Source organism: Nesoenas mayeri, assembly GCF_963082525.1.
Source record: "Nesoenas mayeri genome assembly, chromosome: 1".
NCBI classification, from domain to species: domain Eukaryota; kingdom Metazoa; phylum Chordata; class Aves; order Columbiformes; family Columbidae; genus Nesoenas; species Nesoenas mayeri.
The window spans coordinates 123,730,059-123,874,237 of NC_137541.1; the positions used below are offsets into that span (position 1 = coordinate 123,730,059).

Sequence of the window (144,179 nt, forward strand, 5' to 3'; positions counted from 1 at the left end):
CAATCCTCCATCGCTCAGCCACACATCTTACAAAAAAAGCTGTTAGTGGTCATTTAACCCTCAGGCTTCCCAGCGTGCAGATGAAGCCAACTGGATGCTTTCCACACCTGGTTTCGCTCCTTGCTCACGTACAGTTTTGCTTTCCCAGGCTTTGCCCTCACCCCCACTTGCCCCCAGCCCTGCCCGCACCTTCTATCGCTTCTCTCTGGCCCCCTGGGCACCAGCGCGCTGGCCTGATGATCACAGGTACCTCCTGCGAAATCGCTGAGGTGACACTGGGGATTTTTGGCCACAGCATCACACCGGCATTAGATGCCACACCTCAGTGGCTGCTGATAAAAGGTGCTAGTTGCGGAAGGATTTATTATATTTACTGCTTCCTGCAGCCTCAGCCGGGGATTCCCAGTGGTGAACTCTGGGTCATTTTAAAGGCAGGACCAGGGAGCTAGAACAGCCGCACCAGCAGTGCACGTTGCCCTCCAAGGAGTTTAGGTGTTAATGCTGGGTTATGTCATTTTCAAAAACATGTCATTGCCCAGCCATGCATGTAGCATGAACCTAATAGTTATGGCCAAACAACTTGCAAGCTCTCCTTTGTGATGTTTTTCCTCTTAGGCTGCTCTTCTGGGCAGTTGCACAGATTTTATGGCTGAAACTTCATCCTGCTGCCAGCCCTGAACACCCCCAACCCCTCATAGTGCCGTAGTGCTGCTGCCCTATGGCACCCTCCTCAATAATATTTCTGTCCTTAGCCTCAAAATGAAGTAGATATCAGCTGCAGCATTTCTGCTTCTTTTTTTTAATTATTATTTTTCGGTTTACACATCCACTAATAACCAGGCAAATCTAATTTCTTCTTACCATTGCTCCTGTTCCAGTAAAGCAGACCTGCCACTGAAATGAGCCTGACTCAATGTGAATGCTGTTTAATGGGCATATGCTGTGTTTTTCCATAAAAATGTGATTTGCATGGGCTTGGGTCAGGTAAATAAGCTCCCCATTAATTTTCTGGCTTCTGTGCTGGATCCTTTCTCCGCAGAGGGTGCCACTGCACAAAGATCGAAATAATTCAGTGCCTATTTCTTAGGTTTTTCGTTGTTTTCATTCTAATTTTCAGGCTGCTGGGAACAGTGAACATTTGAGAATGAAGTGAACCACTAATTGGTAGCTTTCCCCAGTTAGACTTGGAAAGTTTATGCAAAAAGAATAAAATAGCAACCCAAAGTCAGACTATAAACAATTCAGTGAAAGGAACAGCTCCTGAGTGAAACCTGACCTCCCAGTTTGGAGCAAAAGCTGCTTTCCCTGCCCTGCTGAGTTACTCCTGGTATTGGGGCTCATGATATGGCTTTGCCACCATGTTTGAGGATACATTAAATTGGCATGCATTATTAAGCACTTTTGTTTTTCTCAAAACACATTCCCTGAGGCTGTGAAATGCTCCAGACTGGGAATCAGGCTCTTCTCTGTCACCCATGGAAATCTTCCACTGCCCGCCTGCAGCCTGTGGCAGCAGGTAGGGAGGGAATTCAGGAGAGAATCTGGTCTGTTAAGTCATTTACAGGCAAATAGGCAAAGGTAACAGAAAAATAAATTGCTTATTTTCACTTTAATACAGAGGATTTTTTTTCCTTCAGGGTTGTAAAAGTAGTTGAGAAAACTGGGAGTTGGGAAAAGTGAAGTATTTTGCAGTTTTTCTCCAAAGAAGGGACCAACCTCTAAGTTAGACTGGTTTCTGCTGATCCGCTGCCACTTTGGTTGCTTCATCACCAGGAATAAGCACCCCTGCTTTCAGCTGGGAACCACAAAGCAGGACAATCAAATGGAAAATGCACATGGATGAAGTGAGCAAAACAACAGGGAAAGGACCTGTGGTGCCCCGTGACAGGGCCAGAGGCAATGGGCACCAAATGGAACACAGGAGATTCCCTCTGAACATCAGGAAACACCTTTTCACCACGAGGATGACCAAGCGTTGGCACAGGTTGCCCAGGGAGGTTGTGGAGTATCTATCCCGGGAGGTTGTGGAGTCTCCATCCCTAGAGATACTCAAAAGCTGTCTGGACATGGTCCTGGACAACTGGCTGCAGGTGGCCCTGCTTGACCAGGGGGGTGGGCCAGATGCCCTCCGTAGGTGCCTTCCAACCTCAACCACACTTCCACTTCTCTCCTCAACCACCCTAGGATGTGCTAATTTTACCTAGGCTTGAGCAAAGTCAAAGTCTGGTTGGAAGACTAACTGCTGTGTTTTGTTCTGATGCCAGACTCATAACTAAAACCTCACAGGAGCTTACAGATAAAGAATGAAGAAAGAAAATACACAGATTTTAGTGAGTATTAACATTAACTGCCAGACAGATAACTTACAAAAATAGGTCTGCTGGAGATCAGCTGGCTTGTGTGCCCCAGGCTCTTCAGGAGGGAGTTTGACTGGGGCTCAGCATTTTGGAGACAGCCAGAACAGGGCACCGTGCTGGGGAAGGGGCAGCCCCTGGGAGCCCCTGCCCTCGGCCCTGCGCACCCTGTGGTGGAGCCCAGCTCACCCTCTGCAATCAAATGGTGGCCTCTGCTTTACTAGGATGGCTTGTCAGCAGGAGGAATTGTTTGGAGGTAGGTCAGTTCCCCTTTCTTTCTGACCTTATTAACAGGGACATAAACAAAGTTGAGATGTTTGATGCTTTCTTCGCCTCAGTGTTCAACGCTGATGATGGACTTGAGGGCCCCCATAACCCTGAGCTGGAAAACCGTGGCTGCGAGAACAATAAACTCCCAATCAATCCTGAACTTGTACGGATCTGCTACTCCAGCTAGATTGCTACAAGTCGATGTGGCCTGATGGGATCCGTCCAAGGGTGTTTAAAGAGCTGGCTAACATCGTAGCGAGATGCCTCCCTGTGATTTTTCAATGGTCTTGGGAATCTGGAGAGGTCCCAGAAGACTGGAACCTGGCACATGTTGTCCCAATCTACAAGAAGGGCAACAGGGATGACCTTGGCAGCTACAGGCCTGTCAGCCTCACTTCTATGCCTGGCAAAGTCATGGAGAAGAGTGTTCTGGGAGTTATTGAAAAACATCTGAACAACAACGCAGTCACTGGTCCCAGCCAGCATGGGTTTGCGAGGGGAAAGTCTTGCCTGACCAACTTAATTTCATTCTACAACAAGGTTACCCACCTAGTTGACCAAGGGAAGCCTGCTGATCTGATCTTTTTGGATTTCAGTAAAGCCTTTGATACTGTCTCTCACAGTATCCTCCTGGACAAGATGTCCGGCATACAGCTGAATGAACACACAATGCAGTGGGGGAGCAATTGGTTGATGGGCTGGGCTCAAAGGGTTCTAGTAAATGGGGTTATGTCAGGCTGGTCACCAGTCACTAGTGGGGTTCCACAGGGATCCATATGAGGGCCAGCACTCTTCAATGTCTTTGTAAGTGACTTAGACTCAGGACTTGAGGGATTGTTTTGTAAGTTTGCTGATGACACAAAACTCGGAGGAGCTTTTGACACTCTCAAGGGCAGAGGGGCCCTGCAAAGTGATCTGGACAAACTGGAGAACTGAGCAATCACCAACCACATGAAGTTCAACAAGGGCAAGTGCTGGATTTTGCACCTGAGACACGGCAACCCTGGCTGTACATACAGACTGAGGGACGAGATGCTGGAGAGCAGCTCTGTGGAGAGGGATCTGGGGCTTCTGTTTGACAGCAAGTTGAACATGAGCCAACAGTGTCCCTGGCAGCCAAGAGGGCCACCCGTGTCCTGGGTGCATCCAGCACAGCATTGCCAGCCGGGCCAGGGAGGTGACTGTCCCGCTCTGCTCTGCACTGATGCGGCCTCACCTGGAGCTCTGTGTGCAGTGCTGGGCAACACAGGGTAAAAAGGATATAAAGCTACTGCAGAGTGTCCAGGAGAGGGCTACAAAGTTGGTGAAGGGTTTGGAAAAGAAGTCATATGAGGAGCAGCTGAAGTCACTTGGTTTGTTCGGCCTGGAGAAGAGGAGACTGAGGGGAGACCTCATGGTGGCTACAGCTTCCTCACAAGGGGAGGAGGAGGGGCAGGTGCTGAGCTCTTCTCTCTGGTGACCAATGACAGAACTGAGGCAATGTCAGGAAGATGTGCCAGGGGAGGTTCAGGTTGGACATGAGGAAAAGGTTCTTCCCCAAGAGGGTGGTGGAGCACTGGAACAGGCTCCCCAGGGAGGTGTCACGGCCACAAGCCTGACAGTGTTCAAGAAGAGACTGGACAATGCCCTCAGACACATGGTGTGAACTGTGGGGTTGTCATATGCAGGGACAGGAGTTGGACTCGATGATCCTTGTGGGTCCCTTCCAACTTAGGACATTCTTTGATTCTGTGATTCCCTGACCAGGAAATGGGTGGCACCTGCCCCTATGAGCCAGGAAGAAGGAGCCGGCTCCTGCCCAGAGCTGTCCCACACAGCGCTGGTGAAAGGAAAACCTGCATTCCACCACCCTCAGGACAAAGGCATGAGGTTTCCTATTCATCAATATTGGGCAGTGGCACAGGCTATGATGACTTTCTACTGGAAGGGTTGGAGAGCTGAGTCCCAGTGGGCACACAGCCCGGCTCCTGGGCTGCACCGTGGGTTTCATGTGGTTTCCCAGCACCACGACGACCTCAGCTTTCCGTCCGTCTCTTAAGCCCCTCTTCCTTCCGCTAATAGGATGCTAATCACTGCTAAGATTTTTCCAGTTGAGCACAGGATTGTGCCTTAGTCATCCGAGCAAGCCCCCTTCCTCCCATTAAAGTTTTCCCATGCTTAATTTGACTTTGTATCAGTAGGAAATGACAAGTCATGTCACTTTATTTCCAAGCGTTTCATACTACTGCACTGTACCTAGACGCAGAGCATCTGAGCGGGAAAGCACAATGAACCCATGAAGTATTACCAATAGGAAGTGACGCTTTTCCTCCTTTTGTTCAGTAAATTCCCTGTGGACTGCAGTTAAAATGTCGGAGACATTTTATTTAAAGACAGGAAGGTTGTGTTTTCAACTTAGATCCATTTCTGATTTAATTTTCTGTCCGACTGAAACCAAATCTGACTAGTCTGAACAATTTCCAAGTGAAGATTCTGAACTTAAAAAAAAAAACTTGAGAATTTAACCTTCAATTAAATGCTGGCTCTAAACCATCCTTTAATATCGGAAAAACTGACACAGCGTTTAACTTGGGATGTAAGGAAGACTTCTTAGTACATATCAACTTACAGGGCCTTTTATGAGATCATTTTCAAGCATTTTCAAGCATTTTCAAGCTTATGCTTCACACATGTGCCAGCATGGATAGCAGCAGGATTACATCTCAGGCAGGTATCCTCTGATGCTTGAATGGTGATCTTTTCCTTAACAAGAAGGCCTTTATGTCCATGCTTCAGCAACGCATTTCTGCCTGGGGCTGGTCAACTCTGTTGGTTGTGCGCTTTAAAACAGCAGCTGTAGACACCGAGAGGTATTGTGAAATCTCTGCATGCTGAAGTGTGCCTGACTTCAGGTGCAGTTAACCTCCAGGGGACTGCTACTAAGGAAACTAATTCTCAAACCCTGAAAATTGTCACTGAAATACTAGGCACTTCTTTGCAGTTCAGTTTCCGGACCTCACAGCCCAGAGGGACCCTTCTTTCATGTCCGTCTTCTAAGTAATTGCATCAGCTGGACTCAAGGAAGCAGAGTTTAACCCCCTTGGAATCAAGATCACTGTTACCAGAGGAAGGGGATCTATTGGGGAACAGTTTGGTTAATAAAACACCAGAAAAATCTTAAAGAACGTTTTTTTAACTTCACTTTGTCCTGCTCACTCTATTAATAATATTCATATTTCTCATCAACAGAGCATATTCGCATATAATTTATGAGCTGCAACACACTAACTGGTGACAAGTGCCATGTCCTAATACAGATGTTTCTCCATGTTATGCTGCTTAAATATTTTTGTCCTGTTTTAATATTCCTTAACCTGCATATGGCAATTGGTCCCAAATTACAATGAAAAGTAATCCATAACATAGCTTTAAACTACGAAAGCTTGTAAACCTGTTTTTCAAAAAATTATTTATAGACAGTCAAGGGTTTGAAACTCTCCTTTTATTGCATATATTTCTTCTTACTTTACAAATAATTATATGCACTCATATAAACGCTCCTTCACAGAAGGTACATTTCTTTTTTTTTAAAAAAGAGCTAAGGCATCATCCAAAATAAGCCATTTATTGTTCATTAATATAAAATGTATTCATATTTCTAGGAGGTGTCATATCCAAACCACTGTTCATCCAAATTTCTTGCATTATTTGCTCCCTGCGCTCTATCCTTTCAGCCAGTTCTGCTGCCGCTGCTGAATTATAACCTGAGTAAGACAGTCTGTAAAGTCCCGCTATCTCATCCTGGGCATCCGAATCAGAGGAATCTTCCTCCTCCTCCTCATTTTCACTGTTCTCGTACACTCTGTCACTTTCTGGCACTAACTGATCCTTCTTCCTGTGCAATTTCTGGAAGTCCCTCGAGCACGGCACGCGGATCACCAAAGCACACAGCGTGAACATTAATCCCACACAAACGCTGGACACAAAGAGGAGAGCGGCTCTTTCAAGGTGATCTGAAATCAGAAAGCCAGTGCTTAAACACTTTACAAACTCTGCCAAAGCCCAGCTACACTGAGAGTCAGCTCCCATTTCCAAAGCACCCCGCGTTATGCAGCCATAACAATGTGAGGGTGCTTGAGGGAGTCAGGGGAGGAGGCTTTTTCTGTCATGCACTGAAACCACCCTGCACTTGCAGTTTGAACACTGCCATCCCTGCCTCTTCCAATTACTGTGCAAAAATCCCAGCCTCTTAATAACATTATAAAATAACAACATTGTCCTGTCTTTTTATTAGCAGCTTCCTAGCATTCTCAACCAGCTACCAGAAGCATATCCTTTTTTTTTTTTTCCAGCCATCCTGCCAAAATGGGCCTTACCCTTGCTAAGAGGGGGCATGGGAAATGCAACTCTGGGCTCTGCAAAGCTACGGCAGCATCTCTAGGCCCGGGCTGGGTAGGCAGTGTTTTAACTCCTTGAGACAGTCAGAGATCACTTCTCATAGCAACAAGTAAGACAGATGTGGAAATGGCCTTTCTGGATGGGTTGTGAAATCTGGCCTTGGCTACTGGGGGTGTTGCTGGGAGGTCTCAAGGGTGGTGGGGTCTGTGGGTTTGAGGACAGCCTGTCTCGCTGTGCTGCCAGGTTGCGGCCGCCTGTTGTTGCTGGTGTGGGAAGCCCTGGCAAAGGCTGTGGGATGATGCTCAACAGCTGCGTGGTTCTTGCCATTTTCTAGAAAAGCAGCAGTCTTCACTCCCGAATCACAGGATGTTTGGGGTTGGAAGGGACCTCTGGAGATCATCTAGCCCAACCCACCTGCTAAAGCAGGTTCACCCAGAGCAGATCGCATAGGAATGTGTCCAGCTGGGTCTTGAATGTCTCCAGAGAAGGAGACTCTGTAACCTCTATGGGCAGCCCGTTCATTTCTCAACATCAGCCTTTGCTCACTTCTAAAATTTGTGACTTCTCCTATGGTGTTAGAGATCTGCGGATCACAAATTTATCTGCCTGAACAAAATCTGCCTTAGTGTTGCTTAGTCACAAAACCTGCCACGTCCCATACCAGAGATGGCTGGGTTTGGTGGTTTTTGTTGTCGTCGTTGTTTGGTTGTGGGTTTTTTTTGTTTGTTTGTTGTTGTTGTTGTTGTTGTGCATGTGTGTGGTTTGTTTTTTGTTTTTGGTTTTTTTTTAAATGCCCCTCAATGATCCTCACATGCATGCAAACCAACATTTCCTAAAATGGATGTCTCCAGCACTGCTCCCAGATCAGGACCAGGTTTCCAAAAAAACTGAGCAACCGACAGTCCCCATTAAAAATATTCATTAAAAAGAACTCTTGGCTGCAGTGTCTAAAAGAGTTTGGATCCTTCAAGATGGAAAATATTCTATAAATATCAATTATGCTGTGATTGTCCCATCTGCAAGACCATGATTATATTGTAATAATACCATTACTATAAACATGGGATTACCAGTCATGACCTTCTGAAGTGATCCTCCCTTTTCCCCAAATGCCACCATCTAATGAACCAAACAATCTCAGCCTCATTTTCCTACCTCTAATGTATGCAAACGTAGCCAAGGAGCTGCTAACAAAAATTCCATCTTTCTTTGGAAGTCTTGATTCCTTTGGATCAAGGTCGACACCTGTGACACAAGGTGGTAAAGCACATTAAATCACATCACAGATGACAAAGCTACTGAACTGATATTCTCCTAATAACTTTTAAAACTAGCAAGCACACCTAAAACACAGGCAGGGTAGTGCTGTGCAGTAGGAACCTTGCGGAACATTAGACTGAACAATGGTTGATAAATAAAATAAATATTGAAATATATCGAAAATATTGAATATCTAGAAAATGGTAAATTTATTTTAAATAATCTATTAACAAATGAAAGCCCTTGCCTATTCCCATTAAGATTTCTGAAATAATTTTACTTCATTGAGCTTCACAGCTCTCAAATGGACTTCCCAGCAGGACACTCCTGTTATTGATGACAGCAAATATGCAGCAGGCACATCATTAATTTTGTTTGTCTTTAGAAGAGTAGGTGTTGGCATAACTCTTAATAGAGTCCTAACCCTGAAACAATTGTAGTTTCATTGTTACTCTTCCCATGGTTCAATCAAAGTTAGCAGACAGCATGCTGGTTATGGGTAGGTCTGGAGGGGTCACTTGTTTTGAAGTGGTGCTGTGACAGCAGCTGTTTCATTAGGGTTTCCATTACCTTGCCCCATGTCCCTCAGACCAAGCTCTGCAGTGGGAACAAGTCCTATTCCAATCAAAGACAAAGGAAAGCAGCAAACCATGTTTTTTTGATAGTACGTACCATCATTCTGTTTGACAGAAGACTTACTATCAGTGACCAGGGGGTTGACAGCTGTGAGGATAAATTTAGGAACTGAAAAGATGAAAGACAAATTGTTTACTGTCAGTTTTAGGAACCAGATTCCCAGTTAATTACCAACCCCACTGTCAACCCTGGGTTTATTAACTGCATTTCTGATGGTGGTACTGAGGGGATTGGAGCAGGTGGCTCCACTGCTCAGAAATCAGAGTGGGCAGCTGTGCCTGGAGCCAGCGAGGGCAAACACCAGCCCTGCCGGTGTGCGAGCCTGGCCCGGTGCTGCAGCCAGCCTGAGCTTCCTCGGTGGCCGAGAGATGCTGCCTTGTGCCCGAAATCTAGGAGTGTTTGCAGAGGTGGTGCGTGGTGCAGCCCCAGGCAGCACGGTGCTGCTTATCCCACCCTACCAGCCCTGGCTGGGGCTGCTGCTGGCTCACCTTGACTTTTACTAACCCAGTTGTCCTCTAACCCTGATGGCTGGCAAATGCCCCAGAAGAGGGGCTGTGCTAAGTGACATGTCCTCCTCCCTCCACCACCCCGTACAGATCTGGAGCACCAGGAGGCACAGCACTAGGATGCTGCGACACAGGATCACAGAGTCACAGAATGGTTGGGGTTGGAAGGGACCTCTGGAGATCATCTAGTGCAACCCACCTGCTAAAGCAGGTTCACCCAGAGCAGATTGCACAGGATGGTGGCAAAGAGCACGGTGCTCGCAGGGTTAGCGCTGGTGGGAAGGGAAAGGAGGTGGAAAAGGGAATGAAGTAACTGGGAAGAAGACTGGAAGGAAGGTGAGGTGAGCAGGGAAGGGAGAAAAGGGCAAGTGTGGCTGGCAAGAGTGAGCGTGAGGGATGGGATGCACGGGGAGACGGCTAGTAATATTCACCTAAAGATCAGCAAAACACCAAAGGAACAGACACTGAATGCTGTCATCTCTTGCCAGAGGCCAGTAAGGGCAGCTCTGGATTCACACACCAGGCCCTGGGCCACCTGGAGCTCCAGAACATCAGTGCAGCTGCACACAATGCAGGGATCTGCCCCTTGGTTTTGGCCCCCCCCTTTTTTTTTTTATCCCATGAGGGATGTGCCAACCGGTGCATAGGAGACAATATTGGCCAACAACTGGGCTGAACTGTGTCTAGAGACTGTTTTTCAATGAAGATAGTTCACTGGAATTCTCAGAGAAATGTTTATTCTTAGAGAAATGTCTGCACGTCCTCTGAGACAAATGGTCACTGGGGGGCAAGGTGCTCAGGACGGGATGAGATGCACTGCGTGGGAGTGGGTTGTGTTCTTCTCACTGCATTAATTTTTTTTTCCTGATAAGTTTTCACACTCTTCTTCAAATAATTAAAAGAGCTAAAAGCAGGTGCATCATGCAAACATCGAGAGTTCACATATTCTGTGTTAGATGAATGGGCCTTTCAGATACCCAGATCTTGGCACCTGTTCCCTGTACTACGTGAAGGCAGACTGATTGATTTTCAGACTGATGTGAAGGGGGAGGAAAAGGAAGAAATGTCAAGTATGAAGCTCACCTCTATCCCACATAGAAACTTTTACCAAGAAGTAGCATTAGGGAAAGTTAAATGGAACAGAGGAGACTGAGGTTTGGGGCTTAGCATGGTTTGCCTTTGAAAAACAACTAAAAATAGCACTCTTTCTGAACAGAACTTTTCTTTGTGTGTGGGCTCAAAGTCCTTTCCCGATGAAGGAATTTTTCTAGGACTCTTAGCTCCTGTTTGCAAAAGAAGGCCAACAGAGATAGGGGAGAATAAGCTCATTTTTATTTTGGCTTGTACCTCATCGGAATTCTGAACCGTTTTCCAGCAGCAGAGCGCTTTTGTTGGTGCATGAGGCAGACAGTGAGCAGGTTGGTTTGTGTTCAGACTGCAATTTGAATTTGCAGGCCTGGTTGTTATGATAATGTGCATGTGTTATGAACAACATCCTGGGAGGACACACCAGACCCAGAGCCTTTGTGTGACCTGAAGCTCCTGTCGCATGGCCTGGTGCCCACCAGGGGCTCCTTCACTGCGCTGATGCTCTTCCTGCTCCCCTCCCAGGGCTTTGCTTGCTACGGGACTGAATCCTTTCCCCATGTCTTCCCATAACGTTTGAACAGCTATTTAATACACCATTCAAATACTTGCTGTAGGGGGATGCTCAGTTCAAAACAGCATGGACAAAAAAGGGCCTTGACTGCACGTATTTGTTATGGCTTTGTTTCAGACACAAGGACTTTAACTAGGACTGGCTGCATCATGTCGCTGAACAGAGTAACTGCTGCTAGCATGAGGAATTTTTATCAAGATAATCACATCTGTGCTACAACTTGTGCCAGCTCTACTTTGTCAAGTAGGGTTGGAGGCAGTCACCTATGGAGAGCTGCCAAAGGCACCCACAGACAGATTTTGAGTGGCATCCAAGGAGTGCAGATACAGGCTCCTGATGTCCAGCCTCAGCAAGAGCCAGGAAGATGTCACCTCATGCAAACATGAGATGATGCTGAGCAGGTCATCAGGAGCACTGAGCCTGCAAGAAACCAGCACCTCCTGGCTCCTGTGAAGTTTCTTCTAGCAGGAATTAACTGCAAAAATAAAAATGCAGCAAGGCAAACCAGCCCTAAACAGTTGCTGACCACTGAGGTGGGGAGTATGATTTTTTTTGACATTCCTGACCAAGATGGAAATACTTTCAAATGTGGCACAGACCTCAGAGAATGTGGTCTGCTCTGTTGTGCTCCTGTCACTTCAGGGGGAGGCCTATTTACCTTATCTTGGGAAGCATCAGGTTGGTTAGCAGGGATGTTCTAGTGAGGGAAAAGAATGTAAAATGTTATTCTGGAATGTGACCAAACTTTTCCCATGTTCACTAGATAATCTGTGAAATAATTAGACCTGCAAATAATTGGCTAGTACTTCAGATTGCACAGCTCAGTAGGATCTGGCAAAAGAAGACGACTTCAAAATGTGCCAGTAACACACAAGAACACTATTTATTACCCATGTGTTTTTGCAAAACCACTTCACTAAATAACAGAATGCATAACCTCACTGCAAACAAACATACACTGGTTTTCTAGTAAACAGATGTGCAAGAAAGAATGATCTGTTATAATTATCCTTACTCTAATTAAAGAAAATTCCATTAACTCATTCATAAAGTTACTACAGCATGAAGGTAACTGTGCAGTATCATAACATATCAGTGCAAAGACAGATCTCCAGGTCTCTTCAACAACATAAAGCTGAATTACTGCAGTGCCTCTCACCTGACAACTAACTCATGGGGAGGCTGAAAATCTCTCATGCCAGCAAGGAAGCAGCCAGGGCTCATTTTCCTCTGATCTTCAGGTACACGGTGATCTGGTAATCAATCCTACACTGCTGTTCCCAAAAGCACGTCTCAGATAACCTGTGCCCTTTGACCACTATTCGCTAGAGATGCAGCGAAAGGTCTCTCTCATCTGTCCCCACGGACCTACTGCTGTGACTCCCTGCGGACCAGAAAAAGAGCCAGGAAGGAGCAGGGCAGGCAGCTTTCCAAACAGCGCATGGTAAGCAGAGTGGTAACTGCGTGAAAAAGCTTTCACCGCATCGTCTGGCTGAAGCAGAGTTGTGAGAGAGACAATCACCCCCAACCCTCACGCTTCTACCCCACAGCCAGCAGCAGAAAGCAGAACCTGAGGAAACGCGCAGCCATTCCTAAAAATATGCAATGCCAAAATAAGGCACCGCATTGATGTTCTGCAACCTCTTTTCTCTCACCTTTATTGAGATTACACTTTGCTGTCCCATGGCCCTGACTTTTGAGAAAAAGCACTTTAGGGAATTCTGCTTTGTCCTGATGTAAATATATTAGTCTATGGTAAAGAATACAGAAAACTGTTCCCACTTGTCTGAAGAATGAGCTGACACAGGCTTCAGTCCTGCAGGGCATGTATAACCTCAGGCCTTTACTTTTCATGGGACTCTGCCCATGAGAAAGGAAATCCCTCTGCAAGGCTGAAGGCTGTAGGTGTGCTCAGGTGAATCAAATTTCAGGACTGGGCTTGCACACAGTACTTCAATTATGTTGGGCTGCTTTACCTGCACTGGTGGCAGTCAACACCAGGTTATTCTTCCTAGTTCTGCTGCAGATGAATTCTGTAGAACAGACTCTTATTTTGATAGCATTTCTCAAAATATTAAAACACATACTTTATATTTTATTGTCAGCTGCATTTTTATGGGAAAAAATTCCCCTTACTGCCCAAGTTTACATTAGGTGTGGATTGTTTGCATATTTGGTTGTTCTTGTATGGCTATGTCACAAACTTCCTAGGCTAAAAGGAAAGGGAGATTCAGGAAGCCTTTGTTTGTGTGTGTGTGTCTGTCCCCATATGTGTGCACCATTTGGCATTGGTTTGCTTTGCAAGCAGAAAGACAGCTTTAAAACGACTGTGCATTTGCTCTTACCACATGCATAGCTGACGTTGAGGTATTTTGTCACTCCAGGTAGGCATGGACTTCCAAAATCCCGGCTAATGACAAGGATTTTGCATCTCTGTTTCCCGTAACACCTTTTTGATAAAACTTCTAGTGCTGTGTAAGACAAACAGTCTGAAAGAAAAATACATAGCATAAACATACAACACTGATGTTATTAGAAATGATAGCTGCTACATGCACAACTAGAGATACAAATCTGCTACTGACTTCAGGCATATGTTTGCCTAAACAGGATTTCAGAATTAAATATTGAGATTTGTCAATGCAAGGAAGCTCTCCATCTATTCCATCTCAAGATGAGTGTGCAAATAAAGGGAGATGCAATCCTGTTTGCAGATCTTTCTCTTAGTCCCTGGGTTATTGAGATGATTTGACAGAATGATTAAATTCGGTTCAAGTCAGGTGAGATCAATTTTTGTGTCTCACAACAGCTGGGGCTACAGTGAAGTTCCGTGTATTAAATGTAGCTTTTGTTTTTCTATGCCTCTTGCTGGTAGGAGCCATTCTGTACTGGTGAAAAGGTCAAAATGGGCTCAATATTTAACCAGGGAAGCATTTGGCTGCTTCCTCCCGTACCAAATTCCAGGCTGTTCTGGTAAGGCCACCACCACAAGCCAAGTTTGCCTGCCTGAAGCAATCTCAATGGCATCTACACTGCACTGCCTTCATGCCCTCATTACATGAGGTAACCCACAACATTTTCAAAGCAGCCTAAACTACCCCAATTTCGTGCAGATGAAGAGACTCCAGACTGCTGAACCTCTCCCTGTGGACTGAGCAAGAAGCATGTGCTGTGTGTGAAAACCTGCCTCGCTAACGCCTACACTTGGAGCTGGGATTTTCTTATTCAAGATTTACGCCTTTGACCACAATTTATAAAATAATAAAACTTGATTGCCAGGATTTTACAGTGACGCTAAAATTATTTGAGTGGGAGAGTGTGTGCATCAGACAAACTTTAAAAATCTGCTTAAAAAAAGAAATAATATCTATAGATGTGATTGAATTCCTATTATTCAGATGTGCTAAACTCCAAGCCTCAAGGGAAAAACAAGCCATGCTTTTGGTTTCTAAACAGTCTGGAGTAATTAATGCTTTTCTGAAGCTGTCTGCTTCCAGTCAGCGATATCTCGTGCATTTTGTGACTTTCTGTGGATGACAGATATTTCTTCTGAGGGAGGGACAATAGAGAGGTCTGACAACATACTGCATTAATCCAGTCCTTCTTCCTATAACAAAATCCAGATTAGCATGGCACCTTGTCACCCTCCAACTGCTGAAGCTTATTTGTGCCTCTTCAGAGGAAGGAGAAATAGGGCTCACAAAGACACTCCAAATGTTCCTCAAATCAGTCTTGTTTGGAAAGAAGGGGAAGTCTGAGACTGGAGTTCCTCACAAAGAATATTCACCTTTAGGATGTGAAAACTGGGCACATTTATGTTTTTAGAGTTAATCCCCTGACACCAGCCCTAAATAAATAATACACTTGAGCACAGCCATTGGGAGATACTGGGCTGATCTATTTGCTTGTCAAAGGACTTGCAGGTTACCTTTGGACACGGACTTTTTGGAGAACAACTCTCTGTCTTTTCAGAGACCTAAAATCCTAATGCCCCTGTGTCCTGGGAGGCTGCTGGGCAGGCGGGGAAGGCTGATCCAAACCATTGGGTAGTTCTAAGCAACTCAGCTGTTTCCCTCCCTGGCCATTTCAGATGAGTAAGGATCTATTTGGGTGGACATTTGAGGCAGCCAAGTAGCTTATTTTGGCAAGTATGAAAACAGCTAAAGAATATCAGGAGGAAATATCAGATGATTCATAAATGAATGGATTGGGAGCACAAGAGCAATCTGGCAAACTGAATTATGTTTTCTACAAAATTTCCTGCCCTTTGAGCTACTCACAGTGTCTTAAGACACAGGCGGCTGTTCTGCTAATGGTTTTCTATAAATTCAGTGGTACAGTGAATACGTTTCGCTTTGCCTTTGGTAGATGTTTGCTCATGTTTCTGTGGGCGTTAATATCTCCTTATCATCTATATTCATGTTGGATTTGGCTCCTCTGCCTGAGGAGCCAGTCGTCATACGCCTGCAGGCTCTTGGCCAGTTTTTGGAGAACTTCCCAAGGTTTGCCTGGTGTCACAGGTGAGCAAATGCAAGGCTGGCTTGCTTTTGCAGGACAGCAAGAAACGAACTGGAAAGATTTGTAACAACAACAAAAATATATTTAACAGCTTCCTGTCATCTAACAAGATTTTGGCTTTTAGTGATTCAGTCAAAAAGTGTTCAATTTTTTTCTCTCAGGTTTATGTGCATCCTTGTTATCTCCCCGCTAGCTTTCCTGGCAGCTACGATGCCAGCTGAACAATGAGTTCAGCTCAGAGGAATTCTGTGTATATGGTACCAAAGGCTACTTTTCCAATATCTGCAGCTTCATCTGTACAATCTCCCAGAAGCAGACATTACAGAAGTGTCTCTGCACCAAAGTCAGAGGCATCAGTGTGTGCCAAAGGGATGGTCAAGGCAGTTTCAGCCAAACTTGCTTGAGGTCTAATAGCAATCCAGCTGCAGCAACACAGAGCTTGCACTAGGAATAACTTGTCCTCCTTCTGGTCAGGCACTTTATTGCAGGGTCTGAATGAAGAGGGGATTCAGTCAGTGCTGCATTTTGAGTAAATGAATGAATGGTCCTACTGAATGGTCCCAAAGAAACCATGAATCAGGAGATGAACATAAATATGCCATGTGTCTTCTTTCTGAATATCTAAGTGAGCCATGGGGCTTGCTAAATTGGTACCATGTGTTTAAAATAAACTGCCTCTTGAAAGGCACTTTCCTGGCATGCTAGGAGGCTGGGGGCGCCCACCAGCAGTGATAGAAAAAGCAGCAATGTGTGGCTGGGAAAACACTCTGTTTTTCACGCCTTCCTCCCAAAGTTGCCTGCTACACATCAAGACTGTTGGTGGGTCTTTTGAAACAGACACTTATATGGATGGCCCAGAAATACGGGTGTCAAGAAGAGCTTCTTAATGCAGTAATAAACTATCAATCTGACTGCAGTTATTTAACAGTTAGTGCAGAAAGCCTTGTTTCTGGAGGAAAGGCTCTTTCAGCTCCCTAATTAGCTTTGTTTAGGCAAGTTTTGGCATGCAAATGACATGCCATAAATTAGGCAGGCTTTAATGAGAAGCAATTTGTCTTTGGTTTCTTAAAGCTGCTCTCAATGCAGACAGCAGGAGCTTTCCCTCCTTGTCTTTCCACTCTGCCATACAAGACCCTGCAGGTGATGGAGCTGCCAGAGCTGGTCTGAGCATCTCATGCCAAGCTCTGCCAACAGCATCCTGTCATACCCTGTCCAGACAGCACTGATTGCCACCTTCTCCCATATCACTATTCACAGGCCAAGACTCAAGACGTGGTGGGTAGGGGACGTGTCTCAAATGTAGATCTGCATGACATAAAAAGTGAAGGACCAGGCCACCCAAAACAGGAGCCCCTCCACAAATTTGTCACTGGAGCCCAGCCGCCCCTTGCTTTCATCCCAACTTATGGTGCTTTATGCTTTTCGGGCTGTGCCTACACGCAAAAGAATAAGGAGCTTGCTTTTAATATCAATTGAAAGCAGAGATTTCACACTACCAAATTGGGATGGCTTGTGCTTTGTGGAGCCCAAATATCAGCTCTGGCGGTAAGAACTGTCAAGGGGCAACTATGAAGTTCAGAGCAAATTAAGGCTGCAGACTCCTAAAGAAAGTTACCATAATAATATGGTAATTTATGCAAGAGCATGGCACACAGGGTCCTGCCTATGCATCAGAAAAGGGCCATTTGAGCTGTGGATTCTAGCAAAAACACATAATATGATCAGCAGCACTTATGAAGTGTTTCAGCGCTTCCAAATAGTGTGCTGATACCTTTATATTCCAGGTCCAAGTACTGTCAGTAAACAAGGCAGTATAATATGCTAAAAATACTACTTACTGCCAGCAGAGGCCATTCCTTGGAAGTGAATACAGCACCAAGGCTCTCTGAAAAGCTGCACCCTCCCTCTGGCCCTCTCTGTAGTGCCTGTTGTGAGGCCCTTGTAAGCCTGCATGAGATTAGCCCATTGCTTGGTTTTATTTACAAGTGGCTCTGAGTTCAGAATTCAGTCTGTAAGAATTTTGCACAAAAAAAAAATCCAAAACAAAACAACCCTTGGTCTTTCTCTCCCTCTTGCACATGCATATGCGCAGAGTGGGAGATCCATCTGCCAGCACAGACACCAAGGGCAAGAGACAAGTGGAGCTCCACACTCGCTGGTGACAGCAGGAACCAGATTCCCTCTGTTCAAATGCTCATTGCTTTGTTTTCCACCATTTAGGTCTGCTTATACCCAGGCAGAAGTTCCTTGGCTTATTTTAGACTCAAGTGCCAAGTGTACTTTGACTAAGTGCTCCATGAAGTGTCTGTACTTCAATATCCAGCACGTCCTAAGTTTGGGCCAGCTTACACAGTTTGTATTTTATGGCACCTAGAAGTCTATAGCTAGCATGAACCTAGTAACTGCTGTGTGTAAGCATTTCCAGACTGGCCTATAGCTGTTTGTACCTTTACTTCATTTATATTTGCTCTTGAGAGATGTATACAAGGGACTGGCTCACACTAGGAGGAGTATCCATCTCTTAGGAATTGAAGCTTTTCAATCACTGTTAGGGAATAAGAGATGTAGGTCTTTTGAATTGTCCACAATACTGATAAAAAAAAAAAAAAGGAATCGCAGTATCACAAAAATACTGTTATATAACAAAACCATGACGCCTTGTTGGGCTGGAAGGAACCTGCAGGATTTTGGAAATCTCTCTTGCCTTGCCAACATCCTTTCTTCTTAGCTGAATGCCATTTCACCGGAAAGAGGGGATTAGGACAAAACTCAGCCCCAGGTTATGTCGTACCTGGTGCAAACTGTGATGAGTGTCTGAATTCTCCACCTCCCCTCTCAAGCTCGCAAAAGAGGGGACAGGCAAAAGAGAGGGCTGTGCTGAAAAGGACCCAACCTCCCAGCACAGAAGAGACGCAATTCAGGGGTCTGCTGGTCATTAGTGCTGGAAGAAGGGCACATCCGACCAGCCAGTGCACAACCTGGTGATATTTCTGGGAAGGACATTTTAGCATTCTAGCTTGCAAGTTGCAGCTAGAGGTGACCCACTACCGAGCCTTCTGTCGAGTACTTTCATGTATTAACAGGAGTAATTTCTGATTTGAGTAGTGTTTGTTGACCTGAATCGTCCTTGTACTCTCTGCAGTAACCTGTTCTGGCACAACTCTCTAACGTCTTTTGGCCAATAAATTTTCTCTTTCCTTGTGTACATGTTAGTACAAATAGAAAAGAGATAATATGCCAGAAAAAGGCAACAACTCACACAAGAACAGCTAGGGTTTCCTGCTTTGGCACTGGGCACAATAGATTCGTCTAAGCAGAACTGTCTGCTACCAAACCGCACCCAAAAAAGTTTTCGTTTTCTTGTGACGTTTTTGATAATCTTAGTAAAACAGAGAAGCTACTTTCTGTAAATTCTGTACAGTATTACCAGTGCCAGTCATTCGAACAGCTGCAGAAGCAGGAGTTTTTTATTCTCCTGTGAAGATACAGTGATCTTATAATGGAAATAATTCCCTGTGCTTCAGTGAACTCTGCTACTTACAGTAGGAGCTTAATCTGCAGAATAAACTTCTCCCGAAGGCAAAATGTCCTAAAATGCCTGGAGACAAGTGTTCTGCACTGTCCTTTAAAGTGGGCACTGGTGACTACTCATTGTAATCAATGGCTGTGATGACAAGTCAGAGAGCAAGATCAGAGACATGTAAAAACACCGTATTTCAGTTTGATGGTGAAAGTGTTAGAAATGGGAAAAATGTTTCGTGGTGATCTTACATGGAAATTTCACATTCTTTGACAAATCCTCCCCCTTCCCCAAACTGCATTGAACAAGATAAGTTGTTCTAAGTGCAGCTTTTTGTTTCTGGTCATTTTTAACCAAAGCAAGAGACACTGGAAACAAAGGGTGCAAGTTACATGCATAATTACATATCAGTCTTGGGACTGAAGTAGTGCTGTCTTTGTGATACATGGTATAGAGTCTCTTGTGCCCAGTAGTTCAATCCCTTACCCAGATTCAAATCTTACCTTTATCCAAATCAGAATAGGGATCTGAATGTGTGTTTCCATAGCCCATCCTGCATGGGCTGTTTGGTTGGCATTGTCTCGTGCTAAAGCTGTTTTGCTGCCTAGTGTGAGACTTAATCAGACCAAGGGACAAGTCTACTGTAAAGGCTTTATCTATCAGGGAGGACACCATTATGCCATTGCTTTTCTTCCTCCTCTGTATTGAAAATGGCATTGAATTTATGTTATTAAACCATCACAGAAAACTAGTTCCAAAGGGAGGCAGTCATGTTAAATGTTGAGCTGAGGCTCAGGATCCTACAAGTGCTCTGAGGCCACACAGATATCACCAATACCAGAGATGGATTTATATGCTCTATTTCCTACATGGAGAAGTGCCTTTACGTTAAAGAAATTTTATGTCTTCCTGTGTTTCCTTTGAAGCAAAGCTCCAAAAATCTGTCAGCCGATTTGACAGATTATTCACAGAAAAGTAATAATTCAGAATACATCTGTCTCAGTTCAAAGCTGCTGTTTGTCATTAATTGCTTATGAGCCGTATTACATGTAACATGAGGTCACCAAAATCTAGAGAAACATCTAATTAATTCAATAACCAGTACTCCCAGAAGGGCCATATCCAGTATGGATAGATGCAAAACTCTTAAGCTCAACAGAGACTTCCTATACATGTCATTAGGACCGGCAGACAACTTCTCTTCTGCATGGTACTAAAAACACCTCACAGCTTCCCTGTGATGCACTGAAAGAAATGGAAAGGCTCAAGCTCTGTATTTAGGCTGAGATGCACAAACACGGGTAGAAACAACAATTCAATGTGTCTTGGGGCAGATTTAGCTCTTGGTGCAAACACAAGTGTATGTGGGCTCTGATTCAAGAATGGAGAGCAGCTGAAGTAAGTTTTCTAAATTGTCTCAAATCATTTAAATCAAGTTGACATTCAAATTACCATTGTTTCCCCTTAGAGAAAGGTACACAGGCACCACTCACATCTATATGTGCTTAAATAACCACATAAATAAGATTTAAGCTTGAGATGGATTGATCTGGAGTCAATTGGATTTGGCTCCCAAACGCTGTCTGTTGCGATAAATGAATGTGTATTCCCAGGCTACACACATGCTTTTGAAAATCATACTCACTGCAGAGGGTTACTGGCACCATGTGGGAAAAGGCCAAGCACTTTAAGTAATGGGAAATCTATACAAGGATCTTCCTTCTACAGATCCACCTTGTGTTTGTCTCAGGTTTTATGCTCTCTCCTATTACCACAGTTTTAGGTCACTTTATAGAACACAAAACCAGCAACAGCCAAGGTGTTGCTCAAGAAGGGCTCATACGCAGGGGGCTGCAGACAAGAGTTTGTTGCTGTTGCAAATTCTTTCTCTATACTGAGAAACTTTATCCAGTCAGAGGAGCTTGCAGTATTCTGATCTGTGAACCGTAAGCGCTGCCATTAGAGGCGAGTGATTTCCAGAGGTGAATGAAGTACAAGAAATAAGTACGATGGCAGCCTTTCTCGATCAACTGAGCTATCTCTGCTCTGCCAGTGTGAAATACAGACCTGGCAATTTGAAATAGATTCTTGTGTAAGACCAGATTGCAATTTTCAACCAATACATTTTTAATATCTCTACAACTAAATAGAAACATTGGCGTGCAGACAAGTGGCTTTTAAGACTAATTATCGGTCTCTTCTTGATGTTCAGAGATGCTTCTTAGATGTTTCACTTGAAGCATATTTCTTAGGAGTAAAGGTCAGCCTTTGCACAGGGCTGGCATCAGTTATATAAGTCCTTCCCTGTGTGATATTAAGGGATTTGAATAGCGCACGTATCCTGTGCTGTCCTTCTCCATGGCATGAACATTTACCTTCATACCTTTGGTGTCAAACGCTGAACATACTATTTATACAAGCATGAAGCACCCTCACAACCACATACTACTATACATTTACATATTTAGCGATAGAAAGTGAGTCATAAGTCACTAATCATACACCATCTGAGACAGCGAAGTCGATGACTGGTTATCAATGTAGACCATACAACTACTTAGGATGTTTTGGGTTCTTTTACCTGTTCAAAAGCAAACAGTCTGTGCCTGAAAGTGTTCGGAGTCTGACAAAAGTAATATTAACATTATAGCAACATTAATATATCATTTATAAATTACCTACTGATATAGTGATATTAATATTATATATTAATATATCTATTGGGATACACCTGTATCAGTAAATCAGCAGTGAGAGGGGCATGTTTCTGGCATCACAACAGAGTGCTCCACTCTGATAAATGTGGTCCCTGCACTCATCTGGCTTGGGCCAACAGCGTCCTCCCAGTAACTCCTCATCACAGCTGAGGACGTAGCACAGAGCAGGGAGCAGCCCCAAGAGGCAGCCTGCGTGCAGTCACCCTGCTTTGGAGGGAAGAGTTTAATACTTCATAAAGAGGACACTCCTGCCTGATGGATGTGGTGCCAGGGGGAAGTCCCAGGCACATTCAGTTTTCTAGTACACATGCACAGTCTTGGAGTCTGGTCATACAGCAGCATCTAAAGCAATGGACGTTGACCTACGGACTCTAGCCTTACAGTCTGCACTTAAGCCAAGGAAGAGTTGGCAGAAAGAGAGATCAGAGAAGAAGGTAACAGTAAGACCTGGTATTGTGACACTCGGGTTGCCTAATCATTGCCTGAAGTTGGAGGAAGAAGAGAGGCCAACAGCTGATATTTAGTAAACATCACCTAAGTTCAAGACAGCCAACAGAACTAGAGTTTTTGATGTTAACCATACTAAGGACTGATTAACTATATGAAAGTTTATTACTTGTCTGCATTTCTTACTTTGCTTCTCCCTCATACTAGGCAATTTGTTTGATTTCCAGAAATAATCTCTCCATGTTTCAACCACTGTCTCTTCCAAAATGCCATTGCCCTTGTGCCCGAAGTTTTCTCCCCATCTGTTTCTTCCCTTCTCTGTGCACCTGTTTGGAGAATGTCTATCAATAGCATAAAAACATACCAAAGGGGGGGACGCGCTCCACTTCTCTTGAGCAGACGTTCTCCTCATGTGCCCATCTGCCATAGGTGGCAGAGTAGATGATAAGGAACTTGGACTCCTGACAGTGGAGTTTCAGTTCCTGGTTTTCACATGCTGATTTGCTTTTGTATTCAGCTAAAATAGAAGCAAAGAACAATATGGTAGCGTGAGGTAATTTACTCGGCTAGACTGTTAATAGCAAATAGCAGAATGACAGAAAACAGCTTTTCTGCAAGTTCTGTTGCAAGTGATACTTGGCACCATTGCAACCAGAGGCAAAGCCAACAGCAAAGTGGAGTGTTTCCTCCAACTGAATTGCTCCCATATGACTACCTAAAGCCTCCGGCTCCTTTTTGAAAGGAATTAAAAAGTTAATTTTTGCCAATCTCCTCTCCCAGTGGAACAGCCTCCCCCTTTCCCGCCTGATTTCCTGGCTTGCTTTCCACCGCTGCTCAGCAGAAGAAGCCTCCTCCTTCCCTTTTGTCTCTCCCCAGGACAATGTTGCATTCTGTGCCTACTTCAGATGCCCGCCGGAGTGCCGAGAGTCTCCTACCGCTCATCAATCATGGGGATGGGCTGCCATCACCCCGTGCCATCACACATAGCACTGAGTGAGCGCTGAAGAATGGGAGGCACAAAGGCATGGGGACGGGCTGCATATCCTCAGACATAGAGTCCTCCCAGCTCTATTTCCATGGCTCCACCAAGACCAGTGAGTTTCCCTGGGCGTGATTATCCCACACGGGCTCATTTGAAAGCTTTTGCTGACAAGGCGATGTGAAGCAGGAGCCTGAGAAAAATATACCCCCTCCCCTTCTCAGCTGGCACAGGCACAGAGGTGGGGAAGCTGCTGAGATGGTCTCCAGACAGCACGGATCATCCCACACGGGGAACCCATTAAAATCCGCCATCTGGCCAAGGGGGTTCCCTGCCAGCCTGAGCAGCCACTCTGCTTGCAGCATTTTAGTGCTCAAGTCTTCCTGGTGTAGGTATGGTGGCAAAACTTTTTACTGAAGATAAGGCCAGGGAGAAGAGTCTATTCTGCTCCATTTTTTTTGTCCTTCGACAACGTGAAAACAGGAAAAGGAGGTTCCTGAGCTGAGCAGGAGAAAAGGGAAAGCTTCTTGTTACTGAGTGGTATCCCTGTGAGTGGAGCGTGAGTGTTGGTGCTAGGGGAACTGGAGAGAGAAAAACCTCCTATCTACTCAATAAAGAAAACATTATTGTTTCATCTAGAATAGAACAGATTAAAAAAAAAGAAAAAAAAAAAGGTTAATGCTCTTGGTAATAGTCCAGTTTCTTCCATTTGAGCTCATCAGCAGTCACAAGTTTAAGCCTAAAACCAGTGATTTTTGAAACTACTTGGCCTACTGCAGGTTGTTACTTCTGCAGAAGCACCGTACACCCATGGAGATCATGCCAAGAAAACAGAGGCTCTGGCCCAAGGGCTGACAGCTTGAAGCTGGGCTGTGTGTCTGTACGGCTGTGCCCTGTGGTTGCTGGAGAGGCCATGGAAATACAGACAACAAAACAAACCCACAAGTGGTACAAGACAGGGGTAGGAATACAAGAGACTTCTGCAGAAATACAGCAACAATAGTTCTAAATACATGAAAAACAAAGGGATTCAGGCAATTGCTTAAGTGCGCATTTGAAGGCAAGGAGACTGTAAAATAAAGTTATATTCAAGTGATTTCCTGAGAAAGGATGTTTTTCCACAGCCAAGCATAACAATATTGGTATCTTACCTAAAAATATAAATTTCCTGTCACATGAAATCATGTAATTTGCACTGTAACTGCACTATTTCTCAATTCTAAAGGCAGCACTTGTTGTTAAATACACTTTTGACCAGCTTTTGTAAAATTCAGACCACAGATAAGATTATTTATTCAAAGTAGCTCATTTCCAGTGGGAAAATATTAAGCCGTTTATGAAAGTAACAAACAGGATGCCAATCCGCTTTTGATTAGTAAAAAGAGATTTTTAATGACACAGACACAGATATGATATTCAAATCCATCTACTATTAACCATGAAGTAATTGTAACATGAAGAAAACCCAACAAACTATTAAGGTAATAAAACAGATAATTAAGATTTTAAATTTCAGCTCTTTTCTCTTCCCTGATGAGTGGCCCAGTAAATCTCATTGGGAGTTCTTGTGTCAGTGCTTTGCTAAAGGTAACATCTGCCCACTCCATTCCCGTATCTCTGCTCTGACTTCAATACTCTGCATAAACTGGCCCTTCAGTTTGCTTGCCACCCCTGTTCCTATTCCACCAATGATACCTATCTCAATGCTCTGATTAAAGAAAATCTCCTTTGTGCTTTCTCCTTTAGTTGTGGAATGGTATTTCTGAGTTGGCTGGTGAACCTACCCATAAATCATCATCCAACTATTTTCTTTGGGATCCAGTTCAGCCACACTGCAGATTAGCTGCCAAAAAAAGCTGAGCCCCTGGGCTACTGGGGCTTGTTCTCATGTACAATAGCAACAAGAAAAACAATTAAAGAACACCAATAAATGAAACCTCATGATGATTACACTTTTCTCATGTTTACAAAGTGCATTCTCTTTGAGGCATGGTGTGTCCCTTTACGTATCACCATCAATTGACTGCATAGAATACAGGTGATTCTACAATGAAATTCTGTGATAAAGTTAGCCATGCATGTGTATCCTCCAGCCATTATTCTACAAATGGGAGGTAGTAACAGAGAATCCTTGAAAGCTTTGGTCCTACCTCCTTAAGCATTTTTGCATATTCCTTATTATGATATCCTCTTCATCACTTGGATCCTTAGCCCAAACACCTGTTTTTGCTGTTCAGCTCTATCTTTCTAACATGACATTATCATTGCCAGCTCTTTAAAAACAATTTCCAAAACATTTTTCCTTTCTAGTCTGATGTCTGACATCTGACTCTGCCAAACTACACTGGTCAAGAAATTGGCAGTACACACAATGAAGTTGCAAACACAATGAAGTGCTAAGGTAAAACAGAAAAAACAATTCGCTACTAATCTAAGAGTCTCAAAACTTCACATGGATTTATGCAAAGCCTTGTGCAGTGGCATTTTAACAAAAACAAACAACAAAACACACACAAAAACACATTTGCCTGATGTGGATTACTTACTAGGTTTGCATTTAAAGGAGACAAGGAGGAATTTAGTGGTCCCTGGACACAGATCAGGTCCAAAAACCCGACTATTGACAAGGAGTTGGCAGGATCTCAGGTTTTGGCATTCATCCAGTACTTTCTAGAACAACGGGCAAAAAGGACAGGCTTGAAAACAAGGTATGAAGCTATACACCAATGAGACAATTAGTTGCACTTTGTTCTATACAGGAGACAAATCATTCCTTCACAACTTTTTTTGCTGTAAACATGTAAGAAACATCTGTATCATTGGATTTAGTCCACATCTCTACTGGACTCTGAGTGATGGCCAAGTTTATGGGCACACATTCATCATGCTGATGCCCATGGCGACTTAGGATGTTGCTAATTTGCTGTCGTTTGTCACTTTTCCCTCTGCCCCAAGTGGGTCAGCCAGATCTCGCTGTGTGCCACCACCACCTTGGTGATGTTTGGGACTCCATACAGAACCCAGAGCAAGTGGGAACATGCTCAGCCCCCAGCCCCTTTGCTGACATGCCTGAGGCACATTTCTGGGAATGCAATGTTCGGGTGAAGCATGCTAACTCAAAAAGATGTCTTTTTAACCACTTCATCTTGATCTGCTTAAGTTTACCTGATCACGCTCTGTAGTATCTTCACTTAAAACAGTTCTAAGGACTTGGTGCGCTTAGTGACACTTAAGCACAACCTTTAAGCCATATGTGGGACCTCCTGCTTAAGGGGCACTTACTTCTTGCTTGCAGATATTTACTTGATTTGCCACTTGAAGAAATTTCAGAATTGGGTTGATCAGATAGCACAAAAGCACCTACCCACCCTAAACCTGTTTGTCTTTTTTCTTTTTTTTTTTCTTTTTTTTTTTAATGCTGTTCTAAGGCCATATCTACCCCAGATTTTTTGGCCCAGCAATATACCGTGGTTCTTACTGTACTTGTTTCACTGTGAGTGGCAACAGAGGAGGACAATAAAAAATCAGTAGTGTTATATGCAAGTGTCATGTGGACCCTCTCCAAGTCCAGCAAAAGGATTAAGTACTGCTAATGCTCACATTAGTGTTCCCACTTCATCAGTGGTTTCAGAGCTGTAGCTACAGAAAATACAAAGACATTGCCCAAGACGATTGGGAGTCCACTTTTTAACACAGTCACAAGCCAAAGCACCTAAAAAAAAAAACAGTTTAAATACAGCAGTATACTTATGAAATTCCTAATCACCTTCAAAGCCCAGTTTAGAGAGGGCTTTCTACACACCGTATTTTGGATAGTCTGTGTTGTTGTGCCCAGGACTCTTGATGTTTAAAAGCACAGCAGACTGTGATAAGGAGGGTGCTATCTCTGGGTCACCCCGCTCTTGACAGCAGTAACTATATCATTCTCTGATAGTTTTAGGTACTCTAGTAAAATCTATGGGAATGTTGGCCTTGCTTCTCATCAGAGGGGGTCTCTGTCATACCAAAAGGCCAAATCTCAAGTTTACCACTGTGATAACACAAGCTGCACTCTTGTTTCCAGGCTGAGGAAGCTGGCAGTGGCTGAATCTCTCCTGTCATCCCTGGAAGCAATCCCTCCCGAGCAGAAATGACCCACATTGGCAGCACATTGCAGTGATCCTGTAACACTCTTGCCTTTTTGTTCCCGTTGGTAGAGAAGGACTTGCATCCAGCACTTTTTGAGCATTAAGTGCACTCTAAAGAGTTTAAAAGGGAAGGAAAAGCACAGCAGACTTAATTTTATCAGTCAATTCTTCTCTTATAGAGCTGGAAGTCAAACAAATAACTCCTTAATTGGGATTATTCTGGAACTGGCCAGTGAAATAGAGTTACATCTTGAGCAAGTTGAGATGACTGTGCCCTATAGAGTCACCTTCTGTTTGCACCTGAGCTGAATCATCTCCTGTGCATCTGTTTGCATTGTCTCCTACGTAACGTAAAGAGCAGTCGCATTTTCTGTCGTGTTGCTGTGCAAAAACACGCGACCACAAAAGCAAACAATGATACTCATACTGAAACAGCACTGGGCTGTTAATATCTTGAGACAGATCTAACTTCGCAGAGATCCTTTAAATAGGAGGTCACTGTAAAAAATGCCTATTATGCTTCCTCCTGACTGCAGGGTAGCATCATGCCCAATTATGCAGACTGCAGATGTGGTTCCAAAGGGAAAGGGAGGAGGGATGAGATCACTGGTGCTCTTTTCAAAGAAATCAGTTTACAGGATGTGCCTCTTCTCCTTGACAGAACCGGAACTCCGTGACATACAGAGCATTCGTATCTCTCACGTTCATGGCCTCGTCAAAATGCCTTCGTGCCTTTGATCAGCAACAGTGCCTGAATGACGATGATAGGTTATACAATAGTTATTCCATGCTGTGTTTACAATATTCAAGGGAAAAAACTACCCATAGAGACCTCGCAAAGGTCAAATCATTGGTGTCACTTCAGTGCAGTCAGTAAAATGACATCAAGGATGCATCTGGCCTACCGTTTTTAGAAGGGAGCTGTACTTTCACATGGCCCATAGGTCATGCCTGGCACGTCTTCAGAAGATGCAGTATAGCAAGGGCAAGCCACACTTAGAAAACTGAGCTCATATTGTTTCTGGAGAGAGGATATGACCACCAAAGAACTCTATTTAACTCTTCAGCTCACTAGTGGTGGCAACAAACATTCCATGTTGTCAAGAAGCAATGTGTTGGCTGCAAGCACCAATGTTGCAAGCTTCATCAAAGCTTCCACAGAGCATTTATAACAGCTTCACCAACAGAACATTCGCAGATTCTACTGACTACTCATTTTTGCAATGATTTACTGAATTTGGCTTGACACTGGGCATTTTCACTATGATGAAACAAACCTTTGACAGCAGTAAGTCAGACCTTCTAGGTCTTGCTACAAAAATCTCCACAGCAGAAAGTAATAATTTGTGAAGTATAAATCATTTTAAGCTACACTTAAGTGAGCCTAGAAGACAAACCATAGGAAATTACCAATACAAACAATGTATTCACAGAAATGCAGCCATCTGCAGAAGGATTTGATGTTTAGCTGTCACAGTGCCTTTCTCATGAGTGAAGATAGACATGGAACAAGCCAAGCATCAAATAGAACGCCATCTTACTCAGTGGATTTGTAACCCAGCTCCATCAGATGTTTGTACCCTCTCCTGGGGACAAGGAGAGACCATATGATGGATTAAGACTGGTCTGCTGAGTCATGACCAGCCCTTGATTAGAAGGGAACTCATTATTCTAGAGAACTTTGGGAAGAGGGTTTCCAAAGCAAGACTTTTTAAACTAGAAGGCAATCCACAAAGCTTTCACAATCCTATGGTAACATCCTGCTGGCCAGAAAAATCCGTTCAGTTTTAATACTTTTTATGGTAAACTGACACAGACATGATTTTATTTCATTCAATGTTGTGAATAACTGCAGTTCTCACACATCATAGCTCACCGCATGGAAACCATCAAAAACATTCTGTGCATTAAGAACCTTTACAACGTGCAATACCTGCAAAGAGGTGGGTGCCACACAGTTTACGGGTTCTGTCATCCTGGTTTCAGGCTCCTGAGTACTACACATGTGGTAGTCTTGCCCATAAAATGCTGACTGAATACTTATTGTTGAATGCCGAGGACAGTGAAGACTCAAATGTTCCCCATCGCAGGCATAGGCAGTATGATTTTGCAGAAGTTTGGTTAGGTAACCTAGAAAATATTCAGCTCTGTTACAACTAGTACAGGAAATGACAAGCTCGTTAGATAATAAGAAAACCACAATCAGTCTCTGGAAAGGGCATTGTATTCAAGGTTACCCGTATGGCCCACTGCCACACCACATAGTTCCGTGAATGGGTCAACTTCTACACGCTAGTAACACTCAGGTCTGCAAAACAAGAGTTGGCGCGGCAGGGAGTCAGAGCCCTACCAGCACTCTGGCACCAGCACCGCGTCAGAGGTGTCATTTCACAGACAATAAATTGGCTCAGGTCCCTGCCAGTCATGGCTGCAGAGGTCGGAAGGGCTATTAGTTGGTTTTGCGGGCTGGACTCTTGCAATCCAGCTCGCTAAGGTGCTCCTCACACCTTGTCTTAAACTGATGCTTTGCACTTCTGGGCTCCTAGGCAGTTGTGTTTCACACAAGTGATAATAAAAGTGATTCTCTCTGTATCGCTGAATCAGATGCTGGGATAACAGAGGAAAGGTGGCCCATAAGTGGCCTTTTCAAGCAATTGCTGGGGGAAATCCCAAATCAAGCAGGCTGCTTGAAGGTAAAGGGGCCCAAGATAGCTGGGTGGCATTCAGGGATTGCTTCTTCCAAGCTCAGGATCATCCCCACACGCAGGAACTCAAGGAAGGGAGCCAGGAAACCTGCGTGGTTGAATAGAGATCTGTTGGGTATGCTCAAGCACAAGAGGCGGGTTTACAGGTCATGGAAGCAGGGGCTGGCCACTCGGGAGGAATATAAGGCTGCTGTTAGAGGACGTAGGAAGGCAGCTAGGATAGTCAAGGCCTCCTTAGAATTACAGCTGGCGAAAGGGGTCAAGGACAGCAAAAAGAACTTTTTCAAATACATAGCGGATAAAACTAATACCAGAGGCAATGTAGGCCCACTGATGAATGGGTGGGTGTCCTGGTGACAGAAGATACAGAGAAGGCAGAATTACTGAATGCCTCCTTTGTCTCTGTCTACTCTGCCAGAGGCTGTCCTGGGGAGCCCTGTACCCCTGAGACCCTGGATGAAGCCAGGTCAATGGAGGAGTTTGCTTTAGTCGATGAGGACTGGGTTAGGGAGCAACTAAGTAGTCTGGACGTCCATAAATCCATGGGTCCAGATGAGATGCACCCACGGGTGCTGAGGGAGCTGGCTGAAGTCATTGCTAGACCACTCTCCATCATCTTTGCCAGGTCTTGGGAAACGGGAGAGGTGCCCGAGGATTGGAGGAAAGCAAATGTCACTCCAGTCTTCAAAAAGGGCAAGAAGGAGGACCCAGGTAATTATAGACTGGTCAGCCTCACCTCCGTCCCTGGGAAAGTAATGGAACAGCTTATCCTTGGTGCCATCTCAAGGCATATCAAGGATAAGAGGGTTATTAGGGGCAGTCAGCATGGCTTTATTAAGGGTAAGTCATGCTTGACCAACCTCATAGCCTTTTATGAGAATGTAACAAGGTGGATGGATGATGGCAGAGCGGTGGATGTGGTCTACCTTGACTTCAGCAAAGCCTTTGACACAGTCTCCCACAGCATCCTAGCTGCTAAGTTGAGGAGGTGTGGTCTAGACAATAGAGTAGTGAGGTGGGTTGCAAACTGGCTTAAGGAGAGAAGACAGAGAGTGGTAGTCAATGGTGCGGAGTCTAGTTGGAGACCTGTATCTAGTGGAGTGCCTCAGAGGTCAGTGCTGGGGCCAATATTATTCAATATATTCATTAACGATTTAGACGAGAGAACAGAGTGCACTATAAGCAAGTTTGCTGATGACACTAAGCTGAGAAGAGTGGCTGACACGCCAGAAGGCTGTGCTGCCATCCAGTGGGACCTGGACAGGCTGGAGAGTTGGGCGGGGAATAACCTGATGAAATTTAACAAGGGAAAGTGTAGAGCCCTGCATCTGGGCAGGAACAACCCCAGGTTCCAGTATAGGTTGGGAAATTACATATTAGAGAGCAGTGTAGGGGAAAGGGACCTGGGGGTCCTGGTGGACAGCAGGATGACCATGAGCCAGCACTGTGCCCTTGTGGCCAGGAAGGCCAATGGCATCCTGGGGTGTATTAGAAGAGGGGTGGTTAGTAGATCGAGAGAGGTTCTCCTTCCCCTCTACTCCGCCCTGGTGAGACCCCATCTGGAATATTGTGTCCAGTTCTGGGCCCCTCAGTTCAAGAAGGACAGGGAACTGCTGGAGAGGGTCCAGTGTAGGGCAACCAAGATGATTAAGGCAGTGGAGCACCTCCCTTATGAGGAAAGGCTGAGGGAGCTGGGTCTCTTTAGTTTGGAGAAGAGGAGACTAAGGGGGGACCTTATTAATGTCTATAAGTATATAAAAGGTGAGTGCCATGAGGATGGAGCCAGGCTCTTCTCGGTGGCAAACAATGACAGGACAAGGGGTAACGGGATCAAGCTGGAACACAAGAGGTTCCACTTATATTTGAAAAGAAACTTCTTCTCAGTGAGGGTGACAGACACTGGAACAGGCTGCCCAGGGAGGTTGTGGAGTCTCCTTCTCTGGAGACATTCAAAACCCACCTGGACATGTTCCTGTGTGACCTCATCTAGGTGTTCCTGCTCCAGCAGGGGGATTGGACTAGATGATCTTCTGAGGTCCCTTCCAGTCCCAAACATACTGTGATACCGTGAAGTGCTGGACACCGTATGTGCTGGACAGAAACCCAGAAGTACAATACATAAAAGTTTTGTATTTGCTAGAGCGTTTGTCGGTGTTACCAGGAGGGGGAGAGGCAGGATCTGCATACAGCTGTCCAGCAGTACCAGCCATTCACACCTCCTAATAAACAGGTCCACGAGCAGCGGAGCTAATGACAGCTGTTCTTCTGAGTTGTATTTCACCATATATTGTCTCTTTACCCAAGATTTCTGTTATCACCACAAATATTTATGAATTTAACCTCTACTGCCCTTCTCTCTGTTGTGCAGAATAATTTAATGGAAACATACAGGCTGATACCTTTGACCATTACGAATTAGCCGCTGTGATGGGAAACTATTAGGAGCAATTTAATTCAAAGACTTTCCTCACTTATACTTAGGACGCTTTGATATCTCTACCACTTTGTCACACTTGATTGCAATTTATCTTTAAGCAGAAAAGGTTTGTGGGTGAAGGGGAGGAAGAGGCATTAGGGACAGGGGAGATAAAGAATACAAAATAGTCTACAAATGAAGCAATATCTTTCCTCATCCCTCGTCCATAAATACATGGAAATTACACCCAAAACCACCTTTTCCCCCATGAGTTTTATGACAACCCAATACACTACAATCAAAGAAAATCTGTTTTCTAATTCTTCTACTATTAGCCAAACATTTTATTAATGTGGATAAAATAACTATAATTGAATAGTTGCCTTATTCTTACACATGCATTAAATTCTGTATAATTCTCTCTAAAATCAACCACATTCAGGTCAAACTAAATTCTTCAAATGCAACATATTAAGTAATGAGAAAGCAACTAAGAGCTTCCACTGATTTATTTGAGAAAAGATTTTTAGAAGTTTGAAAACTGAGACCATGATTACATATGTACCTTTTTAATTTACAACATTATAATTTTCTCATCTTTGCCTCTTTTCCAAACATATAATTGGTCTAATTAAAGACAAAAGCCAGCATCTGCTCCTCAGAAGCCTTGCTTTGCCCACTGTGGTGACAGCAACATTATTGCTATTAAGTATAACAGAAAAAAAACACCTTATTTTCTTGTTTTGGTGACTGAATCAGGACTAGAATGACATTTTTTTTGTATCATTAAAACAAAAATTAGATTTCTCAAAAAAATTTTGAGAGTTCGTTCATGCTATTTCACTTTCACGTTTTGCTGTGTTTAAATCTTTAATAAAAGACAAGTTAGTTTAAAAAGGGGTTTTAAATGAAAGTATTCTAAATAAATGATAGGAAAACAAAATATTTCTGTTCTCTGGCATCTTTTCCAGCTCCAGCTGTGCAACTGGATGGGAAAATTCAGCTCCCCTATCAGTTACTAAGTCTGGAGAAAGGTGAAGCCTACTCCACTACTGTGTTTGCTGTCCCGCATATAGAGCCCAAGAGAGGGCAGGAGTCAGCTACACACACCTTCCAGCCCAGCAAAGATGTGAGTTCCTCACCTCACTGAACCCAGTCTGAGCGCTGGCACTAAAGCCAGGATGGAGAGGATTTCATGCCCTGTATTTGCAGTCTAGACCTCAAGGAGACCAGCCCAGCAGAAATGAGGCAACTTCTCACAGGTCAAAAACAAACAAAAGAAAAAGCAAGCCACAACAAAACCCCAACAAATCCATCCCCTACATTTTCTGTGTAATTGAGACCACCAATAATCAACCTCTCCTGCCAGAGCCACCCCTCTGTTAGCATGATCCTGAAAGGTGCTGAGTATTGCCAGGAAAATAAGCCAAATGCCCAATTGCACCCAAGCGACTTTGCTACGGTCAGATACCATAAATGAGCCTCCAGTGGCATTTATTGCCACTGAATGCCGTTGACATTGTCATCATAGCATAAAGAGTCACAGTGTAAAAGAGTATTCAGCCTAACGTGAGTTGTGGGCACTCAACACCTTGAAAGATTTAGCCTGATATTTGTAATCATTTCAGTTCTTCAGGTTTTAAGTTACCTGGAGCCAAGAGTGCTGTACACAAAACAGCCCAGTATTCCCTAAAGAATATCAGCTATGTTGTGATTTGGATGAGTTCCCTGGCATCTTAACTGCTACTTTGATCCTGCAAATTCCTAATCCAGTATCTAAGCACCTTTCTCCAACAATTGCAACTATTCAATTCTTCTAAAAAATGCCCTTATAAAAAACTTGCTCTCAATCTGTATAAGCAATATGGTTCACTTGTAAAAATAGCATTAGATGGACTGGTGAAAATAAGACATCATGCTCTCTGGCCTTCCAAGTGGCATTTAAAATGACTCTGCTTGGGTATTTGCACACAATAAAGGATAAAAATAGTAATGGAAATTGGCTGAAACTTAATGTTCTCTGATAAGACTAGTGGTGACGTACTAGTATCTGAATTGCTCGCCTCACATGGCAGTCCATGTAAAACTGCATTTTTTATTACTATGCACCACACTTTGTAGACACAGGTGGAGCGGTCAGCCCTTTGCAATGAGCAGTGCCAAATGGGCAGCTCACAGCCACAGCAAGAAGAGATTCCCGCTTGAGAAGTCATGATTTCCTCTTGCTTCTTCCATCAAAACCTCCAGCTTCTTTCCTTTCCTCATGTACCAGGCGCTGCCTGCCTTGTGCTCGGCAAGGGAATGAAGCTTTTTCGGTAGCTGCTGCCTCTCACCTCGGTCCCGGAGCAGCGCTTGCAAAGGAGGGAGCAGCTTCCAGTTGCTTTCCCACCTTTCCTGTGCAGCGCAGCCTTCTAGTCACTCTGGTACAAAACTTCATCTTCGCGAGAACATGAGCATCCCTATATTGTTTACCAAATTTGGTACAGAAAGACACTTCCCTGGAGGCAGCAAATTTAGCTGAACAGCAATGTAAGGTTAGCAGGGAAAGAAAATAAGTTATTGTCTCTACAATTAATAACAGCTGTGATCATCAGGAGAGAGAGCACTGTAACAGTTGAATGGATCCATCGCTCTTTCTGAAGCACGCTTCCTTTTCTGCATTTCTCTCAACTGGCACAATTAAATCAGGTCATCCAAAACAGACAGCGGGGTTGTGCCACCGTCCAAATGTGACAGCAGGATTGTGTCACTTTTAGGCATCAACCCAGCACATTGCCTGGGCTACAGGCACTTTGGGGCACTATTTGTTGTTCAGAATCTCTTCGTTTGCATTTGTTTCATTAATCAAGACGTCAGTTGTCAATTCTAAGATTATTTTTTTTTTAGAATATCTAATATGGGAGGTAGAGGCTGTGCCTGGATTACAACACACCTCAAAGTCCTGGTCCCATGCGTGCTAGGGGACTACTCGCTACCTTCTCTCCAGCCAGCACATGAGGAGATTCCCTTCCCTTGGAAAGCAGGACACAGGGATTGCTGGAGCACAACCACAGCTTGTTCCAGTATGGAAGGAGTCAGGTCATGGCTGCATGTGCAGCTACTGAGAAACCAGAAGACTTGTGAGTTTTGGGGTTTCTTACCCTAAGCATACAGAATCCTACACAGGCCCTATAAAAATCCTTAGACAACTTGAGGTTTTAAAACTGATGGTTTTTTCTCTTTGTTTTCTGAGTTGTTGGGTGATATGGGGGGGGAAAGGGGTGTAATTAGCAATGACAGTCACTTCAAGCGTTATTCTGCAATGACCAGGACTATGGGTTTCCTCTGTCTTTATTTCAAAATAATAAATGTGAATCTTTAAAACAACAGGAAACTTTACAGAAAATGCCAACTATTGTGAGGATTGCCTAAATTAGAAAAACTTGGCAATACTGCAGAGCTCAAACAACATCTCTACGCCTCTGTGTGAAAGCCTCACTAGGAGCTTTCCCATTTACCCAAGACACACACTCATAAGCATTGTATTGGGTGCTCTGCATACAAAATAATCTACAAGATGTTACAGACAGGCTCAGAAGTTAAGCCTGAATCATACCGCAATAAACAGATCCCATTGATTTGAAGGCCAGAACGTATCATCCCACTCAACTGCCTGCATAACCCAGACTACTCACTCTTTGTAACTTTTTTACTGAGACTCAAAACACCAATGCAGATTCCAAGCGTAATCCTTTCTTCCAGAATTAGCCAAATTAGTCACAGCACTCACTGTGTTGACAAAGAACTTCAACTAAAAAAACACAGCACAAGAAAAACACACAAAACACTGAGGCTGAGCAACTGAACAAAACTTTAATCTTTACTGATCACTTCTTCTTGCAAAGGGGGACTGATAACTGTAATGACAATGACAGACAAAAATAGCTAGCCCAAGGAAGTAAAGGTTGTAAACAGATACCACTTTGTGTGAAATAAAGTTCTTAAAATGTTATGGTTTTTATACTCAATATTTGCCCCGGCGTTATTGCTTTGAATAGCAACAATAATGGCAGCAGTGAACCTGAAGGTATGAAAATCTGGATTTTTTTTTTTCCTCTTAAAAACAGTGAAAAACTGGGAACATACAAAGTTTCAGTTTAAAAAAATATGACTACCAAAAAGCCTGGACGTGGTCAGCGAAGTGATGTGTTACATCTCCAGTGCATGGCACAAGACAGGGTATTCAGATTTGCTGGATTCATTCCTTATGGTGGAAGACACTAACACAAGGGCTTAAGGCCCTTTTTTAGTTGTCAGCATCAGTGTAAAAAGAAATGTGTATATTCTGTCCAGTCTCACTGCACTGGCAAGAACCTCACCATATGGAAGCATAAAGGAGAAGAGCATTTCAAGCTGTGAGTCTAATGCCTAGCACACATTAAATGCAATCTCAGTGTTGACTGATGCAATGTCTTTTTGGCAAGAGAGCAGCTTTGCAATGTAATATTTTTAGAGTCTGAAGCTGAGTAGCACACAGACTATGAGGATACTCAGAATCGGGCCTTTATATAATCGGGCCGTTCAGTAATATTAGTTCCTGTGCATCGTTCAATCTAGCTTAATTAGCACAGCAATTTGCTTGCTCATTTTAAAGACATAAAAATCCATTTTAGATCAAAATAGATGGAAATAGCACACATATTGTTATGGGAGTCCCAGAAGGCTAATCTATTTGATAAATCTACATCATCTCCCACAGTTTTATGAAGAACTGTGCCAAGAGACATTAAAAATACACAAGGAAGACTTGCAAGTCTGAAGGAAGAGATCTCATGCGGTAATAACAGAATTGTTGATAAACCCTATTAGAAACACCATTAGGAGCATCAATCTGATATTTATCGACATTTGGGATCCAGCTGCAGTACTTCCCTGCAGTATTTTCTCCATTGGTTTGCGAAGGAAGAATTGAAGAGAAACAAACCCCTAAGTTTCCCGCCACATTCCCTCTGCCATACCCTCCACTGGTCTTCAGAAGCAGTTGTGCCACAGACCGTACAGGTCAGGGTCACAGCTTTCAGAATTCTCTTCAGTCTCTTACCTTGGCTGCTGCAAGTCCTCTCTGTGACAGATCTTTTTTAGAATTAGTAACTGTGACAGAGGGCAAAATGTTATCCAGGAAAGACACTGTTCCTAAAATTCACAGCATTATGTTTCTTGCCCCATAATTTTATGCCTTTTCATCCAAATGCCTTGTAGGCATACTGTTTGAGTCATTCTAGCCAGGCTCCCTCTTACAGTCTTTTATCAGTAAAAAATACCCTTAGGCAGAAGCACTGTTTATTCTGCTCACTGTTCAGAAGTCAGCGTAACAGTTTCACTCAGCAGATGCCCATAAAAATCCATACCTGCTTAACATATGCTGTCTTGCATAGTCACTAATTTGATTTAATTTCCCTCCATAACCTTTTTTACTTCAGTATGCTTTTTTCCACTATTCCTCTCAACACACCTATGAGTGACTGCTACCCTACTAACTTCATCCTCTTGCTTGTACAGCAGGAGATGGCATGAAAGGCTGTTTTGCCAAGCAAGGACAATAATTTTTGCATAATCCCTGTATTTTTTTATATTATCTAAACTTTTTTGACAAAGGGATAGATGTTTGTTTGGAGAACCTAGTGGTAATCTAGTTTCACTGATAAGCTAGCGACCATAAAAAATGTTCCAGTTTCCAAATGTCTAGTTTGGTTTCAGAGCATCCAAAACTGTTGCTTTTCTTAGAATCAAACCTTGCAAGTTTTCAGTTGACCATTTCTAAAGGGGACGAAGCTTATGAGATCATCATCTGCCATTGCTTTACTCAATAACTTTTAAGCTCCATGGCCAGTTTCAGACCTGAGGGGCACAGGACTCAAAGAAATAAAGTTCCTACAAGCTTCACGAAAACTGAAGCCTGAGCAGACAGACTGAAATAAGAACTGTCACTTCCAACTCAATCCTTTACTAATGCTAAAAGTCAAGGGGCTGCTGAAGGGACAGCATACATTTACTGGGGAGTTAATCAGCCTGCTGCTAATGGAGCAATTTGTTTTCACTGGCCTTAATGACTGATGAAGGGTTAAGCCTTCAATAAGAACATGCTTAAGTTAAAAGTGAAAGTGCTTGCGGGACAGTTTGGCAACCAAAGCAGGCATCAGTAATGAAGACCTCAGTCAGGTCTTCCATGAACTGTTTTATGAACATGTGTGCTTTACTAAGGAAAGTGTTTTGTTTTATTTCTTCCCTCATAGTCATGCCTCATGGATTGTAACCTGCATTGTGACCTTCTTATTCAACCTAAGTCTCACTGTCTGCTAAATCTGAGGGTCAAATTAAGCAAGAGCTTGGCTACACTTAAGCCAAAGAAGGGACTCAGGTAACCAGCAGATAATTTAGCCTAAGAAGCCACTCAAACACTAGTATGTGAACAAGGTTTATTCAGTGAGTAGCAGCATACACAAGAAAGCAAGTCACAGACATCTTTTAGAAAAACAAAACCAAGACATCACGAAGAAAGCACAGATCTCCTGTGGCTTTTTGGTTACTGTTTCTCCAGGAAACACATAACCTCTTGCTATCCATGCCACTCAGCTCACACTTGCAGTTACGTGTATTAATTTTTTCCAGAGTGTGAAAATCCATGAATCCTGCACTCACAGACCAGCTGCCTATTCCCTCTCTCATATCCTTCCACAGATATTCTCTGTTTCCTCCAGATATACAGTTTCATATTGCCTTGCGTTGTCTCCCAAGAGATGCTTATTTTCATTGTATCTCAATGGCTGAGAGATCCTTATGCGCTTCCTTTTTCTCGCTCACTTTCTCTTTTCATTTCCTTCTTCCCTTCTTGTGTTAGGAAGAGGCAAACTACTACTGATCCACGAAGATTTTTTGTCTGTAGTAAACTCCATGCTATGGCTGGTTACACTTCCCTCAGCTATTCCAAAAAGCCATAGGGGCAAACACTTGTCCTCGGACTTCACATGGAACTGTTACAGTAGTAAAGGAAGACTTTCTCTCTCCTATCCCAACATGCTGATAAGAGGTACAACACCACTAAGAGAGACTGTGAGGCTCTTTTCTGCCCTTGCCAGAAAATCCTTCTTTTGACTGGAGACAAGAGTAGCCTCTTCTAGTGCCATGAAGAAGTAATAACAAGAGAAAGGCTTAGCGGGTGGCAACTGCTTCTGGAGAAAAAACAAGTGAATCATTATGCCCAAGAGACACTAAAGTTATAATCTTCCCAAAGGCTGCAAGTAGGAGAACTCTGGGGACTAGAGAAAAATATTTCTTCTTGGATTTATTGACTTGAACCCCCATGCAAACTTTGAGACAGGGGAGCTGTTCATTGCCAGCCCTTCAGAAAACAAACGGGGTTTGATTTTGTAAGCAGAACTCTGACTCAAAGTCTACATTTTTTGTATTCCCATTTATATTTGACACTCAAAAAAAGAGATAAATTAGAGATAAGGGAACTTGCCAACTGAATCACTGAGTCCATCCTCTGGCAGCCCACAGATCTACAGTGTTAGGATGGCTCATAGCACAGTGGGTCCAAGTCAGAAAAGTCAAAAACCTCATCCTTACCCTCACAGCCTGATGATTTTCTTTACAACATTTCATCTTCCTCAACTCAGTTCTAGCCTGAGGAAATGAAAAGTCCGAAATTGCAAAACAATTCTGAAAAATTAATGCTTGTTTTACTGTCCAAGTATAAATATAATGAAGAAAAATAAACAGATATTTGTGGGTTGAAACCCCTATCCAAAGCCCAGTGAAATCCTTGGGAATCCTTCCAGTGACCTCCATAGGCTTTCAATCGGTTCTTATGTTATGAGTGATGTTTTAAAATTAATTCTAAATTAAGAGCCAAACATCACTGGTATTTAATTTGTTGCCAGAAGCCACACAATAGACCTTTGAAACAAAACTCTTAAAATGCACAGAAATTCAGACTAAATGACTCACCAATGCTGAAAAATAAGGCACAATCACCCCTCCTTCTGCTCTTTAGCCCCATTTAAGACACTATTTTCTCTGTGTTTGGTAATGTATCAAAATATTTCAATTTTAATTGTAGGTTATGGTTGGCAGATGACAGAATTCTGATAACTGCTAACTGGTCAGACAGTGCTTTCTCTGTCTGGGGACACTTCCATTAAAATCTGAGTATTTATTTGGAACAAGTCTGTAGCCCCTTTCTCTAATAAACCTGAGACTGTCTGGAAGCTCAATCTTACTAAGAAGGGTATCAGCAGCAGATAGAATAGGAAGGCAGGGGGAGCTAATCCCTGCTATTTATTTTGAATAAAAATAATGTATGATGTATCAGGTGCCAGCAGTCTGCACAGTGAGAACAAAAGGAGTCCTTGCCCTAAAGGTGCAGTAAGAATCTGCAAGACTGACTCAAACATGTTGGTCTCTGAGCAGTGGCCCTCAGAAAGTCATGTTTCCTTTAGGTCTGGTTCTCATGCTTCAATTTCCTAACGTCTGCTGTAGGGGTAGAAGCATCACACTATGTTTTAACTCACTTCAGGGGAAGCTTCTGGAGCAGCATCCTTTTTTGGGGATGCTCACAAAATGTGCAGGAACTTAATACAACCAAAGATTTTGCTTCTCTAACAAGGATGATTAAATCTGATCAGTGGATCTAACAGAAAATCTTAGGCAAAATCCACATCTAAAATGGGATTTCATAAGCTACAGTTCGTCAGGAAAGCAGCGAGAACTGCAGCAACAAGTCTGAAACTAAACCTTGAATCTCAGCACCATGATCTAAACTAAAAATCTCACTTCTGACACACACTTCTTTGTTCCACAGAACAAATCCCAAATCCAAACCCATTTCAGTTTGAGAAACTTTAAACCAGACGACTTTGAACTTTAATTCCCATCTTACTGAAGTGAAACATGTTTCTAAAATGAAATGTTTTTCTTTAAACAAAGCAACCAAAATTTGCATTTGACATTTACAAAGCAGGATCAAAAAGATGCATCACTGACATCACTCCTTTTAGCACCTCTTTAAATATCCTGGTCGAAGGACAAGCTCCACTTGCCATGGTGAGTCAACAGAACCGACTCAGGAAAATTTATACAGGATTTTATGTGACCAACACAAAACCAACAAAAAACCCTCTGCATCATTGTGGTTGGTCATTATTGATCCTGCCACCTTATTACAAACAAAGCATTCGCTCCAAGCATTGGTTTGCTTTCCTTTTGCCTGGGGGAATCTGGGAGGGGTGAATGCCACAGAACTTAATGGAAACTTTTAATGCAGAAAGGCCACAAGATCAGATTGTATTTCTTGGGTGAACTGGTTTGTTCTTTCATTAGATCCATTTGTTTTCTATTGTTGGGTCAGAAGATCAAGTCTATGGATTTAAAGCAATGCCTAATTCTGTCTGAACTGCTCTGGAAAAAGAAAGAAAAGTTGACACCAGCGGACAAAGATGAAAAGCTTCTACCTAAGCAGCGGCTGCTTTTTCTGTTCACATCCAGAAAGTCATTCTTCAGCCCAGTTATGCAATCGCACAGTTACTTCATTTTTGATCTTCGGTTACAGCCACATTTCTTGAAAGCTGCCCAGAAAACCTGGCTGGGACTCAGGTAAAGAAAGTGAGATAGATGAAGTGAGCAAAGGAGGCCAGCTCAAGCTGAGAGCCTAAGCTCAAAGTAGCACGGAGAAAAGAAGAGGGGGAAGAAAGCAGTACAGGAAAAGGCGAAAGGGTGTTCCTCAGTGTTGCCAGGGAGAAGGATTTTTCTTCCAGAAGAGAACAGGTCACTTTTGTCAGCAAGGAGGGCAGGGGGATGAGACGAGGGAGCAGTGGCTCCTGCTGTTGGGAAGGTACACGCTCCTGAGCAAATGCCACCAGCCCCAGCAAAACCAACCCTCCCTCAGCAGCAGTGGTATCAGACCATTGGGCTTTCTATTGCACCAATATAAGTACAGGATATGTTTGCTGGTCTTGCCAGCTCCTTATTTTGCCTGGTTTGGGAAACAGTCCTTGAACAGAGAGGAGCTGTGAGGAAATAACTGCCATGTGGCCCTGATTTCTTGAAAAATGTGTCCCTCTTCACTTCTGACAGCCTCCTGGGAGCACAGAGTATTTAGGATTTAGGCTCCCAGAGATGAGAGAATCAGCAAAATTCACAGCAGTGTCCATTCTTCTGGACTGGCACCTGATCTGAAATGTGAAAGCTGCAAGTAATCAATGGGAAAAACAATGTGAGGATAGAGCTTTGTCAAGTAGGAATGAAACTGCGGATATGAATAATTATTTTGGTGAAAAGGTATTTTAGATCTCTTTTGAAGAGCAGGCATGGGGAAAGGAAAATTCTCTAGCTGTAGGATCAAACCAACATGCATGAAGATGTAAAGAAAGAACTGTGGATTAAATCTCTCTTCTTCCAGACCCTCAGTTTGCAGTTTCAAATTTGGGCATACATGCTTGGATTCCACCTTAAAAAATTAATCACACACAGAACTGCAAACCTCAGGGTAAACCTCCACTTTCAATAACCAATGCAATTACTAAACATGTTCTTCATTGCCACCAAACTGCTAGAAAAGAATAGCTTATACAGATCTTTAAGTATGTGTATTGACATTCCTTTACCTCAAATATCTCCTGTTATTTAAAGGAGAAACTAATTTCGCTTACTGACACTAAGTCTTCCTCACAGAATCTGATTTAGAACTCTGCTGCTGGAGTCTTGTTTCAGAACATTTTTCTCCCTATAAAACACCAGTTCACATACCAGTTCATGAAATGTTAGTGCATGGTGAAGAAATGTCTCTCTCTCAAAAAAACCCAACACCCACCAACAAAGAAACCTTTTCATAGTTAAAAGCCAGACTGAGAAACATATGAGAACAAGAACCTGCAGCTGTATGTCCTGTAAGGGCAAGAGTAATAACCAGACCACAATGGCAACTGACCTGCAATACCCAAATGAAGAGTTTCTACTTGCAGCCAGAGCCACCAATGGAAAAGGGAGGAGTAAGTACTGTAATAGTTTCACTGCTTCTGTTCTGTGAAGTGATCCATAAAAAATAACCACAGTTTTCTAAATGGGGAAATAAATACAAGTCAAACATTTAAAAAAAAAATAACCCTTCACTATCCACATGCACTGTTCCTTGCTTCCCTTTCCAAAACATCAAACAAGTCCCAAGAGGGGTCATCACTGCCTTGTTACAAGCAGCAGTTAGGTCTTGTGATTAACAAGACTCTGGGCAGGTTAAGATTGCTAGCACAATTTAATATACACATTAAGAAAACAACAAAGATGCCACATGCAGTTGCTGCAATCTGACAGCAGGCTGGGAAGTGCTTAGAAAAAGCTGTCAGAATGGGGGGGGCAAGGGGAGAAGGAGAGAGGAACAGAGTTTGGGCTGCTGAGGTAGAGATCTGATGCTGGAAGCACACAGAGTGGAAAAAGCCATGAGCCAAAAAAGCATGCACCTGATAATCTGAGTATAAAAGCCTGAAATCTGTGAAAAGGAGGAAAAGTTTAAGCCACTGGACTTCCAGTTGTCTGTGCACTCCTAAATTCCCAGTGCCAGGTCAAATTGTGCTGAGCACACTAACAGTCCAGATCTCAGTTCCTTTTGCCATCACACGGAAACCTGTAACCTGCTGCCTGGAAGCTTTACCCTCAGAAGGGCAGAGTTAGACCTGACCCTTTCTGTAAGAGTGAAAGAAGCGCAGGTGGTAGGTTAAAGCCGGGGGAAGCAGCTCCCCGCTCCTCATCCCTCAGGATAATCCCCCAGGAGCTGCCCACACCTTGGCAGCTGCTGGGCGCTGCCCCTTTAAACGGGGCAGATTTGTTTTCGTGTAAATTCAGCAGAGCTTACGAAAAGCAAGTCACTGTTCCTGCTGAGGGAGGGTGCAAAGAAAGTAATTCAACAACTTTTAGAAGCTCAGCTTGAAGCTGCTGTTATGGAGCTTGTTGTAATTCTTCCACAGGTATTAGACTGGGGATGGCACTGCAGGATGCCCTGTTACCTCTGACAGTTCCTGGCCCACTGCACCTACTTCTGAAGTAGCTAAAAACTTCTCTGTGTGCTCTGAATACCCTTATTTTAAAAGGCTGGCATAACATCTTGGACTTTTCTGTCATTCTGGATTACATCTCCACGTTAAAAGTAAAAAGAAAATGGGAGCATAATTTGTTCAGGCTTGGAAACTTCCCAGTCTGGCAAGAATTTTGGAATCGGATTTTCTTTCCTACATTTTATTTACTAAATTGTCCACATGACATTTTTAATGCTGATCTCTGAGGTGAGACAGAGATTTTACTTTGGTCATTCTACCTATTCAGAAAGTTCAGTACACAATGAAATACTGAATACAGCCGCACTTCTGAAATGTATCTTGGATAACCTTATCTAAATAACTTCATTTGAAATGTGAATAGACTTTTGTGAGAGGAACTTTGCTAGATAAACTGGAGGGATATTTTTTAACTCTGCGGCTATTTGAAAGGAAAAATTTGAACATTTCCTTTATTTTCTTGTGGAGAACTACTACGTGATTCCAAAACTAACATCTACAAGCCAGTAGTTGAGCCAAAGCATTTCAAAGCCTTTACATGTAGAAAAGAATCTAATAGAAGAAAGGTAGTTTATCCAAGTATATAATTCTGTTCTTTATATTTGCAGGCTGCTTATTTAGAAATGTTCAGGCTTATAGAGCTGGACAGAATAATGACATCATAAACTGTATTTTCCTATGGCTGAGAAAATAGTTTTTGCAGAACCATCACCAGCATTTTGAACTGTATTAACATGAACTATATTAATATGCATAACAATACTTTTGGACTATTAATTATATATTAACACTGTTCCGGTGCACTCAACTGACTTTTGGAAAGTTCTCCTCTCTTCATTAAGGGTAAGGTTTGTTTTTTGCCCTAGAGGCAGTTCCTTAAGCTTGCAACTGCCAAGAATATGCTGTGCTTATTGTGAAATACATAAAGGAGAGAAATCGCTCTTCTAAATCATTTTCTAACAGCAGTGAGATGTCCTGGAGCACAAGAAAAGTTACAGGAGTGCGGTTTTCTCAATCAGAAAAGAAAAATTGCTTCTCTGTTCTGCTGGAAACAAGGACATCTTTCCAATTTCTACAGTCGTAACATTTTGCAATGAGACAGCACCCCTGCAGAGATCACATACGTTAGTACTGAATGACAACTAGTCCCTCGGCTCGCTTCGAAGCGACTCTCACCATCCCAGCGCTACCAGCCAAAACGCTCTCCCAGCAGAGAGAAGCGCAGCGTTTGTTTGCTACCGGAGTTAGGGACGGCTCACTCAGGGCCCGACTCCAAGTCTCCAGGAGAAAGTGGGAACATTTCCAGGGACTTCCACGCACTTCGCGTCAGGCCCTGGCCGATTCACGCGTGGCTTTCCCACCGCGCAGCTCAGAAGAAACCGACACTCCGAGTCCTCACGTCCCTTCCCACCTGACCCCTCTGGAAGTCCTTCACCCCTCTCTTCCTCCCTCCCTCCTTCACACGGTACCGCGGCTCCGGCACATCTGAATCATCCGACCCTGCTCCCCTGGGTCCAGGCCCGTGTCCGGGCCCCGGGACACGCCGTGCCTGGAGCTCGCCCGTCCAATACGCAGCTTCCCGAGCTGCTTCGGGCGGGGTCCGCCAGCCGGCCGGGGAGCGCAGGAGGCAGGTGGCCCCGGCACCTCATACCCGCGCCCGGCCGGGGGTGCCGGGCTGCGACGGCCGCTCCCCGCTCCGGCGGCGTCACGGATGGGAGGCAGCCGGCAGCGCCGCCAGACCCCTGGCGCAGGTGCCTTCCTCCTGCCTCGGCGGCCGCCGCCGAGCCCCGCAGCCGCCACGGCAGAGCCCCGAGCCCTAATGCCGCGACCCTCAGCCCCGGGCACCACGTCCCGGCCCTCCCCCCGCCGCCGCCGGCCCGCCCCGTACCTGAGAAATCGGCGAGCGCCGCCACCTCCGCGCTGCACACGAGGATCAGGCAGGAGAGGAGGCGGAGGAGCCGCCCGGGCTCTACCTGTCTCCGGCGTGGGTGCTGCCCCGCATCCCCGTCCCTCATGGTGCGGGAGAGGGCAGCTCCGGGGCGGGGGGGCAAACCCGTCTCCTCACATGATGGAACTGGCCCCGGCTGGCGGCGCTGCCACCCCCGGCCCGCCGGGCACCCTCCGCCGCGGGGCAGCGCCGGCTGCCCCGGGACAGCGCTGGCGGCGGGGCGCAGGAGGAGGAGGAGGGCGGAGCAGCCCTGCCCGAGGCCGAGGCCGCAGCGCAGCCGCCCCCCGCCGCGGCGGGAGTGGGTCCCGGTCGGCGTGGGGTCCCGGGAGACGCGTCGCCGCCGCTGCGGGGGAGCCCGCGGGGGCGGTGGGGCAGGGAAGCGACTCCTCGGCGGCGCCGTGCCTGGCACTGCCCTCAACGCGCATCGTGCGGGCCGGGCTGACTCAGACCCGGCTGCACCTCGCCCGCCCTCCCCCGGCTCTCTCCACCCCTCTCCGGGCAGTTCGAGGTCCCGGCACCTCCCTCTTGGCTAAGGGGCGTCGTTTCTACTTCACACCCTGTGCGGAGGGCTTTGTGTTCAACTTATTTTTCCCCCCCCTCATTCTGCTTGGCAATGGATAGAGGGCTGTCACGGACTTAAGACACACACCCTGACTCATGTGACAATATTTTCGCTGCTTGTATTATTCGCAATACAGATGCAAGATGCTCTGCATCACTCCCTGTCCCCTGCAGCACAATTTCCCTGCCTCCCCTCCTTCAGACCTTCTTCTTCAGACCCTGCCAAATCTGCCCCTCCAGCCCAGCCTCCTGTCTTCAGACGCTGTCTCACAGGTCTCTGGGGAAAGCCCAGCTGACAGCTACGCCCGGCAGGATCCCTGCATGGGAGATTTCACTGGGCAAACAGCTGTGTTAAGAAATGGCCCTGACTCTTCCACGTTGCAAAAGAAACTTTCCCTTTCTCCGTTTCCTCATGTTGTTGCCTGACAACACCTTATCGCAGCCCTTAGCTTTAAGACTCGTGTAGTTCAGCATAGCTGAGTTTGAAGTGTGTAGGCTTGCTGAAAGCTTTCATTGCAAAGTGAGAAAACATCTTGACGTTACTTTGAGAGAGTTCAGGTTGTTCCCTGAAATCTTTTGAAAGGCTGAAAAGTAAACCAGTGGGAAGTTCAAACAAATTGTTGTTACAACCTGCTAAGCCACCATCAAATATAATTTGAATCTCCTTTTAAGGTATAGAGGTCTAAAGGAAATAAATCAGGATACTAATTTCCTAGTTCCTGTAAGAGCTGCCCTTGGGAAAGAGAGCCTAGAAACAACACTGGAAACAGGGCATAAAAGCGTCTTCTGCCTTGGGGATGTGCTCAAGTATAAAGTGGGTAGGGAAGAACATCAAGTTGTTTACATCCTGTCATGCATGTTCACACTGATCTTTCTCCTGCAAAAAAAAAACATGAATAGGTGAGAGATGACGGAACCAAACTAATTCTGTTAAATCTGTTCCTCTCCTCCTGCTCCAACTGAAGTTGAATCCTGTCCAGGTTTGAATTTCCAAACTTTGGCACCTCTTTCTGGAGGTTAGACTGAACTTTGACCAGCTTGAACTTCATGTTTGAATTTGAGTCCACTTTCTTTCCTCACTCTCTCCCTCTTCACACACAGAACAACAACTGGGTAACACACATATTATAGCCATGTTTCCTTAGTCCTGGGCAGATAAGAACAAACTAAGTTTAACATGAACCTGCCTGAGGTCAGGGACATTGCTTCACGTTTTACTGAATTCAGATAACTAGGATCAAAGATGCCGAAAAAACAGGATAAAATAGAATAGCTCTGAAGCATCTGCAACTGCAAACAAGCACGCCAGGTGTGTGAAGCTCTTCCTTCTGGCTGCTTCAGATAAGGACAGTGTTTGCCTCTGAACTGAACCAGTTGCCCTATGCCTTCCAACTGTGGTACTGGAAGGAGACTTGTGGGAGTCTCCTGCCTACTCCTCTCAATTTTTCCATTTATATTGCCATACCTGGTCATTTAATCTGACACTTCCTGCACTCGAACTGAGAGGTCAGTTCCACCAAAGGTAGAAATTAATGCCAGGGGAATGTTATAAGTGGCATAGATTTTTACCCATCCATAAAAGAAGCATGGATCACACATGGGTCTTCTAGAAAGGTGTTTAGATGACTACAGTGAACTTACTTGTCTACCTGCCATGTCTACCGTAACTACGTATCTACAATAGCTTCAAGTGAGTGCAGTCAGATGATCTATGGCTTCAGGATGCCAGAACCTCAGTCCCTGTACAGTTCCTGGAGACAGTTCTCATATTCAGGCCACCTGCTATAGCTCTAACAGGAGCTGTTTCACCTCCTTCTCTGTGAATTGCTCCTTAATTCCTGGAGCATAGATGTCAACAATGGCAACTGTTGTATGTGACTCTGAGTAGACAGTGGAACTGTGACAAGTGCACAAACAACGCAGAAGAACATATAAAATGTCAAAAATCACTGAGAAATATCATGTACTCATGCTTGAAATTCTTTGAATCGGAAGATCCTGCGCGGCCGTTTGCCTGATGAGAACTTGTGAATCTTCTCTTTCCAGTGAGACAACACGGCTTTTTCTAGCCCTGTGGTGCTGTAAGGAAAAAAACATCCCAGTAGTGCAGGAATGAGCCTGGTATGTTTTTGGCACTGTGAAGGTATAACCCAAAGGCAAAGGCAGTCTTCAAGTGCAATGACTAAACTTGGAGAGGTTCAAAATGCTGTAGGTAACCTCCAGGGAGGTGAAGCAGTGAGGGTTGAATAACAACACAAGAGGCTGCTGGGTGCTCCTATATGTAGATATCTGCCTTTTAGGGAAGCCTCCCTGTGGAGGGATGCAACTTCTGGACATTGTAGCCAACAGGAATTGAAGACATGTTTTCAGTAAAATGGCACTGCCATTTCTCGCCCACTCCCTCTGGATGGGAGCTACTTTGCTATTCAACATTAATCTCTAATCTGTAATGTTTTTGGTAATCCCTGCTGTCCTCAGCAGTGTAAACCGCAAAGGTAGGAAGGAAGAAAGCATTATTTATCCTGATGTACAGAATGTGTTTCTCTGCCATAGCCTTGAAAGCAGCTTCTACAAGCTGGCAATGTGCAGTCATTGGAAGACAATTCAACTAATCCAGACACGTTCAGCATGTAAAATTCCAGAATCTCTCAGCCTTGGCCTTTCCTTATAAGTAACAGGAGTGAGATTCATGTTTTCCTGAAAGAAAAAATGAAAGCCTATAAGTTCAAATGCAGGCTAGATATCATGTCTGCTTCAAACAGTTTCTTTTCAACTTGGGGACAAAAGAAATCATTTCACAGTGTCAAAAATGCAGGAACTATGTTGTGGCATGGAGGCTTTTCAGGAGCAAAGCCAAAATCTGAGCTCTTAATTTCTTTTTTCTCCATATTATTCATTTTTCTCTGAACTTTAGCCAAATTGCCAATTTGAAACTCGTATCATGGCTTAGTGTATGGAAATTCTAATAAAATTGGTGCTGTCAGTTAGGAAATGAACAAACAATGTAAAATAATAGAAGACAGTTGAGTTAGATGGCTTAAAATTTTCTATTAGTAAAAAAAAAAAATCACAAGATCTATAGCACCATAACAAAAAATATCAGAAATAGACAATCTCAGAAATACTTTTTCACATACATATATATACACATCTACCCACTATACCTCCTACTGCTTTTTCTTACTCTTTTCTCTCCCATAAATTTATGTGTCATTTTTATTTTCTCGTCCCAGAATAAAGTTTCCAAGAAGTTCACTGATGTTCTCTTTGGCTTTTGAGGGTAAAAAAAAAAATCTAAGTAGAAAACCCCAGGCTTTTCCCACATTTTAAAATGCTTTATATTCCTACATTGTGACACAGATGAAATCCACACGACAGTTCAAACAAGCAGGCTGCTATCCTCTCTCTGTTTCTATGGAAATGAGTGCCAGACCAGTTAAAACAAAGCACATGCTTTACAGTAATCACTATATGGTGATTATTTAAAATAACATAGCACATTTTTCCTGATTCGACCTCTATTTCTATGGATACAAGAATGAAAATACTGGTAGAAAAGCCTCTTTTGTATTTTTTCAATCCTAAATGTGATTTGGATGCTGTAAGTTCTCACAGAGTGCTACAGATTTTAAGTTCTAACAAGATCTTCAAGTGTGCAATAATTTGAACTTGAGAGGAGCAATTCTGCAAGCCGTAGTTAGGAAACATTCTCAGACATCTCAGTAGAAGTTTGAATGAATACAGAGCACAGTACTTCACCCAGCAGGCTTAGAAGGAGGGGAAATATTTCCTATTTTCTGCCATTTTTTGACTCACTTCAGAGAAAGCGAAATTAGCTTACAAGTTTTGAGTTTTGTGGTCATAAGCTGCTTCCTGCATAGTCAGCTCTTGGCTCAACTAATCATAACGCCATAGAGACCCTGACCACTTCACAAAAAAGAAGTAAGATGGAACACATCAAGTTTGTGAAACCAATCTCCTCATGTTTCATCCCATCTGAACGAAATCTCATTCCAGCATCCTCCCCACACACAGCAAAGGCCACTGCTCCTCACATTCCTGAATCACAGAATCACAGAATCGACTGGGTTGGAAAAGACCTCAGAGATCATCAAGTCCAACCCCTGGTCCAACTCCAGTCCATTTACTAGATCATGGCACTAAGTGCCATGTCCAATCTCAGTTTAAAAACCTCCAGGGACGGTGAGTCCTCCACCTCCCTGGGCAGCCATTCCAATGCCTGACCACTCTCTCTGGAAAGAATTTCTTTCTAATATCCAGCCTAAATTTCCCCTGGCAGAGTTTAAGCCCATGCCCCCTTGTCCTATTGCTAACTGCCCACCTGGCTATAACTTCCCTTCAGGTAGTTCTAGATAGTGATGAGGTCACCTCTAAGCCTCCTCTTCTCCAGACTAAACAAGCCCAGCTCCCTCAGCCTCTCCCCATAGATATTGTGTTCAAGTCCCTTCACCAGTTGTGTTGCTCTTACCAGTCTTACTGGTACCTCTCCTGTATATGGATTATTTCTTCTAGCAGTACACCTAGGCACTTGTATAGACATGAAGTAAGAGCCTGTGGCGGATGCACACAGCAGATTTAAGAAATCTAAACACTGTTCTGCAGCAAGAAGAACCCTAAATCACCTCCTTCATGACAGAGGCATGCCCCATTTTACGGAGCTTAGTGCTGCAAACAAGAGAAAAAAAAGGCCCAAGGTGGAGGAAGAACAAATGCACTGAGAAAAAAGGTCCTGGATTTGTTGTTCTTGACCTCTTGTCTGCCTTAGCATATAAGTCATCCCTGGTCACTTCCTGACATGAATCTTCCAAGACAGACTAGAAAAGACCATGTGTCTTACCTCTCAGTTTAGGAAGGACATTAGGACAGAGCTTCTGAGTGGACCACAGTCTTGGAAATCAGCCTGTTTACTTGTGAAAGTGACTCACTATGGGTTTACTCTTTCTCCTTAAGTATGTATTTAGGATAAGATTTTCCAAAATGCCTAATGATTTTGTGTACTTGAAATTCAAGACAGCAGCTTTTTAAAGCCACAGAATCAATGTCAAAGCACTGAAAAAGTGGTGGGTTTTCCAAAAGCCTTGGGAAATCAGTCCTCAAGGTCTCTCGAGTTAGGCATGCAAACCCAGTATTTCCAGAAAAAAGAGTAGCCTCTGTCAATATCTAATCAATGAGAGTGAATAGTTTTGAGATCCAGCCTCAGACTAATTCAATCTGAGCACCCCAAGATAAGGAGCAAATAACAAAATTTGAAACTAATATTGCATTGTTTCTAAATGCTTGCTTTTCCTTTCCGGGCCATGAGGGTTCCATGGTAAATTCTGAAGAGAGGTTTAATGACTACGTTAAACTAACTCAAGCTTGACGATTATTGAAGATTATTCTGTATATAGAAGGTAGGAAGGATTTCAGTATGCATGGAAGATACTCTTTTTCTGCCTCTGGATGTAACTATCCCATAGTGCCAAAGGGTCTGTATGTTAAATTGAAGTGTTTATTCATTTTATCGCAAGGAAATACCCATAGCTGCTGTCAGTTCATACCTCCTTTAGCTCTTCCCAGCCTGCTCACTGACCTTCCTGCTCTTCTGTCCTCTTCCCTTCTTTTCTAATCTTTCCACCCATCTTCAGCATCTGGGCAAGCAGCCTGATTCCCGACTCATACCGCGCTCTGGCTCAAAACCCTGGTGCTAATGCATGTTAATACTGCTGACGCCACAGGCGAGTTGGGTCCTTTGATATCGATAAGGCTCTGGTGTAATGCTGGGAAGATAAACTGTCATTAGTCAGGTTTTTAAATGCACTCCTTGAGCTATTCAGAGAAGTGCTGCTCCAGCTGAAGTAACTAAGAGGCTGGAGGAGGAGTGATTTTATTTTTCATGATGCAGAACAAAAAAAGCTGTGGTTTTACTAAATTGCCAAACTACTTACATCAGAGAGGCATCAGCATTGCAGGGCAGTTTCACTGGAGTTCTTGCCTCAGCCCAGCCCACCCACTCAGTTCCTGAGTCCATATACCATTCCTGTGTATCACCCAGAACTCTTGTTTCTAAATTTCTGGAATTCAAGCTTTGCAATGTTAATTTCTCCAAGTGTGTGAGCTGGCACTGGGCTGCTTAGAGTGAGGGTGGTGGGAGTATGGGGCACTGGACATGTGATGAGGAAGAAGTGATAGTGCTGGTCTATGTTGGGAATATTCCCTTCTTGTGAGACTGTGTTGAAGAAGTGGTCCTGACTCTTAGTCCGTCTCTTGGCAGCATCCACCCTTTCTCCCTCTGTGATCCCATGTCTCAGGTGTCAAAGGCTGGAAAGTGGAAAGATCTGATGAACAGATGTATGTCACACAGGAACTTGAAATTTTGGAAAAAGCTGAAGGAAACTTTTCTATTCTGTAAACCATGAAAGAACTCTGAGAACAAATATGTGGTTTTTTATTATATTCAGTCCCTCTGAATGCTTTCTATAATTAATTTAAACATCAAATGAAAAATTCATTATAAGAAACTACTGCATTTCTTACGTGCTGTGGCCCAAAGTTAGTGTGGAGCAGATCACAGATCATATATGGGCACCAAGTGGTACCACCACTAAGAACACTAGCGGTGCAGTGGTACTGTAACTGCCAGGGACTCTGCTAAACCAAACATCAGTGGTTTTAAAGGTAAAGTCTGAGCCGGGATTAGAATCAGATGTATAGCTCAGTTTAGGTATGGGTCTGTGAGTGGCCCTACTCATAGGAATAGTCACTCAACTGTAGTGTGAGGTTGCAGGCCAGGAGATCAGGCTGAGCTTAGCAAGGGTCACCAGGGCATGGTTAGGAAATTATACAAGTTCATATCAACAGACTTAAGTTTGAGGGCTGGCGTAGCCAGTGTTGCTGAGCTGCAGCTAAAGGCCAGAGATAGGGGCTGTGTGAGGAAGATAGGAGGGTTTGTGGCTGAAACCAGAAAACAGACCTTGATTAAGGTATTGGGTGAGGACTGGCCTAATCTGCCAAAGCAGATTTTGTCTTCAGGATTGCATGAGTGAGGTTCCTAGAGCTAGGGATAATGGTTAAGTTTGGGAGACAAATTAGGCAGGACGGCAGGGCTGGGACTTGGTAGTCTAGATATGGTTCAAGCTAGCAAAGGCTTCAGAGGTCAGATGATGGCTGATGCAGGAAAGGGTCACTTGGCTTGATTACTTTTGTGTCTGGAACTGTTTTTTGAAGGAGGGCAAGAGTTATATTTCATGAGAAGGACTGAGAATTATTTTTCAGACTAGCAAATGCCAAAAGGGGTAATGTGTATCTTGGAAATTATTATACGTTCATCTGGCAAGAATCACAGAACTATCTTTCAATTTACTGAAAACTGGGCATCTTAGAGATTAATTCTTGACTCATTAACTGTTTACATCTGTTGAACATGTAGGCACAACAGAGCAGATGAACTTTAAGCTTGATCTCGCATTCTTCGATTGTGCCTCCATGAATGGAGCTGGCCAAAAAACAGACTTGGGGGAGAAAAACTGTCATAGCTATAATAGAGAAAGAAAAGGACATAGGCTTCAAAGTACACTACAGCAAGAACATGGAAATAATCTGGCTTGAAGTGAAATTAACAGTCTTCCTAACTATCCCTGTTAAAGCCTATGACAGCTACTCAGGCAGCAAGAGGAGATAATAATTTAATTTAAAGTTGAAATTAAAATAATTTTCATTAACACTTTGCAGTAATATTTTTATACTAGATATTCTATGAAATATGGTGTGAAAATAGTGATCGGGCTTGTAACTCTGATAACTTGACTTTTACCTGGAAGATATCAATATGGGTGCTTTAAGCTTTTTAAAAGCTGTGCTAAATAAATATTTTCTCAACTCTACTAGCTCTAGCCTTCATTTTCTTCACCTCAAAACTAAAACAACTCTCTCTTGAGAATGATATTTACTTTCCATATTATGTGCCGTCCAACTTCTGGAAAACTTTAAGGTTGAGACAAAGGATTCCCATCATCCAGAGTAACCCACCAGTAATGTTTTATGGAAGAACTGAACAGAATTAAATAAGAGAATTGAATTGTGCCTTCACATAGAATTTGCTATACTGTGGTGAATTCCAAATGAAAATGCTATCAAAGCAAGCAGAAAAATAGTTGAAATCTACTGAGTTATAATTAAGTATTTCTGAAAATATCATAAAGCAGTAGTAGTGTTTGGAGTATGATGTAACTAGCATCATTAAGATGCTTTTTAGCCTTGTTTTTCTATGGTACTTTAAAAAAGCCCTTGTACCTAGTATCTAGCAATTAATATTTACATATTTCCTTTCTGTCTCAGGTACTCCTTTTATTTTACCCTTTGCTGCATTCTAACTTCACCTTCTTTTATTTTACACACTATCTGTTCTCAAAACATCATAGCATGTTCCATCAGCATTAAAGCATTTATTCATCCTGAATCCTAGAACAGCTGTTAATGTTGCCCTCTTCTGGATCACTTCTTTAAACAGGATTTTGTTAAAAAAACAGTTTTAACAAAAACTCATGTCAGGAAAAACATAAAACCATTAATACCACTTTTATTTATTACTTGTAAATAAGAATAAGAATCTGGTTTTGATAGATCTCTAACTTGATTTTCATTTTCTCTTACTGACATAACAATCTCCTTTATCTTCTGCTACTGTTTCAACTATTGGCATTTCATATCAGTTTATCAGAACAAGACTTTTTCCATTCCTCCTTATCGCTCTACTTCTCCTGGAATAACTCTTGCTGAAAGCAAAACCTCTGGTTTCAATTTAAGTCTAGAAAACAATATATTGGGCCACCCTGAGTAATGTGTTTCACAAGCTGACAGGCAACCTGTACCCTTGTATAGTATCTCATTATTTGTTTGTAATTTTTAGTGTTTATATAAGGTGTTTTAACCGGACAGATTTTAAAATGTAATGGAAACACAGCCAGTTAACTGGAAATCAGTTTAAGACTATTGCTTTTGCAAACTAACAACCATTTTACTTTTCCCCTAGTATCTCAAGAACTTCTCTCCTCCCTCTGCTACCCCGTGCTTTCCCCTTCCACTCCAAAATCTGTGTCTTCTTGGTTCAGGACGGCATGGGACTGTGAAACTGCGATGTCTGTGGAGACAAAAGCCTGCTTGGCTTTGGGAGCACTGATGGATGAGAGACTGTTGCAGGGTTCTGGAGGTCTGCTTTTGAAGTCTTCCTACCCCAGAAGCTTTCACCCCTCAGCAGTACCAGTGAGGATCATGTGGATGCACTTCAAATGAGGTGAGCAATGCATTCCAAAGCGGCAGGAAAGAAAAATGGTGATAACTATTTTTAATGCTCTTTGTCAACTTGGGCACTGATAGTGCTGACAACCAAACCCATACTCACACTGCTGTGTGATCTGCTCTAGGTGAGCCTACTCTAGCAGGTGGGTTGGACTAAATGATTCTGGGCTCCCCAGTTTAAGAAGGACAAGGAGTTACTAGAGGGAGTACAGCAGCAGCTACGAAGATGATGAGGCGCCTAGAGCACCTTTCTTATGAGGAGAAACTGAGAGAGCTGGGTCTGTTCAGCCTGGAGAAGAGAAGGCTGAGAGGGGATCTCATCAATGTTTATAAATATCTCAAGGGTGGGTGTCAAGAGGATGGACCAGACTCCTTTCAGTTGTGCCCAATGATAGGATGAGGGGCAATGGGCATAGACTGAAGCACAGGAGGTACCACCTAAACATGAGGAGAAGCTTCTTTACTTTGAGGATGCCAGAGCACTGGAACAGGCTGCCCAGAGAGGTTGTGGAGGTTCCTTATCTGGAGACATTCAAAACCCGCCTGGACATATTCCTGTGCGATCTGCTCTGGGTGAACCTGCTTTATCAGGTGGGTTGGATTAGATGATCTCCAGAGGTCCCTTCCAACTCCAACCATTCTGTGGTTCTCTGACGCAAAGTATAGTTTATGCTTTATGCACACACACATACAAAGCACCTTTGCGTTTCACCCCGGGGACCAATTGCCCCACTGGAAGGTCGGCTGTCTGGCATGCAATAACGGTAGGCACAGGGCAGGTTTGGGCAACGAAATGTCAACTGAAATGTGTGACAGGGACACGTCCATCACCAGAAACAAGCAGCCAAGTCTTACATGCACAACATCACGCCCGTGCCGTGGCGTTTTCCAACGCATCATTTTCCTCCTGGAAAGCTCTGAAGGGGAGGCCGGAGGGGCCACAGGGCAGTGCTGCTGGCAAGGGGGCTCTGTACGAACCGCAAGGCAGCTGGGGCAGAGGCGGGAGGAGCAGCAGCGCTGGGAAACTTCATGGAGAGAGATGGGCCTGGGATGGGCAGGGGCTGTAAATGCTGCCCCTGCATGGCACAGACTGCTGGCTGAACTTGCAGCGGAGGAACTTTAGAAGTTTGGATTTCTTCTCCAGTTCATGCAGGCAGTCACCTTTTACAATCCCTTATGCTCACCTGAAGAATACAGACAGCATCACCCACCAAACATGTTGGGAGAGGCAGGAGGGTATGAGCTATTCCGTCAGAATGCTGTGAAACTAAAACTTGCTGTGCAATGCTCCTTTGCAGTTGTATGATGGTAGAGAAAGTTTGTGAGGTTCAAAACTGATTGAGAAGGAAGGAGCAGCATAGGGGTTTTGAACTCCCATTTATTTTCCTTGTTCCCTTGGGGCAGATGTGTGCATTCACCTGCCTGTTTTGCTCAGTAATGCTTTTTCTGAATAGTTTAAAACACCTCTGACTTTCTTGAGAGGAATTGCTTTGCCAGATGCCATGCCGACCTGTGCTTTGAAATACGTGCATCTCATTCCCAGTAGTGACTCCACATTCCAGACTACACCTAGGAGCTCTTTGGTTGAGCAAAACCCCCGGTCACGGTTTAACCACAGCTAGCAATCAAAACCATGATAGCCGCTCATTCACTCCCCACCTCCCCCTGCTCCTAAGTATAGCAAATAATCGAAAGCAAAGGAAGAAACCGTGGACTGAGCTAAAAACCGTTTAATAAAGTAACAAAATACTACTACTAAATATAAAATTTAAAAAAATACATAAAATAAGCGATTCAGCGGGGGAACTTTACGCTGCGGCCGGCCCTCGCCTCCTCAGAGCGGCGGTTCCCCGGGCCGGCCGCTGCTTCCTGCCGGGGCGCGGCGCCGCCGCCACGGCCGCTTCCGGGGCGGCCTCTGCGGGGCGGGGGCAGTGGCAGCAGCATGGCGGTGAAGCGGCGCGGCGAGCCCGCGGCCGGCCCGCCGGCGGCCAAGCGAGCCTGCCGTGAGGAGGAGAAAGAGAAGAAGGAGGAGGAGTTCAACGGTGCCCGCTTCAAGGCGCTGCTGCGGGACCCCACCACCGCCGGGAAGGGTGAGGGGCCTGGGGGGTGCGGTGAGGTAAAGGCACGCGGCGCGGCTGGAGTGCCTCCCCGAGGAGCGCGGGGAATGCGTGAGGGTGATGATGATGGTGATGGTGATGGCTGTTGCTGTCCCGTTGGTACATGCTGCTCCTCTGGGCCCCGAGCCCGGGCAGGGGGCAGCTCGTAGCGTGTGACACGGGAGGCGGTGGCTCTCGGGTGACACTCCGGCCTCGCAGGTCTAGAGACCTTCGTCTCCGTTGCGAAGACGCTGCCGTCGCCTGAGATATATGATGTCGTGGAGGGATACGTAAAAATTTCCATGGAGTGTGCTGAGATCTTCAAACTTCTGGACGGGGAGAGGAAACCTGAAAGTGAAGTAAGTCAGACGTGCTGTACAGGGCGTTTCAAAAAGCTTCACCCGATTTGGAATCGCTGTATCTCCACAACCGCGAAACTGTGACAGTCTGTTCAACTAGTGGAGGGAACATAGAGCATTTGTAAAATGGTTACTAAAGCTTGATAGCTCATTAAATGGTTCATTAATTTTTGTGTAATTGTAACATGTTGGGTCCATCTTTCTGAAACACCCTGTAGTTTAGTGACTGGCACCATGCATCGAGGCTGGGAGAGGAACCACTGAAGAAATGCTTTACAGCATAAATAACTGATAATTTGGGATGGGTTTTGCTGTGTATGTTGTTTGTTTGTTTGTTTGTCTGTTTTCCTTGAAGTCGCAGTGGCAGAAGCACTGATCAAGTGGGAAATAATGTCCTTTTCAGTGCAAGGATGTTTCTGGATTTAATGATACACACAACTGGAAGTCCTGCCAAAATCAAGCTGTTAAAGGTTCTTTAAATGTTATTAGAAGGCCATTTCAAAAGTAAGGAGGTCGACAGATGCAGTTAGGCAAACAGAAAAATAGTCCAGTAGAAGTAATTGTTTTTAGATAACTAGACACCTCCCTGATACATCTGTATTTCTAGGAAGCCACTGGTAAAGTTGGCCTCACTTTTCTTATCTGAGCTGGACACAGTTTTTCCTCATCAGAATATGATGAATGAAATGATGAATGAAAGAATTTAAAAATGCTTTTGACTGTGAATACTGTGGCATTATTAGCTTAAATCTGCTTATAACGTAAAATTGGGCAGTGTTCTTTTCAACCTCCACTTGTCGATCTTTGTGTTAAATGATCATTTTTGTCTGTGTTATGACAACTTGTGTCATGTTCAGTGACGTGCTTTATTCAAGATCCTTTTACTACTAGAGACTAATACTTGTAATGAATACAGTCCCAGTGCTGTGTGGACTCTGCACTCATCTAGGAGTTAACTGCAAGACTGGAGCACCTCAGATGGTGTTCTTGAACATGTTTCATTATGCACTTGCTAGCAGTTGTGTCATAAAGCATCAGTTCATTAGCCTTAGCCTCCAGCTTGAAAATGGCCTTTGAGATCCATCAGCCTGTGCTGAGAATTGTGCTGCAGTCTGCGTTTGCACCCCCAGAAGCTGTTGTGCACATGCAGACAAGTCATGCATATAGGTCTCAATTCCCATTTGAGGAGGAACCCTTTTTGACATTCAGTTTATTTGTCCAAGCCTTTAGTCAGCATGTTGTCTTGGGCTTTCACTGGAACTTGTCCTGTCATACTACTGAATTTCATGAGTTGAGCAACTGAAAAAAAAAAAATGAGGAGTTGACTTGCCTCTTGTGGTTCTCTGGTCTTTCATATAGTATCTGTATAGGGGCTTCCTTGAAAATTCACTCTCTAAGAACTAATCCAATAGAAAAGGAAGTGTTAATTTGGAAGAGAATTCAGAAGTTAACTTTGACTTCATATGTGGAAGCTTTCCTCTTGTGATGGGGTTACTCTTTTTTAAATGGTGTTTGTTACTGTTTGCTCCACTAATAATTTCAAGCTGTGCCTGCTATTGGCAGATATTAACATATTCCTATGTCTTACAGATGATATTAATCTTTCAAGCTTTAGAGGCCATTTTACTGAGGACAGCCAGTGACCTCTCCCATTTTTCTGTTGTGGGAATGAACATAGTCAAAAAGTTGATTCATTCCTACATGAGATTGGTCTATGCTGCTTTATATTCTGAAAATCACAGGTAAGTTTACTTTGTACTGTTGCAGAGAATCTCTGTCAGTTGCTCTGAGTTGATCCTGAGGAGCTGTCTGGGTCTTGCACATTTGTATAACATGTTGCAAAATTCAGCTTGACTTTTTGCCTAGTTATCCACCTTTATGTAGTGATACTGTTCCACGTTTCATAAAATAATTGCACTTGGAAGTCTTTGCAAGGTGGAAGCTCTGATATGATACACAATCTAATGCTATATGATACTTTCCTGAGGCTGCTAGTTTTCGTTGGTTATGCCTGTCCTTCTGGGAGGTAAGGTGGATGGTATCTTGAGTCCTATTATTTTAATGCTACTTGGTTTGTGAAGTGAAATGTACTGCATGGAACAGGGACGAGTGGGCTTTCTTGTAGTTGACAAAGTCTAAGCAATCTGTGTCATGATGGCAAAAAAGCTGCTCTTGAGTGAGTGCTTTATTTCACTGTATTTTTTGTAGTCAGATTTCCATTTCTATAATAGATTTTGTTGTTGTTGTTGTTTCCTCTGTAACATTTCCTGTCTTTTAAATCTAAGGCCATTTTAGGCCTGTTTAAGCACTCGTGTTATCTGATCCAGTCTGCACAACAATTTCTCATGCCCTGTGGACAGGCTGAGATAAGTTCCAAGTGCCAGAGGAATCTTAATACAAATCTGGAAGGGAGAGAAAAAAAGAGAGACTGCATAGGTTGTCTTTCGGTCTTTGGACAGGCCAGAATTTTGTGCTTTTCAGTTCATGGACACAACCGTGCTTCCAGCACCACTCAGTTGATCTTACTGCAACAAACATTTTAACTGTACATAGAATCCCAAAGATGAGTGGATAGGTACATTGTAAAGTCAATTTTGAAACTATGCAAGATCTGTACTTCATTACAGCTTTTGGAGAAATCCTTCTAGAACCTGCATAGAGGAGGCTGCAGATTTCTGATGGTATATGCTCTACTACTTCTGTGCTACCTCTTCGGTGTGCAAAGGGATTTTATTGTGGTGTTATGTCTAGATGGGATCTCTGCTTCAGTCATATGGCTTTCTTACGAATTGTCCATGAATGAAACATGATGGACAGATTCCAAACCCCATAATGGTAGTGGCTGTTCACATGGTGGAGATCTGCAGACTTGTAGCCAATGGCCCTGTCATGTTCTTGTTGAAATAAATGGCAAACTCCCATGAATTTAGGAGTTCTTAAATTTTGACACTTTCTTCCTTTTATCCTACTTTATAAAGTGAATATCCAGCCTCTCATTACAGTGTAATTTTTGGGAAGATTATAAATAGGCTTTCCCTTCTTCCCTCTCCCCTCCTTCCCAGTTGCCATTATCCTGCCTAAAATAATGTGGTTTTTGTCATTTTAACTTCCATTCTGTTTTCTCAGACAAATTTTCCTAGTGGTCAGTAAGCAAGAGTGAAAACTGAGTGTAGATCTTAGGATTTAGTTTATGACAGGGTCATGCTACATACTTCAACCGAAGAAAACCTCTGTCATTCAGCTGAAACACAAAAAAAATCAGTCTTAGTTTGACCTGTGCTGTGTGTGTCCTTAACTTTAGCACCAGCTGTAACTCCTATGGACCTGCTTGTGGCAGTAAAGTAGAGAAACAGTTGCAGGAGTGGGGACTCTGTGCAAGACATAAGCTTGTAGAAATAGGCAGTTCACAAAGAAAATCTAAGTCTTTTGTGAATAGCGGAATAATGTGTGTTTGGCCTAAATCTGCATTGTGATAGTCATTGAAGTGGTTGGTTACTTATTCAACTAAAGCTCCCATCAAGTGCAGCAAGAGCTTTGCTTGACTGGGGATGCTTTCCTAACAGCTATCTTGATTGCTCGTGTTGGCACTGACTCAGAACTGCTTCATGCCTGAAGCTCCCAAAGCCTTGGGTGGGTGGTGGAGCTGGAATGGGATAATTTCTTTTACAGGAAAAGGTATTTCTTTGAATTTTGATCTATTGATTTGGTTGGTTGTGTAACTGTCATCCTGGAAATAACCTGCAGGTTTTCTTCTGCCTTTTGTTTTAGGATGAGCCGTGTGTGCCTTACCCTGTTGTCAGCAATGGTGGCTCAGGGGCCAGATACAGCAAGGGATGTGTATAGCCATTTTGATTTCAATAATAAGCTTCTGCCTGGATTATTGAAAAAAAGATGTAAGAAGGTAAATTAAGCTGCTGTGTGCCATGCAATGCTGCACCATGGTGCCATCAGTTTTCTTCTGCCGAGTATTTGAAACTAAACTGTTGTCAAAGTCTCTTTACTTTTTTTTTTGTCTACAAGAGCTTGCCTATTCCTTCTTGTCCTGTGTCAGGCTGAAATGCTTTTTGATTGTTTTTAATTGCCAGCAGAACTGATCTATGGGGTAAGAGCTTCCCATCCACTTATATAAGAAATCCCCAGGAGATGTTTCTGAGTATTTGTGGTAGTGGGAGAGCTGGCCTGTGCCCTTGAGGTATAGCCTGCTTTGTTTTCCATCCCGTGCTGGTCTTTCTCATCTTGGCAGGGTGCAGAGCTCCTCAGGATAATCTTGTTTTTACATCACCTTGTAGAATTTACTGCAGAACATCAAAGTGCCTTGTCTGGTTCTAATAAGCTGTGATGAAATATAAATGTGTAGTTTTTGTGGGCTACCCTTTTAATGTCTAAAATGGAGTGAAAGGAACATTAAACTCCTGAAAACTATTCAGTGGTGTGTTTGAGAAGAGCTCATTTTTTTTTTCCCAATGCATTTGGTCCCATTGAAATAAATAGAGGTTCTGCAGTTGTAGAAATTGAGAGTTCCTTGCCCAGTAGTAGTGCAGTCAGAGTAATTGCATTTGAAAATATATCCAGAAGATTTAAACAGTCTCTTTGTGGAAATCCTTGAGGAGGATATGTGAGTGAGTACAAAAGTCACTCCTCTTTTTCCAAAAGGAACTTTATTTCTTGTTTCCTTGCCATTTGCTAAAAATAATCAGGGCTGATCTGAACCAGTGTCTCAGAACAAAAATATTTATATTTAATTCCAAATATAACTGCATAATAAATCTGCTATTATTTTAAGTGCTGATACATTATTTCTAGTTTTTAAAGATGACTTGCAGAAAAAAAAGTGTACATTTGTGTTGGGTTTGTGCCACCTGTGGTCAAAAATGAGACTGTAAAAGGTGGTTTAGGGGACAAAGGGGTGTGTGTGTTTTTTTTGCCTTCTACGTGATTGCTTTATATATAAACCATTTAGGGAATGTCAGATTTCATGTTACTGACCTTACTGCAGAGGTTTAAGAGTATCTCCACCCCTTAAATGAAAATGTTTGGATGCAGGTAGTCATTTGACCATAAGCTTATTAGATATGCAAGTAAGGTACAAGAAAAAAATGTTTCTAGGATCAGATTGAAGATCATACTCTTGCTCAGCTTTCAGTGAAACTATTATGTCAAAACTGGCTATCAGAGGTGAATTTTTTAATATAAAAGTATCAGGCCCAGAGCTTACAGCAAAATCTCATTTCTTTCTCTTTATTTCTTCTTTCAACCCTTTCATAAGTCACTTCTGTCTTATGTTTAACCTAGTCAGTATTTTCTTTCAGGCATTTTTACACATAGCTTAATTTTGCACAATAAGTTTCAAAAGGTTATAAATCATGTTTATATCCTATGATCCTTTTCTAGTCAACGCTTTCATTACTTCCACTGTGCCTGAATTTGTAGTTTTATAACATATTAGCCCCTTTTTTAAGGGTAGGTTTGTGGTTTTTTGGCAGTCTTAGTCACATGACCTGGGTAGCTGCATGAGCAGCTGTGATAGCTGGGGAATGTGTGTAATGCACTGCAGCTCCATAATGGCAACAAGAGACAGGAGTCCTCAAGACTGGCACTGCTCTGGAAGCCTGTGCAGTAAGGAATTGCAGCAGCACTACTGTCATTGCCATTCTTGAGTGTTTTTGTGAATTCACCAGTGTACCAAGTGGTGCGGAAGTGAGGATGTTCAGTGATGTGTGTACAAGGGTTTGGCGTGAAACTACTGTGAAAGTTTTGGTTTTTATTTACAGCCTGTCTCGTATGTTGATAATTGAAAAATAGGTAAACTAGGATACCTGCCTTTTTGATGTTAACTTTAACAGACTGTGGTCTGGTTAATGCAAGAAGTTTTTCAGATGAATATACTGTGGATGTATTGTATAGAAAAATGTGTATGGCTATATGCAACATGTTTATAGGAGTTGTTTAATTTACCTTTTTGTAGTACTTACAATGAAAATCAATTGTTGCAGTATTAATTTTGCAGTTGTGTACAATTGGTATGCTAACAGTGCCTTTTGTTTTTTTTAGGGGAGACCTGATGTCCGTATGGCCTATATTCAGTTTGCTCTCTCGTTTTTAATTGCTGGTGACAATGCAGTCTTGACACAGGTGCTGGAACTAAAAGGTACAGCACAATTGCTTGTGGTTTTTTGTTTGTGTTTTTTTTTGTTGTTGTTTTTTTTTTTGGCAGGGTCTTTTATAGGTGGTAATAAATATGAGCTAATTCAAAATATGAAGCACTTAAACTGTACTAATAAGATACAAAATACATATTTTTAATCTTAGTCCCTGAAAAGCTTTAAACTTCTTCAGTATTCTAATGAGTGCCTCTTCTGCTTGAGAATAATGTTTGCCGTCTTCAAAAACTCTGCAAAAATAGGAAGCCCTTGGTGACACATGTAAAAAAGGTAGTATAACTTTGAGGCCACAGATTCAATAAGCAGAAAAAAAAACTTCATGGCCTTCAGCCTTGCTCATAACACAGTAGTAGTGGATATATTGCATTAAAAATATTTTGTAAAGTGTTAAAGACTGTGCATACATTTTTGTCCTCATGCGGGACAGCTGTTGCATACTGCATTAGACTGATTTTTATCAAAGATTCAGGAGACTGGTATAATGTCCTTTGCATCCTTTATGGAGGTATCTCATGGGAGTGCAGTACAGGAGTGTGTTACACCCATGTCTCTTTGAGAGGGGGTCAAACAGGATCCAGAAAGTTGAATCTTACAGACACTTGATTAATATTTGATCCCTTATGGGCTGAAGATAATGTAACACTTCTGTTGACTTTGATGGTTTGCAGTCTATTGCTGATGTTCCTCAAGTTGTGAATTATGACTCTTGGTAAAGCTATGAAAGAATTCAGAAAGGATCTAGAAATGCTCTAAAAAATACAAGTCATTAGCTGGCAGCATTTCATTTCTTCTAGGATGAGGGAATGAGAACCGGCCATAATGATCTGCTTCTGTTGTTCATGCTGCCCTGGGACTGCTGGTTTCCTTTAATTGCTCGCAGTTGTTCAGGTCTTTCAGAATGGGGAATGGCAGTGCACACCTAGATCCAGTCAGCACAGCTGGCTTGCATTCCCCTGTGAGATACTGAAGTTCTCTGTAAACTGAAGTTTTCTAACTTTGGGATGCACAGGTGAGCCAAAAGATGAGGCATGTGGTTGAAGATTTGAGAACCACTCAGTGAAACAACTGTGACTCCTTCAATGGAAAGGATAGGCATTTACTCAAGTTTCAATAGTGCACAGCACTCTGGGGCCCAGAATAGGTTTGAAGTTGACTGATGCTGTTGCAATAAGTGTTAATAACCAAGTTGACACATTAGCTAGTTACAATAAGGTAGGTTTGCCAGCATTGCTTGTTCATCACTTTAGTTACAGACACATTATCCTCCTGAACCCTGATTGCAGCCTTTTGGTTCATCCTTAAATATAACAGCACGGTAAATATGACATTGAAGAGAAATGGATATGAATTCCCTGAAGCATTTTAGTATGAAAATAGCTTTCACATTTTAACATTTGAAATGTCTTCTTAGATTTCATTCCAGATATTCTTCGCTCTGAAATAAAGGAAGACAAGGTTTCCACTGTCAATCTTCTACTTTCCACACTGAAAACTAAGGTATGATATGCCCTTGAAGCTGCGTTGTCTCTTGTTTTCTTTGCTACTGGAAACAGTTTTGCAGTAATTTCTCATAAAATGTATCGCTCTTTAGGATGTTGGCACTGTGCTGCTGCAAGTTTCTCAGTGTGTCCATTACTGCCAGTATTCATTCAAGGTTGATAGCTTGGCTGTATTACTGTTTCAGGAGAGAAGCTTGTTACGCTTTTCCAATGCCCTCCTTTAAAGGAAGTCATTGCATAGCTTGTACTTGGACCCTAATTTCAGCTCATCTTTAGCATGTGGTGTCCAGCAGATTCTGATTGTTTCATGGGTTGTGACTGCATCAGTGCCAAGCCTGAAGGTCAAAAGAACTGGAGTCTTTTTGGTGCTTCCAGTGGCAGTAAGGTTGGTCCTTCAATTAATGTGTCTCATGCTGAAATGGGGAGGTCAGCTAGATTTGGCTAAGTTTGTTAGCTCTGAACTAGGTGATGACACGCAGTATCCTCTTTCCAGGAGAAAAAGGATTGTGTGTGTTTTTAGCATGGAGACTGTGGCATGAAATGGGTTTCTAGGAGCTGTCTGGTTGCAGCTGAAGGGTGTGCGGTACCATTCCCCAACCAGCCCTGGTAGAGCTCCGTTGGGGCCACATCCTGTGGCCCTGGGTAGCTGGTCTTTGGACTTGCTTCCTGCTAGGATGGCAAGGTTTCTGCTGCAGGAGATAAATTCAGTCAAAGTTACTTCTTGGTGGGGTAGAGGAAAAGGGAAGTCTTATCATAAAATTGTCTTGCCAAAATCAGAAGTTTTTGTGAAAAAGAAAGGGTACCTTCCACCTGCTATCCAAAAGTACCATTGGAGAGGTAAGTGTGCTCCTCTTTGAAGTTGTTTTTTTTCTGATTCTTTGATAGCAGACAGAAATAACCTTGTGATATAGCACAGTTGAGACAGAAAACTTGAAAGCAGGAATTGCTGAAGGGTGTGTGAGTTGGTTTAGTCTTGACTGCGTTTCCCATGCTCTGTTGTCCCTTAGGTTCTGAGCATGGCAGTGCCTCTTTCACTGTGATGCACCAGCTTATTGCTGCTGTTGGTACAGTAGCTGCACCAGAGATTTATTTTTATATATATATATATTTTTAAATGCTTTTAGTTCCAGTAACTATGATTTTTTTAAATTTCTGTTTTGAAATACTCTTGCAATGTTGCACAGGCTGTTGTATGACCAATTGAGGAAAGGAAGAAAATATAGTTTCAAATTTAGAGTGTAACCATAAGAGCCTGTCTCAGACTCACATTTTCCACAAGTGACAGTTTAAAGCCAAAAATATTATTTCATTTTTCTATTGCAATAACCTTGGAAGAAGGAGAAAAAACCTAACATTTAAATGTAAAATAAACCTCCCTGAAACTTTGTTTTCTAAATTAACCTTTTCCCATGTGGGAATCATACATCATGTCGTGTTATGTTATTGGTGAAAGCTAACACACTGCCTGACTCCTTTAGTTTAGCAAGGAAGATGAGATTTAAAAAAACAAGGACTGGATAAAACAGTAGGAGAACTTCTAAGAACTTCCTCCACTGTGTTTTCCCTTTCACTCAAACTTTACTTGTAGCAGGTCCTACCATCTGAACTGGTAGGTTTCCATTATCCTAGTCTGTGGCTGTCTAAATACATTCTGTGCTCTCTAGTTGAACTTGCAAGTCTGTCCCGCTCAGCATGTGGAGTCCTATGGCTTCATCCATATCAAGGTGGGAGCAGGAGCATCTGAAAGAAGTGCTAACAGGACAGGCAGAACCTTCTGTCACTGTGGTGAGGAGAGCGAGCTGTGTCTGTACTGGAAGAATGAAGTGCATTGCTAATTTGCTGTTATTTTGTGATAACTTGCAATTAATACTTGTTTGGGGTTTTTTCTCATTGTTTTCAGGTCGTTCAAAATAAAAATATCACCAAAACCCAGAAAGTGCGCTTTTTTACTGCAGACGTGTTGATTCACATTTCTTCACTTTACCGGTGGAATGGGATTACTGATGTCAGCCCTGGGGATTTAAAGGTCTGGTAACTTATTTCTTTGTACCTCCTAGTCCTTGTCCTGCATTTCCCCCCCATGCCCCTCTTGCAGCCCACAGGCTTTGAAATAGCTCCCAGTTGCTCCAACCTTGAGATACTCAAGAAGAGGGATCTACTGAAGCTACTTGAAAAGAAACCTTGACTTTCTCCTGCTTCTCACTGCTTGAGGAGGAGTGTTTATTTCCCCTCTCTCATGACCAGAACTGCAGTGCAGATCTGTTAGCCAGGGAGAAATGGGGCTTTCGGGTGAGAGTGCTGTATTCATTCCACAGCCTGAACAAACATTTCTCTCCATAGGAGAATATATCAGGAGCCATGTTCTTGCCACATAGCTAGTTCCCATCCTACACACTGATCTGATACGAGACTGCCATGGTTTAACACGAGCTAGCAATATAACCACAATAGCCACTCGCTCACTCCAACCCCACCCCCCAAATAGAGAAGAGAATGGAAAGGGAGAAACCGGGATTGAGATAAACAAAGTTTAATTAAGTAACAAAATACTAATACACTACTACTAAATATGTATCTATATATAAGAGAATATAAAATAAATATACTCAATGCAATTCCTCACAAGCTCCATCCGCATCAAGCAGCCAGTTCTAGGAAACAGCACCTGGTCGTGAGCAGCTGGTCTTGGAGAGAGGAGAGAGAAAAAAGGCAGAAAGGCCCAGAGGCCTCTGCAGAACAGCGAGATGGCAACAGGCCAAACTAATGAAAGTCCCAAACTGAACTCCCCCGAACAGGTTTCTGTCACAGCTCCAACAAAGAGAGAGACAGTCAAACCAGAAGATCCTGACTCTCCTCAAATATGAAGCAAGACACTAATGGGATGGAATACTTTTATTGATCAGTCTGCATGTCAGTCAAGCTCTGCCCCATCTATGCCCCCCTTCCTCACTGTCTCACACCTGTGGGCAGAGCACTCAGAATGTTCTTGGCTCCCAGACAAGAGCAGTTAAAAACATTAACTCTGTGCTGGGGTGTTATCTCTTGTTCTCAAGCTAAATTCAAACAGTGACGGTGCTAGCTGTGAAAAAGAAAGGTTTCTAACTGCATAAAGGAAAATTAATTCATTTTCGGTCAAACCAGCACAGAGAGCTGAGCTCCCGAGATAGCTGCCAGCCTTTTCAGTTTGCACTTTTTGAGAGGCTGGCAGGATTTCTGAGGGTTGAGCCATTATTGATGCTACTGGTCCATGAAATCACATTCTTAAAGTCATAAATGAGACAAGGATCAGGGCCACAGCTGGTGGGTTAGTACCGCAGATATTTTGTCATCTCATAAACAGGTTACATTTTCACTTTTTTGCTTTTCTTAATCTTGTAATCTCTTTTTTTCCTCCTTTTCACTATGGGAATATCTAAGGCATGACTGTAAGCCCAGTGTAAAGCAGTAAAAAGGCTTCTGTGTTTCCAGTGGGTTTGGGCTGCAAATTTTCACCTTTGTGTTGATTAACCCTTGGTCTTTAGGAGCCCAACCATTCTTCAAAACTTCAAACACTGAACAACTGCCTTCTTCTACTGGATGTTTATGCCTCTGGCATTCCAATCCTGATATATTGTAAACACTCTCTGGAGGAGTTCTGTTTCTAGTAGGTGTCTGCATGGAGCAATGCAAATCTTATTCATAAACCTACATTTCAGTTTTGAGTAATTTTAATTTCTTAAAATTTCATGCAGTCCTTGTGAGTCATATGGCTTGTGATTTCCCAACTGTAGTTGTCAAGAGACTTCTCATGTGTAGAGGTTTTTAGTTGTGCTGGAGGTAAAGTGTTAATGGAATCTGGGTTCACTTTTTTTTTTTCCAATTTTTTACTTGACGTAGATATTTGGTCACTTCTTCCATTTTTGTATGGTGACCATAATGGCATTGATGCCCCACCTCCCTTCCCTGAAGTGTTGGCATATTCGGTGCATTGTTAGCTCTCCATCTTTCTTGCCCTGTAGTAAAGTTGTTCCGTCTTCTACCGAATTGGCCCCAAAAACATACATATGCTTGTTTCACGTGCTTTGTGCTGATTTTTGGTCTTTCTTAACTTCCTCATAGTGGACTTGGCCTGTACAGTTGAAAGTTGTTTATTTCAGATTAAATATTAGATCATTGACTTCAAAGTCCCAGGATGGCCTTGCCCAATTTATCTAAGTTTTGTATCACTACGTTAGCTTGACTTTTCTCTATCTTCTTCTGTCTGGCTTCTTAGCAAAAAGCCCTAAGTCAGTAATGCCCTGCAGATAGTACATACGTTCCTAAATTCGGTAGGTTTACTTTCCTTGAAACAAAAAATATTGCGATATTTAATGTATTTAATACAGAAATTGAAATTTGCCATATTAATCTGAACAAAAGTCAAACTATATAAAAGGAGCTTCATAAAAACAACAGTGAAATTGGTGTCATCTTTTCTTCTGTGACAGCCTTTTTAACTCCCTTTTTGGTTTCTATAGGTGACCCACGGTTCTGAAGAGGTGGGAAAGATGATGGTACGGGAGCTTGTCCATAATTTCTTAATGGACCTCTGCTGCTCTCTGAAACATGGCATAACTTTCTATGATCCAAGTCTTGGAACTTCTGGCAAGTAAGTCACCAGACAGCTGAGATTGTGTGTGTGCTCTCTGCTAGGAACAAGGGAGACCTTGCTAGTTAACTTGTCTGTACTTCTAGGCCTTTGCCAGTAACTTCATTGAGCTTTACTTTCTCTTTCCTCTGTGGCAGAAGAAATAAACACATTGGGTTGTTTTGGTTTTATCTTTTCAAGATCAAACTATGAGATCTCCTTATACCTCTGCCTACTAGAGAGCACCCTACCCTGTTCATAGGGGCTTAGGCAGCAGTCGTGTTTCTCTGAGACATCTCTGTGAATAACTAGATGAGGTCTCTTATTGTAAGGTGTGATTTTGCACCATAGATTTTTTTGGTTTTGAGGTGAAAATAAAGCATCAGAGCTGCAGTGTAAGTAGTATATCTAGTCTAATTTACATTTTGTAGAACCAGATGTGGTTTATCCCAGATTTTGACAAAATGTCAACATTTATTTCGGTAGTGTTAGAATTTGACCTGCAACACTTACCTGGAAGCACCTATTTGCCCTACTGTTTTCATCGCCTAACTAGTTAAAATATGTGTTCACTGCGATTATAATAGATAGAGAAAATAATTGATACTCTTGTAATTCCATGGAGGAGTTCTCACATTAGGTGGACAAAGAAGGTACTAGATTGTAGTAGTGGGTACTAACACTGAGTGGTGCTAGAGCAGGTTGTCTCTTGCTTTGAGCAAAATTTTAGCTGGTATTCATCTGGTATCTGCAATATTCTCATTTGCTTAGGGACATGCAGAAGTAAACTTAAAAAAGAGGACTGAAAGACCACAGAAAATGCTTACAAGTTTACTATTGTTTCAATTCTGCATTTTTAGCTTTGTGAAGTTTGGTTAGAATATTTCTAAAACATTGTGGGTTTAATTACAAGTAATTACTCTTTGTTATGCAGAAAACCTGGAAGTAAATTCAGTTCTTACTTTTCTGAGTATAAACTCAGAAATTATGCCAGTGGTGTGAGAAGTCTTGCCTTGAATTTATCCCAGCAACAGTTAGAAGAGTTGCAGAGTTAGCATTGCATGTAAAGTATCGAAATAGGGATTTCTTTTTAAAAGGTGTTTTTTTTCTTGTCTTCACTAGGGGAGGAAATATGGTGCTTCTGCGCTTTCTGCTTGGTTTAAAAACTGCAACAGAAGATGAAATGGTTGCTGATCTCATGGTGAATATTCTTAAAGTATGCCCAGATTTATTGAATAGATACTTTAAGGAGACGCACTATTCCTTTGTTCCTAGACTGAAGTCAGCTTGGATGGACAATATAAAGTTACTCAAAAAGGTAAGAGTATGAATGATGCACAACACCTCTCCAGTAGTGCAGAATTACACAAAATTGTAGTGGGAAAGATGGTAAAGTCAAACGTTCCTGACCTACAGAAAAGTTATCAAGCAAAGGAACTTGGTAGTAGATTGGTAAGCCTGCCTTTGCTTTTATTACAGTCAGATATTGTAATGCCAGTCTTTTGTAGAATTTGTTACAGTTTGGGTACTGTGCAGCACAGGGCCCGGCCAGCCTGTGGTGTGGCTGTGTTAGGCATAAACTAACTCCGAATTCATGTTCTTAGCTGAGGTCTTCCTAGTGACAATGGGCAAAATTTCACTGATTTCAGAGGAACTAAGCTGAGGATCACGGAGTGGTGTTTTTTTGTTTCAGAAGCAGCTGTTCTGTATCAGAGAAAATTCATGTCTGAAGATATGTTCACAGCTGTAAAGGCACAGTGCTTTAGAATTTATTGAAATCACTAAAAGAGCAAACAGGCACAATATTTCACAAATAATGATTTTAAACAAACCAGTTCAGCCCTGGGGAAATTAGGTGACTGAGGTTTAAGTGAGCTAAACAGGAAGGACTTAATGGTTCTGAAATAACACCATCAATTACTGTAGGTATGTTAGGAAGGGACCAGCAGGATGCTGCTAAACGTCGAAAACGGTAAATGGAGGGGATGAAAATGGTATCCTGTTTTCTGTGGGTCCCGAGGAAAGCAAGCCATGGCTTAGAGCCACAGCTGCTTTAAAAAGTGTAGACATAGAATTAGAAGGTCATTTGGTAAAAAGCCATGCTCGGAGCAGACGACTCTGTAAACATTTAACTAAACCAGGAAGGAAGGAATTGGCATAAGAAGCAGTGGGAAACATCACGTTGATGTTACATGTTTTGAGATGCAGCAACGTAGAAGCTCAGCTAGAAAAACCTTTTGTCCTTTCTGAGTGTTCCTCTTTGCTTTAGCTTAAAATGGGCAAGTAGGATTTGCAGTCTGTTGAAAAAGAGTGGCCTTTAGCAGTGGTGCAGGTCACATACAGATGTTCCAGTTAGTTGAATAGGAGTCTAGGGGATGCTCTGTAGCATGTCTGCATAAAACTTGATATTTAATGCAGTCGTTACTTTAGACAAGTCAAAGCCCTTCTGTAAAATGCTCCCTAGATTGAACTGTTACCTCTGAGGCTGTTGGAGATTGATTAAATTGTTATTTTTGTTTCAGATCTATGAGGCTCAACCAGAGATTTCCAATTCTTTTAAGACTTCAGAGTTTATTCCTCTTCCCAAGTTGCTTTCCATGGTGATGGTAACAACAGTCCCTGCAGTGTGCAATAAAATAATGTTCACCCAAGGACTAAATGTAAGAGCAGTCTATAGTATTTCAGCAGATTTTTCTGCCCTCGGTAATACTGTTTAAATGTGTGTTCGTCCAATAAGTTTCTTAATTTGGTTGATTACATACGTTTTATAGTGTCTGTCCCAGGATAAAGCTGGTTTGGGGAAGCACTGGGAAATGGATTAAAACCTAATGCCACTGCTTCCAAGAACCATTCACAAGCACCAGCTCTGCCAGTGCTCACTAGTGATTTAGGCTGGGAATCTGAAAACCTACAGATTCTTTCCTGCAAGCCAAGGTTTAGGAAATAATTAATTCATTAACAAATTTTAACATGTATCCAGAGTACAGAGTATGTACAAGGCATAAGAGGAAGTGATGAAATGTCACCAATTTAACTTCCTTCTTTTAGTTACCCAGCACAGTAGTGAAGCACAGTGTACTGTCGCTTGTATCAATGGTTCTGAGAAGAGCCTTGAAGAATATAGAGTTCTGTTTGAATGAAGAAACTTGGCAGAAGTCAGAAATATACACGCTGTCGATGATGCAGGAATTCATCCAGCTGTACAGAGAAGCCGTCAGCAAGGTACAAAATAAAGGGAAAATTGGGGTATAACGTGAGTAATTTTGCAGCAGATAACTCCTCCTCTGAACTTTTTCCCCAAGTGGTTATGGCTTGGGAGCCCAGAGATAGCCTTCCCCTCCCCCTGCCCAAAGATACTGTGGGTTAAAAGGTGTTAATATGTAGTGTGATAGTAGTCTACATTTCCTAACAAAGCTGGCTGATGGAACTGCAAATAAAATTTTGTTGTAGGACAAATTTGTTATATTGGCAGCTATTGTGCTGCAAATTATTTCCAAGAGCAGACTCTCTCAAGAGCAAATTCTCTCTCCAAGATCGAATTATCCTCCTGGTTCAGGGAAGTTGTAGCCAGCAGAGTTCATTCCGAGTAAGAAGTTACAAGACGGTGTAGCACTTGGATTGAAAATATACCATGAGGATGAAGAACTAAACTGTAATTTTTTTACAGGAAACTTTTTCAATAAAGTGTTATTTCCAGTATTTATGTTTTACAGAAGTGAAAGTACAGTAGTTGATTTGAGATCTTTTTCTGATTGCATTTAAGATCAGTTCCAACCTTTGTCAAGAGCAGCAAATCCTTGTATTGGTTGTGAATATTTTTATCACAAGAGCTTTGTCTCACACAGGAGAGCTATTGCAATTAACTGTTTTTGCTTCTAGCTTTTACCAGACATGAACAATATAGTGGCTGTCTGGCAGTCCCTTCTGAAGCAAGGGAGAGAGCACCATGGTGGCCAAGAGGAGAAAAGAGAGAGTGATATCTCCACTGTGAAGGCAATGACTGACACAGCAGAAGCTGCTGAACAGCATGGTAGGCAAAGCAGGTGGAGTTACCCCTTCCAACATATGTGTGAACGGGTGTTGTGAAATCCTTATCGTATGTAAGGTAGTTAGCTTCATCAGAGTCCAGAAGTCACTAGTACATTTACTGTTCATCTTTATTTTGTTCAGTTCTTTGAGCAGTTTAATTCTGACCGGTATCAGAATTGCCTAAGAACACAGTTTGACAAATAGGCTGCCATTGCTACTAGGAGGTTAAGCAGTTTGCCTTTCTGCTGTCACAGAATCACAAATGGTTGAGGCTGGAAGGTACCTCTGAAGGTCATCTTGTCCAGACCCCCTCCCCAAACCTGGTTGCCCAGGACCATGTCCAGATGGCTTTTAGATATCTCCAGGGATGGAGGCTCCAACCTCTCTGGGCAGCCTGTGGCAGTGCTGGGCCACCCTCACCGTGAGAAAGTGTTTCCTGATGTATGGAGGAAACCTCCTGTGTTTCAGTTCGTGCCCATTGCCTCTAGTCGCTGGGCACCACTGAGAAGAGCCTGGCTCTGTCCTCTTTTCATCCTCCTTTCAGGTGTTTATACACATTGATAAGATCCCTCTGAGTCTTCTCCAGGCTGAACAGTCCCAGCTCTCCCTGCCTTCCTTCATAGGAGATAAGCTCCTGTCCCTTCATCACCTTCATGGCTGTTTGTTGGACTCTCTCCAGTATGTCCATGTCTTTTTTGTACTGGGGAGCCCGGAACTGACACAGCACTCCTGCTGTGGCCTCAGCAGTGCTGAGCAGAGGGGCAGGATCACCTCCCTCACCTGCTGGCAATGCTTTGCCTAATGCAGCCCAGGGCATCAGTAGCCTTCTCTGTGGTAAGGGCACATTGCTGGCTCATGTTCAACCTGGTGTCCAGCAGGACCTCCAGATCCTTTTCTGCCAAGCTGCTTTCCAGCTCTGTAGCCCCCAGTGTGTAGTGGTGCATGGCGTTTCTCCGGTGGAGGACTCTGCAGTTCCCTTTGTTGAATGTAACCTTCCTGTCCTTGACCCTTTTATGATTGTAGGAGTATTTTTCAGCCACATGATAAAACATGCAGGGAGCGTGGTATGTCTAAAAAATAATTTTTGGAGGGATTTTAGTTTGGCCAACATATTTTACCATGAGCTCATTTTTTTTGAAGCAGTTACTGTGGCTGCACGAATGCTTGTGTTGCTGTAGCACAGAAGTAGAAACATGCAAGTGTTGGAAGAGGGAGAGAGGATGGGAGTGAAGGCTTCAGTTTTCCTCTCCCAAAACCAGTGTCACTCCTGAAGGACTTACTTTCTTGGTCCCATTGCAGAGAACTGCAAGTTTTAGTACTCTCTGTAGCTTGGCTAGCAGCCTGCAATGTTTTACTTTACAGACTAAAGATTAATCTACAGCCAGTTTCATGCCCTTCATAGGACATATTCCACAGTGAGACTTCCTGGAGCAGAGTTTTTCAGTGTGTGTCCTTATGCGTGTGGCTTTGGGCAGCAAAATAGTTGTCAATGCTCACACTTCAAGACTCTTTATTTGGAGGGTGCCTGCTGAAACCAATGGGGTAGCAAATCTCTGCTGTAGCTGTATTTTTTCTGCACACTAGGGTGATAAGACTGTATCACTTTCTCTCAGCTCACCTTTTACAGCTTTATTTGCACTCTGGCCACTAGAGAATTCTTTTTTAATGGGAGTTGAGACTCAGGCAAACAAAGTTTATGCATGGCATCCAGCCAGGTCTTCATAGCTCCCTGAGGGAGATCCAGTTAACAGGGAAAAAGTAGGTGCTAAAAAAAAGTTTTGGCTGCCCTTCACTTATTGTCCTTCCTTTCATTAGTGACTGGATAACAAGTAGCTTTTTTGTGTCTTCATGTTATAAACTGAAACAATATTTAGCTGCTCAAATAGCTTTTCTTAAGAAGTAGATGGCTGCATTAGCTGCAGTTGGTGTTTATCCCATGCAGATATTTGTTGTCTTCCTCTTGCTAAGAGGTCACATGAAGAAAATATTATTCTGAAAGAGGGAAGAGAAAGAAAGAAATCTTTAACTGAAATAATAAATTAGCGTACTGTTTCATACAGTTCTACAGTCCAGCCTACCGGGCATTAGGTAAAAATAGTGTCCCTGGAAACCAGCAGTGTGACCATATCCTTTTTTTTCACTTTTTTCTGTTGTTCAGCTTTAAACTGAACAGCAGTGGGACTGATTGGATTCTTCTAGTGGGTGTTAAAATGCTGAGGTTTTCTTTTATAGGTGTGAACACTTTAGAATCAAGTTAGAAATGGCAACTGCCAATTTAAGTGCTGAACAAGCTGATTTAGTGTTAAAAGTTTTCACGCCATAATGCTGGGGAATGAAACTGGAGATTCCATGGTTTTTATGTTTCTTCTTGTTAGTGGAGAAGATAACTGATCATTTCGTAGTCAAATCTATTGGAAATGTAGTCAGTAATTCTCATGTTTGATACTGTAGGTGCTACACTGTGCTCTCTTGGTATGAAGGAAGGAGAAACTAATTAAGTTAACACTTTGTTTAGGTTCAGATGATGCTGAGACACTATTTCTGAAAGCTGCGCTACTTCAGGTCATATGCCTTTATCAGAAGGTTGTGCCCCACTTGGTAGCACGAAGCAACTTTGATTTTAGCAAGCTGCTAAAAGGTATGTGATGGGTATTTCTGTTACCTTCATTGCTTTCTCTGGCTATTTACAAAGTCCACAGCAGAAGGGAATGTTTGCTCTTCTGTGTAGATAAAGAACTGTTTTCTAAAAGTAACTCATTTCAGTTTCTTCATTGTCTTGGCATTTATTGTTGCTATTTGTGCAGTGCCCTGGCAGTCTGCCCTCTTAAATTCCTTAGCTGCTTCGCTACACTTGATTGTTGTAAGTGCTACAGTCTTCCTCTCTGTGTGTCGTATTCTTGCAAAAATTTGGTCTTTATGGGGTTTTAATGCTAATGTTTCTGAGGAAGATTTATGTCCAACTCTTAATGAGATTTGGGGGTGTAATAACTGTTGACTTATGTCAACAGTCCAACATAAGTAAGTTATTTCCAAACTTATTAGCTGAAGTGATACAAATTTTTTTAAAAGGACAGTTCACAGGAAGTTTGGGGGAGAGAGAGGGACATACCAGTTCACCAGTCACCTCTGGAAACATTCAAGTATTTTTTCTGTTTGCTTTGGTTTGAATTATTTTATCATAGTTTGTCGGTATGTATGGAGAAGAACAGTATTCCATATGGTATTATCTCTTGTGGAAAATTTATGAAGAAGCACTTTGGCAATATTGTAGTATTTTTGTCTCTGATGTCGTCTTCACGGAGGGTATTTCATACAGCAAAAAGAAGTAGACGGAGATGTTCTGTACCTGCAAGGATGATGAGCCACAAATTATGAACTGTGGGCAAGATCCTCCAATACTGTTTGTGTTATAATAAATGCATCCGTTTAAAATTGAGGCTGGAGGAGAAAGCAAAATGTTTGGGCATCATTACTGTCTGTGGGCCACCAGAGCTTATAGGCTACCAAGCTAGAGAATCTATCTGTGTTTTAGTGATTTAGGCAGGTCTGGGATGGGTAGGGAGGGGGGGTCATGTAAATGCCTCAGTTAAAGTCTGTCAGGTGAAAAAAATCATAGAATCATAGAATTGTTTAGGTTGGAGAACTTTAAGATCACTGAGTCCAAACGAAAACCTAACACTGCCAAGTTCACCATTTAACCATGTCCCTAAGAACCTCATCTACATGTCTCAAGTGCCTCCAGGGATGGCAACTCAACCACGTCCCTGGGCAGCCTGTTCCAGTGCTTCACAACCCTTCTGTGAAGAAATTTTTCCTAATATCCAATCTAAACCTCCCCTGGCACAACTTGAGGCCATTTCCTCTTGTCCTGTCACTTGCTACTTGGGAGAAGAGACCAACACCCTCCATGCTACAACCTCCTTTCAGGTAGTTGTAGAGAGCAATAAGGTCTCCCCTCAGCCTCCTTTTCTCCAGGCTGTTTGCCCCAGTTCCCTCAGCTGCTCCTCATCAGACTTGTGCTCCAGACCCCTCACCAGCTTTGTTGCCCTTCTCTGAACTCTCTCCAGCACCTCAATGTCTTTCTTGTAGTGAGGGGCCCAAAACTGAACACAGGATTTGAGGTGGGGCCTCACCAGTGCTGCATACAGGGGGATGATCACTGCCCTGGTCCTGCTGGCCATACTATTCCTGATACAAGCCAGGATGCTGATGGCGTTTTTGGCCACCTGGGTGCACTGCTGGCACCCCAAGGTCCTTTTCCAGCCACTCTTCTCCGAGCTTGTAGCGCTGCCTGGGGTTGTTATGACCCAAGTGCAGGACCCGGCACTTGCCCTTGTTAAACCTCATACAACTGGCCTCAGCCCAATGATCCACCTGGTCCAGATCCCTCTGTATGGCCTTCCTGCCGTCCAGCAGATCAACATTCCCACCAAATTTTATGTCATCTGCAAACTTACTAAGAGTGCAGTTGATCCCCTCATCCAGTTCATTGATAAAGAGATGAAACAGAACTGGCCCCAACACTGAGCCCTGGGAACACCACCTGTGCCCAGCTGCCAGCTGGATTTGACTCCATTCACCACAGCTCTTTGGGCCTGGCGCTCCAGCCAGTTCTTTATCCATAGCAGAATATACGCATCCAGGCCATGAGCTGCAGCTTCTCCAGGAGAATGCTGTGGGATACAGTGTCAAAGGCTTTGCTGAAGTCTAGGTAAACAACATCCGCAGCCTTTCCATCACCACTAAGTGTGTCACCTTGTCATAGAAGGAGATCAGATTGATCAAACAGGACCTACCTTTCATAAACCCATGTTGACTGGGCCTGATCACCTGGTTCTCCTGTACATGCTGCGTGATGTCACTCAGGATGATCTGCTCCATGACCTTCCCTGGCACCGAGGTCAGACTGATAGGCCTGTAGTTCCCTGGATCCTCCTTCCAGCCCTTCTTGTAGATGGACGTCATATTTGCTAATCTAAAAAAGAGGCTTTAAACAAAAAAACCCCTTTGAATCGTCTGTCGCATGTATGAGATTTTTTTCCTCCCTTTGACAAAGTAGATTTAATTGGTTTATATACTCAGTGACTCACTGAATCACATATCCCGTTCATCCCATTATTTCTTGCGTTGGTCTGCTTTTTTCAAAATGAACAGAAGGCAGGGCACCTTTTTGTGAGGCAGAAGTCTCAGTGATAGTATGTTTTGTTACAGTATGGAATAAAAAGTTGAACAGGATCGAAAATAAAATGTCGTTCTCAAATAAATGTAGTGAAGTAAGCCTGGATATTAATTTTGATGAAAGGTGATATGGTAGAAAATGATGGTGTAATTTAATCATGAGGCTTCCTTCCCTCAGATGCCAGCTTGAGAATTCTGTCATTCCTTCCCTTCGCCCTGATTGAAACATACACTCCAAAGGCAGGATGTTTTCCTACCTTGTAGCAATATATGCTTTTCACAGCTGATGCAGCTTTATTGTTTGGTCTTACTGTAGGCTAGACTTCGTAGTGATGCTACCTTTTAAAAATTTGTTGTTCTCTATTGTGGGCCACAAGGGTACTACACAGACTATGAAAAACACACTGACATCAAAGCTTTATACAGTTCATCTCTGTACGTCGCTTAACTGCAGTTAAAGTGTGGGCAAGTCAATTTTTGTAGCACACTGAGGGTGTCTCTGCACAGCTGTGTGACCTGTGAGGTGAATAATTCTGAGGCTATGCCAAAGCAGTTATTGTAAGCAGATGATAAAAGTGATATAGAGACACACAAAAGTGTCAAGTTCCATAGCCTGTAGCAAATAACATAACTGTATAAGCGTTAAGATTTGTTATCTACTCAAATTCTGTGTTTGGATCTCCAGTTTATCCATCCTCTTTACTTCCTGTAGGACACAGCTTTTCAGGGTCACTGAGACTAATAGAAGAGATTTTGTATTCCCATGCACCAGTGATGGCTTGTGCCAGGGGTGGGTGTTAGACTTTCCCTGCTAAGGGCTGGATTCCAGCCTTAGATTGGCCAAACATAACCATAGTTTGTCTGGGGATCTGATGGTATGAAAATTGGTGGATTGTCAGCTTATGTCACAGTGGTGGTTTAACACTCTAAATGGTTAGTGTTCCTGAAATCTCAGGGGGATATACCAAATTGAAATTGATCATGTTGCTTTGAAACCTCAGGTATCGTCACAGAGAAGGGCCTGCGAGAGGAGGTCCCTCCTGTTCTGCAGCACCATATACTGAAAGTGGCTTTGGAACTTCCTGCGAATAAATTTGCCTGGTTCAGAGTACAGGTAAGAGACTTCAAGGCAAATTTATGTTTCTTCAGCCTGTTGTCCTCAAATCTTTATATCTGGCACTCCCTAGTTTTAAACTAGTGCCAGTCCAGTCATTTTAGGAGGTGACCCTTTTGTAAAACCAGTAGGAATTAGTGTCTTAGCATTAGTGAAGAATCCCTTCTGAGCTGAGAAGTTTTTCTACAAGGACAGAAAATTTTGCCTCCCTGAAGTGGGCTGGACAAGGTTTCTTCAGCTCTTCTTGTCCTTGGAGAGGGGCAAGACTGAGAATTCGCTGGTTTCCACTTGTCTGAAAATCCTGAGATTTCAGACCGAAGAAATAAGTTGCTGATGGGAGCCATCCCACTCATTCCCAGAGATGGTTCTGGCATTCGTTAAGTCTCTCACTCCTCTCCATAATTACCGGAAACCTTCAGGGCCCCTACTCTCTTCTTTACTGCAAGCCTGTAGAGCAAGAGAGCTTTAGAGAGTCTGCTTTTCGTATCTGGAGAAAAGAATGGGCCTGGCTTTGTGCAGAAGCAGAGAGACCTGTGGGTGTTGTGACTGTGACCCTGCCGTGGCGGAGACTTTCTGTCCTTTTCAGTTGGCCGTAAAGGAAAACTGAGGAAGAGTTTAGAGCAAGTAAAGGAAAACATGGAAACAGGCAAAGAAGCTAATGTATTTTCTTGCGAGTTTGACCTTCTAGTATAGGCAAGTTTTAACAAAAAAGGTAAAAGCCAAATCTGGCAACGTTACAAGGGGTTCTGGTTGTCAGGTATCAAGTGCAAGTCAGGGAGAAAAGTGGGGGAGGTGGCTGGAGGGTTGTCATTTGATGTTCAGAAAGCATTCAGCATACCTGTGACTTGCATTATTTTCCTCTTCTTTGGGGATCAGTCTCTTAAATTATTCTATTTCTTATTCAGACAGTAATGGTAGGAAATCTGAAATCCTGGGGATAACAGAAATAGAGGTAGATTGGATGATTGGGGAGGAAGGTGGCTTGATCTTGGACCCTTGTATTAGTTGGTGTTTCTGTTGCTCCTGTATTATTCCATTTTCCAAAAAAGCCATTGCACTCATATTCCTGGATCACTGAATGCAAAGTAGTATGAATTATCCCATTCATTTGGTATTTTTGGGCAGGTCTTTAAAATAATATACTTTTAATATCTGCGTCTGCTTCAGTGCAACATAATCCCGTCCAGTGTTGCTATACTGGGGAATTTTAATTTATTTTTCTTTTAGGATGTGTCTGAGACAGAGAAGGTGTCTGGTGAAAAATCAGTATTCTATCTACTGATGAAAATGTTTGTTACAAGTAACCATTCTCATCTGAAAATTTCAACCAAAAAACTGATCATCAAGGTAAGTGTTTTGTCTGAAATATCAGGATTTTCACTATATCCTGTTGGTCTAAAATTTCTGTATCCTAAAATTTTCCTTAAAGCAGATACCTTTACTGTGGTTGTATGGCCAACAGTTATCTTTCCTGTTTTCCATGGCTGTTCTTGGAAATTCCTGTAAGATAACGACGTATTGGCTAAATATTCTATGAAAATAAATGCTATTAACTGAATTTGCTGCAACAGTTGATGAAATAATAAAGAAAATGTCTTTAGCATTTCCCTATCCCCCCCAGCCTGAATTAATTCCCATACTGTAATAAACCGATGTAGTTAGTACAGATTATATCAGATCAGATTATATCTGATCTTTCTATTTTATCCTCCTCTATTTAATCTGTACCTCATCACTCTAGCCTTCCGAAAGCCTTAGCTAGTTTGCTTGTGGCCTTGCAGAATAGTCCTGTTTGTTACAGTCTGATATGAGCTCTGATGCAGGGAGTACTTTTGTCTTTAGAATGCATTAAAATCCCCTTCTGTGCATTTAGATAAGTTATCTGACTTTTAAGGAGTGCTGATCAACTACAAATCTCACAAGGGCGCCAGCAGGAGTCAGTTTCAGTATCCTTTTTTTTTAAACTGGCCATATTTTAGTTATCTAAGTAGAGACCTTTGCTAAAAACAAACCCAACCAAACAACTGTCTCCCCTAACAGATAATCCAAAAAGTTGTTCTAAGCCTTGAACAAGGCTCCTTGTGTGGTGTCCTATAGTAGTAGTGGCATACAAGTTTGTGTACATCTTTGTGCATTTAATTTCTGCATTTAATGTCAATCACAAAGTGCAGTTGTAACATCCAATTCGCTACACCCAAGTTACAGTGACTGAATTAAGTTTTAGTTGCCCTTGATCCCTCTAAGGGTTTAAAGGCAGGTTAGCTTTGTCTCACAGCAAGGAATATCTCAATTAAAATCTACCCAGTACAGTTTTTCTAGTGTATTTGAATTCTTCTGCTGAGTGGAGACGTGGGCTGCCTGACTCATTCTTGTTTCCTCTTTTAGATTCAATCAATTTCATTTTTTCTGAAAAGAATACATGAGCAGTGAAGTTAGGGCAGTTATGTCAGCAGAAAGACTGCTAAGAATAGATGTTAATGAGTGTGTTTTGCTTATTTTTCAACACAGTGCCATATAATCGGAAGGCATGTTTTTGGATTTCACATGCTGTTCCTGCCTGCTTTCACAAGACCTGCAAGTGTATTTTCTATTTTGAGACTCTACCAAAAATAGTTTGTTATTTAAAAATGAATCCTTTTTCTTTTTTTCCGCTTTATTTAAATGAATTATCCTGTCAGATTCGTGTTGTTATTTTTATAGCTGATGGTGGTATACACAGAGTAAATGTAGAACAAACGAGCTGTGATAGCTTCCTTTGTATTTTGTGTGTGGGGAGAAACAAAAGCACAGATTCATCCCGCGTAATTGCAGTTATTTAACATAGGTGCCGGAGTTAGGAAGCTGGTCAAGGTTTCTTCTGTTGTTTAGAGTGAGGACCAAGTGGTTCTACCACTGTGCGGTTCAGATTGCCTGTCATCTGGATTGTCCTTCAGACAGATCTTCCTCCTTCTCCTCTGCTCCATCCTCCTCCTTTCTTTCTTTTACAGACAAAGCACAGGATCACCAAGTTCCTAATTTAGGTGCCGCGGATAAGGGCCTGAATTTAGATAGCATGGAAGTGGGGAAAAAAATTCTAAATATGTTAATGTCTGTTACTTGACTGTGGTAAAATTGCGTCTACCTCACCACCCACAGCAACCGTGAGTATGCCTACGCTACTCTCTGGACCTTGCTGTGTCACGACCCACTGTTCGTTTATTTGACTGTTTACCCATCTGCTCAACTCTTCTAAGCACAAGGTGCCTGATTTAGATTTAATTTAGCAGTGATTTTCCTTTATATTACATCAATAGTTTTCAAAAACCTCCCTACAGGTTGTTTTTAAGGGTATGATTCTTTTTGTTATGTGCTATAATGGTATAAAGATGTACAACCCTCTTAAAGCAGTATAGCCTGCTCCCCTGAAATTGTAAGAGTAAGATCTAGTAAGGTGGAGGGAACAAGTGCTCTGTGTCCAGGCAACTTTGACCTCAGTAAGGCTTGTGCTGACTGAGTGCTGACAACAGAAGGATGTGCTTGGACCAGAGGTCCTGCCAGCCTTTATCCTGGCTCTTACCTTTGGCTGTGCCCTGGGAGCACCTTCCTTACCAGTGTGTGAGACAGTGCTTGTAGCCTGTGTTGCAGGGGAAACATCTTGTATTTCAGGCCATGTGATGGATCAGAGGACACCCTAGCTCTGCTGAGGCTGTCCAACATACAAGGCTCTTCTGCTACCTGTGACCAGCGAGATGGATTGTCCCTGGCTGTGGCTCTGTGCTGCAACCAGCTCTTTTACTCTGTGTCCCCACACCGTGGGAAGTGGCAGAGGGGCTACAGCGCTGCAGGTGTTATAGCACAATGGCCTCTGCATCTGCTCCACGCTGCCCCAGTGTGCGCTGGAGTAGATTCCTGAGCGCCTCTGGAAGTCTTGTGTTCCTAACACAGGGGAGTGGATGTTCACAGTGAGATTGACATATGCTGGCTGGCCAGGCCGGAGAGTAGCTGTTGGCAGTGTGCTTGAATGGGGTGCGTATGGGATCCATCCCATACACGTGGTCAGTGTGAAGGCAAGAACCAAGCGGAGCTGTACTGGGTTTGTGCTGCAGACAGTAGGTGAGAGGAGGAGGGGCTCTGAGAAGACAGGAGCAGAAAGAAGTTGCTCACAGCTGATTTTTCCTAGTTGTGAGAGAGTAAGACATATTTTTCCTTTTACTTTGGTCATTCTTAAAGGCCCAGGACCGCCTGTTGCCCTTTTCCTACAGCTCCTGTGTGCGTGTGTCTGGCAAAGCTCAGGGTTTCATCTGTCATCTGTAATGTAGTCATGTATTGCTTCTTGCTGCTCCTCCTGAGAGAGCAGTAAGCAAAACAGCCATGGTGAAGACACTAGGCCTTGGCCCTAGTTATGCTGAGGTCAGACGATGCAGTCTTGGGAGATTTTGTTTTAAAAAATGCATTCAGTTTTACCCTCTCTTTTGCAGTTAGAGTAGTCTTGGTGATTAGCAATAAGGCCTCTTGAACTGAGGGGGTAAGAATGACAGATATTTCTTTTCATCAACTTACTCTTTTTCTTTCCAAGAAGAAAACATGAAGCTGCTATTCTAAAAGATCTGTGCTTTTTGGGAGTTTGTTTCTGTTTTGGTTTTGTTTTTTTATTTACCCCCTGCTTTGGTTTTCTGGACAGGTTTTACGTGACAGCGGAGTGTTCGAGTACACATGGAAGGAACTTTCAGTTTGGCTGGGACACTTGGATAATACAAAAGAAGACAAAAAGGAAGCAGTGATTCAGTTTTTGGAAAGGGTAACTACTGTTGAAATTAGCCAGACTAACAATGCCAAGAATAGCATTAATGGAAACTAATTATTTTCTTGGTATTGTTGAGAAAAGTGTCAAAGATCAGTGAATGAATTCTGAGAAAAGCAGTGTTTGTAATTCTTTATACAGAGCTGACATCTTTCTTGTCTTGGGTGGGAGGACAGCGAAATGATTTGGAGGAAAATTAAATCCAGAAAGATAAGTTGTTATTACAGCATTGTTGATAAAAGGGTAGAATGTTGGGGGAGAGGGAGTAGCTCTTATCTCCTCTTTATGTGGCAATACCTGCCAAAATTATCAGACCCGAGTAAACTGTCATCTTTTACAATAAAAGCTGACATTTCTTGTTTACCTTTCAGAATGTTAAATGCCCAGTGCTTCCTTTTCATTGCAGTTTGCCCAGGGACTGAGTCTGTGGTAGCACTTCAGATGCAAAATTGCAGTGGAGATTTCTTTTGCCTTCAGACGCAGTGTCCTATGCACAGAAGTAACCATAGGTAGATTCCTGCAGAAGTGTATGGAAGCTGTCCTCCTAAAACTTTCCCAGCTTCCAACCACTTTGAGCACATAGTCTGTATTAACAAGATATGGTAGCCTGTAGACTTATGTTTCTCTCTCAACCTCTCCTGACAGATCCTGTTGAAACTGGTGACAAACCCCTATCCATATACAGATAAAGCAGCAGACCTTGTTCAGGAAGCCAGTATGCTCCAAGTTAATATGTTTAAACAAGACTCTGATAACGTCAGCATCCCTGTCTCTCACATTGACGGTATGTGATGATTCCCTCAACAATGGAGGATTCCGAGACTTTGTGCTAAATTTTCACGCCCTAATCTGCAGATGGATGACTGGTAACTGTAGAAATCTTGCTTAAGTAAGGGCCTACAGGATTCAGCCCTTCAGTTGTATTTTGTATCAGAGGTAGAAGTCTCAATTGCAAAGTTACCACTTAACCCCCAAAAGTAATTTTTTATGGACTTATGCCATTTTAGCAGTGTTTTAAATCTCTCTTCAGACTTCTGCAGTAGCATTTTTTAAATAAAATGAAAACTACTACAGTTCCTCTCCCTGGGGCTGCTCATATGTGTTCATCCAGGAGGAGAGGGATGAGGCGCCCAGGGAACTTACTTACTCCCTGGCACACAGCTGGAATTTTGCTGCTCCTGTTTTTTGGGACCAGTCACAGCTCTACTGCAGACAAAGTAAAAATTCTGCAGATGTGGACACTTGGGCAACTTACCACATGCTAGTTGTTGTGCTGTAACAGTCCATGTGTAGGAATTTGCAGTACATAAATGTAGGATAGTTGAGGTGGTTTAACACTCCATAGCAATGTGCATCAGTTGCCTTGAGCTGACTGCTACAGAGGTGTAATGCCAGCCACAGAATACATGGTATTTTCTTCATATGTTAAAGCAGTCTTTGACTCTTTCATGACCAAGATTTGTTTCTGTGGCCGTGTAGAGCTGAGAAACTCTTCAAGGACTGCTCAGTCAGGATGTTCTTTTAGTGAGGAAGTGGCTGCTTCCTTCATACTTTGCCATATGTATTTCCTGTCACTCTTACGCTCTGATAATCCTTACCTAAAGCCGTTGTGATAGTGGTAGGTGATGCAGCTCTTCCCTTCCCTTTCTTCTGTCAGTTGTATAGCAGTGTTGAAAAGCAAGAAGTAAAGCTAAGCACACTGTAGGAGACCGTGAATTGTACAGTTGTGTTTACCATTACATTGCTAGATGAATGTGTCTTTCATACTTTTTTCTGCTAGGGGAATTCAGAAGCTGTCTTGTTGGATTCTACTTCTGTGGTTTCCTAGTTAGTCCGAAACCTCTGCTTACTTTTTTTTCCCATTTAATAGATGTCCTGGATATGGTGGATGTCCTAATTGAGGGCAGTGATGGCTTGGATGAAGAAATTGGGTTCACTTTAAATGAAGACATGATTATCCAAACATTTCCATTCAGTGCTGTTGTCCCTGCTGCATTAGAAGCCAGGAATATACTGTTGCTTCAGACTGAAAATGGAACAGGTACAGACTTTTGTTTCTTGGTATCATCTGTGCTAGTGGAGCGGAAGTGGGATCATCCTTACTGAATGAGCTTCATTTTATTGTCTTCCTTGCAAGCAGAAGGAGGTGCTTGCCATGGCATTCCCTACTTGAGAAGCATTAAAGCTTATGGTGTGCTTCTGTCCTTTTTTCCTGACCCTAAAGAAGCTTTGGGTTTCTGGAGAAAAGAAAACAGGTGGAAATTTGGGCATTCTATGAACTGCCATTTGACTTCAGGAAGTTCCTACTGTGGGAAAAAAAACTTGCCCAGGTTAGAAGAAGAGAAACCAGTTTTGCCATATGAGATGCAGGGAAATGGAGGAGGAAAATGACCCCAAGCTCTGAGCACAGTTTAGAGGGGATGTGAGGAGCAGAGATAACTTTCCTGCATATACAGTCTTGACCTGGAAGCTCCAGGGCTGAATGCTGCCAAGTTCTACCACCTTATTGAGGAAAGGATTTGGAGGAGCAAGGTATAACAGGGGCAGCAGTTGGCCTCAGAGCAGGATTTGCCAACTCCACAGTGCCTCACTAAGCCCTATGTATATTTGGCTGTTGAATAGCACCTGGGGTGCAACTGAGCATCCCCATTCTGCAAGAAAATCCTCCATATTTAACCAGTGCATGTTAACCTGGGTGTGTTCCCCCCAGTAGATATCTGTTCTGCTCTTAGGTGGTGCGGGGCTGTGGTCCTTACCCGTCAAAATATAGATAAGTTTAGCATGACATAGTGAAAGTGGAGTTAGTGTATGCGTGTCTGGAAGGAGAAAGGCCAACCTGAGCATGTATCTTAAAGTGGGGTGATTATTTACATCAAGCAAGGACTACTGTATGGAGGATTTTTCCAGATACCTCAGTGGGTCAGAAACACTTGTCTAGCTTATCACAAACACCTTTTAATCCTGTTCAGTGCTTTTAAAAACAATGCTATATGGCCTGCTGCCCAGGCCTTAAGGAAAGAGGATTGCCTTAGTGTCTACTCCTTCAGATTAGTTCTGTCAACAGAGGTTTCATTTTTTATTTTGCTTTTCTAGGAGCACACGTCATAGAGTATCTTGTTGCTGTTTTCACTGACCTCCTGCACTGTCAAAGAGATCCCCTCGCCCTCTGCTTGATGTTTCAGCTCTACGATAAAGATCTGCAGTCACTGAAAGTTTCTAAGTATCCTCAGCTCTACCAATTTAACCAGTACTACAGTCTCTGGATACCCCAGCAATCTCAGCAACCTGTGGTATGCCATACCTGAAGTCACTTGAATGCTTGAGCCAGTATTACTTACTATAAAACCTCACACTGCATAAAGGTTACATTTCCATCAGAAAGTGCATTTACATTAAGCTAATTCTATATTGCTTCTTGATCAGGTTGTGACTCAAATTTGCTCAAGGGCTTTTCTCTAATGATAGAAGAGGTCTGTGCTGGGTCTGGGAAGTGAAACCAGGGCTCAGGGGTTGTATGCAGCCACTCAGAGTTCGGCTCCTTATCAGGCACAGTGTAGCATAAAATACAGTGTGGCCCAAGGGACCAGATTATGGTGGTTGGTGTCACCCAGGTATGGGGTTGGGCATGCACAGACCAGCTGTGCTCAGTGTTCATGTGTTTTTCTGTTAGCCCAGCAGTGACTGTGTGCAGGTTCCCCATGGGATACCTGTGACTAGCTCTGTGAGGACGGGACTGTACACATGTGCTTCTGGAACTTCAGTCCCAGTTTTAGCACAGAACTCGTTTCAAAGCAAAGGTACCTGAAAAAACTTTTGATTCATACTCATCTTTATTTTTCTTTTATGTTTTTTCCATTTTAAACAGTTTAAAAAACACAAAGAAATGGGCAAAGAGCCTGCTGTAGCCCTGGATTCTGTGTTTACCCCTTTGCTAAAGAAAGCCTATGAGAGAGGAAGCAATACCTTACTGGAAGACGATATCCAGACAAAATTGAGAGATTTGGCTTCCCAGGTCCCACCTGAACAGCTTTTGTTAGGAGTAAAGCAAGTGTTGTTATACCTGAAATCCACAGTGGAGAACTTCGGCAATGTAAGAGCAATGTTATGATGATATTAAGGGTTGGTTTATTTAATTTTAAAGCAGAAAGTACAAATGACTTGATTGTTAAAATGTAATAATTCAATTCTGGTGTTTTGTCATGTGCTCAGCTCTCACTGATACTATAGAGCAACAGACAAACCTGCACCTAATTTGTGAACAAACATCTGCCCTAATTGTTGAGGAGTCTTGGATTTACTTTGCATGGGTTACCTTACTGATCTATGTGTAGTGCAAATAAACTCCATATTTTAATTCCATCTCATGGGTCTCCGTAAGAAGCCTTTCTAGAGAGTGAAATTTACTGGCCTGTGTTACATGAAAAGTTGCAGTGTAGATTAAAATGTATAAATATTTATTTGATACCCTCAGACTTTTCTTAGAATCAAGTTTCTACAGAGGAGGGTGATTCCTTCTCTCAGAAAAGGTTGCAGTCTAGGAAGTTCTTAGTTAATTTCTGTTCCTGTTAGGTAAATATCCTTCTGCTCCCATCCTTCTCTTTTCTGAACTTTCAAGGTGTCTGTATTTTCACAGCTTAGTAAAACTTCTGGTCCTCGCCTTGTTGACCTCTATGTGGACCTGCTGAGCAGCCTGTTGTGCCGGGGAAATCAGATCGAGTTGGATAATCAGAAGAAACGAGAAGAGCATCAAACTGAATCAAATCTCTTTGTGGATGAAGAAGCTCTGGTTACAGAGGAATCTTCAAATGACAAGGTACCAAATCTCTTGATACAGCCGCCAGAAACACACTTGTTAGTAAATGTTGATTTTATTTATTCTCTAGGGAAACAGATGTTTTGTTGCAATGTTAATTTGACCAACTCCATCATCCACAGTCTCATCCTTAAGCTGGAATGTGTTCAGGAGAGGTCCTGACAGAGATTTCTCACCTTTGCAGAAGAAATTCTACTCCATAAGCCCAGCGTAAAGCCTGGTTATGCAGATTATGTACTTGGAGGAGTGAATTTTTGCCCCCTTTTATCTGTTCTGTGGATTTATGAAGATTAGAATGGGACTGTGTTGACAAACCCCAGAATACACAGTTTTCCTCTGGAAATGCTGAGACACATGAAGCATGTGGAGTGAAGGCATGCCTCCCACATCATATATGTTGAAAGAATGGTATTTATGTGCATGTAATTAGTAAATATTTTTATCTTCTGACCAGTTAATAGACAATTTCATGTTCACTAATTGTAAAAACATACTCTGCAAAACAGGTAGATGAATGATATTCCCCCCTTCCCCCCGCCTATAATTTATCAATTCAGTGATATTGTTGCAACCATTTGTTACAGACACTAGAAGATATGCTGATGTTGATTTTCAGACACCCTACGCTGGAGAGTTGGTTCCTGGCTTTAGAACAACGTTCTCTTCCTCAGCACAGTTTGAATCCTGTCACTGTGAAGCTCCTCTCGGCTCACCTCAATTCCGGTGTGCTCCAGCTCTTGAAAATGGGTGCCCCGATGCTGCAGAGCATGGATCACAAACACGTGTTATCCAAGTACTTTGAAGCTATCACAAAAAGTGTCTTGAAAGAGCTACAGGCTGCAGGGAAAGACAGAAGCCAGGTCTCTCCCAAGAAGTCTCATCAGCTGGAGGCTCTGGAGGAGCTGCACATGCACATGGCTGCAGCGCAGCTGAAGGAGATCACTTTAACCATGCTGCGACTTCCCGAGATGAGCTTGACTACTCAGAAATCTGAAAAATCCCCTAAAAAAGGGAAACAATTAAGCTTCTACGGACAGATTTTGGTGCAGCTTCTCACGGAGAGCTACCAAAGGCAGACCCAACAAGGAGAACTACTGCTGTCCACAGAGCACATTAAAGCTTTGGGGATACTGATGACAGCATCAGCCAGCAAAGATTTGGAGAAAGTTTTCCTTCAGGCTCTCCAAAGCGAGCCAGTCCTTGCACATGCAGTCAGCATAGAGGTGCATGTTCACTGCCTTAACCAGATGTCAGAAACCTGCCTTGCCATCGTGGGCACGCTGCTAAAACACTGTAGGACTCACCTGCTGCAGTTTGAGCTGTGGTGTCTGAGCGGTGCCACTGCGAAGTACCTCAGGAAAAACATGGAGGGTTTTCTTCCACTCTTTAATGTGTATTTGCAATGCAGAGACCAGTATGATTTCACCCGACCTTCTGCAGGTAAAGCCACAGCTGATCCCTGTTTTTGATTTGGGAGGCCAGATTCTCCGTGTGGGCTTTTCTGGCTCTAAAGTTTTCCATCCTCTGCACAATAAGTAGGGGTGATAACAGTTACATGTTTAACTTCTGATTATTCTCTTAGAAGCACCTCTCCAGTATAAAAGGTAAAGGACTGTAACGAAGCTTGCCTGTTGGACTGAAGCAAAGTATTCTTAGAGTTGCTAGTGCTCAGTTTTCTCTTTTGAAGCCCTTACCACTTAGTGCATGTGAAAATCTGTCTTCATGCTTATCTTGGCTTAGTATAGGAGGTAAAAACTTTTTCTTGGGCGTAGATAGAACCCTATCTGGTGAGTGGAATGCCATAGCCATATGGTTTTGCAGAGTGTAAGCTTTCACTTGTACAAGAGTCCAAAATTTCCTTCTAAAATAAATCTCCAAATACAGCTTCCTACAGTAATGCCTTCCTAAATTGGCAGTCCAAAACTTTCCAAACGAACACCAATATTAAATTGACATGACTGTTAAATTTTCTACCAGCAAAACTACAAGTTATGGTTCAACTCGATAGAACAGGATCACTTTGTTTTCATATCTCATATTGCATAGAAATGTGAACAACAAAAACAGACTGACTGCAGCAGTTGGTGGGGAAAGCCAACTCTATCTAGGAGAATTTCAAGTAGGGAAAAGACCTAATGGTACTATGGAGCAATAGAGAGTGCACTTCTCTGTAGCAGATTAGCAGCTACTGTCATGTAATTTCCTAGAAACTAAGTAACATGAGCCTCTATTAGAAAAGTGATTTGGGATTTTTGTAATTATAAGTCTGTTGTTACTTAACACACTTAGATGGTGGAACCTATATCCCCTGCTCTCCCCCAACAGTGGTCTCAGCTGTCACACCTGTCTTGAGGAAAGCTCTGTGGAAGGAGCTCTGCGGTGTATGGCAAGACACAGAAGCATCGCATGAGACCACTGTGAAACTGCAAGTTCTTTCAAAGTTGTTGCCATCTTCAGAAAGCAAAGGGCTGCGAAGCCTTATTGACCAGCTTCCTGCTGCTCTCGAGAAAGCAGAAAATATCGAGAGGTAGGCAAGTCCAGTTTCCCTGTTTCAGGACTCAGCTTGTCCTATAAAGTGTTGTGATAGATATGCATGAATGAAAATATTGTGAACAATGCTGACATCCTCTCTTCAGAAAATCTGTCACTTTACACTTGGGCAGAAAGACATCTTTATCGCATACAAAAAGCATGTTACAACATAAAAAAAAAATCTTTCTGCAGTTGGAGGGTGGCAGATGCCATATCTAGAGTGCTTGAAAACTCGGAAGAGCTGCATTCCTGGAGGAAGCGCCTGTTGTCAGCCTGCATGAAGGGATTAATTGACATATACAACAGCAACAGAGATGAAAGCAAGCAAGAAGTGGAGAGGTCCATGCTGCTGAGGCTAGAAGAATTATTGGTGAGACTTCTTTTTATCTGCCTTCCCATAATGTGACTATGTGCATATGTGTTATTGTGCTCTTGTATCCTGGGTAAATACAGATTGGACTTTATTTTCTGTTTTATAGATTATGGATTCTGTGGGATTTTAATAGCTTTTGCAGAGTTAACTTAGTCCTGCTAATCCCTTATAAGGAGCAGTTGAGTTGTTCTTGATGGTGGCTTTCCACTAACATTTCCCTTTGAAAGTCAGGGTTTGAGGTGTTCAAGAGTTAAAAATCAAAGGTTGCCAGTGAATGTCTTCATTAAAAAAAAAAGTGATAGAGACACTTCCAACAAGACCCACCTGCCATGCCCTCTAGATGTGTGGCAGAAATCCGGTGGACTGGAGATAGAAATCTGGACTTTGATCGTAAAGAACACTTCTCTAGTTCAGTAAGGAAGGCAGATTCATGTGAGACATAAAAATGAAGGTCTTTGCAGACAGTGAATGCTTTTAACCTCTTACTGGCTTCTAGTGAGACTCCCTTTTGGGACATGATTGATTGTATAGGACAGCAGTCTTGCAGGACCTGAGGGGTTACCTCATAGTGTTCATCCTGATGGTGTTTGCAGGTCTGACGAGGTTAGCACCAGGACTGCTGGCATGTGCAGCTGTCAGTCTTCTTAAAACTGACTGTTGTTTATTGTGGTTTATAACATTTCAGGGAAGATCAGTTTTTGTAAAGAACATGCACACCCAGCCACCTCTGTTTGCAACAGGCAAAGACTGGTTAGCTTCAGCACATTGTAGGTACACAAAATCCTGGTACCCAAGTCTCTTGCTTTGACTTGCTGACTTTTTGTTCCTTTCACACTTCAGGAGTATGAACAGTTTCAAGACTCTGGGTTTTTTGGTACGTACAGACCAACGTGCTTTTTAATTGCATACAGCACATATGCTCCCCTGCTCCTAGGACCGACAAAACCAGACTTACAGTTTCATTTGAATCAGGAGGTTTCTTCCCTGTTATCCTCTGATCATCCCACCTGAGTGCTCGGCTTACACATTGCTAGTGTGTCTGTTGAACAAAAACTGCTGGTCTTGATGATCTGTAGAAGCTCTATGTGCTAAATGTGAACATCTTTTTAACTTATTACATGCACAGCGCTTTGTTGAAGAAGTGGACCCAGATGACTGGTACAGCCTTGTAAAGACGGGACTCAAGTAAGTAATTTTGAGATGCACCAAAAGTGCTGTGGGAGCTACAGTTCTGTTCACTTGGCCTTGTCCTACATTGTACTGAAAACACCCTGTTTCCCTTGAGTTCAATCAGATTTGACAGTGCTCCTTGTTTCTCAGGGTGCGCTCTATGTCACATCCACTGGTTTCATTGGATCCTGAACCTGCACAACGGCAGGCAGATTTGGATTTTGTGCTCCAGTTAGCATAACTAACATAGCTAACTAGGTAGCTGGAGTAGCTTCTTTTCAACTGGCATAAAGAACATTTATGCTCATCTGATTTCTTTTATTTAAGGTATTTCTTAAATACAATTCATAAGAAATCAGAATCAGATCTTTCACCTTTAAATGTAAACCATTTAAATTAAATAAATAAAAAACAGTTTAGGATAATCTTAGCTTCTTTAGAGATAGAAGTGTTAATCTGAAGGGTTGCTGTCTGAAGGGTTGGTAGGCAAAGTCCTAATCCTTTATTAAGATCAGTGCGGCTACGAGAGTCACTCTGTGTTGATTCTGTGTTGATTCTCTTTTTTCTTTTGTAATTAAGATGCCAGTATAGCTTAAAAAAAAATTAAAGCAGCTCAGGGAAAGAGATACATGTGTTTTCTTTTTTTTTTTTTTTTTAAATTTTGTTTTTGTTTTACTAAATCTGCTTTCTTTGCAAAGTTCTCATGTCTTAAACAGATTTTTTTCAAGCTGCTTTCCTTTTGGTTTGGTCTGAATTTTCTGTGATCCTTTCTTCCAAAGGTACCGCTACAGAGAGGAAGCATTTTTGAAAGTCCTGAACATTGCTATTCAGTTATTATACAAGAAAGAATCCTCACTTAGTCAGAGATTAGTCAAGCTCTCCAAACTTCACATGATGGTCACGCAGCACTCTCTATTTTTGTCAGCCATACTGAGGTCAAGAGAAGAAGATGGCACAAATGTCGCGACAAGAGGTTATTTTTTTTCTACTGCTTCCCTTTAACTATATTTAGTAATCTTGTCTTTCTTGTATTATATTCTATCCATGCAGTAACCTATCCACCTACATATACTTGCAGAGCTATTAAACAATTCCAGAATATTAGCATTTATTTTTAAATTTTACCTTTACTTAGATCCAAATGTTGTATTCATTTTATGGCTGCTGGTTTTAAACACTTTTTTTTTCCCTGAAACTACTGAAAAAGTGGGTTTGGGATTTTTATTTGTTTTTCAACCTTGTTGAAACACTGAATTGATTCTTTTGATTTCTGTGAGGTTGCTAGTGTAGGGTCACTGAAGGGCATATAGGTTCTCTTAGAAACGTGTGACAGAGGCCATCATTTGACAGTAGCTTGATTCAGAAGTTGATTTTGCAGGTTGTATCAAAACCGATGATTTAATCAATGTATATTTGTTATTGCAAACTTCCATGAGGAATATCCTTCCATGAGTAATATAAATTGGGTGATAGTTTACGTGTAGGATTGGCTTTGTTTCTTCATCTCTGCCAACTAAAGTACTTGACCTTGAACTAATCATTAAATCTGCATAGACCTCAGGTTTTTCCCACTGTACAGGGCTTTGAGATTCCGGGGTTGAAGGAGCCATACAAAAAAAGGGGAGGAAATTCTCGGGGCAGCATGTGGATAACAAATTTTGTATAGATCAGTTAGCAACATGTAAACAAACTTCCAAGTTTTAAATTGCCTGAAAAGAGCAAGAAGCTCTTGTAAAGTCACAAATCTAGTGAATTTAAAAACAAGTGATAGATTTTTCTGCATATTGCCTGTGTTTTACCTTTTGCGTGTATTTCTGTAGAGCAAGATGGATTGTTTGAGACTAACTTCATTAATTCGGAAACTTGGTGTCAAGAATGCATTCGTTCAGGCTGTTGTCTTTATGATCTGTTTTGTCTTGATGTATATTTTATATTCCTGTAGATACTAGGGGAAAAAGCCCATGCCTTTTCAGATACTGGGAGTGAAGAAATCTGGATTCAGGTCTTGAATCTGCCACAGAAACCCTATTTGCCTTTGAGCAACCTGATCACTTATTCGATCTGTTTCTCAGCTAGTTATAAAACAAAGGTAGATAATTTTTGTGCGCCCCAGAAAAGTGTTCCTGTAGCTAGCTAACTAATTGGATCCTGCAGTGATGACCCCTGTTTAAATGCACTTTGATAAGTAACTGCAGCCGGGGTGTGAACTTACAAGTTCTTGCTGTAACTTCTTGAGTAGCTCAGAGAAGCTGTTGGGATGTCTGACTTTAGTCTCTGCAAGTCCTGAGCTAATTTAATATGCCTTCTTAGGAGAGGAGGGAGCTGTGGTATGGTAGGATAGGGTATAGCACTTTTTAACGGAGAGCAGATATGTACACGTTGAAAGTTTCTGTGGGGTAGTGAGCCACCTTGTATACCCCAGCTCACGATAACATTTGTGTGTCCAGCTTAGAAACGGTGTTTTAATTTCTTCAAAAATATTACTCCACTTGGCTGAAGTGCATCGTAATTGTCCTTTAGTGCAGTCAAGGAGATGGTTTCTGGTATTTATAGAGATAGATCTTGATCTAAAATGTACAGTGCTGTATGTACATCTGTTTAGAGAGGGTATGTGTGTGGGGGAGTATTTATATGCACACTGTCTGAGAGAGCAGCAAAGCTCAAGCTGTGTGTTTATTTCAGAGGCCTTGGTGGATATACTGCTGACAGTTGTGAAACTCAGCCCTTCTCTGTGTGAGAGCAGTCACCTTGCTGTGTTGCTGGGTGCCTACGGGGCTACACTGAGTGCTGTAGGTAAGTGCGTTAGTCTGGGTAAGGTACTTCCTACTAGACCTGGTTTTCATCTTCATAGGTGACTGACTTTGGGTTTCATCTTTGTTTTTAGATCAGAAGATACTGCTACTGCTTCAGTTATATGAGAAGAATAATCAAAGTCTTATAAATTCCAGGTAAGCCAACCACCTTTCCTTTTCGAGTAACTACATGGAAATAAGCAGTCTCACAATTGCTGTTTTTCCAGGGTCCTATTTTTAACTGTGATAAAGAGTGAGCAAGGTCAAATTTAGAGGTGAATGTTGCTTTTGGAAACATTTTTCCTATGTATTTCTTATTCTTAACAAAATTGTCATGTGTTTCCTGAGGTTTGGGGTATCTGTGGGTTGGGTGAGGGCCTGTCCCATTTCAGTAGTGCCTCACTCTCTAAGTGAGCGATAGAGAAGAATCCACTATAGGGATGTCATCACACATGAAGGCCAAAGCACAACTTGCTAGTGTAGAAATCATTCCCCTTCCCTGTTCCCTTGGGATACAGGATTTGCTACTCAGCACAGCCCTTGCTGGCCCTTTTCAGTGATCTTACCCCTGTATGTGGGATATTCGTCTCTGGTGCTTTGCTGAAAAAGAATATACCAGTGGAGAATTGAGAGTATAACCGCTTGTATTACATGTATATTGTTAGTTTGGGAGTACTAACATGATATCGATGCTTTCCTTGTTTTTCATCAGTCTGAACTGTAGCCATCCCTATACCGCAACCTTGCAATACATCTACATGCTTCAGAAGGGATAACCATGTGTTGTATAGAATAGTCAGTTTCTTTTCAGGCCCTGTACCCAAGCAGTCCACAGGGAAGTCTGTTGCTGTTAGTTCTTACATACGCTGATGTTTTTGGTCTGCCTTGCTCAAATGCATTTTTCTGTCTTTGAGGCAGGAGCATAAATATTAACAGCAGTGCAAGAGTACCAGCACAGCCAGTTGCAGCAGGACTGGACTCTGAGTTCAAAGAACCTCCCTTAGCTTTGTCTGAAAATACAGATAATCCTTGTAGCCTGTGACGAGGACAGAAGATGAAGGTTCTTGTTAGCAAGGAGCTGAAGTGGCTTCTAGAAGCCAGGACTCTGACACTAGCTGCATCCTGTATAAGTCTTTACTGAAAGCATTTGTGAATGGGAGAGTGTTATGTGAGGAGACTCATTTCAGAAGCAGTTAGGTCCCAAAACTTTTATAGCTTTTTTAAAGGAGAAACGATTTCATACTGTACCCTGACGTGAATTGGTAGCTCAAAAATTTGGGCTAGACTTGATCCCAGCACTGAAGAGTTTGAGTGACCACAGAGAACATTCAGGAAAAGTGCTGTACGTGCAGCCCAGCAGAACCCAACTTGTGTTACAAATGAGAGTCTTCAGGTTCTGGAGGATAAGAAGCCTAACGCCATCCCTCCAGCTGCCTCACTGACAGTACCTATGTAATAAATGACAATATCAGTAGCACTTAAAGCACAATAGCAAAGTAAGTGGTGTCTAAGGAGCAACTTGGAGGAGAAGAGTAAGGATTTATGTTTTACTAACCACTGTGATGCTGGTTTGAAATATCAATTGCATTTGAGACAGCCTTGTCTGACCAGGTCTTGATCACTTGTCTCTTCATGCAGCTGCTGTCATACTTACTTGCATTTATAGTTTAAATTTTTTAAAAGTGCTTTTTTTCTGGGAAGGTAAGTTCTGACTTGGAGTAGGAAATAGTTAATGAGACACCCTCAGACTGAGTTTGAAAAGCTTTTGGATGGATGAAGAAGGTGTTGCTAGGGAAACGAGTTCTAGTTTCAAGTTCCCACGGGATAAGTACAAGTGAAGGAAAATTTAAATACTAATTTATATCCTCTGTTATTGCCTTTCACTCAGTGTTAGCAGTCTGTTGACTAATGCCTTTGCTTTTAATGATGTTTAAGAATCCTGCTCTGGGGTCCAGCAGCTGTGGAGCATCACAAAACGTGCAAGAGTCTGGGGAAGTCACTTTGGCAGCAGCCAAGCATGGAGGAGATTTTGTGTCTGCTAGATCGAGAAAAGATGATGAAGACAATTCTGTCTTTCCCCCAACATCGCCGTCTTCTGTCACCAGAGGTGCTTTGGTTCAGACTGCTGAATTATCCTTTTGATATAGAAAAAGAGCCTTTCACTTCAGTAATTTCTTTTTTGCATTCATGTAATGCATTTGTTTACATCAGGAAAGTAATTTAAATTCATAGGAGGGCTGGAATGAACTATTTAGGAGCACTTTTCAAATGAGTTGCAGTAGACGGACAACATCTTGTCTGCAGGTGTGATTGTGCAGCATTGCAAAGGTTGCCATGTATAAGTGAGACCAAAATTTAACTTTTAAACAGTTGTTAAATTTGACTGTCCAGGAATCCACTGATGGTGGGGTCTTCTTTCACACAGTCTGCTAGCATGCTTTTAGACCTGTTTGATTTACTTAGGGGAAAATAGTTTCAGAACCCTGGTAATGAAAGCCGGTTTAAAACACAAGCACATCTCACCCTATGTTGCATTATATTTTGCGGGGTTTAGTATCAGCTACTTTATAATTGGATGAGATGGTCAAAGGAGTTTGTAACCAAGCTGGAAATTGGTGTTACTCCTTACAAATACTGGTTTTGATTTCATTTCAGGAGGAACAAAAGTCACTGTATAGAGATGAAAGTGTCAAGAGTCTTGATGACTTCTATGATCCTTGTTTTCTACTTCAGCTCTTTAGTGAATTGACCAGACCAGGTAAAGTGAATGTTTGATATTTAATGTAATTTTATTCTGCTGTGGGAGCTGCATGGCTTCCTCTGTAGCTCTGTTATTTTCGATCTAAGAGCTAATGCTACAAAGAAATTCGTTCCTGGCTTTGGAGAGAATGAACATACATCACTTAACCACCTACTCCATTGCATTATAATTTTCGGAACAACTTAAAAATTAACAAGGCATAATTGGCATTAAAGTTTGTTGGGTTTTTTTTAAAAGCACTTTTCCAAATAATGCACTGCATCTAGTAAGATCTGGCTATTCAAAATAGAGCAAAGTGGCAGCAGATAGGCATACCTGCTGAGCTGCTCTTGTCTAGAAGGCTAGGTGCTCCCTCATAGCTCTTTTAAACATAGTGGATTAACCCTTTGTAGAGGGACTGTTCTGCTTAAGATAAAGAGAAGTTTTTAAACTGGGACTGGAAACAGCTTGGAAGAGACAAAGTAGACGCAGATTTATGTAGTCTGATCTGTTGAACAGCATTCTGTATAGCATGAAAACCAGCACAATGTCATTATAAAATAGCATAAGAGGGATCAGTAGAGAATATTCCCCACTGGAAGGTTGTATTTTTTCTGATGAATGTGTAGAATGGTATTCTGCATCAGCTATGGTGTCACAGCAAGACAGGCATGGGAGGGATGGTGCCTTCTGCTGTTACACACAGTGCCCCACCTGCAGCTGACAGGACTGCTCTGATCTGGGGCTGCTTGTGGCTGAGTTTTTGGGAACAGTAACTGGCTCCTTTCGTCTCTGCTGTCAGTGGGAGCTGGGCAGAGGTAGGGCAGGTCAGAAAACGTGCCCTACAATGCTGGAGGAGTTCTCTGGGCATAAACCAGAAGCCACCATTTCTGGGGAAGGGTGAAGTTGTTTCCTGACCAGAGAGAATCTCTGTAAGGGTATTGATTTCTGTGACTGAATCAACTGGGGATTTGGCCTGTTACAGGCTGTGGTTTTAGTACAAGGAAACTTCACCCAACTCATTTTCCATTGGACAGAGTTGCATGGGGCCACTGCACATCATGAATAGGCCTGTGCTCACAGTTGTTGGAAAATTTTATGAGATCTGCATGGTGCTTGAAAACTAGTTGCTTAGACTCACTTCTCTTGTTTGACATGACCCTGGTTTACTTCACAGGCATGCTATTTAGAGAGAGAGCCCTTAAAGATCAAAGTGAGACAAGTATCATAAGGAGTTTCCTAACCAGCATTCTTTGTGTGTTTTGACTAACCACTGTGTAGTTACAGCTGGATTTGGCTTTCCACAACAATAGTATCAGAAGCAATTGGCAGGCTGATAACTGTCTTTCAGTGAAATCATACTTACAGTCCTTCTTTGTTCACCTAGACCCTTATAGTACAGTACCTGGTTTGTGTGTTCTTAGCCTATACTTAACTACAGTTGTAAACTGCCCTGTATAATTTTGACAGCAGTAAAAAGAACTGTCTCTTAGTCTACTGAGGGGAAAAAGGTAGCAGAATTATTTGGCACTTTGCAGTAGAATGGATCTTAGACAATCCAATTTATGCTGGGTCTCTGGCCTTTTTGTTGATTAAGAGCATAGACAGCCAGTGTCTTTTGAACCTGGATGTAATAGTTGGAAAAAGCACCTGTCATTGTCACCCACCACCTGGAGGCCACCACCTTCACTGGCTGGAGGGATTTGGTGGCTGTTGGTCAGCCAGCAGGGACAGCTGCCTGTGTGGGAAGCAGTGGGGCTGGGGGAGCGATTGCTCGTGGTGTTCTTGAGGAGCTGTTGAGGCAGTGTGTATCCTGACATGGACTGACTCTAAAACTGGAGAGGGGAAAAATAGGTCTTGTATCTGCTCCATGCCAAGTGAGAGTCTGTGTCCTAAGAGGGGCATTTTTAAATGGCCCAAGTGATTTATGAGTTCAAGTCCCATGGTGCTCCTAAACCATGTCAGCTGCTCTTGGAATTCCCAATTCCTCTTTATTTATTTGCTCTTTGTACTGGCTGCGCAGTGCCCTGTGCACAGATGTTATATAACTGCTGAATTTATAAACATGGACTTGTTGCACAGTCTTTAATGCTCACTGAGTAAGAAGTATGTCTGGAGTTGGGCAGATAGCAAGTTCTGTCTAACTTTAGCTCTGATAAGCATCTTGTGGAAAGCTTTTCCATCATGGTTCTCAAGGTACTTTAAACAAGCTGTATGTCAGATTTGGAATTAACTTTTTTTTAATAATAGCTTGTTATTTTATGTTAGTTGTTGAATGCACTCTCCAAGGTCAGCTTGATGGAAAATATTTCCACTGCGTGTTTTCAGTGAAATAAAGTTTTCCAAATAAATCTTTCTGTGACCAGCATGCACTTTACTGCTGAAGTGAGGACCTTGCATTTCACTATGTGTTATGACCCCATAAAATTTTGCACTTTGTCTGTCTAGTTCATGTACATTAGTAGTTCTGAAGAACTGCGGTCTGAAGGAGAGCCATGTGGCGGCTTACTGAGAAAGGGCACACCACACATATTTGATCCTGTACTGAAGAGGGGTTGTTGTACGGGCTAGGGCTCTCTGTGAGATGTCCATAAGTGATGGAGAATCCTCTGCACACAGACGAGCTTTAGATCATCTTTGCATGTTCACTTGGGCTTCAACAGAAAGCGTCCATTTCTGAGTGCTTACCTTGCACCCTTGCATCTTGCCCGAGGAGTGGGAAGTGTGGAGTTGCTTTGCCCCAGGCAGGAGGCAACAGAAGGCATAGATTTGGTGTCCCTCTGGGCTCTCTCTTTCTCCTGCCCTGTTGTTGCTCCTCTCATGGTTTTCACTGGGCCTCGCCCAGTGCCTGGAAGCAGAGGAGGATAGAGCTATATCTGTACAAGCTCTGGTGTTGCGAGAGGTATCTCACGATAACAACTGAGGTATCTTTTCACTCACTAGGAGAATGGCTGAGGTGTTTTGCAGTATGCCAGTTAAATTTGATGTGCTTTGGTGAGGAGTGGTGTAGCGACGCGCACGGTAATTGCTAGTATTGAAACAGCTTGTAAAACAACTCACTGAAAATACCTGTTATTGCAATTCAGCAATGCCTTTGCATTGGTCAGGTAGCAGTGGGCTGGTTTGGGGCAGTGCTGGGAGGTGGAGACCCTGCCGTTGCCTGGCCCATAACTAGCAGAGCTGGATGTGAAACTGCCAGGCACGAGGTTTTGAAGTAGGAGTTCTGGCAGCTGAGGAAATGATGGGAGAAAGAGCCCAGCTGCTGCTGCGGGGACACAAATAATCTGTGATTTTCACATAAATATATATAAAATATATATATATATATATATATATATATATATTAGTTGTGTGTGGGTGGTGGTGGGGGAGGAAATCAGTGGACTAAATATAGGTACTTGTCAGTAAGACTAAAGCCTCTTCTTAAATAGGAATATTTGTTTCTCAGAAACTTCCTTTTGACCTTGAGTGTGAATTACAAGAAAATGTGAATATTGTTGTTAAACTCGGAACCACAATACATTTGCATTTTTAGCTGGTAAAACACTACTGAGGTGCCATTGCTTTGTGTTACTGGTGAATGGAATAGAAATAGCGCAGGAAATATTGTAGAGGTTTACATCAAGTCATTTCTAGCCATCAGTGGGTAGAGATGGCACAAGCTCTTCAAAATACACAGCCCTTAAATAAGAAACTCTAAATCCCAATTGATGGCCAAACGCTATGGAAGATAAATGTTAGATTCAAGGGTGTGTTTTCTGTTCAACTGGTTACTGTTCCTGGCAGGATTTTGTTTGTCCCAGAAGGGCACAGTTGAGTGCTTTGCTTGGAACATGCCTTGCCAGCAGAATCGCTCATGCCTGCACAGTAACAGCTGGTGTGGCTAATGGCTTATTTATGTATTATTTTCCTGTCCTTTCTCTAACAGAAGCTCTGTAGTGCAGACGGGCTTTTCATCTGTGATGCTGATCTTTCTTTCAGTACCCAGAAAATGTTTTAAGGAGAATTTTCCCTCTTGTTCTTCTTTGTGCTTAACTTTCCTGAAACAGTGAGTTATGTGATGTCTTTACAGAATTTACTCCTAACTCGGCATGGTCTAGCAGGCAGAGTCGTCTCTCTCTCACATAAATGAAACTAACCACATTAGTTTCAACTCAGGTAAAGAATTCCTGTTCAGAGTGATTGGCAGAAAGCCTTTGTTAGCTGAAGGAGCCTTCAGCATGCAGTGAACTAATAGTTTGTAGGGGTAGACCTAGAAGTTGGTGCTTATGAATTGAAGTTTTGTTAAGGATTATAGTGCTGTTATATACTCTATGACATGTCACTATAATGCACTGGGTGTTTTTCTTTCCCTTTTTCTTTTTTTCCCTCTTCCTACAGAGTGTGTAGTGGCGTGTCACAAGTTTGTCGAAGTCAATGCCCTGGGTCTAACAGTAGCTGCCCTTAGCAGCTATGATTCCAACATGAGAGCAGCTGCGTATTTTGTCCTGGCTTCCTTTCGTTCTCATCTGGAAGGAGCTCGCTTTCGAGAGAAGAGTCAGGTAAGACTGAGCTTGGTTGATAGTTTGCCAACTTAGACGTTTTATGTCATGGACGCTTGAAGGAAAGTCGTCGCTTTACTCGTCTGTCTATATGTACATGGTGAGAGAGCTAAAAGCACCTTTTAATCCTCTGTTCTATTGTTTTTCTTCTATTCTTTGTGTTTCCTCCTGTTATAATCAGTGGGCAGAAAAAGGTGTTCTAGAAATTTCCTAGGAATTTTATTTGCAGGAATGGAAATCCTGGTGGGATTTATATTTGATTTATGGCCTGTGAAACACCCTAAAAGCTTATTTATGCATTCATGGTCTCCTGCTGTATTTGTTTGAGTTATGGTTCAAGCATTTCTCCCCTGGGCTCTTTTGCTGCAGTTGCTGTATCTTTTGGATTCTGTGCAAAATGGAATCAGGCAGCCGAACCTCAGATTTACCTTCTCTTTGGCCCTCTACGTTGCTCGTGTGGCACAGCAGATTCTGAAGCCAGGTATGTAACCTACTGTGTGTGGAACTCCTGGGTGTTAAACAGGAGAGAGCCACTGTGCTTGGAGTAATGATGGATCCTGGAAGTGGAGGTAGCCGGTAGGAGCCATGAAGCCTGATTTCCTGCATTTCAAAGAAGAACTTCCAGTGCTCACCTTACTGGAGAAGTGGGAAATTTTGATTGTGTACAAAACTGGTCTGATCCATCAGGGATGAAGCCACTCCCTCCTCATAATTTTGGGTGGAGGTGGGTAGAGGACTGAATGAGTGGAACTAGATGAGTGTGCGAGTTCTGTTCAGCGAATCAGAGTAGGTTGTCCTTTTGTCCCTAGACACTGAATCAATGTAAGTCACTGTTGCAAAGAAGAATCATAGCATCAGAGAGTAGTTCAGGTTGGAAGGGACCTTTGGGGGATTCTAGCTAAACCCTCTGCCCCAAGTAGGGCCAGCTGTGTGGGCAGGCAGCTTTGCTCAGGGCTTTATCCTAGAAAACCTGCAGACCTCTAATCTGACCCTAGAAAACCTCCAGGGATGGAGACCATACAGTCCCTCTAGACAACGTGATCTGCTGCTCTTGGGGAATGTGTCTGGTCTATCGGTTAAAAATGATGATTGCCTAACCCTAACAGTGAAGTGTTAGGCTTGAAATGTGGAGAGATTTGCCTCTCACTTTGCCACAGATATTTGTTTTGTCAATGAAGCAGCATTGGATTTGCTGAAATTGGAGACACGTGGCATGTTCTTCTCACCTGCTCTGTGTGCACTCTGAATGAGCTTTTCATTTTGGCGAAGAGGAGGGACGGCCAACAATGTAATCAGCCTTAGTGCAGGTGGCCTTCTTCTGTAATTAATGTACTATTCTGACAACTAGCTGAAACACTGGAAAATACAAGTTCTATTTATTTTTCTGCGTGGTTGTGTGTTGTGAACATTGTCCTCCTTCACAATAACCATTGTTTCTCTTCACAGAGGAGCACATGTATATGAAGATAAACAGATTCCTCCTGTCACACCAATATTTGGACCTGAGGAAAGTACCAGCATTTTTCCAGCTTTTCTACAGTTTTGATTTCGAGGTGAGAATCCCATCTTAGGGATCCACTAGTTCTTCAGAAAATAATAGAACAAAGCTATAAAAATGCAATGAAATCTTATTCATCCACAGGTGATTAATTAGAGGCATCTTTTTGTTTGTTTGTTTGATGTGTGAATTAGAGGTATTATTTCTGAGTTTATTTGTTTTCTTTTTTTACTAGTAACGCATAATGAAATGAGTTGTGCTGTGCATGCTCTGTAAGCACAACAGTGTTCTGCCCTAGCTAGCTTACATTAATATTTGAGTTTAGATTATTAATGTTGAGATCAATAGAGGTATTTTAGAAACAGCAACTTTTAAATTTCCATTATCAGTGCATATTTGAGCTGCAGACTAACTGTTCCTGATGGATATTATTGATTAAATTTGATAGGGATGAAAACGAAAAGTCCAGAAAAAGCTGTTGAGCAGTGTGCTGGCGCTCCCAGGGAACCTGGGTTTTTGTGCTCTTGTGAGCAGGCATTATTTTCATGTGTCTGATGCTGATATTTTTCTTATGGCTTCTAGTACAAAATAGAACGTGAATGGATTCTCAGATTTCTTGGAGAAGGGTTGCGTGATAAACATTGCTACGAGCTTTATGACTTCCAGAGGATTTTCCAGGTCATTCTTTCCTTTTTCAACAGTCCTTTGTGTGATGAGGGCTCCCAGGTAAGAATTTAAAAACAAAACAAACCTAAAACCACAAAAGCTTGCATGGTTTGGAGATCTTAAACAAGTACAAAGCAGAAAGGAGTGATTGACTCTTACTTAGCCCTCTTGAAAATCTGTTCCTTGTTGAGTTTGAATATGTGTGGAGGGGGGAAATATTTGCTTATGTCTAAATCAGTGTCACATCCTTGTCCCACTAAAATTGGAATAGGTCCCTGCCATCAGGGGACCTTACTCAGTTTCATCAGCTGGTGGTCTGGCTCTAGCCTTATTTCTACTGCTTTGTGGAAAACATTACAGATACCGCAGTATTCCTCATATGATCAGGGCCTTCACTGTTTTAGGTCTGTTTATTCCCTAACCAGCATATTATCTCTACAGTGCTTTAGCAGGAAGACAGTTCACATGCTGGAAGCTTTTGTGTTTCTGAGCATCCATCCTGAGAAATCTAATTAGTTAAGAGTATGTCAGTTAGGTATCAAAATCTTGGCCAAAAAGAGAAGATTGTCTTGCTACCTTAAGACTTTATAAGAGTAGTGTCTGTATGTATGAAGCCTTGAAAAGAGAATGTCTTTTCTTCCCTGGGGTGTCTAAGAACATGTGGTGTTTGGTAATACATTTTAACTTTAAGTTGATCAGATCCCATATACCAGTCAGACTGCTGATTATATCCTTCTGAAAGATTAATAATTAGATCTTGACAAATTTTGTAAAGGAACAAATTATATTTTCTGCTTCAGAATCGTATTCTGGACATATTACAAAATGCTGCCCATGTCACCAGAGCTGCCTATGAGCTGATACAAGATCACAGCCTCTTAACCTGGATACTGCACATCTTAGAGGAAAGGTAACTAGGGAAATGCTAGTGAAATGGGAAGAATTTTACCCTCGACGGTAGACTAATTACACAGCTGAGTATGAAAACAAGGGTGACAGATACGGAGATGGCCTTTCAGGGCTTGTGGTGTTGGGCCCCTAGGGCCATACTTGCAGAACCTTGCAAACTCTGAAGTGTTCCCTTGTGTTTCTAAAGACAAAACTGAGATGCTTTCACCTTGATTTCATCTCCCCACACACCTTAGAATAACAAAGTAAACACAGCTCCTGGTGTTGTGCTATAAGCATCGCTGTTGTTACCTAAAGTCTGAGAACCATGAGGAACTGAGCTGTCTTGAGCAGGAGCTGCTCTAAAGAATTGGTGGCAGTGGTTGCAATGTAGTGGAACATTTGGCAGAGCTGTGCAATGGAAGATGCAAGTCAGAAATCATTCGTCTCCTGCAGGGGCCGTGATACATGACGATGTTTTCCTCACTTGCATCATGGCAGAGGAGGGAGGGCAGTAACCAGGACCTCGGTGAGGCTGCAGCTTCAAAGAAGCACGTTCTCATGCCCTGGCTGAGATGCACCTATTGCCACGCGTGGCTCCAAAAGTACACTAGAATATGGTCCCCTCTAGGGGATGGACTGGCTCCTGGTTAGGATCTGCTTTTCAGATGGGTGTTTGCTTCTTCTTTCTTTTTGTTTTTCAGGTTTCTGGAAAACAAGATGCTAAATAAGGTTATTTCCTTACTCCATACTCTGTGGCTAACAAATTTAGGAGACAAGAGAGAAAACAGGAATCAGTCCAAGGAGAACAGGAAGTTTCTTCCAATTCAGCTTGTAAATGAATTTCTGTATGTTTTGATTGCATTAATCAAACACATTCGGTAAGACCCTATTTTTTGGGTTTTTTTTACTTTTAGTCAGTTTGCATCTCATCCTCTGTCCAGTTTGAAATTTATTAAGGCAAGAAGAATTTCTTGATCTCTAGTAGTTTAATGTGTCCGTCCCCCCCGCTTCAGTTCGAATGTTGTAGTGAATTTTGATGAGATTTCTTTGACAGGGAGGTTTAGCTGTTTAAATACATGGGGAATAAAGTGACAGCTGATGCACAGTTACTATCACGTTCTACATCCTTAATTACTGGCCATTTTTAAGCTGCTGTGTTTTACCTTTTTCTTGCTGGATTGAAGCGTGCAGTTAATGGTGCTGTTTGCTGCAAGGATCTTTCACACTCGCTGAAGGTTTAGGCTTTGTGTCTGTACCACACCTTGCAAACTGTACGAGGAGAAATGGTGCAAAGTTCTGCATGACAAGGTTAAGAAGGGGTCAGTCTCTTCACCTGTCTAAGCACAGCAGTTGCAGCAGGGGGAGTAGAAAGCAAATGGGTAACCAGTTCTGTCTGGGTTCATAAGAGCACCTGCAGCTCCTCATGCACACAAGTATTGCCACAGCCTGGAGAAGCTGTGGTCATTTCCTCAAAATTTTGGAAAATTGTGCAAAATGAAGAAGTGTGGGTAAAGCTCCAGACCACTGTCCTCTTCCTTGTGTGCCATCTGCCTTTAGTATTTACAGGCAGGAGGGCAAAGACTACGTGTTTCATGGTCTATTTTGCCAAACACTAGTGGAGCAAAGTACTGGCGATTCAGTGGGAATGAAACTATTTATTACTGGAATCCTGAGAAATCGAAGTATATGTCTAGAGAAATGCACGAGAAACTGTAGGAAGAAGCTGTAAGGAGAAAAAACCTGTACTAATTTTATTAATTAGCATGCAGAAAAATACATGACATTTTTGTTTTCTTTCCATAGGACTAATTTAGATCTAGACAAACTGACTCAGTTTTTCAGTACACTCAATTCTGTGCTGGAATATCGTGCTATAGTTGTTGAGGCCTTCAAAGAAATGAGCCGGTTCACTGTGAATGACAGTGTTCTCTCCAATAAAGAGATCCTGCTGCTGCTGCATAAGTGGAGCCTCATTGAAAAAGACCTGCAACTGCAAGAGGATGTGCAGGCTCTTGCTCAGAAATACCAGATCAAGGAATTGCTGAGTAAGTACTAAAATATTTTGGAAAAGTGATATTGTTGAGGCTGTTAGAAGCTTAACCGCACAAGGGAGGCAGCCCTCATAGGAAATAGTATTAATGACTTTTGCCAGACCATCTGATAGAGCCTGGGGGAGGAGGAGCGGAAACGGAAATCTGTTTTTCAGGGCTCCATTGTAGTGATTTCTAACTTTAACACAACTCTGGAAGCTTTGGAGAAATACAGTTTTGAAAAGGGAAAGATCTTTAAAACGAAACTTAGTTGCAGGTCTAGTGTCAAGCTTTGAAAAATCACGTTCTTAAATGAAATCTTTAAAGAGATGGTGCCTGGAGGCTTTGTGCTCAAAGATTTGAATCATTCTGAGTGTGGATGGGGGATCTGAAAGGCAAATATGAGTAAATACTATCAGTAAAGCAAGTGAAAACGAAATAGTTATTTTCTTCTTGTTGTCATCAGTGCTGGAAGAAAACAGAAATACATTTGGACTAGTATGACTTCTCTCATTATTTCTGTGAATAAACTATGCAAGGAACTTTGTAGTGGGAGGCATTAAACAACACTGGTTTCCTGCAAATACAACTGCTGCTCTTGGTACACATTAAAGTTTCCATAAGTTTCTTTAAATGTTCTGTATCAGTTAAACCAATGACTGAAGTATCAGTATTTAAGGGATGCTATAAAGGCTTTAGTTTTTCTAAAGTTTTTCACACCCTTTTAGTGCCTTTCTGAGGGTTTTTAGAGGGTTATTAATGACATTTGTAGCTTACTGTATATGTAGCTTTAAAAAATCTGTTGTTCCAAGCCTCGGGAGCTTATAAAGCAGTTACAAAAAGAGATCCTTATCTGAAATTTTGTTTCTGAGGTTACATTTCAGGAGTTGTCCCCATCCCCCATGGCCCACGAGGAGAAAATACTGAAATGCATTTAGTTCCTCTTAAGCTGCAGAGTGCAACATAACCGATATTTCTGATGATTTTCTCAGTGACTCCTTGAAAGGAGACTGACAGAAAATGCGTTTTTCGGGCTGGTGAAGCGCTGTTGCTGTTTGGGAGCCGCGCTGCTCCCTGGGGCACGGGCAGCATCTCACAGAGGGCAGCCCTGCCTCAGAAGTTTCACAGTATCACAGTATGTTTGGGATTGGAAGGGACCTCAAAAGATCATCTAGTCCAATCCCCCTGCTGGAGCAGGAACACCTAGGTGAGGTCGCACAGGAACATGTCCACGTGGGTTTTGAATGTCTCCAGAGAAGTAGACTCCACAACCCCCCTGGGCAGCCTGTTCCAGTGTCTGTCACCCTCACTGAGAAGAAGTTTCTTCTCAAATTTAAGTGGAACCTTTTGTGTTGCAGCTTGATCCCATTACCCCTTGTCCTATCATTGTTTGCCACTGAGAAGAGCCTGGCTCCATCCTCATGGCACTCACCCTTTATATAGTTATAAACATTAATAAGGTCCCCCCCTTAGTCTCCTCCAAGCTAAAGAGCCCCAGCTCCCTCAGCCTTTCCTCATAAGGGAGATGCTCCACTCCCTTAATCATCTTCGTTGCCCTACGCTGGACCCTCTCCAGCAGTTCCCTGTCCTTCTGGAACTGAGGGGCCCAGAACTGGACACAATATTCCAGATGGGGTCTCACCAGGGCGGAGTAGAGGGGAAGGAGGACCTCTCTCGATCTACTAACCACCCCTCTTCTAATACACCCCAGGATGCCATTGGCCTTCCTGGCCACAAGGGCACAGTGCTGGCTCATGGTCATCCTGCTGTCCACCAGGACCCCCAGGTCCCTTTCCCCTACACTGCTCTCTAATAGTTTGGCTGCCTGTGTCTTCCCTTGGGGTGTGAGGAATTGATGTGCCCATGGCTGGTGGCACCTTAGCAGCCAGACGCTCGGCCAGGACAGGCTGTGCTGGAGGGAGGCGGATGTCGCCGCTTCAGTCTGTGCGGTTCAGCAGCAGCGCAGCTGTGCCCGAATTTCCTTCCACAGGCAGGCGCCTGCTTTGCCCCCGCTTGCCAGAGAGTAGCGGCCTGGGTGTTTCTCCTGAGGTGGTATAAATAATCATAGAATCATTTTGGTTGGAAAGGACCTTTAAGATCATCCAAGTCCAATTGTTAACCTGATATTGTCACTAAGCCATGTCCCTGAGAACCTTGTCTACACGTCTTTTAAACCACCTCCAGGGATGGTGACTCCACCACGTCCCTGGGCAGCCTGTTCCAATGCCTGACAACCCTTTCTGTGAAGAAATGTTTCTTAATATCCAATCTAAACCTCCCCTGGCGCAACTTGAGGCCATTTCCTCTTGTCCTGTCACTTGCTATGTGGGAGAAGAGACCAACACCCTCCATGCTACAACCTCCTTTCAGGTAGTTGTAGAGAGCGACAAGGTCTCCCCTCAGCCTCCTTTTCTCCAGACTAAACAGCCCTAGTTCACTCAGCTGCTCCTCATCAGACTTGTGCTCCAGACCCCTCACCAGCTTTGTTGCCCTTCTCTGAGCTCTCTTCATACCTCAGTATACTGGCAAAACTGCATTTCGTGGACCCTGAAATTCTGCCTTGGCTTTGCTGGGCTTTGGGCCAGGGCCTGGGTGGCCTCATTGCTCACCTCAAAGTGAGGCAGATCCAGTTCAGAAAAGTGTTTCAGCCTTTGGGTCAGTGGGAGCTGCCTGTAGCCCATTTGCTCTGAATTGCATAGGCTCAATTAGGCTGCTAAATGAGGCTAGTACATATCCTTTTAGCAGCTAAAACAACACAAGATCCCATCTTTCCTGCTTAATTTTGTACCAAGAAAATCCTTTGGAGCATCTGATGTTTATTTCAATGGTGTTTTCCTTCTTACAGAAAACATTAAAGAAAAGAACAAATTTCAAGCCTCATCTCATGCATATCACCACATTCGGAAAAAGAAGGAGATAGAAAGAGAAGACAACATTGCTGCAGATCTGAAAGTCCCTGAGCTGGGGAAGTGCAGGGATCATCTGAATTCCATATTTGCCCACTGGAAGCCTGTTTTCCCAGCCATGCCTACTACACATCCAGGGGAGCCCCTCAAATCTGCTGACCTTGCGGATGAAACAGTCAGTCTTACCTGTGAGTCTGCTTACATAGTAACCAAGTGGCTGGTGAAGTCCATGGTTGAGCACAGCCTCAATATGCAAAATGTTGTGTTAATTCTGCGGTGGCTACAGAACTGCATCGTGCCACACTCAGTGGCAGTGCAGGAAATGCTCGGGGATGAGACGCTGAGAAACAACATCTTCAAGTTTTACATGCGGGTCTGTGAGGCCAGCGGTGGGGTGGCGGGACTCGGTCAGGAGCTCTGTCTGTTCAGTTCTATCATGCTTCACCTCATGGATGCTCAGGGCCTGACCAACAACAGCTTTCATGAACTAGTGAAGAAGTTGTGCCTGTCAGCAATGACGGAAGAGGATGTGAACAAGAAAGGTAACTAGTCTCTTCGCTCATGTTACAAGGTGTGAATGGTAGAAAATAGTAGTAGTTCCGTTGGTGCTCATCACAAAGTTAAAGCTGTGTCTTTGGTGGTCTGGGCACAGGGGTTGGTGGCACAGAACAGGGTCACATTGGTGGGGTTCCTGACAGTACAACAGTCGTACTCCCTCGAAGGAACTTTCCATTCCAGGATTAAAATGGAGTTCAATGAGGTATAAAAAGTAGAATTCCAAGGGGAAAAACAGTCTGCAACAAATGAATCCATATGGGTATGGGTTCTGATCCATGTACTGTTTCATGTTATCATTTGATAGCAAAAACAACAGGTCAGATTTCAGACTTTTTTATTTAAAGCAGTCAGAAGGTTGTGCTAACAGGAAACTCTTTTCTACTGTTAGTGTAGGAAGGGTCATTAGCTTTATATGAGCAAAACCCCCACAGATTTTCCATCTAGGAAAATAATTAGGAAGCCATTTTAAAATGTGGGTCTGGAGGTAAAATGGTTTGGTTTTGTATTGCTGTGTGGAAATAGAATATCTGTTCTGATTTTTCTCTTAATTTTTCTTCCACAGCTGTTTGTGTATTTCTGACTTCTGTTTACATTGGGGACATATGGCTTGGAGCACAGGAACCAGATATGTTAATAACCCATGTCAAATTGATCTGCAGTAGTACAGATGATGGATTAAATGATGGTGACTTGGAAACTCATAAACAAGGAGAAAAAACTATTATGTCTCTTTGCAAACCCCTTTACTTGGCTACATCGGGGCATTAATTCAGTGAACTGACACTTAATCTTTAATGTTATAGGTTCTGCTGTCATTGCTGCGAGCCATGAAACCCTCCTGAACTGTTCTCCATACCAATCTAACTTGTTTTGTCGTAAAGATCAATATTTTATTACTGTGTGCAAACTCAGAGGGGGAAAATTGTATTCATCATCTCTCAGTGGAACATTAAAGCCATAATTTCCCTTTTCTTGAACAGTATGGGACACTGAATGTTATTTATATCATTTTTATTACAGCCATTTTTAACTTTATGAAGAACCAAAAAAGAGTCATTGGTGCATTGCCTCTGGGTTGTACTTCAGTCCCCGTGTAGTTCAAATCCATCCTCTCTCCAATATAAGATGGGGAAAAGAGACTGCAGAACTTCACCACAGTGTGGTATCAGTGCAAAGAATGAGCAGTCAGAGGTTTTGCCACAACCATTTGAAGAACCCAGTTTCTTTCATTATATACGATACCAAAACCAGTATGAATAGAAGACTCTGAACACTGAAGTCATGATGGTCTGGGATTCTTCTTGTTTTTAAATTAAATGTTTTCAAAGGCAATTTATATCAGAGCTGCTCTGTTTTTATTCTCCTTCCTGTTTTGTTCTGGGTTGGTTTTGTGTGTGTGTGCAACAGAGGCGTATCCTCTCTCCACTCTGAAAAGATAAAGAGATGGAACTAAAACCCAAATGACTTGCTGCTCATTGATAGACATTTTTTTATTGAAAATTCTCTGTGAAATCTGATAAATTTTTCTTGAATGTGGCCACAATGGCAGTTTAACACACCATTCCAGCTATGCAAACGTGCAGAGCCTGCGCTTCAACCTTTGAAATGTAAAACAGGATTTATTCAACTGACTCATGAATATGTGCTGTGCCTGGGTACTTTGTACAAATTCTGTACGGGGAAAAAAATCAGAAATGCACACTCCTTGCCATGTTTTTGTAATGAATGTGCTTTAAAAAAAAAGTGAAATGCAAGTAATGTGGATTGCTTCTATGTATAAATATTATTTTCCTAAAGAAGCCATACTATCTATATCAACGGTTGATTTTAAAATACAAAATATTTCTTGAAAAAATTTGTGAAGGCCCCATTAGAGACTAAATTGTGTGTCATATAAAATCTCTTGGGTGTGACAGCAAGAAATTTTCTTTGCCGTGAAAAAAAATTTTACTTAGTAAAAAAAAAAAAAACCCAAAAAACCCCAAACAAACAAAAACAACAACAACAAAATAGACAAAACGCAACCAAAGGAGTTACAAAATGAAAGGTGTCTTGCCATCTCATCTAACTGGAAAATACTGATGACACATAGACACATAGGAAAAGAGTTTTTCACTATTTTCACTATTTTCACTATTTTCTTGAGAGAATTAAAGAAATGAGGTAAGACTATTCAACCAGCCTCAAGCCAGTAATGCAGAAATGTATTTTATCTACCCAAATCTATCTTAATTGTCAATAAATTAGATTAATTTTCCCCAAGTTGACTCTGTTTTGCCCATGGTGGTAACTACTAAGGAATCTTCCTGTCTTAATCCTGACCCACGAGCTTTCTCAACCATTTTCCCGCATTATGCTGCTAAGGGGGAGTGAGAGAGCAGCTGGGTTGGTGTCTGGCAGCCAGACAATCCCAACCCACAACAATGTAGAATCATAGAAATATTTAGTTTGGAAAAGACCTTCAAGATCACAGAGTCCAGCCTTTAACCTAGCACTGCCAAGTCCACCTCTAAACCATGTCCCTAAGAACCTCATCTACACGTCTTTCAAACACCTCCAGGGATGGTGACTCCACCACTTCCCTGAGCAGCCTGTTCCAATGACCAACAACTCTTTCCATTAAGAATTTTTTCCTAATATCCAATCTAAACCTCCCCTGGCACAACCTGAGGCCATTTCCTCTTGTCTTGTCACTTGCTACTTGGGAGAAGAGACCAACACCCTCCATGCTACAACCTCCTTTCAGGTAGTTGCAGACAGCAATAAGGTCTCCCCTCAGCCTCCTTTTCTCCGGGCTTAACAGCCCCAGCTCCCTCAGCTCCACCTTGTTACGTAGTGCGGCCCCTTTCAATCCCCTAATAAATTAACAAGACCCAAATCCTATAATAAATGCCCCAACTCAGTATGTTACATGGTCTCCAACAGGTTGCAAGGCCAGGATGTTGTTGGGTGTGCACTTGGAGGCCTGGCCTTGAGTACTGAGGAAGGCCCAGCAGTCAGTACTTTGTCCCTGGCTTGTAGTGTTTTGTTAGTATCTCCAATACTGCTATTACCAAAATACTTGGAGGAGAGGTTTGTTCATACACATTTTTCTTTTAAATGGTAGTTTTGGTAACGCAAAAAAAGTGCAAACAGACTGACAATTTAAAACTACTAGTTTGTCACTTAAAAGATACGTAGCTCATACGTGCTTATCAGTGAAGAGTTGTGCATGTGGGAAATTTTAAAAATTAGACATAATCTCTCACCGCCTCTGAGCTTCAATATATTCTAGTAATGTGGCAATTAAAAGATAATTATGAAGTCCTTCTAGAAATAACTGTCAAGTATCTTTAAAATCCATGGACGGTTAGCAGTTGAATGATTTGTATGCGTGAATTATTGCCAACATATTCAAAATGCATTTTAATAAATTATACAGATGGTGAGTCATTATCTTAAGAAATTAAACTTGATTAAAATAAATTGTGGAGAGCATTTGGAAATTGAAAACTTGCCCCAGACAGGGGCCTGTGTTTTAAAACAAGGAGTTTCTACAATTTAATACTAGTTACTCACTTTGATGCTGTTCTTGTGATGAGAACCATGTGGATGAAGCTCCAGGCGCTCTGCAGTGGGCCCAGCTGTCTGCCCTCACAGAAGTCTTTGCCAGGACAGGCCTTCGAAGCCTTTTGCTCAAAATTCACAGAAACTTGGTAAAGTCAACAGCCCCAAAGAATATATGGCTTCCTGTTGTACTGAGTGTATAGACCACATACAGTTTTGAGTTGCAGGTGAGGCTCCTCAGGATTTGAAATGAATCTCAGTGAGGGGCTGCTGGTGCTCAGATGGAGACATCTGACACTTTAGCAGGAGAGAACTTAACGTACCAGGAACAACTGAGCAGAATGACGTGGCCTTGGTGGGAGTAGTGGCTTGGGGTGACATTTTTATGGAAGTCAACCATGTCTTTGAACCAGCAGCATGAGCTGATTTGGGTCACATGCGGCTGACCGGTGGGTGCAGCATTTCAGCCGTCCCTGATTGCTGCAGACTGCACGGGGAAGGCCTCTGATAATGCAGGACTCTGGTGGAAGGGGAAATAAAGTGCTCATGGTGAAGACCAAAGCACTGAAAGACCTTGAAATGGGCACGTTGTGAAATGTTCCAGAAGGAGATGTATTTCTCCCCCCACCCACTCCCGTCCTCCCAAGTTAGATGCTATAAGATAAGCTTGCATTTTGCATATGATTTATTGCTGTTCACGTACTTCATACTACATGCCTCCCATTTCCAGGTAATTCTAAAGGAGGAAAAAAAAAGTCTTTACTTTGAGTCCTGTTTCAGTGCAACTAATGAATGAACACCAGTTGTTACCAATGGGAGTATCCACATGTTTCAGAAATCCCCTTGGAATCCATTTGTAGAGAAGAGATTCTTGAAAAACAGGGTGATACGGGTCTGTCATGAGTCAGGGAGGAGGACGCTGGAGCAGATCCTGCCGGCAGGCAGCATGGTCCTGTTGTAGGAGAGATGTTCTATCTAGCTTGGGGTAGACAGACGTGGCAGGAACGAACGAACTGCAGTTGCTGCATCCTTGAGGAGGAAAACAGGTCTAGGTGGTGAGGTCCTCTTCAGACTGTCTTTAAGGATACTGTGTGATTGCAGCAGGGTTAAAGGTAACTGTCCCAAATTGCAGCGGGACAACTGGTGCCAAGAAGGGAGTTGATTGATGTCTCCTGTAAGAAGTACCTCAGCTCTAGCACAAGGTAAGTGTATCTGAGGGGAGGGGATGGCTGTTGTGGCCATCTGAGATGACTGATGGAAATGTTTGGTTCTCTGATACGTCTCTGTCCATGTTGCACGTTCAGTTGCTGCAGCCTTCCCTCATTTTCTCCGTCTGCCCATGACTCAGTCTGACCCAACAGACTTTACACCCTGACAGGTTTCCAAGCCCAACACCAGTAGTAGTCAGTTTGCTTGGGAAGCAAACTGCACAAGTGTTTATCTCAGAGATAAAAAAAAAAAAAGATTAAAAAAACCCAACCCATCACAATACAAACATATGCCTGGTAGTTTGGTCTGTCTCTTGTGTTCAAGGCATTTTTATCACAGCCCAACCCACCCACTCTCTGGTAACATCACAGCCCACACTCCCTGTACACAGCAGAAGGCTGCTCTGGCAGTGCTTCACTGTGGGAGTTCTTGCTGCCTGCTTGGGGATGTGGAATTTCCAAGCTTCTCCTCAAATTTCAAATGAATTTTGTGTTGTCCTCAGCCTGGCGACTAGTTATGCAGGCTTACGTCTATTCCATGCCTTGCTGCCTTCCTCAGCCCAACTCTGCAGTTCCAGCTTTGTGCTTACTGGAGCTCTAAGGGTTCCTCACCCACTTGTGGACCTTCTCTTGGTTCTGCCTGGGTTTGGTGGAGCTCCATGGGTGAAGGGAGGTGGATAAACCAGGGGCCACCCAAGGGGGCAGGAGTGCAAGTGGCCCTTCTGACTCTGCTCCTGCTGAGCTGAACGCATCTCTCCACCCCAACGAAAAGCTGCTGTGACCCTCAGGGAGGGCTGTAGCTTCTGTTAAACCACTTTTCAGCCCCAGCTGAAAGCAGAAAACTTGTGCAGAAATGTGATGTTGCTTTTGTAGTTTTGCCAGCATTTTCCTTTCCTGTAAAATATGGTAAACACGCTTCTCTTTTTCTAATGCCTGGATAACTGGCAGATACCATTTCAAGACTGTTCGATACTAACAGTTCCTTATCACTACCATTTCAAAATGGAAACAAAAAGTAATTGGTTATTGGTAGCAAAACTGTATTACTGGGCAGTAGGTAAAGCTAATGACTTTACTCAGTAAAACACTCACTCGAGATAATTAGTGCTGCCATTAGCTCTTTAAAGGCTCTTCTAGACAAACAGCGTTTTAATAAATTTTAAGTAACACAAATTTTTTTTGCAATAAAAAAGTAAATAAAAAGCATTTTCTATCCTTGAGGGAACTGCTGAGCTTTAAGTTAGTGAAGCAAGTTGTAACCTTTCTAAAAGCAAAGTTTTATTGTTGATGTTGCACTCAACATTGTTGCTCATTTTTCAGCGGATGGGCAAGTGGAGGTGTCACTAAGGTGCAGCTGATGAGTGTGACCTGAGGACAGAGCCAGAAATAGATGACTCGTGGCTCTCATGATATATAAACAACATAGGTTATGCTGCCCCTTCAGTGAGATCAATGGGATGCTGTTTTCTTCCATCACAGTAAGACAACTCAGTGAAAAGTGATGCTGCAGACACACCCTCGAGGATAACAGGACCCAGTGTGTGTTCAGCTGAGCAAGACAGAACCCTTTACAGGACCTGGGGCATAACTGGGATAAACTGGCTGCCAGAGGAATAAATCTGCTCTCAGCCAAGTGGGTCTGAATGAGAACCACTCAACCTGCAGCACACCCTTTGCAGCACCTAACTGGGAGAGGAGTTTGAACCCTTACTTAAAAAAAGATAGAGAAATTCTACAGTCCTCTATCATCAGGATCTAAAATGTTGATCTAAAATGCTGATCAGTCAACTCCGGCAGCGTTGCTCAAAAACGGTTGTTAGGAGTTCCTCTTACGCATCCAGGATTTTTCAGGTTTGTCCTTTGGTGAAAGACATTTTTCTTCTTCTCCTGAACTAATTAAAGGTTTGTGGTATCAAGTGTTTAACAGGCAGTCACAGCAATGAGTTTTCTCTGTTGATCAGGAGAACTGTGTTGCTGGTTTTGTTAAACCTGTTCCAGTTTTAGCTGAGGCTCAGATCCTTCCATGAATGCCAGTTTCACCTGACAGAGAGGGAGGTGTTTGAGAAGCAACCACATCTGAGTATGGGCTGCTGAGATCATCGCAGTGAGGCTGTTCACTGCTGGAACTGCTTTCTTCTATCCGGTTCCCTACAATCACTTGTCTGTAGTATGTGGAGAGAAAAAAAAATGTATTGTTATCAGGGGCATCTGTTTGGAAGACGGATAACAGCAGTTTCACAAGGAAATACATTATTGAAGTTTTAAAGAACACAGGAGATGGTTCTTTTAAACAAAAGACATTGAATCCAGCATGAGAGGTGCTTTTGACTTCAGCCCTCTTTATATACCGTGAGAATCATGTCCTTACCTGGAAACAGAGCACAACCAACAGCAAAAGCATGAGCTGTGGCTGACATGTGGTGGCTTCCCCATTCCCCCTCAAGATGGGACCTTCAGCCCAGCTCTTAATCTTGATTCTTTAGCTGGATTTTTAAAGGGGAAACTAGAAACTTTGCTATGACTTGCTCTGTACTGAAGGTGAAGGGAACTGTCACCGGCTGCTTCTGGGAAAGAGGGATAAGAGATTTGTGTGACTGTGAATGGGTGTCACTGGCAAAGAACAGGGGGAATGTGTGTTATTTGGGAGAGGATCCCTGAGACTGGGGTTGGGAAAAGGCAAGACACAGCTCTACAGGCTGGTGGGGATCTGAGTAAGAAAATGGGACAGACCTAAAAAGGAGCGGGTAGGACCAGGGCAGCAGGAAATTTCTGTTGTGCAAATAGTAACAACACAAAGATGTACAGTTCTGCCAGAAAAACGTGTTAGTGGTGGAGTGGAGGGGGTGTCGATATGGGAACATCAGAGCGCGCTCTGCCTCCTCCTCCCGGAGCCCTCTGCCCATCAGCTTCCCAACCTTCACCCGTAAAACATAAATAGCAGATGAGTCCTGGCCTAGAAGCAGTTAAGTTCCATTCAATACAGCTGAATACAAGATCCCAACTACTACCACATCATTAGGGCTTCAAAGCTGGGGAGGGAAATTACAACCAGGAGGAACAAATGTAATCCAAAAGTGAGAATGAAAATGGGAAGTTTTTGAAAAGTCTTGGAGCCATGGCTTCAGAGATGAGAAAGAAGACATCTTTGACTGAAAGCCACCTTTGTTTCAGTGGCTACACAAAATGTAACTTCCAAAATCTAAAAAAAACTACAAAGTAAACAGGATGAAAAAGAAAATAATTATTTTAACACTTTGGAGGAAGGGAAATATAAATGTTATGACTTCGTTTTGATTAATTGCTAATGAACGCTTAAAACACCTGTGTCTGACAAGACTAGCACAGCAGGGATTTTGCTTGATGGTAATTCAAAACACTGAAACGAAGCCCAAAAGTCTCAGCAACAGGCCTACCACAAGCAGGCAGGTTTGGGGTTTTCTTTGCTATGAGACAGGCGTGTTCAAGAGATCTCTCTTCTCGCTGTTTGACAGAAGCAAGACAAAAATACTCTTACCAAGACAGGAGGTTTTCTTTCCAGTCCATTAAGTAGCTAAACATCATCATCTAGCTATCCACGTATTTTAACATCAGCTGGACAACTTGCATCCCAGAGACCTGGAGACTGTCTGAGGAGAACTCTGGCCGGCTCTTGTTAATCTTGTTAATCATTAACCATCCCTGGAACAGCAGGGAAGTTTGAGGAGCCTGGAATAGCCCCAGTGTCCCAGTACTTGAAGAGAGCAAACTGGTCAAGCCAGGTCACTATAAGGCAGCACAACTGACCTCAGCCCCTGGCAAAATCATGGAATTAAAGGTAAGATAAGCTACGGCTGAAAAAGTATTTCAAAGGACAGAAAAACTACTTCCAGACAGTGTGGTTTTATAGAAAGACAGATACAGAGAAAAAACGCTGATGTCATTTTTTGAGGGGTACACAATTTGGAGGATAAAGGTAGCTGCATATATGTAGCTATTTAAAACTGCTGTAAGGAGTTTGACTTCGTATTCCACACTGCCTTCACTGAAAAGAACTGTGCACAAGCCCCACGAAACAGGTGTTATGTGAATTAGGCTTCTCAATGAGTAATTGGAGAATGATCCCTGAGAGTGGCTGTTTCTGGCTGGGCTCCATAGGCACCCAATCCTGTTCAGCATTTGCATCAGTGATCTGGAAGTAAATGTAAAGTCACTCGGAGTGAAAGATGCAGATAAAGATACAGTGACAGAAGGAAGAGCAAACAGTCATATAGCACAAACTGGACAGCTAGTTAAGATGGATCTATTCAAATAATATTAATATATTCAATTTAAAGCCTCAGCCCTGGCAATAGTACTTTTCATTGAGAACTGCAGTTTTTTCATAAACTGTTCTCCCTAGAGACAGTGAATCCTGGCACACAGAAAAACTGGAGATATCCAGAAAAAATAAAAAAAAAGTAGAGCTAATGTTTTGTATTTATGGATTTCTGGGGATAGACATGATCTTTTGAAAGCCAGGAATAGGTGATACTGTGATTCCAAAATTTCATATATTTATGACACTGTCTATCCACGGTCAGCACTTTCTGGCATTCTTCATTAATGAGCAACTACATATATTTTTTTAAATGCAAATACATATTTAGTCCTAATTTTACTGAAGATGTTTATTCATTAAGCCAAGATAGAATGCCAAGGCATTGCGATTTAACTAGGCAGAGAAACGAGAAATACCGACCAACTTAAGGAACATAGGAACTTGTTCTCCTCTGCAGAGATATAGCAGCAGGGCAGAGACTTTGGGAGCCTGCATCCCTGCCCTCAGTGGGCAACACTCTCAAATGTCCTCCGGTGCAGGAGTTGTCTGTGGTTTGGTTTATGTCCCTGGAGAGTGAGCTGACATAATCTCTGGACTGCTTGGACTGGGCATTCTGCACCCTCTGAGGAGATAATGTTGGATTTGATATTATGCTACTTTGTTGAACGTTATTTGAATGCATGACTCAGGAGTTCACAGAATCACAGAATCGACTGGGTTGGAAAAGACCTCAGAGATCATCGAGTCCAACCCTTGGTCCAACTCTAGTCTGTTTACTAGATCATGGCACTAAGTGCCATGTCCAGTCTCAGTTTAAAAACCTCCAGGGACGGCGAGTCCACCACCTCCCTGGGCAGCCATTCCAATGCCTGACCGCTCTCTCTGGAAAGAATTTCTTTCTAATATCCAGCCTAAATTTCCCCTCGCAGAGTTTAAGCCCATGCCCCCTTGTCCTATTGCTGACTGCCTGGGAGAAGAGACCAATCCCCACCTGGCTATAACTTCCCTTCAGGTAGTTATAGAGGGTGATGAGGTCACCTCTAAGCCTCCTCTTCTCCACACTAAACAACCCCAGCTCCCTCAGCCTCTCCCCATAGATTATTTCACTCTTGTGACTGTCAGTTGTCAGTGTCTCTCTGGTCACTGTTAGATAGGATGATTTTCTGTGTCATTTAAAATGACTTAACACTTTGAAAACAAAAAGCGCCATCGTTTAAGTTTGTAGGAGAAAGAGCAAGAACTAGTAAGAACTTCAGAGAGCAATGGCGAGCACCTTAATGTTCACACAACCAGCCTGCTTCCCCATACTGGAGCAGTCCACTGCACAGCACCCCTCGGCTGGGGGTTTGTCTGGTGGCACCAGACTTGGAGAACATCTGAGCAGTCCCTGGAGAGGGCACGTTCTGGCCTCATGCTCAGCACATGGTGTCCTCTCAACTGCAGAGTCTCAGCGCACGGGGTTCCAGGAGGGACACTGGCTAGTGGTGAGCAACCTCTGTTCCTGGCCTTGAGTTCACACATATGTTCACATGGTGGCTGGTGCTAAACCAAACCCCAGTCCCTTAGTTTTCACTTGGAGATTGGTTACCTCTGAACCACCAGTGGCACTCTACCAAGCATGAGACCAGTCCCAGGACCCACACCCTGCTAAAAGGTGTGGAGCACGCTCCTTTAGATGACAGGAGTGAGAACACTGTCCTGGGAAAGACGCTGCAATGTGAGCTCTGCTGACTGAAGTCTTCTAACAGGCTTTGACAGTTCACAGCTAACCGTTTTTACAGCCTCTGCTCCCGTGGGTCTGACAGCTGCTCGCATGAAAGGGAGCTGGTTCTGTCAACATAAAAAGGGAAAGTTGTCCTAATGACGGAGCTCTGAAAGACAGCTTTATCCCTTGAAACCAGAGGCTTGAGAATAGCAAGATTTATTATCTGCTCTTTGAGATTAAATTCAGAAACTGTATTGGGGAGGAACTGGGACAGATCCCCAGGAACACTGTATATGGGAAGCCAGCTCTAAAGACTTGGCTGCCTCAGCTGCTTCTGTCACAAGAAATGATGCTGTAGTCCACACACACAAGTCATGTAGACCTCAAATACCGGTCCTGTGAGTGTCTTGACCATGAGATTTAAGTACCACTGAGAAACTGGCTTATTCCTGAGCTCTTCACCAAACTTGACTGTGAATTTCAAGATAACTGGGTGTGAAAATATAACATTGCCACTAGTGAGATAGTAGGTAGAGACCACAGTTGCATATATCTTGAGTTTAGAGAGAGACAAATTACCCTGACTCCAGGAAACAGTCTACTATGACAGGAAAGATGGAGCTGAAGAAGGCAGAGAACAGGAGCAGCTGCCTCAAGAAAGCAGAGAACAGGAGCACAGTCTGCTTAGAGAAGTACCTCGCATGACGATCTTCTTCCTTTCATATTAAAAAGGACTTCCCCTCCCCGAAGACAAGGTAGCATGCTCAGGTAGAGCTATGACACGTCTTACTGTCATCTGGAGGAATATGTATCATATTCGCTGCCTTCATGTACAGGAATAGGTACTTTTTTGATATTGTAAAAAACAAAACAAAACAAAACAAATATATATGTATATATCTCTATATGGTGGTTATATTGTTCACTAATGAATATTACAATCTTGAAGTTGGCCTAAAAAAAAAAGAAACCATACAGCTCTGAACACTACCTGCCCCCATGTGAGATCTAATGTATTGCTACAGATTTTTTTTCTGCCCTAGGGACAGAAAACCCCTGAGCTGTCAAATATGCAAATGAGTTCCCCAGTTCCAGGAATGAAGCAGCTGTTGCAATTGATCTGGATAGAACAAAAAATTGAAAGAGCATGTGGACGTTGTACAGTCTGTCCACCAAATCAGTGGTTATCTGTCTGTCCATGAAGGAAACTCTCACCTGCAAACTGAGAAGACAGCTGGCTGCAGAACAAGTGTTTTTGAGCCAACACAAACATCTCTGTCTGGCAAGCAGTATCCTCAAACTCTGCTACCATATGGCCCAGAAATGCATCTTCCTTCCTTCCTTCCTTCCTTCCTTCCTCCCTTCCTTCCTTCCTTCCTTCCTTCCGTCCTTCCTTCCGTCCTTCCTTCCGTCCTTCCTTCCTTCCTTCCTTCCCTCCCTTCCTCCTTCCTCCTCTCTTTCTTTTCTTTTCTTTTCTTTTCTTTTCTTTTTTTTCTTTTCTTTTCTTTTCTTTTCTTTTCTTTTCTTTTCTTTTCTTTTCTTTTCTTTTCTTTTCTTTTCTTTTCTTTCTTTTCTTTTTTATTTTCTTTTCTCTTTTCTTTTATTTTTCTTTTCTTTATTTTCTTTTTTTCTTCTCCTCCTCTCCTCTCCTCTCCTCTCCTCTCCTCTCCTCTCCTCTCCTCTCCTCTCCTCTCCCCTCCTCTCCTCTCCTTCCCTTTCTTCATCTCTCTTTCTCCCTCTCCCTTTCCTTTCCTTTCCTTTCCTTTCCTTTCCTTTCCTTTCCTTTCCTTTCCTTTCCTTTCCTTTCCTTTCCTTTCCTTTCCTTCCCTTCCCTTCCCTTCCCTTCCCTTCCCTTTCCCTTTCCCTTTCCCTTTCCCTTTCCCTTTCCCTTTCCTTTCCCTTTCCTTTCCCTTTCCATCTTTCCTGTTAGTGTAATGGTGACAAAAGGGACTGTGACATGGATTTCTTCCTGCAACTCTCTTGCAAACATCAACCCTCCCCCCTCTCCCAGACTCACTCATCTGACTTGGCACCAAATTACTTTAAATTGCAGGGAAGTGTGGTGCAATTCAGGCCCAGGAACTCTCAGTGTCTCAGGATTGTAAGTAGTTCTAATTGTCACACATGGCTTTCAGAGAATACTTTGGCACTGACTTCTTTTCTGTGAGGATATGCAGCTAAAAATCAGCGAGCTATACTGTGGTAGATGGCATGGCCTTGCCAAAATAGTGCAGCCTTGATGTCCACAGAGGTGGAAGAGATGCAATCACTGCACGTTATACAAGCAAGCTGGAACAGTACACGCTGCCCTATATGCCCCTGGGCTTGACAGAGAGACGGATGAGCACAGAAACGGTGAAGGTAAAAGTTCTTCAGCCTTGACCAGTGACGTATCTGTACGTTTGTTGAGTGAATGTATCAGAATTATCACGCGAAAAGAGACAGGAAATTTCAATACAGAAGTTTGATGATCCTCATGCCAAGGGTAAGAGATGGATTATGGAAAAAGAAGATGACAGCAGAAGACAGTGGAAGTTCAGAGGAAGAGCATCTTTCAGGCACCCCACTTTGTTTTATTGCTGGAATTCGGAGAAGTGTAATTGGAGTAGTAGGGGTTAAAAAACAAATGGAAATCAATCAAAAAGGGCAAGTTTTGTGGGAGGGTTCAATAGTCTCTTCAGTCTCAAAATTGTTTTCTTACAGTATATTTCAAGCCTGGGAAAATGATAAGACAGGATGATTTCAAATCCTAAGCAGAACTCATCCAATACTGCTTTCCATTAATGATTCCTAGGCTCTCCACAAAACATTCCTAGACTTGCCGTGTTCACAACAGGTCTTTTGATGGGCAAAACTGAACATATCAGGGATAAATACAGATATTTTCAAGCCAAGTATTTCACTCAGTAACACAAAGCAAAAGTGAAAAATTTTTAAAAATTAATACTTTTGTTTAAGTCTTTGAAGCACACTGAGATTTTTCACATATGTACACTTCTGCCAGTTTTTTAGGAACAGTAAATTATGGGGAACACGCCTCTGTTACCCTATAATTTTATGTCCATTTCCATGTGTTTCTTGTATTGTTAGCTTGCCTCCTGCTTTGTGGTTTATTTGGGCAAGATGCCTTTTTTATTGTTGTTTTTACCTTTTGTGAGCAAGCCAGTGGCCTTAGGGCACCAATAAATTAGAATATTAGTGCTCCTTTTTACTGCCATATTATACTAATTTCCCTCTGCTTGTTTGTGACCTAAACTTGAACGTTTGCCTAATCGGCTGAGCTGAATTTTCTGCGTCCTGATCAGATTAGAAGGAGCAGTGGGCAAATGCATCCTTGGTTGCATAAAGCGTGTTTGCCAGAAAAACTAGCAGCAAACAAAGTAAACCACATGTAGAAAGCTGCCAACAGAAACCTGTCCTTAGACAAAGTTCAGAATCACGGGCAGCATTAGAACTATGTTCCCATTCAGCGTGTGGGCACTGCGTCTCCACTAGGCACATCTACTATGGTGACCTTCACAGGACAGGGGCTATAACCTTTTAGGTGACTGGGGATGTGCTTGTCAACAGTGAGGTATTTATCCAGCCTCTCTTTTCAACCATGGAGGTTTCAGGTGGAACTAACCTGCTAGAGTCCAAGGTGTTTCAAAACGATGGACCCAATTTGAAATCACTGTAACTCTGCAACCATGAACTACCAACTATCGTCTTGATGTTGTCTGTACAGCAAGTGGAAGGAACATAGAGAATTTATAAAAACATTACTAAAACTTGGCAACTCATTAAACTGTTTGTAATTTTTTCCTGTAATTGTAACACATTTGATCCATCTTTTTGAAACACCCTGTAGATTAGCTATTCCAGCTACCTGCAACTGGAGGATATTTCCCCATTTCGCCAAGCCCAGCTGTAAAAGCAGCCTGGATGGGATGGACATGGGGATCTCTGATAGCAGAGCGAGAAATGCTGCACACTCTGAGCCCAAAGATGCCACCGTGCCCTACTGAGCTACTCAGCAGCTCAGACCCAGCTCTGTCTCGCTAATGCTGAATAGCACTCTACTGAAATGTAAATTAAGGGACTCTGGTGAGAGTGACAGAATTGCACCTGTAAACTTTAATGAAATGGCTTGAGGCTAAGTCCAGGAGATTCTGCCCCAGAGAAAAAAAAACCAGTTTGACCATGTTGTGTCACATCTAAGCTAACTGGCACTGTGAATGCTACACATCCAGAGCTGGTAGGTGTTTCAAGTAATTTCACAACCACACTTCAAACTGATTAATACTCTAAGTGTATTTGTAGTTTTACCATCAACTTACTATGCTGAAGGACGGAAGTTCAGATATGGGCTATCTTTGGGAAGGAAGATATTGTCATACTCCTGTCAGGATTTGCAAAAAGAAAAAGAAGAAAAAACACAGGAAAATGTTCCCAGCTCCAGCCAATTATAAATCAATAATTTCACTGAGTTAATTTAACCTACAAGAACTTAAAAGTATTTAGGGACTGAGTCATGTTCTTATTTTAGGCAAGAAAGAAGCTTGCCTAACCTTCTGCATAACAGGCCAGAGAATGTCAGACCATAGGCTTCTCACAGTAGTTTTTGGATGAATACAAATGCATGTTTTTCAGATATTCAGTCATCAAGTAAAAAAAGAATTAATTGCTACCCATTTAATATTCCAAATTGTTCCAGTGAATCATTTCCCTCACATAAAATATGTGGTACATCTGGGTTTGTGTAGCATCAGCTTCCATCCACTGCATTTTAGTATGGTACTTTACCATGATATAATTATCATGGGGCTCTCGAATTGGACACTAGTGTTCTAAAAGATGCAGACAGTTCACAGAGAAACTAATTTATTTGAGTTTATTTCTCTCACTGCTGGATGTGTTTCTGGAACTCAAATCAGTTTTCCCCCCGATTCTTCCCAATTTCTTTAAAACCTCTTTTGAAGAGTGCATTCAAACATACGTACAACATTCTTGGGACAACCTAAGCAATTGCACACATACTATTACCTTCCTGATCTCACTTACAAATTTTCTCTTAGTTTGATCAAGGCTTACAAAATTGCTTTGGGAGCCTGTGTTCACCTCCCTTATCACCATGATCCCTACATCTTTCTCAGGTGTGGTTTACAAGAGGTACGTTCCCATTCTGTGTGTAAAACAAACACTCTTACTTCCACTGTACGCAACCTGGATATCTGGCATAAGTAAAATGCACATTGTTGGCCAACACACCAAGCGGTCCAGACTGCTCTGCCCTGCCCTCGTGGTTTACTATTCACCCATCTTTCTGTCACCTCCAAATATCATCCCTTACGGATTTATTTTTATCCAGGTGATTAATACAAACACTGAATGGCCATGGGCTGAGAGACTCTCAAACTGAATAATAACATAAGAAGTGTCATCTCCGTGTGCAGTTACAAACAATGTATGTAATTGCTGGATCACTTGAAGCAGTGAATGAATGTTTCATGTAGGTTATTTCATCACTGATCGATACTTACTTTATCTCTGGTTGTACTTACTTTACTGGAGTTGATCCAGAGCGGGACATATACAGTAAAATAAGGAAAAGAAACGTCACAAACGCAGCAAGCCCAACCCAAAAGGCTATGACAATAGAATCTGTGGACACAACACAGTTATTCTGTCACTGGTGGCATAGCAAATATAAAACACAGCAATGTAATTTATGATCTCTAAGAAAGGTGTGTAATTTAATTAATTAAATTTAGTTAATTAAATTTAATTAAACCTTTTAGAGAGAGGAACCTGAGTGCCAGTTTGTTAAATGTCTTAAGGGACTCCTAGCAGTTCATTTTAACAGTGTATAGCCAGGGCTGGGGGAAAGGCTGGAAAAAAAAATCTAGTACGTGCAATGATTACTAGCACCGTGCATATATTTAAAAGGTAATACCGAGCACTTAGGATGGTTTTCACACTTTCATCTCTTTGCAGGGAATATGGTTCCTTTTACTAAATCACAGTGCACTAAGCAGTGTGGTACTCATGCCCGAGATGCTACTGCTCAGTGCATAGCCAAGTCCTGCTCTTATGTGAAAAAATATTATGCAACCACCACAGTCTTTACAATGATGCTTTTAAGGAGAGAATTCTAGCCTTGAAAACATTTTCTACCAAGAAAAATAACAGGGAAATCTTGCTGAGAAGTGGCTGTGACAGCACATCAGTCCTGCGGAAAAGAATGTGAACCTTACCCTGTTCAGCTGCAATACTTCTGCAATCATCGTAAAATAATTCAAAATGCACCCTACTTTATTAGGACTAAGCAGTTTATTTAAAGAACAAGTAAGTGGACTCCTAGTGCTAATGTACGGGTTCCCAATTGGTTTAAACCAGCCACAGGCCCTGCCACTGCTGTTATCCCTGACTCTGATTAAAACTTCTTTTTTAAAAAAAAAGGAAAAAAAAAATAGATGAACTGACCCCAGATTTGGGTGACCAGAGCTAATGGGAGTATGAAGTGCCTGGGGGAGAAAAGGGAGTCACTCTCTCACGAATGAAGGCTACGGTGCTGTGCAAATTCCTGCCTTAGTTCTGGGCTTGCTGTCAGATGGGAGGAATCTGCTCCTGTCCCAGTAGCACATTTGGTCACTGTTTCAAAAATGCTCCTTCCTGGGATTAGAGTGATGGTGGTGAACGTCCCAGTTAAAGCCTTGAAAAGGTTCAGTGTTCTGCAGGACACAAGTCAAGAAGCGTCCTGAATTCATAACCAGCTACTCACTTAGACTGAAGTGAAAAAGAAGGGTCATTGGCTCCAGAGACAAATATTGACCAAGATAAAATAAATCTTCCATCTGAAAGGACAGAAAACATTGTGTTCTTTGAAACATGTTTGATTAGGTGTTTCTTTGTGAAAAAGTTCAGAACGTGCTGTCATCAGAGCCACAAAGAGATTAGGGGGGAATGATTCCAGCCCCTTTTAAACCTAAAACTAGAGCTGACCCAGCCGGAGTCTTATCAGAAAGCTGAGTTTTGGCTGGGCTACTGAGAAATAAGATTGTAGAGGGTCAGCTTATTTTATTCTTCCTCTGTTCCTCTGTTAAAAAAAAGTTTTACTTAGCTTTAATTCAGAGGATGGTAAATTGGCATGTGAGGGCAAATATTCTGAGCTGCTCTTCCCAAACTTATTATGGGAAAAAGCAATGTGGCGCTACCGGCCAATCCTGACTCCTCAAGGGAGAATTAGGGGACTCCTGTTAGAAAAAAAAAAAAAAAAAAAAGAAAAGAAGAAAAAAAAAAAAAAAGAAAAAAAAAAGGCCAAAAAAAACAAAGGCAAGCAAGCTCATGGTCCAGGGATATTTTGAAAAGCTCCAAGTTTTGAAGTGCTCACAGCCATTGGGATAGAAATTGAGAGCTTGGATTTATAGAATTCCCTATCTGAGTTATTTTGGTTTCATCTTTTAAAAGTAGCCTTAATACAATTCATGGCGTTCACTGAAGCTAATCAAATCTGCTCCAGGTCTCAGGGGGAGTTGGAAGTCTTGAGAGATAAACAGAAAAACTTCCTGACTGTTTTTAAAGTTGTGCAGTTAGGATTTTTTTAAACTGGGATAACATATTTTAACAATATATGAAAAGCTTTTCTGTTGTTAAATTTTACAGTCACCTTTTGTGTCTGTGTGCATATGTTTTTAATAGCCTATTAGTTCATGGGCCAATTAAGTTTTTTATTATTTTTATACAAAATGAAGAGAGCTGCACAACACTATTAAGAGAAAGCAAAACCATCACTGTAACTGGATTTAGATTAATTTTCATGAGACAAATACAGCCTTACAATGCTTCAGGGACAGGCCACATAACACAGGAAAGAAAGGGCAGAGATTCAGGTCTCTGTTTTACATTAAGAAAAAAAAAAAAAAAAAGGCAAAATTGAATCAGGGAGCTATAATCCCACCCTAGGGGTTATGATGACCACATGATTCATTTGTGATTCATTTCATGATACAGCAATGCACCTAAAGAAATGCTCAGGTGCCATTGCAGTCAATCAGCAGAAGCCCTCTGGAACATCAGTATAGCAGTTATTGGAATCCTGGCAGTATCCTTTTTGCCATTTTGCCAAACTTGGAATGTTTGTGGCTGAGGGGAAATTATAACATCTCATCTTCAGCACAAAGGGCAAGGACTTGCTGAACTTATTTCATCTACATACTTCTAAGCACATGAAGACAACGATCCCAATACTGGCTTTTGAAGGTATAAGAATGTAAATTTTATGCAAAGACAGGAAAACCAACAAACTATATGCATTGCTTGGCTACTGCTTTTATTCAAAACAAGGAAAAAACTAACAAGCTGTGCAATAATTTCCCTTGGTGTTTTATTTATAACTTGCCACTGTTCTCCCACTGGTATTTGGAGAAGGAAGAATAAAAGTACCAAGATGACGCAGTCTCCATCCCTCCTAGACTGCTGTTTATTTTTATAGGAAGAAAAAAAAAATCCAAACCAAAACAACAAACAAAGCCAAACAGTTCCACTTCCCTGGCTATCAGAAAACTGAACCCAACATTTTTAATTTAGAAATTGGTACAGCTAATGCGGGCTCTTTAAAAGACAACAATAATGGAGCAGAACTCCATTTTAACAAGCTCCCTAGAAATATCTTACACAAACACCCACCCCAGGGAACTCAAATTGCTTTAACATTAACCTGCTGAGGGGAGAAAAAAGTGTGTCCCAAGCCCTACGCTTGCATCTTTCTTTTTTGCCTGGCAGCTGAGCAGTTGAAATACAGAAGCCTGGTTTCCTGCAGATTTGTTTCCCAAAGCTGAGCTCAGAGGTGATTTCTTTGGTGTCCAACAGGACATGATCTCACCCCATGGCCTTTTGTCAGTAAAGATCTTCACTCACAATGTTCTTCCTCCATTATTTAGCCACCAGCTGGAAGAACCTGCAGATATTTTAAATCTTTGAGGCCTGCACTCCTTTGTAACTAGATCAACAAGTTGGATTTACTGTAGGAACAGATCAGATGCATAAATACGAAGTATGATTGCATAAATCATCTCCTTAGAATACAAAAAGCTCTGAAAGGTGGCAGACTTCTTCACTTGTTTGCAGGGGGAGAACAGATAATAATAATAATTAAAAAATCAATAAGGGATTGGTTTAGTCTGCCTTTTTTTTTTTTTAATGGAAACAAGGCTTATGAGATCACTCATAAGCACTCACACACGTGTGTTAATTTCCTCCATGAAACTATCAATGAATTTCAATTAAATTTAACAGAGGGTGAGCATCTTTTCTCAGAAGCACCATTTCTACAAGTTTCAAGGAAACAGGCAGCTGGGTAAAGAAAAATATTCTATAAATGGCCACAGAGGGAAATGCCATAAAAGAAACCTCACCTCTACTAAATATCAGGCAACTCAAATGTTAGAAAGATGTTATTAATGAGGAAAGAGGGGAGGGGTTAGATTCCTAAACTCTGGTTTTTGCTAAGCCAGCCACACGCAGGGGACTTAACTCAGCAGTTCTGGGTTTCCCTGGTGGAATTTGGAGGCAATTATTGTCCTAACTGTAAAATTAACAGAATTAGAGAAGCTGCTCATAACCTGCATGACCTCAGCAGCACCAAATGTTGCTCTCCAGTATTCAGATTGTATATATGGAAAGATGTGGCTTCTTCTTTAAGGCATGGTGCTCTAAGTTTGGAGGCAATAAACCCTAGGCTCATCCGAGTGGACAGAAAAGCTTTTCTAGAGGCAGTGCAGAATAAGAGTTTCTTCTCTCTTATTCTTGCTCTCATAAGGCAAGTGAAGCACACAAACTCCCAGCACTGTCCAGTTCAGTCTTTACTATCAGAGAAGACAGTTTCTTGCACTGTTAATTAGAGAGACATGAAAATATTCTGAAATAATATCACATTTCCTTACAGACCGGATCACTATAATAACCTTGGGAAAAGCAACCAGTAAAGCCCGTAGCTTTGTCACTCAAATGAGGATACAACCATAGGGAGAGACTTGGCAGAAATTAAGGGAAAACGCTGCCTACAGCCAAAGTGACTCAAACTTGCCTACCCACTGTCCCTCAATCCATCTGACTACACTCAGTTAAGCTAATTCTTCATGACATGGCTGTCATTTTATCTTCTCAAAACCTAAGCGATCCAGACATGTTAGGAAAAAAACCAAACCAAAACTACTTACCACTTTGAGTAGCCATAAAAAGACACCGCTATCTCTTGTGCAAAACCAAGTGTGAAATAGAAGTAACTGTCCCAGGGTGAATGTGGCAACTGTTATTCCCTATTACATACTTTCAAAATAAACTTCTAAACCCAGCAGAATCAGCTTCCACGGCAATAAAGTATTTTGACGATAATGTATATTTATGTAATTTATCTTACAGTTCAGTAGCACTAAATCAAAGGATTTGGAACAGAGTATGTTTTCAGCTTGTTGTTGCTGGCTAGCGGAAACTTAAAACTACTTCTTTTACTAACACTTTGAATGTTTGTCAGTTCTAATGTAAGCCCTACATCCCAAGATGAAAACACGATAGTCTTACGAAAAAGTCTGCTCATTCAGTCAACTTTTCTGATAGCAGCAAACAGGTAACTAACAACCCGAACTACAGTCATGAGATTTCTATTTAGCAAATGGCTAAAAAAAACTATTGTCCTCTAAATAAGTTAGTATCAGCAGTCTTATAGTTTCAAATACTGTAAGATAAAGAGTTTCACTATTAGTAATAACTGGTATTAGAGCACAGTTAGTTTGGAAGGCAGACACCCATCCATACAAACCACGCACATACAACCCGACATGGTCGCTATTGCAAGGAAAAAACCCAAAAGTCAGTGAGACAAGCAACATTATTCCTGTACTACATTAGCACCTAATACTCTACAATACTTACATTTATTAACCTTCAACTTGCTTCCATCTACTGGAATTGGATCTATATAATCCCAATAATATTCATACGACCAAAAATACTCAGAGGAGTTTGTTCTGTTAGCCATTTCAGTAGTGCATTTTAAACCAGCTCAGAACTCCAACCAAACACTTTTTTTCATTGTACTTCAGCGCCCTCAGAAAAAGATTGCGTAACTGATGCCTATGTAAATCACTCTGGGGTCCTGCAGCTCAGGGACTGCCTTGGTACTAAATAACATTCAGCAGCAATGAATATTAATGACAAACAGATATGAAACAGCAGTGCCTAAAATGCAATCCTCACTTCCTAGTGGGCAATTATGTTATCCCTCAGCATATTTTAATCTGAGATGGATGTCAAGTAATCAGAGAACAGGGTGGACAAGTGCCAGCTGGATCACAAACCCTTTCCCTCTCAGGAACTCACAGCAATGCAGCGTGCTCTGGAGCTACCGAAAACAGCTGGGCTGAACGACATAGCGGAATCTCTCTTGACATAGAGAAGTAGCCCAAGACCTGATAAAATGCATCATAAATACAGGAAGTATTGGAATAACCACGTATTTTGCTTTGCTATGCCTTAATTCGTTTTGCCCTGAAGGCAATGGATGAAAGGGAGGCCTCCAAGATGAAAGCAACGCAGTGCAAGGTGTTTGGCAGAGCAGTGGAAGGTGCCTCGGCCAACACGCACACAGGCGTTTCACAGAGGTTCACAGAACTCAAGTTGCTCACGCTCCATGTGAAACAGACCCGCATCTCGCTCTTGGCCGCGCCCCACAGGCCCCCGGGGTGTGCTGCAGAGGGGGGGGCCGGGGCTGCTCGTTCAGGCCACCAGCCCTGTGCCGACAGAGGGAAGGCAGGCCTCCCGGGCACGGAGGCGCCTAGAACCTGGAGCACGGTGCGCAAACACCGCACACAGAGCGCCAGGCCTGCCAAAGGCAGCTTTCAACCCCCGCATCGCCACCTTCCCCGCGCCGGCCCCGACGCGCCCCTGCTCAGGGAGGCGACGGCCGCCAGGCAGCACGCGCCGCCTCACAACGGCCACCACGGCCGCTAACGGCTGGAGGGCGGGGCCTCCGCGCGCGCAGTGGGCGTGGCAACAAGCCCTGCATGCCCCACCTCCTGGGCGGGGCGAGTGGTATTTCCCGCCCCGGCGGGCGGTGGGCGTGGCGTCACTCTCGGAGCGGGAGCCGCTTTCTTTTACCTTCCGCTTCCGGCGCGGGCAGTTTGAAGGCGATGGCGGGCGTGTTGTACCCGCTGCCGGGCGTGGTGGAGGAGCTGGACTCCTCCCTCTCGCTGCTGGAGGTGGGCGACGGGCGAGGGCAGCAGCCGCGACAGGCGGGCGCAGAGGAGGACGCCGACCTGCTGCCCATGGTGTTCCTCTGCGGCGGCTGCAAGCGGCCGGTGGGTGACACGCTGAGCTGGGTGTCCAATGACGACGAGGCGGACTGCATCATGCTGCGCAGTGAGTCCGGCCCCCCCGGCCCAGCCCGCCTGGCGCGGCCACCGCCGCGGGTCACCTCCCTCCCTTCCCCTTCTCTGCGCAGGTGCGGCCGCCAGCGTCTCGGTGGACGAGGAGCGGAAGATCTCCAAGCGGCCCGGCGAGTGCGGATGGTGAGGCCCGGCCCTATGCTGCCCTGGGGGTCGGGGGACCCCACCGGGGCCTTTCCTTTCCTGAGGGAGCTGAGAGACCCTGGGAAAGGTGCTGAGGAAGAAGCTGATAGACGGGCGGACAGGTGCTGCTGGCAGGAGTGCCCCGTTCTCCTGAGCAGGGCTGAGGAACCTAGGCCTGGAATGCTGCTTCTGGGCGACCTGTACAAAGTGCTTCTGTACTAGTCTTGCTGAGGTCCGCCGGCTGGAGGGCCTAGAACACCTTTATATGAGGAGAGACTGAGAGACCTGGGTCTGTTCAGCTTGGAGAAGAGAAGGCTGAGAGGGGATCTCATCAATGTCCTTTCAGTGATGCCCAATGATAGGATGAGGGGCAATGAGCACAGACTGAAGCACAGGAGGTTCCATCTGAATATGAGAAGAAACTTCTTTGCTTTGAGGATGGCAGACACTGGAACAGGCTGCCCAGAGAGGCTGTGGAGTCTCCTCTGGAGACATTCAAAACCTCCTTGGACGCCTTCCTTTGTGCCTTTGTGATCTGCTCTGGGTGAACCTGCTTTAGTGGATGAATTTTTTTTTTTTTTAGAATGGGATGGGAAGAGGTGGTTTATTTTCTTTCTTTCTGAATAAATGTTACATATTTTACTTACAGCGTGATTGAAACACTGTTCTGCTCTGGCTGCTCAATGACACTTGGCAACATCTACAGATGCACCCCAAAGCATCTTGATTACAAGAGGGATTTGTTCTGTTTCAATGTTGACTCAATTGAAAGGTAAAGGCAGAATTTTTATTGGTAAGCCTGCCAGCGAAACTTCAACCTCCAGACATCATATTGAAGGATGCTCCTATTAATATTTTTGTCATGTCTAGAAGTAGCTTTTTCTGCTCCTTGGTTCCAGAATGGTTTTCTGGTTTACTGTTGTTAGCATTGTAGTGCTGGAGTGTTAGAAACATTATACGTGTAATGTTAAACAAATACTAGAATAAAGAAGATGCCAGGGCTGCCTTTTATGTAAGAAATTGCTTGCCACTCAGGAAAATAACACTAGATACACAACATAGGAGGGTTCCTTCTCATTTGCCTGGAAGAGGCTACATATGTGCTCTGCTTTAGACAACATCAAATGACCCTGCAGTCATGGGTAGTACCAAATAGGCCTGTTTCTAAGGTATTAGAGTTAAATATCAGTAGAGAACATGGGGAGAGGGGCTTAAGCAGAACTAAGGTGAGATCTGCACTGTACTGATCAAGTCTGCTTTTTTTTTTCCTTGCTGAAGTAGACAAAAGCAAATCTTAAAACTGGATATGTGCTTGAGGCTCTCACTTAACTGTCTTGCAATCAAAATTGTCTAGAAAATGAAGATGTGTGCTATTGCATTGATTTAAATTATTTTATAACACTTGAAAATGGTCTTAAAATATTTTTCAATAACTATATCCTGAATTTATGTCTCCACATGAATGCTTTTATCCAAGCATTACTCTGGTAAACAGTGACAGGTTACCCTTATTTCTGTCTAGGCTAGTTTTAATGTCTCTGCTTTTTTCATGTTCCAGTTTATTTTGCTGTGTCTGTAGTCATTTACCTTCCTACTCTGGATGGGGTTTTTCTTCTCTTTCCACAGCTATAATACTTTGCTTTTTCCATGGCACTTAAATTCTCTGAAACACTAGCATGGCAACAAAATGGCATTTTCGTGCACAATAATGGTGATGGCTGCTTCTCCCAGCTAGTGCTGCATCGTTCTCAGTGTCTGCTTAAGTTTTCACTGTATCCTGTAGCACCAGAATTCCTGAATGTCTTTTGGAGTTCTAACTTTCATAAAGTGGTGGTGTCTTGGTAGTTCTGCACTTAAATCTTTTTAGTCAACCATATAGTTTGTTTACAAGATTACCCAATACAGATCTTTTGTTGTTGTTGGAGTAATGCTTCCACTTTGCTAGTGTATTAATAATAACCTCATAACACACCATGACAATTGTTCTCAATTGTTGTCAATATTGGTATCATACTAAATCCAAAACATAGCACTATACCAGCTACTAAGAAGAGAACTGTCCCAGCCAAAACCAGGACAATGGATAAGTCCTACATTTCGGTTTTTTTTGCCTTCAGAGTGAAAAGTGCATGATTTAAATTGTAGCATGTCAGTTACATTCTAGGATCCTCAGAAAAGCAAGCTCTTACTGATGAGGAACCTTTAACTCTTGAAAGTCGAGCTGTCTTGGAAGAGGTAGTACAAAGGGTAAGATTTAACTTCATATTGTCCTTTGTTCAGATCGCCTCTATGACATCTTAATACCTTTATTTAATCCAGATAGATTCTGTGGGTTTTAACATATGCTGTCATACTTCACGCTCTTAGTAACTTGTGTTACGCAAGATTTTCAGTAACTTTTCCTTCAGTTTTAATGGTAATTAGCATGTTCTGTTTACCAAACACAGCTTTAGATAACTATCTATTTTTCTTGATAACTAGAAATTGTTTCTTTCTAGTTCTGGTTCACTTCAGATTTTCACTTAACTTTTAGTTGTCTCTTCTGTCTTTCATATAAACTGACTGGATGCTTTTGCTCCAACTTTGGATTAAAATATTAATAAAGTTGACATTTTGCTCTACTGAAAACTTCTGATTGCGGGTAGCAGTTAGTTGGAAGCAAATAGAGTAATGAAGTCAGCTATGAAAGCTGACAGTTGTCTAGCAAAAGCTGAATATGTGGATCTGGCACTTACCAGGGTTGAAGACTATTATAAATTTGAGAAAGCATGGAGTGAATGTTTGAATTGAGTGAATTTTCAAGCTATGAAAGTTGCAGGAGCAGAGTCAAATAGAATAGATGATGTGTGATCAAATTCGGGCACTTAACCAACATCTACATTTGCTCTTTCTATTGCCAAGTTCTGTTTCTAACCAAGTACCTTTCCCTGTTTACTTTACAGGCAGATGCTGTATTAAAGGCTCTGGAGACAAGACTAACTGCTGTTGAATCGAGTTTGGCTTCTCTTCACAATAAAGTTTGAAAGAAACTACATGCAGGAAGGTTAGCTGCAGGAGAATGATGTATGTGAAACTTGTCCTTGTAATCCTCTGGACTTTGTGGGAACCTTGCAGAAGCTGCGCGAAGAACTGACAGACATCAGTGACTCATGCTGCAGTAGAACAATGCTGACTATGAGTCTTCACCACAGACAAGGAGTTTCTCTCTTCTGTTATAAGGATACCCCAGAATTTTTTTTTTAATCAAGTTTCTGTAGACTTTTGGTTTATATGTAAATATTTATTTACATTTTTATCTCTGAAAGCAAAACGTTTATCTTCTAAGTTCCCTGCTATTCAATATCTACTGAACTAGGTGTGCTTCTGCTTCATAAATGATTTTTTAAAAAATCCTTGTGATATCTGAAAGACCATCACATGTTACTTTCCTTGTCTCCACAGCCTTTGCTTGACCTTTGCTCAGAGGTGGGAAGGTGGGAATAGTACAATAATTGTATGGGGTCATTTGTTGTTTGTGTCTCTTGTTTCTTCTGTGGGGTGGTTTTGTGGGAAGTTGTGTGGGGTTTTTTTGTGTGTTGTGTTTTTTTTTTTTTCCCCAAGCTCAAGGATAAAATGTAAAGTAAAAGAAGGCTTTAAAAGCATTAGATAAGAATGGTTTTCCATGCAGTATTGAAGGCCTTATGTTTTGCAGCTTCAAGGAGAGGAAAACAAACAAGGCTGGTAACAACATGCCTTTAAGCAAAGCTTGGTGTATATTTGAGCAATGAATTCAAAATGCTGAGTAGGAACATTTGTCAGCATTTTGTTGTTTTAATGCAGATATTCCGGTTATTTGTCTTTGAGCTTCTGTGTATTTAATTAACTGTCAGGGTTTCTTATATAGTGCGAGTGTTGCAAGTAATTGGGTTTTTTCAATAAAACAAAAGTAAGCAGTTGTAATCTAAAGGGAGACCAATTTTGAAAAAGTTATTTTTGTTACCCAATGCTAATTTTACTACTGCAAATTTAAGTTTTCTCTAAAAAATCTGGAATGAATTTCCTGCTGTTCTCCCCCATTGGTAGGCACTGTTTGTCTTATAAAAGCTTTCCCCCTACACCTGTTCTCTATTTACAGCTTTGTTTTGAAGTAGTACTCAAGTTTAACCTGTAGTGATGGGTCTTGTATTTTTTCATGTTCAGGTAACTAAAACATTTTGTTACTTGCATACCTGCCAAAGTTCCCATCAACTTCAGTGTAATTTTTAAGGCAACTTCTTCTGTAACAAGTTTCTGAATACTGGTAAGCAACATAATAGACTTCATGCCAGATGTCTGAAAAGAGCCATGAACTCTACCCTTTAATTGAAGTTTGGTTGATGTTTTTCATTATATACAGAGTATGCTTTTGTTGGGAGTGTTAACGGTTGATGGCTTGATAAACCTGCCTTTTCAGACATTACACTTTTTCCATATATGTGTATGTATCTTTTAACATGGTTTTCATTTTCTGTTAAGGACAACACAAGCCCATAAGGATATTTGTAGTTTTTTGGTTTTTTTTTTTCTTTTGAGATGAATGTGTGTTCAAGTTTTGTAACCAAAGGTACAGACAAGATGGCATAATCTTTTATATCTGTATTCCAATGAAGTAGCCACAAAACACAAAGGTGTGAAGACAAACTTGCATGTTTTTCTGATGTTTGCCTAGCCAAATTATTGATGTGTTAGAGGTGAGAGATTGAATAACCTGGTAGTTTCTCAGTGACTTCTTGTATTTGTTTGATTATATTATGAAGTAACCATTTTAGATCTACCCTTAATTGAAAAAAAACAAAAACACCCCCCCAAAAAAACAACAACAACAACAAAACAAAAAACAACAAAACACCACCACCACCAAAAAAACCACACATGCACAAAAATCACACACATACACACAAAAACAAACCAAAACCCCACAGGTTTGCTGGGCTGAAGCAGTGCCTGTAGCTTTAAACATGTTCTTCCATTAAACATGAAAGGCAGCTGGTTTTGAGTTCCTGAAACAGATTGACCAGCTGTGTTCCTTCTGAGACTTGTGTAGTTAGAAACCTGGTACCTGTCTCTTCTGTCCTATATATTGCTATTATGTGTAATAAAAGTAAAGTGCATATATGTAAGCAAGTATCCAGAAGAGGAAATGGTTGCTTATCTTAAGGGAAGCTTGTGAATTCCCTAACTACCCCTCTTTTCTAGCTACTATGGGAAAAATACCTGCTGAATGAGCAACCTGAAAAACAATCCTACCATGATGTCCCTGAACTCACAGGCAAAAGTGAATACAAAGAATCGGCATTAGAGTATGTGTTCCTGCAATGCAACACACACAGGTAACACATGTGAAAAGTGCATGTTAAATAACCATTTTTTTCCTTGGCTTAGTGTTATGGTGGTCTGTATTTTTTCTTTATTGAATACCTACATTTGGCATAAATGTATATTTAGAACAATGTCTCTTAGCATATTGTAGGTGGGAGCTCTAGTACATTAACACAACAGACTCTTAAAATAGCATTTCCACACTCTCATGGGTTGCCAACTGCTGCTTTGCTAAGGTGTGCACTGAACAGTCTAAATTTAGAACAAATTTCGTATTGATGTAGAGATATTCATCTCTGCAGGGGGAAAAGATGTGTTTGGGTATCTACATTTACGCACTTAAATTGGAACAATGTGTATTTTGGTACACTTGAACAATTTTTACACATTAAGGAAAGCTGTAGTTGTTCCTTAACCAAACACAGTAGCAAAGTTTTAGTGTGCCTGCAGGACGCATGGTGTAAAAGATGATTGCTCTTTGTGTAATAAGCAGGACCTATTACTGGGTGACAGTTCCTTCTATACAACATTTCTTAGCTTCTACACTCGAATGTGGGATAAATAGAAAGCTTAATTCTCCGTTGGGGGAATCTCTGTGATCTGTGTCATGGTTCCTTATGCTTGTCCTGGGCACCCTGTGCATTACGAGATGGTAGGGGGAAGAATACAATTTATTTTGGTTTGTTCTTTACATGCAGTTAAAGATTGGCAGGGTTTTAGTTTGAAGTACAACAGTACTTTGTAGCTCACTCTAATTATGCCCTTTTGAGAGAGAGAAAGTGGTGTAACATAAAATACATGTCTTTAGAAGATTAAAACAGATTTCAATATCCCCTGATTCAAATTTTAGAACACTTTTCTGTAATTTGAAAACTACCCCAAAACACTGATAAGAGTAAAAAGCAAAACTTCAGAATCCACTAGCAGGAAAGGAATTAAGATGGGGAAGACAATACATTTCACACAAAGGATGTATTTAAGGATGGATGTTGCACGTGTTCTGTGGTTTATTAATAAACACATTATGGAATTGTTAATTGAAGAAAAGTGGTAAACACACAAAAGCTGTTACAGGTGTGCTAAAAGATCTGGATATGTTTATGAAAGATTAAAAGTGGGAATTACCTTAGATGAGACTAGAGCTTTTATAAACTGTTTTTGGAGGGGGGGATAGGGAATAGACAAGTGAGCTATATATTTTAGCTCTAGTGTCCCTCTTTATGACTGTAGAGTACTGATTGCTAGAGTATCAACGTGTCTGAAATACTGGTTGTATTCTTTAACTATTTAACTTAAACTCTTCCTTGCATCCCCAGGTAATGCTGTCAGGAACCTTCTCACCCATCACCTGCTGCCATCCTGGCTTCTGTTACACACACACACACACACACACACAAAGGGATATTTCTTTCTGTTTGGAGAAGCAATGATTTGCCTCCTTTCTTACAAATTTTGTCTATACTAGCATATATATCTCTGCTTGAAAACTGTCCCTAACAGCTCTCTTTCCCAAACTGATCTTTGCCAGAAATGCTTGTATGACTTCAAAGGATATCGGTCAAAGCTTCCATTGGTGGTAACTACATTGCAAAACAGCAGCACTGCAGCTTTGGCACTAGCCCTTTGAATGGTGTGTGCTGAGAGGATAAATACCATGGTACTTGTTCTGTGTGGGCAAAATCTACCTTACTGTGGGGGAAATCTGTTGCATGGCAGTTGTGCTAACTGTGTAGAAGTATTGATGAATAGACTTTAAAGCATGTAGCAGCATGGATGTACTTGTCCATACAGGCCTAGGAAAACTGAGGGAACAAACCTGAGGGCAATA

At 42.6% G+C, this 144,179-nt stretch overlaps 3 protein-coding genes across 3 annotated transcripts; 2 read left to right on the top strand and 1 right to left on the bottom strand.

Annotated features, from left to right (window-relative positions):
* Positions 1 to 6,227: 6,227 nt before the first annotated feature.
* Positions 6,228 to 46,590, bottom strand: EVA1C (eva-1 homolog C; the record flags this gene model as incomplete). The annotated part of the gene is made up of 8 exons (XM_080349249.1): positions 6,228 to 6,616; positions 8,157 to 8,246; positions 8,934 to 9,005; positions 13,409 to 13,552; positions 22,630 to 22,782; positions 25,791 to 25,914; positions 29,305 to 29,501; positions 46,464 to 46,590. The coding sequence occupies 8 exons, from the start codon at positions 46,588 to 46,590 to the stop codon at positions 6,228 to 6,230; spliced, it is 1,296 nt and encodes a 431-aa protein (XP_080205375.1).
* Positions 46,591 to 58,278: 11,688 nt separating this feature from the next.
* Positions 58,279 to 114,644, top strand: URB1 (URB1 ribosome biogenesis homolog). Its single transcript, XM_080352576.1, has 39 exons — positions 58,279 to 58,471; positions 58,697 to 58,836; positions 60,427 to 60,578; positions 62,605 to 62,737; positions 64,888 to 64,984; positions 66,409 to 66,494; positions 68,397 to 68,522; positions 70,993 to 71,123; positions 72,225 to 72,420; positions 73,625 to 73,762; positions 74,151 to 74,324; positions 74,982 to 75,132; positions 77,647 to 77,769; positions 81,311 to 81,423; positions 82,651 to 82,770; positions 86,084 to 86,200; positions 86,849 to 86,987; positions 88,074 to 88,244; positions 89,297 to 89,493; positions 90,069 to 90,293; positions 90,837 to 91,016; positions 91,601 to 92,456; positions 93,342 to 93,543; positions 93,741 to 93,918; positions 95,048 to 95,106; positions 95,871 to 96,064; positions 97,774 to 97,884; positions 97,976 to 98,039; positions 99,819 to 99,990; positions 100,539 to 100,641; positions 105,004 to 105,164; positions 105,534 to 105,645; positions 106,611 to 106,717; positions 107,245 to 107,388; positions 108,129 to 108,238; positions 108,921 to 109,097; positions 110,023 to 110,264; positions 113,095 to 113,697; positions 114,276 to 114,644. The coding sequence occupies exons 1-39, from the start codon at positions 58,324 to 58,326 to the stop codon at positions 114,479 to 114,481; spliced, it is 6,858 nt and encodes a 2,285-aa protein (XP_080208702.1). The 5' UTR covers positions 58,279 to 58,323; the 3' UTR covers positions 114,482 to 114,644.
* A 21,992-nt stretch (positions 114,645 to 136,636) lies between these two features.
* MIS18A (MIS18 kinetochore protein A) lies at positions 136,637 to 140,037 on the top strand (the record flags this gene model as incomplete). Its single annotated transcript, XM_080363301.1, has 5 exons — positions 136,637 to 136,865; positions 136,948 to 137,014; positions 137,664 to 137,786; positions 139,168 to 139,261; positions 139,957 to 140,037. The coding sequence occupies 5 exons, from the start codon at positions 136,637 to 136,639 to the stop codon at positions 140,035 to 140,037; spliced, it is 594 nt and encodes a 197-aa protein (XP_080219427.1).
* Between the last annotated feature and the right edge of the window lie 4,142 nt (positions 140,038 to 144,179).

Bases quoted from the DNA above. Each gene is read 5' to 3' on its own strand.
- URB1 (XM_080352576.1), top strand. From the start codon at position 58,324: ATGGCGGTGAAGCGGCGCGGCGAGCCCGCGGCCGGCCCGCCGGCGGCC. The intron at 105,646-106,610 runs GTATGTAACCTA...TTCTCTTCACAG, and splicing joins ACAGCAGATTCTGAAGCCAG to AGGAGCACATGTATATGAAG. The intron at 106,718-107,244 runs GTGAGAATCCCA...TATGGCTTCTAG, and splicing joins TCTACAGTTTTGATTTCGAG to TACAAAATAGAACGTGAATG.